The sequence below is a fragment of the Quercus lobata genome, chromosome 11 (genome assembly GCF_001633185.2).
Source record: "Quercus lobata isolate SW786 chromosome 11, ValleyOak3.0 Primary Assembly, whole genome shotgun sequence".
NCBI classification, from domain to species: domain Eukaryota; kingdom Viridiplantae; phylum Streptophyta; class Magnoliopsida; order Fagales; family Fagaceae; genus Quercus; species Quercus lobata.
Genome location: NC_044914.1, coordinates 3,376,186 through 3,483,866, shown reverse-complemented (window position 1 = coordinate 3,483,866; position 107,681 = coordinate 3,376,186). Strand labels below are relative to the sequence as shown.

At 34.1% G+C, this 107,681-nt stretch overlaps 6 protein-coding genes across 7 annotated transcripts; 3 read left to right on the top strand and 3 right to left on the bottom strand.

Annotated features, from left to right (window-relative positions):
• The first annotated feature begins 12,995 nt into the window (after positions 1-12,995).
• Positions 12,996-16,252, top strand: LOC115969038 (glucan endo-1,3-beta-glucosidase 6-like). Its single transcript, XM_031088598.1, has 2 exons — positions 12,996-13,354; positions 15,066-16,252. The coding sequence occupies exons 1-2, from the start codon at positions 13,014-13,016 to the stop codon at positions 16,195-16,197; spliced, it is 1,473 nt and encodes a 490-aa protein (XP_030944458.1). The 5' UTR covers positions 12,996-13,013; the 3' UTR covers positions 16,198-16,252.
• A 6,195-nt stretch (positions 16,253-22,447) lies between these two features.
• LOC115968516 lies at positions 22,448-22,858 on the bottom strand. The gene has a single exon (XM_031087924.1). The coding sequence runs from the start codon at positions 22,856-22,858 to the stop codon at positions 22,448-22,450; it is 411 nt and encodes a 136-aa protein (XP_030943784.1).
• Positions 22,859-33,844: 10,986 nt separating this feature from the next.
• LOC115968515 lies at positions 33,845-34,951 on the bottom strand. Its single transcript, XM_031087922.1, has one exon. It carries the CDS (start codon positions 34,949-34,951, stop codon positions 33,845-33,847), a length of 1,107 nt encoding a protein of 368 aa, XP_030943782.1.
• A 4,262-nt stretch (positions 34,952-39,213) lies between these two features.
• On the top strand, positions 39,214-42,763 carry LOC115968511. The gene is made up of 6 exons (XM_031087919.1): positions 39,214-39,679; positions 39,867-39,964; positions 40,819-40,843; positions 41,409-41,529; positions 41,622-41,756; positions 42,020-42,763. Exons 1-6 carry the CDS (start codon positions 39,214-39,216, stop codon positions 42,222-42,224), a joined length of 1,050 nt encoding a protein of 349 aa, XP_030943779.1. The 3' UTR covers positions 42,225-42,763.
• A 10,788-nt stretch (positions 42,764-53,551) lies between these two features.
• Positions 53,552-70,637, bottom strand: LOC115969174 (alpha-aminoadipic semialdehyde synthase). 2 transcript variants are annotated; one of them, XM_031088757.1, is made up of 24 exons: positions 70,067-70,637; positions 69,877-69,963; positions 69,293-69,422; positions 68,876-69,049; positions 68,465-68,547; positions 67,066-67,182; positions 64,598-64,673; positions 64,289-64,460; positions 62,898-62,994; positions 62,596-62,762; positions 60,946-61,003; positions 60,613-60,753; positions 59,133-59,474; positions 58,808-58,888; positions 58,478-58,543; positions 57,566-57,683; positions 57,160-57,289; positions 55,866-55,945; positions 55,373-55,531; positions 54,853-55,084; positions 54,635-54,743; positions 54,343-54,501; positions 54,191-54,260; positions 53,552-53,949 (listed from the first exon to the last, which is right to left on the bottom strand). In XM_031088757.1, exons 1-24 carry the CDS (start codon positions 70,322-70,324, stop codon positions 53,897-53,899), a joined length of 3,159 nt encoding a protein of 1,052 aa, XP_030944617.1. In that variant the 5' UTR covers positions 70,325-70,637; the 3' UTR covers positions 53,552-53,896. The 2 variants fall into 2 exon arrangements, with proteins under 2 accessions (XP_030944617.1, XP_030944618.1); XM_031088758.1 differs by lacking the exons at positions 64,598-64,673; positions 67,066-67,182; positions 68,465-68,547; ... (2 more) ...; positions 69,877-69,963; positions 70,067-70,637 and having other exon boundaries at positions 53,702-53,949; positions 62,596-62,701; positions 64,289-64,378.
• Positions 70,638-95,613: 24,976 nt separating this feature from the next.
• On the top strand, positions 95,614-99,196 carry LOC115969094 (pectinesterase/pectinesterase inhibitor PPE8B). Its single transcript, XM_031088658.1, has 3 exons — positions 95,614-96,216; positions 96,673-97,215; positions 98,388-99,196. Exons 1-3 carry the CDS (start codon positions 95,901-95,903, stop codon positions 99,083-99,085), a joined length of 1,557 nt encoding a protein of 518 aa, XP_030944518.1. The 5' UTR covers positions 95,614-95,900; the 3' UTR covers positions 99,086-99,196.
• Positions 99,197-107,681: the final 8,485 nt, after the last annotated feature.

The window sequence follows — 107,681 nt, the reverse complement described above, 5'->3', positions numbered from 1 at the left end:
ACCCAATTCATTGATATTATCCTTCAACAATTAGGAGAAGTAGGGAAATTTATATTTTGAATCTTATTGCTAGTCGGTTTATTATTACTATTCCGCATTCTATTTGGAAAAACACTAGAAAATTAAGACCCTATTATTCTTCTCTTTTTGAAATTTGAATGCTTTCTTTTTCAAATCATCATACGTACAGTGCCGGAATGCGATAATTTTAAGTAGAATTTATTTAATTAAAATTAATTTATTCCATAAAAAGTATTTATTCAACCTTATTTTATTTTGTAACTTGGAAAAGAAAATATTCTTCTTCTGTTTAAATGCAAACTCACTAATTAGAATTTTGTATTTAGGTTTTATTAAACATCTCTTTTACTATTAATAATAGATAATCCACTCAATGAGCTTTAACTTTTTTTATTGAACAATTTAACGATTTCAATTGGGTTGAATTTATATTAGTCTAATATTTTGGTGGTCCTTCTAGGGTGGGAGAGAGAAACTCACTTATATATTTTCATTTAAAAATTAATTATTATTACTTTCAAGACTTGTTATAAAATTTTGGTTTTTTTTTTTTTTTTTTCAATGGGAGACATTGGGACCCTTTTGAAAATGTTTGGGGGATAAAATAATTATATTACATTTTTTTATGCATTGTGTTGGTTTGCGACTGATGTCTATATATTACTAAAAGCTGTAACATAATATTTAATATTGCTATGCTCATGTTAAGCCACGTCAGCAACCATGTCATTATCACTCTTTTTTCCAATTTTTTATACAATTTTTAAACATTTAAAGTGAATTAGAAACTCTATTATATTACAATCAAAATATCATATTTAATTTATCTTATTATTAACTAGAGTTATTTATTATTAAAATTTCAATTCCATTTTAACTTTTCATATCCCCACTACCCTCTACCTTAACCTTCTTCAACCTTTCTCATTCCATTTTAACTTTTCATATCCCCACTATTCTAATTACTATTATTCTATCTTATCTTCCTTTATTTTAACTCTTCTTATTCTATCCTCATACTATAAAATTGTCATTCTCTCTTATTCAATGCATAATTTCTATTTTTCCCCACACAAAAGCCTCTCTCTCTCTCTTTCTCTCTCTCTCTCTCTCTCTCTCTCTCTCTCTCTCTCTCTCTATATATATATATATATATATTTTTTTTTTTTTCTTCAGTTTTTGGTATATATATATATTATTTTAGTGTAACAGGTTGAGCATCAAAACATACGAATGCAATATTGAAACCTCCACCAAATGCATCGCAGAAATCAGTCTTAGACTACTAGAAGTCAGTTAGTTTGCTAAAATTGGAATTGACTGGTAATCTAGCTTGATACGATTTAGTTTTGTGTTTTATGTTGTTATTATTTTTTTTAATTCTCATTGGTTTTTAAATGTTATATTATTACATTATAAAGATAGTATATAAAAATATAATATTATTTTATTACATAGCGTAACCAAAATAATATGGTGTTTATTGATATACATTTCATTTTTGCTATTTTTCTTCTCATCTTATTTTATTCAATATTTAACTTTAGCAACATCCTCTATATCATAATTATTTATATTCTGTCTCTTTTAAAAAAAAAAAATTAAACATATAATGTTTTTTTTAAATTCAATAAATAAAAATTGTTCTTATAAAGTCTTCCCATGAAATGTTACAATGCATCAATGGAAAAATGAAATACAAAACAAATATCAATTTAGAAACACTTAATTAAAAAAAAATAGAATAAAAAATTTTCTTATAAAGTAGTCCCATAAAATGTTACAATGCATCAATAGAAAAAGGGAAAATGTGAGCGTAGCAACATTAAATACTACGTTTCAGCTTAAATGTGAGCGTAACAACATTAAATGTTACGCTTTAGCTTTTAATAATATATAGATATAGATTAGAAAAAGGGAAAATGTAAAAATTTAACTATTGTAATATTGTTTGTGTCAATTGGCAAATATAAATTACTTTTCTAACTTATTAGCATAATTATTCTTTTCCTATTCTTGATTGCGAGTGAAATTGTTTTCGTTGGATTTTATTTAAATTTGTTTTATTATGATAGAATGGTCACATGGTATAACATTCATTTTAAAATGAGTAGTCTAAAATTACAAAATTATTCTATAATTTTTTTTGTCATAATTCTGATATAATTGATTGTGAGTGATTAACCATCATTTACATATGAACTCACTATTTTTTCTTCACCAATCACACTCTCTCCCACATTGCAGCTGTGAGAAGAAGTTGTGAAAATTTTTTGAGAGTCCTTGTAGGTCCAAAAGACCTCTCTTTTCTTTTGTTGTTTGGCTATTTGAACAACTAAGAGAGTTGTGTTCTTGATCTAGACCCTTTGTTTTACATCCCATGAAATAGCCAAGCATTATAAAAGAGCCATTCATGCCTAGTGCTCGATCAAATACTCATTGTATATATTAGCCCACTTATGTCAATCCCAGTTTGAATGTTTGTGAGATTGAAACCACATAGCCAAATCAAAGGAAATCACTATACAGCAAGATTACACATGTTCTAGGACTATTGAAGGCAAGTGGGTCATTTGTCGAGGTTGCATAGAGTCGGGATTATTATTTATTTAATTATTTTTAATTTAAGCGGGCCTAATAAACCCACCAAAAAAAATATAATAAAAAGAAAAATAGTTTCCACTGCCAGTGTGTTTTATTACCAGTTCTTTTAATTATGCAGATTATTATTTATTTAATTATTTTTAATTTAAGCGGGCCCAATAAACCCACTTAAAAAAAGAAAATAAAAATAAAAGTTAGCATTTTCATTGTGTTTTATAAGCAAGGTCTTTTATTTATGCAACAGATTTTTCTTTTTAATAAATTTTTTTTAAGTGGGCCACTAAAATTGGAATTTCTAAGCAGAGTGGGCCCATCTGATTATTTTTGTTTGACAATTTTTTGTTTTTTTCTAAATAAATAACATTACTTCTAATACAACTATTAAAAGTATTTTGTTCACCACAAAAGATTATAAACAAAAATTAGTAAAGTCTCATAGTTTAAGATCTAAACTGAGCACTATAAAAAATTATGCTCTGTATTAGAATAAATACCAAATTATCTAAATCATGATATATAATAAAATAATATTACATTTTTATATAATATATTTAATTTTTAACTATTGTAATATTGTTTGTTTATTAACAAATATAAATTACTTTTCTAACTTATTAGCATAATTATTCTTTTCATATTCTTGATTGCTTGTGAAATTGTTTTCGTTGGATTTTATTCAAATTTGTTTTATTCTCATAGAATGGTTACATGGTATAATATTTATTTTAAAATGAGTAGTTCTAGAATTACAAATTATTTCACAATTTTTTTGTCATAATTTTGATGTAGCAAATTGTAATTGGTTAATCATTATACATAAACTCACTATTTTTCTTCACCAATCGCACTTTCTCTTGTCACGATTGTGAAAAAAAAGTTGTGAATTTTTTTTTTCGTCCTAGACTTTTTCTGTAAAGAGCTCCACATTGAAGCAAGCTTGGCAATATGTATCTTGATGCTCTTAGCCGTTTCCATTGAACATACTTCCAGAACAAGTTTCTGCACAAGAGAGCACTTAGAGACCCACTAAAAAAAATTAATAATAAAAAGAAAAGAGTTTCCGCTGCCAGTGTGTTTTATTACCAGTTCTTTTAATTATGCAGATTATTATTTATTTAATTATTTTTCATCTAAGCGGGCTCAATAAACCCAATAAAAAAAGAAAATAAAAATAAAAATTAGCATTTTCGTTGTGTTTTATAAGCAAGGTCTTTTATTTATGCATCAGATTTTTCTTTTTAATAAAAATTTTTTAAGTGGGCTACTAAAATTGGAATCTAAGCAGAGCGGGCCCAATAGAAACAAAACAAACAACATTAAAAAAAAAAATCACTGAAAGTTAGAATTTTCGGTGTGTTTTATTACCAGTCCTTTTAATTATGAGGATTATTATTTATTTAATTATTTGCCCAATAAATCCACTAAAAAAATAAAAAAAATTTCCGCTGCCAGGATTTGAACCTGGATTCTTACTTATCAAGAATTGCCAATGTGCTACAGCGGATTTCTTGGCTTGTTTCCGTTTTCTATTTTATTTAATTCTCTTCAACAAGCTGAAAAGGACAATTGGAAAATTTTACCTTTAAACACTATTCTTTGAATGGATCACAAATAAAATCCTTTTATATATATAATTTTTTTTTTTTATAATAAGCATATATTTATAAAAAAATATAATCCAACATATGCATATTATATGAAAGTAGATGTACAACTTTTTTTTTTTATTTCCCAAAAATACAAAAAGTACAAAGCCATGGACAAGTAGGTCCAAACTCCAATATAATCGAAATGATTAGCACATTTATTTGTTTCTTGGTAAATGTGTTGAAAAATTGAAACCTGTTAGAGTTGGATATTCACTCACTCACACACACAAATATTTCAAGTAGTCTAGCAAATGTGTCTTTGTCTGCAAGATAAATTTTGATAACTTGGCATTTGACCCTTTTTTTTAAATTTTTTATTTTTTATTTAAAAAAAAAAAAAACTTGAGAGAAAAAGGGGATTGTAGGTGTGATCACTATCCTTGACCCTTTTATATACCTGGCTCAAGAATGACGTGAGACCAGTCATGCAATACTAGAGCTTGCTACTACTTGAATCCAAAATTCCTAGACTCGCAAGTGTGATAAGTCACAATAACTTCCTATTAATATGCCAACTTTGACTTGAAAATTGAAGTTTTAGAAATTTATTTTTATGCAATCATCTTATAAAATTATTCATGTGATTTAAGGAGATCATCTATGGCGATCACTATGTTCTTATGAAATTAAACTAAATATAATTAAAGATTCTTTAAAGTATATGATTGAATTTCATCACTATCTAATTATATATATTACATCACTATTAACCGCATAACTTGTGTTTTTGTACGAATATTAACCACATAACTTGTATATATAATATACATCGCTATTATCTGCATCACTATTAACCACATAACTGTTATCCACATAACTTGCATACCGTAGTTACATGATTGTATGTCTACTTCATCACAATGAATGGAATAACAACCTCTTGAAACTCTAGTTTCATCTCCTTTATTTAAGCATGACAATTTATGTTGATGTTTCAATTCTTGCTTGTTCAAAATCTCTTGTGACTCCATATTCTCATAACTACCTTTCTCAATCAACAAGTCACAAATTATTCCTTCAATGCAGAAATTAGTTGGAAAAATTTTACCTTTATGTTGTTTGTCTTCCTCCATTTCTTGCTTTGGAACTTGCGAGGCCTTTGTTCCTAATGATAAATCATTTTCTTCCTCAACAATAACATCTGCTTCTTTCATAGATTGATCATAAACAGGTTCAGTCACTTATTTCATGCTATCACTCATTTCTTTCCCTTCTTCACCAATCTGTTCTTCAATGTAATTATCAAAAATAGGCTAGCCCACGTCATGATCTTCTAAATCATGCATGTATTTGGATCGATTATGGATAGAAAGCCATAACTGCATCTCTTTCCAACTTCACTTGAACACTCAGAATTCCCACAGAATACAGTCCAGAAACCCTTTGCCATTCCAATTCTTTCAGAGCTGAAACTTCTAACAAGAAGCCTCATGATGTTGAGGGCAATCCAATTTACAGAGCCTAACAGGAAAGAACAATTAAACAAGTGAATAATTTAAACATGTTAACAACCATATCTTAATATATTACAAATAGGTTTTCATCATAAATTTCACTAACATTAATCCTACAAAACTATTTTTATTTCATGTGAAATAAAGCCTTTGTTTTTATCCCAATTTTTGGTCTAAAATTCCTAATTCCGTATTTTCTCTCCTGCGTCCTTTCTCTATAGCATTAGTAATGCTTCCTTCTGTTGGCAATTTCAGCTTTCTTTGGTACTGCTCACTTTAGATGTTCCCCTTCTAAAACATTATTTTTGGTTACCAAACCACATGATTCTATCCCTAGGAAGCCGATCTACATGACTATGTAAGAACCACCACTAGAATAGCCAACACATGCCCTCAAGTGCCATATCCCAAGACAATGTACAGCTATGGCTCCATATACATCCCATCAATATCAAAGCCAAAGCCTATTGTATCCTAGTCAAGACTCGGTACATTTTATTGTGTTATCCTAGTACTTCATGTTCATTTTACTAGCTAATCTAATCCTGCTTGTAGTGCAACTAGTATAAATCCTAATGGTCTGTTTGGTTGAGTGGAAAACTAAAATACTTTCTATCTTCCCATTTTTCTATATTCTCTATATTTTCTACCATCTCATTTTTCCATCCTCCCAACCAAACAAAGCCTAAGATTAGCCTACAAATAATCTACTATGTATGCTCTTCAATGGACTCATTGTTACACATAGAACCAAATGTAAAGATGTCGCCATTTGGGTTTTGACTTAAGTCTCTAAGGCCAAACACATAAATCTCCAACATTCTCTCACACACATATCCCCCTCTTTACCTTTTCTTAAGTCTATACTGCATTTCCCTCACTATTTGACTTGCAGTGTTTCATTTTTTGCAGTACAAAAATTACATTGCAGACACTAAAGAAGAAAAGGAGGGGGGGGGGGGGGGAGTAAATTTTCAGATAAAGACAAATTGAAACTTATTACCGATAAAGTATGTAATAAACAAATATACACCTAGAAACCAAAAGATGAAGCTAAATATATAACTAAAATAAGTTCGAATGTATAATTATGAACCACTCTATTCTAAATACATGTGCTTTTCATTACAATCCAAGCAGGACAAGAAAAAAGAAATTAAAAGACAAACAAATTGTAAAAATTATAGTATATTTGACTTGTGAGTACGGAACTCTTAAGAAGACAGTGATTAATACTTGTGTTACAAGAAAACCAGAAACTCACTTTACCTTTAGGCTTTAGCGAATCAAGGTTCTTGTCGTGCAAGAAACTTGAGTCCTGTTTTGCTCAAGCTGACACATATGGTTTGCAATGCACAAGTGTTATGGCTAGCTCCTGTCATCTTATATATAAATAAAAACCACTTTTAGTGATTAGAAAATGTAGCAGAGACGTGCTGAACCCAACAAAAATTTATACATTTATAGTGTGAAATTTTTTATGAACCACGAGGAAGACAATGAGCTTTTAGTGGCTGTTATATATTGTATCTTTAGTTAAGTATATAAAATGATCCTTATGGACCATATGGAGGGTCATGATCAGTGCCTGTTAGCTGTAAATCTGAAAACGTTGGTGAATGTGAATCCATGTGACTTCCATTCCGTGTTTTTCTTTTTCTTTTTTCTTAAGAACCTAAATCTACGAGATCAGCAATTTTTTTTTTTTGCCATGCTTTAGGAAAAATTAAAAATTATTAGACATGGTTGTATTGTGGCATTTTTTTTTTTTTTTGATCTAGTGGGATTCATTCCTCGGTGGAACTTTGAATTCCCAATAAATACTCAAGTCATTGGATTACACAAATCACAATTGTCTTTTCTAAAGCAAAAATTCTCAATTGTTTAGCAGTGTGGAAAACGAGGCAGAAAAGAAAAACAAGTGGATAACATTTTTCATGGTGACCATACAAAATTCAACTTCCCAAGATGAATGGAAAATTGAAGAAAAAATGAGGGCGGGTAAAGAATATATAGAAATAGAATAATTACAATTTTCTCCATTTATTGGGTCATCATAATGTCCCCGCAAAATTATAAAATCAACCATCATTCCCTTTATATTCCATACTGAATTGATTAAAAGAGAGATTTGCAAATGTCTCAATAATTAAGTGGGGAGTATAATTAATTTTTTTTTTTTTACTATTTATTTAATTATTTTTAATTTAAGCGGGCCCAATAAAATCACTAAAACCATTATTCCCTTTATATTCCATACTGAATTGATTAAAAAAGAGATTTGCAAATGACTCAATAATTAAGTGGTGAGTATAATTAATTTTTTTTTACTATTTATTTAATTATTTTTAATTTAAGCGGGCCCAATAAAATCACTAAAAAAAGAAAAAGAGTTTCAGCTGCCAGGATTGAACCTGGATTCTTAATCATCAAGAATTGCCAATGTGCTACAGGGGACTTCATGTCATATCCATCATCGTTTTTTGTTTTATCGAATGCTCTCCAACAAGCTGAAAGTATAATTGGAAAATTTTACCTTTAAACACTATGCTTTAAATGGATCACAAATAAAATCCTTTTATATACATATATATATATATATATATATATATATATATATATATAATATTTTAATAATAAGCATATATTATAAAATAATATAATCCAAAATATGCATATTATAAAAGTGTAGATGTACAACCATTTTTTGATTTCCCAAAAATACACAACGTATAAAAACCATGGACAAGTTAGTCCAAACTCCAATATAATTGAAATGATCCGCACATTTATTTGTTTCATGGTAAATGTGTTGAATAATTAAAACTTGTTAGAATTGGATATTCACTTACTCACATACACAAATATTTCTAGTAGTCTAGCAAATATGTCTTCGTTTGTGAGCTTAAATTTTGATAACTTGGCATTTGACCTTTTCTTTTTTAACTTAAGAGAAAAAGGGGCATGTAGGTGTGATCACTGCCCATGACCCTTTTATATACCCGATTCAAGAATGACGTGGGACCACTTGTGTAATACTAGAGCTTGCCACTACTTAAACCCAAAATTCCTAGACTCACAAGTGTGATGAGTCACAATAACTTCCTATTAATAAGCCAACTTTGACTTGAAAATCGAAGTTTTAGAAATTTATTTTTATGCAATCATCTTATCAAATTATTCATGTGATTTAAGGAGATCATCTATGACGATCACTATGTTCTTATAAAATTAAACTAAATATAATTAAAGATTGTTTAAAGCATGTGATTGAATTTCATCACTATCTAATTATATATATATATATATATATATATATTACATCACTATTATTCACATAACTTGTGTATTTTTATGAATATAACTTGTATATATATATATATATATAGATTACATTACTATTAACCTCTATAACTGTTAACCACATAACATGCATATTGTAGTTACATGATTGTATGTCTACTTCATCACAAAGAATGGATTAACAACCTCTTGAAATTCTAATTTCATCTCTTTTATTTAAGCAAGACAATTTATGTTGATGTTTCAATTCTTACTTGTTCAAAATCTCTTGTGACTCCATATTCTCATAACTACTTTTCTCAATCAACAAGTCACAAATTCTTCCTTTAATGTAGAAATTAATTGGACAAATTTTACCTTTATGTTTTTTATCTTCCTCCATTTCTTTCTTTGGAAAATGCAAGGCTTTTGTTCCTAATGATAAATCCTTTTCTTTCTCAACAATAACATCTACTTCTTCCATAGACTGATCATAAACAGGTTCAGCCACATTTTTCATGCTATCACTCATTTCTTTCCCTTCTTTACCAATTTGTTTTTCAATGTAATCATCAAAAATCAGTTTCCCCACATCATGATCTTCTAACTCTTCAACCAGCAAATCTTCTAACTCTTGAATTAGAAAGTCTTGATCTTATGTCTCTTTAAATCACCATGGTTTTTTTTTACCCTTTGACAAAATAGGATGGTTTTTGGCTGGTATCTTGGAAGCCTTACTTGATTCAGCAAAATTTGATCAATTTTCAACCTTCTTAGTGAAGTTGAATGTTGCACCACTTCGAGCATTGATTCTAAAAGTGAAAGGAGCTAATTGTGCCCCCTTGACTTTCTGATTCTCAATCGGCAATGCCCTACTGAAAGCTTCTAAAATAGTCTAGTCATTGTGGATGAAATGGACATCTTGGATTTGCACTTTGCTGTAAAGGGTGTGGCTGTAGTTGTAAGCCAAGAATTGCTCTCTAAGCTTCTGATTCATCTTCTCCCAAGTATGAATCTTGGTTTTTCGTTTCCTCAATCTTTCAATCTTCATCTTCTCCCACAAAGATCTTGCCTTACCTCTCAAATTGGCTGTTGCCAATTTAACTTTCTTGGATTCTTGAATATCATAACAAGCAAAGATCTCTTCAACTTCATTAAGCCAATCCACAAACTCCTCATGATCCAAGCTGCCATCAAATTCAGGGAATTCAATCTCAAACCTTGATTCCCAATTCTGGTTTAGCATCTTTGGTTGAACCATCACAAGATTGTGGTATGCCACTCCTAATTTTTCTTAGGAATATGAACAAAGAACTACTCATAATCCCCCCCCCCCCATTTGAAGTTTCACTTCCAACAACATAATGTTGATTGTGTTGTTATTTCTTATCTCTTCTCAATTGTTTAGTCAAGTCTTGTAATTGCCTCCTCAACAATGCTACCTTAGCTGCCAAATTAGGTTGACCCCCTTGATCCCCCATTTCGTTGGCTGCAACTTCTTCCCCATCTACTGCAGAAATAACAGGCTTCTTTCCCTTATCCTTTCTTTCCTTCTCACTCACTATGACTTATTGTTGTTACAAACTAATTGTTAATGCAACAAAAGGCCGTGGTTGACTAAAGGAAGTTGTTTAGGATCAGAATTAACAATCAAGGTTGAATCTTGCTGAGTTCTTGGAACTGGGATGAAGAAAAGAAAAGAAAAAAATGTAAAGGAACTTGAATCCTAAGGATCTCAAGCTCTAATACCAAACTGATGCAGGGAATATGATGGGTTGTTTGTGTATGATTTAGAAACAGTGAAAGGGGTGAGTTGCTTAGAACAAAATGATAGGTGGATAAGTACCTCTACAAGAACATACAGTCCCAAATAGCACACAAAGGCCAACAATTCATTCAATTCCCAAAATTGATTTACAAAGAGCTTACATTCTACTACTTATACTAGTTGTTTGGCATTGGTAGCCTCTAGATGGTTGGCAAGTGTCTAAATCCTATCAGCTAATGCTTAAGAAATCATCTAATTAACTAACTAATTAGTTATAAAAGGATTAGGATATAGTTACTTGAAATTGCCCTGCATCAACCCTTAAAAAAGATAAGGATGGGCCTAAGGCCCAATCAAAGAATAATGATAGGCCTAATTCCCCTAGACAAAAACAAAGATAGGCCTAAGGCCCTATGACAAAACAAGATGGACCTAACACCCTAAGACAAACAAGGATGGTGTAGACACCTGATTACAACTTACATTTAATCGATATTGAGGGCAAAATAGTAATTTTGCATCAAGTGCATAATCATAATTTCAACATTTAGATCTTCAATTTTGTTATACAAAACAAATCGTGACACTCTAACAATCACAACGGTATGTCATGGGCCTTAATCGGACCACTAGATCAAAAGTTATTTTATCTGTTCATTGATCATGGCACATCTATAGAATGGGCCCAGATCACGCTTGATTTTAAACACTTAATTTTGATTGGTTTCAACAAAAAATAATTTGAAATTAATTAAGTCTAAATTTTGATTGGGTTGCATTTTATTTTATTTTTACTTTCTAATAAAAAAAATTTCTTATGCATACATTATTCAATAGATAATAAATTTGAGATTTAAGTTAGATTGTGATAAATTCCTTTTTGACACCTTATTTGCTCTCTTGAAAAACAAGTTGGTATTATTTGTTAGTATAGTTTATATTATTTTAATGAGTTGTATGTAAAAATAGAAATCGGGATACTAGGTGAGTTGTAAAATAAGATGATAAAATAGATAAAGTAGGTTATTTTGAGGATGTATAATAGACACTTTTTTGTATCCCAGATGCTAATGCTCTAAGGTTTCTAGACAAAATAAATATAGGCTTAAGACCCAAACAAAGGACATGACGTAGTTAAACCTCAAGACAAACTAGGAAGGACCTAAGGCGCAAATGGAGAACAAGGTGGGCCTAAAGGCCCCTAGACAAACAAAGGCGAGCCTAAAGCAAAACAAGATGGGCCTAATCCCCTAAAAAAGACAAGAATGGGCCTAAGGCCCAATCTGAGAACAATAATAGGCCTAATTCCAATACCCTAGACAAAATCAAAGATAGGCTTAAGGCCCTATGACAAAACAAAATAGGTCTAACACCCCAAGACAAATAAGAATGAGCCTAAGGGCCAAACAAAGAACTAGATGAGCCTAAAACCCCCTAGATGAAGGAAAAAAAATAGACTTAATTCCCCTAGACAAGGTAAATATAGATTTAAGTCTCAAACAAAACTAAAAAAAATACAAGTTGGACACAAGCCCCTTGCCAAAACTAGAAATGAAAGACTTGAATCATCAGATAACTTGCTTTATAACTTTGACGACTTGCTGATTTTGTAGTTTATTGTATCATAATTTGTTTAATTGAAACTTAATTAATAAACTCATTGCATAAAAAATTTGGGGTCTAAATAAGATTTTTCAAATAAGGTTTTAGTGCGTCAAATTGGAAGTATAGCTAAGGATTTTGACGAATAAGTTTTGTGCTAGCTACGGCTTACTGGCAATATTCCTAAGCCATGATGAAGGATGAATCGGATTTGGAAAAGCTAAAATAAAGTAGGAGAAGAATAAGAAAGGGACTTTTCATGCAAAAACTAATTTATTTAGTTGAGAAAGATATCCAGATTGGGAAATGTGCATCCCTTGTCAATAGGTTTTCTGCTTTTGGGTCCAAAGAATACCAGCACATAACAAGTTAACTCAATTCCTAACTTTCTTGATAGATTTTCTCAAATAAGATGATTGGTCAGCCAAATGGGTTTTCCCTTGGAATCCAGTTCCTTATTGAATTTTTATGTAATTCCTTACCTTTCTTTTCATAAAAGGAAAAGAAGATTTCATAAAAGGAAAAGAAGATTCATGTATACCTTTGAACATTGGTTCAATTAAATATTACTTCATAAATACTTGTGTTGGAGCAAGAAACCTAAGAAAACAAAAAAGTTGGGAGAAAATCAACATGGGTTTCCGCTATTTCTTATGGTTCTTGTTGTTTTGCATGTTATTAGGAGGACAAATAAAGGGGGTCTTAGGCCTGGGTGTTAACTGGGGAACTCGTTTAACGCATCCAGTCCCACCAAAAATAGTAGTCAGGCTATTGAAAGACAATGGATTTAATAAAGTGAAGCTGTTTGAAGCAGATCCTGGGGCACTCCAAGCTCTTGGGAGATCTGGTATTGAGGTTATGCTTGGGATACCCAATGAGTTCTTAGCATCGCTTGCAAGCAGTGTCCGAGTTGCCGAGGACTGGGTAGCTAAAAATGTCTCCAACTACATATCCAAATATGGGACCAATATAAGGTAAACCCTTTATCTTGTTTTTTCTCAAGCCTGACGATTCCCAAAATTCAATATTTTCATTTCTAAGACAAGCATCTGCATGGCTAATGCATGAACTTATTCTGAATAGATGAACACTGATTACTAGTTTTCAAGAAGTCACCCTGTACGTTTTCGTTTGGGTAAAGGCACAGAGCTCTTCTTTGTTTCTTTCTTCTTCTTCTCTCTCTCTCTTTTTTTTTTTTTTTTTTTTGAAACAAACATATGGAGAAGGAAAGAGATTCTAATACAAAGGCACATCACAACTCTACTCAATAATTATGGTAACTTTTGTTTCCGTTTTTTGTTGCAAATAATTCAATTTTTAAGGTTTTTTTTTTTTTAAATTTGATTTTTTTAAAGAAATAAACTAGTTTTTAGTTATTTATTACATATTTAGAGTTTGTTTAGAAATAACTTATGACACTTTATAATAAATGTGTAATAGATTTATTATAAACTAGTTAATTATATATTTAGAGTCTGCTTGTGAATAACTTATTTATTATAAAGTGTCATTTATCCAAATATTTTAATTTTAAGCTGTAGTTGTTTTTTGTGTTTTTGTTTTAATTTATAATTTATTTTTATACTTTAAAATTAAATAACTTACAATTGATAATTTTTAGATTTTCAAAATATTAATAAATTTTTTTTTTTGAATGTGTCATCATGTATATTAGTACTTTTTATTTGGTCTAATTGCTATGCATGGCAATGCCTTGGGTTTAATATATTTTCCGACCCAATCCCGATGCTAATAGTATTGGCGTTGAAATTTTTAAATGGGTTTAGTGTGAGTTTGGATTTAAATTTTTAAGCGTGCTACGGTTTAAGTTTTGCACATTAGGTATTGAACCCATCCTGATTATGTATTTAAATAACTAAATTACCTGTATTATTATTTTTATTTACATAAACAATAAGGGTTTGTATATCAAAAGCAGTAAGTGTGTTTCCCTTTATTTTAAAAAATTACTTATTATTTAATTTAGCGTAAGAGTGCTTACTAATATGCTTAAATTTAAAAAAACAATATTATAGATATACAACTTTCGGTTAACTTGTCCTGATCTAACTTGTTTAACTCAACTTAATTAAATGAATGGGTGGTTTTGTATTTTTTAAATATAAAAAGAATGAATTTGTGATGGAATTTCTGAAATTAAATAGACTTTGATATGTGGAAATATTAAAAGAGTTTGGGTTTGAAAAGTACTGAACCATTACCCATTGTCATTCCTACATTTTATAGGCCTTTCTATATATGTCCTGTTGAAGAATTACAGGCCTTTCTATATATGTCCTGTTCATTTTCAATGTAAGGACTAGAAATTTGCTATACGTGTATTGTTGAATTTATTTCCTATCATGTTTAACATAAGATTGATGTGAAAATTGAGAAGCATGTTGAGAATATACACATGAAAATCATTGTTGAGAAATGTAATCCAACAATTGAGAATGACAACATATTGATCCAATACAATTTGAATTCAACTATATATACACACTTAGGTTCCTTATTACTTTCTCAAAAAAAAAAAGAAAAAAAGAAAAAAAAAAGGAGGGTTCCTTATTAATTACTTATTGGTCGTGTATTAATAAAAAAATTTTAGAAGGGAAATATTAATTGCAATTGATTGCATTAATTAAACTGTGTTTAACATATGTTATGCATGTATCCACACAGCTATGTAGCAGTGGGTAACGAACCTTTTCTTAAGACATACAAAGACAAATTTCTGCAAACCACATTTCCAGCTCTCAAAAATGTTCAAGCAGCCCTCATAAAAGCCGGCTTAGGCCGGCAAGTGAAGGTGACAGTCCCATTAAATGCAGATGTGTACCAGACCGACACTGATCTTCCTTCTGGAGGTGACTTCCGGTCGGATATTCGTACTCTCATGATTTCCATGGTCAAGTTCCTCAGTGACAGTGGTTCTGCCCTCGTCATCAACATCTACCCATTTCTCAGCCTCTACGCAGACCCCCATTTTCCAAAAGATTATGCCTTTTTCAATGGCAATTCTACCCCAATTGTTGATGGCTCTATCTCTTACACCAATGTGTTTGATGCGAACTATGACACCCTTATTTCAGCTCTTGAAAAGAATGGTTTTGCATCAATGCCTGTTATCATTGGTGAAGTTGGATGGCCAACCGATGGTGACATCAATGCTAACATAGAGTATGCAAAAAGATTCAATCAAGGCTTATTTGATCGAATAATTAAAGGTCAAGGCACACCCAAGAGGCGTACTCCACCAGATATCTATTTGTTTGGCCTTATTGATGAAGATGCTAAGAGCGTAGATCCAGGTAATTTTGAAAGGCATTGGGGTATATTCTATTATGATGGGACTGTTAAATATGCTTTGGATTTGGGCAATGGACGTGGTCTAGTTGCGGCTAAAGGAGTAAAGTATTTGGCTAGGGAATGGTGTGTAATGTCACCTCAGGCAAATCTTTTGGACCCCAATTTGACAAACAGTGTAAACTACGCATGCACTTATGCTGATTGCACCTCTCTTGGATATGGAACAAGTTGCGGTACATTGGATGCTAGAGGCAATGCTTCTTATGCTTTTAACATGTACTACCAGACCTTGGATCAGCGAAAAGATGCATGTAAATTTAATAATCTATCAACCATTACAAAATTGGATCCATCTAAGGGTACATGTCGATTTGAGATAATGATCGACCTTGGGACGCACCAGCTTCCGCCATCTCGTTCTTCTTCATTGGCTGTTGGAAGCAACCAAAACTCACTACTCTTGGCGCTTCTTATTGGGCTCATCACATTGATTACATATGTATAACTTGGATTGATTTTCACAACTGGATGAATTTTCATGCACATATCACATCCGATTTCTAAACTATATCAATTTATTCATTTTTATTTTTATTTTTTATCTTTGTCTTTTTTTAATTTTTACTCGAGAGGGTATTTGTATCTAGAAGAAATCGACTTAAATTCATTCCTTATTCACTATATGAATATTCTTTGTTCCTTGTCCAAATATTACAAGACAATTCCTAGAGTTACTTTCATCATGCATGTCTCAAAACTTGTAAAAATATTAATTAACTAATCTTAAAAATAGCTTAGCATGGACTTCATTTCACGTTGTGATTTGTGACGCCATTTCCTGCGTAAGTTGGAGCCGATTGTATTGTGCTCTCAACTCTCTCATGCACCACAAAAGTTACCAAGCTTTCTAATCATTATGTGGAAGTCGTAACTCATTACGTCTTGACAAACATATCAACCAAAGCTTTAGCCACAAAATTAATGCTGAGTAACAAACGTGATTTGAATATATCTAGTTTTAATTTCATTGTAACTATATAATTAGTTTTTTTTATTTTTTTTTTAACTTTATAATTCAATAATTACAAGGAGAAGTTTATCTATTTTACATTACCACTTTATCAATACACCCTACATCCAATACTTCTACTACCTTATCACTCTATTTATATATTATGGGAAATGCTGTAAACTTTTATTAAAATGAAGAAAAACAGTTTACATTTTGGATAAGAGCTCAGCTAAGGAAACAAGGACCCTCTTCTAACCAAACTGAAAAATCATCTATGCCTAGAGCATATTTTGCTAATAGGTGAGCTGGCTTGTTGCCTTGCCGCTGGAGATGGGAAAATTCAACCTGTCTAAACTCCTGTGAATCTGATAAAGAGCTATAAATGATGGCAGCCACATTATCTAATTAAATATTTTTATTCAATTTTACATTATCATTTTAATAATACATCCTACATCTTATACTCCTTTCTTTTTGAGAGATTAAAATAACTTGAATTGAATAAAATAATAATATTTAAGATATAAATGTTGCTACAATAACATCTAAAAATAAATATTGCTACAATAACATCTTAAAAAAAGATGTTACCATTAAAACAAGAAAACAATTTCAGCAATATTAGAGCTAGAGCATCAGATATCGTTTAAAAAAAAATTGCGTTATCATAAAATGAAAATTAGCTAAAAACAAGATTTAGAGTATTGGATGAGAATGCTCTAAAAGCTAAAGGTATAAAGTGAAATAAAAAGTAAGTTGAACAATTGAATAATTATAAACCACAATTTTCTTCAATAAAATCCTATTCATAATTTCTTAAGAAAGCAAATGAGCAAAATCCCAAATACCTAAAATTATCAAACTACCTCTAAGACCTCCAAAATAACTAAAATACCCAACAAAAAAATAAAATGAACAAAGTGCTTCTGAAACATAAAAAATAATCAAAATATCTCTTAAACCTCCAAAATGGCAAAAAACACCCTCGAAACCTCGAAATTGGTCAATATAGACTTCAAACAACCAAAATGACTAATAAGAGCCCCATAATGACAAAAGAACACTAAAACCTCTCCAAAATGACCAATATATCCCCTGAAAATTTATTCTTTTTCAAATAAATTATCATATTTTCATGAGTAGATCAAGAATATAATATTTCCACCATCTCATGAGGTAATCAAATTACAATAATATATGGTAATTTAAAACTCTTTGTAATCTTACATTCTTATAATATTGTGTACAAATAAACCACCCATAATCTCTCACATGTCCTGTATTTTTCATAACATTTGGTAAACTAAACTAATTATATAGTTACGTCAAAAGTTTTATAACTTAATGAGTTGGTACTCTTTAATGTTTTCAACAGAAATATCGATATTTCTAGTCCCTTGTAACGTTTTGGTTATGCAAAATCCCTTTTTTTAAAAAAATTTATTTTTAGTGTAATCTAGGGCACACGACGCAAGACCCACAAAGGGGCATATACCAAGAGATTCCAAATCCAGAATGGTGAGAGACCTACAAGTTGACTTTGGTTAGTTGACTTGTCATAATAATTATTAATTCTTTCTTTGGGTAAATAACACTAATTTCTCCTTTAGGCTTTAATTAGCCTCCAATTTTCATAATGAAGTTTCACCTCTTTGAGGTTTTGATTTAAGTAACAAATATCACCTATGATTATTTATGTGTTATTACAAATCTCAAAAGGTTTTGTCTATTTAAAAGAAATGTGCTTCATTATAGTGGGTAAAACCTATGATCATTTAGGTGTTATTACAAATCTCAAAGGCTTTCATCTATCTAAAAAGAAATGTTCTTTATTATGGTTGGTAAGATTTTTGAAGTAATACTTACTAGGTGGTTTTGTAGTCATTGGCTATAGCCAAATTTGTAGCCAAACTTAATCCATAAAATGAATGTATTTCATTATAGTTGGTAAAATGTTTGCAAATCTAAGTGTTTTATAATGCTCTTTAGTTTTATTTGGAGTGTTTTATATCTTTTATGGTAGGCCGTCTTATGAGCTTGCACTAAATGAAGAATAGAAACGTGATTAAGCTTCTCCATGATTGGGAGGAAGAGGTTAAACAAAATTAACTTGAATTAGGGATAGCTATTCGAAATCTTAGTGAAAGGTTAGATTGGTTATCTCATTTTTGCTTTTCATAAAAAAACAATAATTGAAATGGAGGGTTTCTTCAAACAACAAGTAACTAGGTCAACTATTCAAATTTTGATTGAAGAAATTGCCATTTAAATATCAATTTAATAATCTAAACATTAAAATTTTTTCATTGCCTTTGGGATTATATAGTTTCATGTGATACTTGAATATCTAATTTTTAAAGTCTATAAAATTTCCCATGTTTGTTAACTACATACTAATTTATAATTATACTTTATAAAAAACTAGTTTATAATTATAATTAATGACGAATGGGATATCTAGGATTCAATTCCCACCTACACAAAAAGCTAATTGGTGTTTTAGTTTGATGATAAAAAATGCAATTATCAAAAACAGACGTCATAAGTTGAAACTCTATATTAAAAAAAAAAAAAATTAATGATGAATCTTTCAAATGAGCCTAAGAGTGAAAGATTTTTTTTTTTTAAGACAAAAAAGTGAAAGACAAATATTTATAATGAAACTCAAAAGTTGAAACATTAATCGTAAGAAAAAAAAAATATATATATATATATATATTTCAAAATGACAAAGTTTAGTTATAAAATTAGTTGTAGCCTTAAAACTATAACCTTACTCAATATCTTTTTACTAAAGGTGAATTTTGACAAATCCACCATTAGAATACATCATCATCTTATATCCTTCATACTCGCAAAATTTATAGAAAATTAAAGATCAATAGTTATGTTATCAATAAATTTTTTAAATTGCAAGTTTTTGTAATTTAAAATTATGTATAAAATATAAACTCATAAATCATATGGTAAATAATATCCAATTGACATAAAATTTGCAAGTGGTTCGGCCTCGACCCATTTGGTGAAGTAATCGGTGCCGACGAGCATATATCTCTTGTTCCCTACCGCTTTTGGAAATGGTCTGACGAAATCCAAGCCCCACTGTGCGAACGGCCAAGGGTTGGATAGCGGATTGAGGGTCTCGCCTGGCTGATGTATATTTGGGGCGAACTTCTGGCATTGGTCGCGCTTCCTCACGTATTCATGCGCCTCTTTTTGCATGCTCGGCCACCAGTAACCTTGGGTTATGGCTCTATGGGATAAGGACCTGCCCCCTGTATGGCTCCCATAAATTCCTTCGTGCAACTCCTCTAGGATAAGCTCCGTGGCGTCAAGGTGTACGCATAACAAGTACGGTCCTGAAAATGAGCGCTTATACAATTTCGAGTCCTCAAACAATCAGAATCGAGAAGCCTTTCTTCTAATCTTGTCGGCGTTGCACTTTTCTTCGGGTAAGACATTCTCCTTCAAAAACAATATTGAAGGGTCCATCCAGCTAGGCCCCGCCCTGACGTTGTGGACATGCATCAACTCGATCTTCTCCACCAAGGGCTTGTGCAGGTCTTCCACCAGTATAACCCGAGGTAAACATTGAGTCGAGGAGGTGGCCAGCGTGGCAAGAGAATCGGCATGGGTGTTTCCACTTCTGGATACGTACAGTAGGCTAAAAGAGTTAAAACGTGACCGCGAGCGTTTAGCTTGGACCAAGTACTCTTGCATTCTTCCGTCCCTAGCCTCAAATTCGCCATTTACTTGACCCACAACAAGTCTGGAATCTGAGAACATGTTTATGGATTTTCCGCCCAACTTCTGGACCATGGACATTCCTTCCAACAGGGCTTTATATTCTACCTCATTATTCGTGGCCGAAAAGCCTAGCCTTAGCGATTTTTCAAAGTAATTCCCTCAGGAGAAATCAAGACGAGGCCCACCCCCGAGCCCCTTTGATTTGTTGCGCCGTCGACGTATGCCTTCCAACAGGTGGACCCCTGCGGAGAGACTGTGCCAACCAGTCTTTCATCCATGCTCGGCATTCCTCCCCTTTCTTCTGGTGAAGGTTCAGCAAACTTAGCCACCAGGTCCCCAAGGATTTGGCCCTTCACGGCATTGTGAGGCATGTACTTGATGTCAAAGGCACCAAGAATGGTACCCCAATTAGCAATTCTCCCTGTTTAATCGGCACTTCAGAGTATAGATCTAAGAGGGAGTTGGGTTAAGACTATGACGGTGTGTGCCTGAAAATAGTGGGGGAGTTTCCGCGTGGCCTGAACGATCACCAAGATGGCCTTTTCCAAGGGGAGGTAACAGATTTCAGCCTCGTGCAATGACTTACTCACATAATAGATAGGTCGTTGTATGCCGTTGTCCATTCAAATCAATACCAAACTCACTGCGTGGGGGGCCACAGTGATATAGGTGAATAAAACCTCGTCGGCTTCAAGACTAGACATGACTGGCGGCCGAGATAGATACTCTTTGAGCTGTTGGAAGGCCGAGGTGCATTCTTCAGTCCACTTGAACCCTTTCCACTTGTTTAACATGAGAAAGAAAGGCCTACACCTATTCGCCGAACGCGAGATAAAGTGGTTCAAAGCGGCGATCATGCCGGTGAGCTTTTGGACCTCCTTGGGGTTCCAAGGAGGCTGCATGCTGTGGATAGCTCTGGTTTGGTCGTGGTTGACTTTGATGCCCTTGTGGGTCACCATGTAGCCCAAGAACTTTCCTAATCCCACTCCGAATGAACACTTAGACGCATTCAGGCCAGCCTGTGTCTCTTTAGGACTTCAAAGATATCTCCGAGGTCCCTCACATGCTCGAACACCAATTTACTCTTTACTACCATGTCATCTATATAGACTTTGATGCTCTTGCCTATTTGCAGCTCAAACATCCTGATCATCATCATTTGATAGGTGGAGTCGGCATTCTTCAAACCGAAAGGCATCACTTTGTAGTGGTAGTTTCCGATGGGAATGACAAAAGCTGTCTTTTCTTGATCGTCTGTAGCCAGGGGTATTTGATGATATCCTTGAATGGCGTCTAAAAAGCTCATTCGAGGATGCCCCGTTGTTGAGTCCACCAATCGATCTATCCGAGGTATAGGGAAGGGGTTTTTCGGAAAGGCTTTATTCAAGTCTGTGAAGTCCACACAGACTCGCCATTTCCCACTCTTCTTCTTTACCACAACTATATTGGCCAGCCACTCAGGGTAGAAGACCTCTTTGATAGCCCCTGCCCTTTTAAGTTTCATCACCTCCTCCTTGACCGCATCAGTATGCTTTTTCGACGGGTGTCAAGAGGGTTGTTTCTTGGGCGTAAGAGCCGGGTTAACATTAAGATGATGACATATGAAGTTTGGATCGACCCCTGGGGCCTCGTAGGCGTCCCATGCAAACACATCCACATTTTCCCTAAGGAAACCAATTAGCTCTTCTTTCTCTTGTGGTGGTAACTCTGAATCGACCTGAAAGAATCTCTCTGGATCATTGCCCACAAGAACCTTTCCCAAGTCCTCGCAACTTGCCTCCTCGGCTGATCCCCCACCAATCGTGACCGGGGTAGTTAACTGCTATAAGGGATTCTCGGTAGGGGTTGGGTTCTCGACACTTGGCCTCCGTGAGATGGTAGATACCATGCATTGCCGAGCCATGGCTTGATCTCCTACTATTTCTTTGACTCGACCCTCCGATGGGTACTTCACCCTTTGGTGCAAGTTAGAGGAAACAGCCCCTAAGGCATGAAGTCAAGGTCTAGCTACGATGGCGGTGTAGGGCGAATATGCATCCACCACTATGAAGTCCACCTCCACTATGTCCAAGCCAGTTTGTATGGGCAGTCTAATCTGGCCTCTCGGAATAACGGTCTTCCCTTCGAAACTTACTAAAGAGGAGTCGTATGCTGTCAGGTCTTCGGGCCTCAGCTTCAGCCCCTTGTATAGGTCGGGGTACATCACCTCCATAACACTGCCTTGATCGACCAACACCCTCTTAACGTCATATCCCCCAATCCTGAGCGTGATGACTAGGGTATCGTCGTGGGGTTGGATAGTTCCAATCTTATCCTCATTCGAGAATCTTAGTATGAGTGAAGCCATCCCCTTGGTTCTCTTAGACTCACGACCGTCGTTCTCAGCGGGGAGTTGGGCCACCGACATTACCCTGGAAGGATTGGAGCTCGTTCTTCCTGGAGCAACGAGAATGACATTTATCGTGCCAACGGGCAGTCTCAAGGTCCCCTGCCGAGTCTCAACGTCCGTTCGCTCTTGTCGGCCATTTGAATGATGCAAGAGATGACTTAGCTTTCCCTCTCAAACTAGCTGGTCCAAGTGGTTATTCAGGTTCCTGCATTCGTCGGTGGCGTGCCCTGATTCTTGATGGTATTAACAGTATAGGTTCTGGTTGCATTTTATGGGGTCGCATGCCATCCTATTTGGCCATTTGAAGAACGGCTCGTTCTTGACTTTCTCCAAGATCTGATGTAATGGATCTCGGAACACAGCATGGACTGCCTGTGCCCCGGCGGATCCAGGCTGCTTCGTGTACTCTCTTCTCGGCCAGTTGTTGCTACCAAATCGATCTGACTTGAAATCCCTCCTCTCTAGAAGGACAATCTTCACTTTTCCCTTACCCATCTGCTGGCCTCTTCGACCCTCTTGTACTTATCAATTCGGTCCATGAGCTGGCGCATGCTAGTGGCAGGTTTCCTGGTCAGGGATTTCCTTAAACCGTGCTCTGTCGACAGACCTCTCTTGAAGGTGCTGATGGCAACATCATCATAATTGCCCTTTATCTCGTTATACATCTCCTAGTATCTATCCGAGTAGGCCTTCAGGGTCTCTCCTTCTCACATGGATAGGGACAGGAAGGAATCCAGAGGCCGAGGAACCCTACTACTCGTGATAAAGCGAGAGCCGAAAGCCTAGGTTAGCTGCTTAAAGGAATTTACAGAGTTTTGCTTGAGGCCATCAAACCACCTCATCTCCATGGGTCCCAAACTGGATGGAAATACTTTGCACATCAAGGCCTCGTCTTTGGAGTGGATGGCCATCCTCTTGTTGAACTGACTTACGTGCTCTACGGGGTCCGTCCGACCATTATATATGGTGAAAGTGGGTTGGTGGAACCGCCAAGGAAGTTCAGCCCCCTCTATCTTGCGTGTGAAGGGTGACTTGGAGATTCAGTCCAAGGCTTTGCTCATAGCGTCATTTGCTACGCCCTTGTAGGACGGACATTTGTGGCTGCGTATATGAGGTTGCTCTTCCTCATAGGAGAATGTTTCACCTGGTGGGGTTCTCAACCTTCATCTGTATTCGTTGTCGTCTTTGTCGCTGGTGTCCGGGCTAGGGGAAGGACGCCTTCGCTATGCTCGGCGCAACTTCCTCTTCAGGTTGTCGATTTCTTACTATAGAGCCCTATTATTGTCCCACATTTGGGATGCATGACCTTTCCCTTTCGAGCGATTTCTGCTCTTGTGGGAGGTATTTACGCTACCCTCTCGTCGCTTGTCTTGATCTCTTTCCCGTTCGAGGTTCAGAAAGTTGTCCTGCCGTTAGGAGTCTGCTGGTCCCGTTTGGCGCAGGCCTAATCCATCCATTTCTAATGATCGCGCTTGCTGAGGCACAAGTTCTCCCCACAGACGATGCCAATTGTACGGTCGCAATTTAGAGCCCAGGCCCAACAGGTATGGGGTTCTGGTCCAAGGAGCCCAGAAACAATGAATTTGTAGAGAATGGGCTATAGAACTAGGCCTTAACGAAGTGTACTCTAACTAAAGTTGGGCTATACAATAATTGAAACTAAGCAAATCCCCTTCACGTCTGTAGATTCTCAGTCCGAGGAGACGAGGGGAATGTATACGGGTCCCTGTTGGAAGACTATGGTTCTTGCACTGTTCTTCTGTTCTAACTCCCTTTTTTCTCCGTCCTCTTCTTCATGGGGACTCCATTTCTTATATAGTCTTCTTGAAGCCATCAGGGCTTTACACTTGTTGATTATCTAGACCCTCACTTGAGTGCTTGTCCCATCGAACATCCCCCCTATCTTTCTGTGAGTTGTGGTAGCCAAGGTAGTACTATTCATAGGTCCTCTCTACATTAATGCGACTAGAAAAGTAGCTGCAATGCATTTAATGTGGCAGCTACAGCCTTTCCTTGGACACCCTACGTTTCCTTCTTTCCTACGGGTCTGTGGGACTCATCCTTGTTACTAATGCTCATTGGGGTGGATCCTTCTAGTAGACAGAGTGCATGTTTGAGCCATATTTGTTACGTCCGAGGAGACATTTCTCTTCGGACCGCCCTCTAAACATCTTCAAGCCCACACGAACTGGGCCGGGAGCCCTTTTGGCACCCACGTCTTCTCCTCGGACGTGGTTGGTCTTCCTATACGGGGCCTAAGGCCCATTGTATGATTTTGGGCCTTTGCCCCTACACTAATAATTTAAAAATTAAAATAATTATTTAATAATTTATAATTATAAGTATAAGTATATCTATTTCCAAAAAAAACTTTAAATATTATAGCAATACTAGTATTATTATAATATTTCACACAACTTTTACTACAACTCGTTATATATTAAGTTGTGAGGAGTGAAAAAAATTGTGGATGTATATGAGTTTATATTTTTATCACTCACAACTTATGACAAAAATTGTTACAAATATTGTAATATTAGCATTATTCTAAATATAACTTTGTTGCAATACTGTAGTAATCTGGCAATACACATACATTATGTCACATCACGTTAGGCTCAAAGGCCAAAGCTAAAAGGAAGTAATGGAGAGCTTTCACGTGGAGAGCTCATCCTTTATTCAAAATTTAAAAGCTTTCATTATTTCCAATGCTAGGCAGCAAGTGTCTGTGTACTGTAGACACGTGGAGAGCTTAGGAAGCTTTCAATATTTCCAATATTAGGTAGCTTTCAAGTGTCCGTGTCAGTGTAGTCAAGTCATAACAAATACAAAGAAAGGGAAAGTGAGAAACAAACCACATACATAACAAAGTTCAACAAAAAAAAAAGAGAGAGGGAGACAAATAGAGAAGAAGAAGAAAAAAAAGAAAGAAGAAGCAGTTGCTTCATGGCGCCACCCCTGCTTCGTCGTCGTCTTCTTCCTTTTCTCCTTTTCTGTGTTTTTTTTTTTTTTTTAATATATTTTTTTATTTTAGGTTCAGATTCAATGGGTTGCTTCATGGCACCACCCTTTCTTCGTCATCGTCTTCTTCCTTTTCTGTGGTTTTTTTTTTTTTTTTAAAATTTTTTTTTTTAGTTCAGATTCAATGGGAAGTAAGGAATCGTGAAAAGCGGTCTGATCATGACTCTCGGAACTGTGAGGTCCGATCGCGGTTCACATGGGTCCCTGCTTTTTTCCCATAGAACGGTTCTTGAGGCTAAAAAAACTGTAAAAATGAACGATACGAGGTTTTTTCAGTCGGACCGTACGGTCCGGTCTAGGTTTCAAAACCTTCGCTAAAATGTTTGTAAATCTAAGTGTTTTATAATGCTCTTTAGTTTTATTTGGAGTGTTTTATATCTTTTATGGTAGGCCGTCTTATGAGCTTGCACTAAATGAAGAATAGAAATGTGATTAAGCTTCTCCATGATTGGGAGGAAGAGGTTAAACAAAATTAACTTGAATTATGGACAGCTATTCGAAATCTTAGTGAAAGATTAGATTGGCTATCTCATTTTTGCTTTTCATGAAAAAACACTAATTGAAGTGGAGGGTTTCTTCAAACAACAAGTAACTAGGTCAACTGTAGGGTCTCGATTCGTAACGACCCTAAGATAATATTGGGCTCGTACGTAAAGAGGGCCCAAATAATATCATTTGTAGAGCGTGGGTTTGAAAGGCTAGGTCTTGGTTACCGGACGGTAGTTCGGGTTGGCTTCGGTCAGTGAATCTCGTCTGAGGAGTCTGGGGAGCTCTATGCTCTTCTTATTCTCCTTGTTTCTAGGACACCATGGCTGGGAGGACGAGTTGTCCCCCCCCCCCTACTCACACTACCTCTCTTATCCTATTATACGGGCACTTATCCTCTTACCAGCGTCCACGTTTAAGCTCAATTTCCTAGGACTTAAGACTTGTCCTGTCAGCCTATACCTAGAGTGGTTGGGGGTGGTTGTAAAAGCTGAAGAGCATGGCTCTGTCAGGTGCTGAGTATTGAATGGCAGTAATGACAGTAATGGCAGCTTTCCTTTTGTCCTTGTCCGTTATACTATCCAGCGTCTCCTTCTCTATTGACATAGATATTTTAGATTTTTTCCCAAACTGTTCTTATACCGTTTTTGCCTTTTCTTCCAGGGGGACCTCGGATATGCCGAGGACAGAATCATCCTCGGCTATGTCTCAAGATTATTTGGACTTTTATTACACATCCTTGGCTATATCCTTCCTCGGCTCGGGCCTTGAGCCCCAATGTAAAAATGGGCCAGGGCCACAAATTATTGGGCCCCACAATAGCCCTCAAAATCCTGCTGTCTGACCTCTTGGTCGGAGATGAGGGTTTTGGTGATGCCAAGCCTTTATTACGGTTCGTTTAGCTCTGCCCTTTATTAATGTTGGTGTCTCTTCATCTGCTTAGGAAATGCGCCGGGTTACGAGACATTCTTCTAGATTTACACACGATGCGCTCCTATCGTTTCAGTGTACGAGGCACGTCTTTAATAAATTTCCTTTACGAGGTCAATCAAACCTGACAGTTACAGATGACATTGGGGAGTTGAATAGACGCTACCTTACTTGCAGATCTTCTTGGAGATATGTACGGATTAAATGCCACTGAATTCACCTTCCATATAAGAAGCCAAACGAGAAGGTATTCCCTTCGCGTAAAGACTCTTTAACCTTCCTAAAGCCTCAACCCTCAAGCTGTGCTCAAAGTCTTCCTTATCAGCATAGCTAAAGTTTATAGCGTGACACATTTGAAGTATAAGTGGGGATGAAAAGATTACATCCTTCTCAAAAGCGTTCTGTCCCTCCGAAGCTTAAGATGGCTTGGTCAGGGCAGGATGGCAAAGACTCAAGATACCTCTCATCCTCCCTTTAGCTAAAATTCGGAGTAGGGGCTCGTCGCGTCAAACTTTTGATGCGACTGAGCTGGGGTCACCCATTATCAGTACCAGCTGCTCTCTTATGAGCATAGCTAACATGGCACCAGCGTGTTAGGAGTCAAGACTGACGCAGGGACAAAGTATCCCCGCTTCTTCCTCTCTTCCTTTACTGGTGCCTCCTTTTGCCTCCCCTTCTTCTTCTTTCCCATCACCAGATCCATCCTGGTGCTTTTCCTTCTTCCTCTTCTTCTCCTCTTCCACCAAGGGATGTCCTCCTCTCAATATGGGTGCTACTGGGGCAGAATTTGGAAAGACTTTGGAGCAGAGCTTAAAAAGACTTCTGGCTGTTTGTTTGTTTTGTTGTTTTTTTTTTAATTGTTTTTGTAGTTTTTTTTTTAATTGTTTTTGTAATTCGTTTTCTATATAGGCTTGTTTAAGCCCTTCATTGTACGTTGTAATACCTCTTTATATTAATAAAAGTCAACATTGCTTTATCTTGTTTATTCTACCTCTTCTTTCTGAAATGGTTTTGCCGTGAATAGACGTATTACCATATGACCTCTTTTTTATTTTTATATTCTGAACGATGCTTAGGGTCGAAATCCTAGTTAATAAAAAGACCTTGCTTTGTGCTTATTGAAACTATTCGGCATAATAATGCCAATTTGAACAAATGATACTTAGGGCAGAAATCCTTACTAAGAAAAAAGAAAAAGATATTATGATGAGCTTATTAGAGTTGTCAGCATAATAACGCCGACCTGAGAAAACAATACTTAGGGCCGAAATCCCTTACCAAGAAAAAAGATGTTATTATGAACTTATTGGAGCTATCGTGTACAATAAGACCGACCTGAAAATGGGTTGTATACCCCAAACTTAAACAAGATGATGGCTGAATGCTCGGTGCCATGTAGGAAGTAATCATCCGAGGATATATAACCCAAAATGAACAGCCCCTGCCAGTCGCTGAGTAATAAGGCGTTTCGCCATCTTCCTAATGACCTTCACAGCCTTAGCCTTTTATGGTATTTGGTTCGAGGACTGAGCGACTTAGAATTCTCCTTAAGTAGCTGACTTTTCCATAGGTTTGAGTCCGAGGACCATGCAATACCTTGGTTCTGTCCAAAACTTGATTTTTAAGTAGTTGGTTTCCCCATAGGTTTGAGTCCGAGGACCATGCAATACCTTGGTTCTATCCAAAACTTGATTTTTTAAGTAGTTGGTTTCCCCATAGGTTTGAGTCCGAGGACCATGCAATACCTTGGTTCTGTCCAAAACTTGATTTTTGAGTAGTTGATTTCCCTATAGGTTTGAGTCCGAGGACCATGCAATACCTTGGTTTTGTCCAAAACTTGATTTTTGAGTAGTTGGGGGAGTTAACCCCTCGACTATGGCATGGGACTTTGGTTTAGGAGGATTAGCTCCTCGGCCAAGCCCCTAGAACCATCCGTGCTGCTGACACTACGAAGCGCAGCCCCTAGTGAAGAAACGTAGCCCTTAGTGGAACTTTACGCTAGAACACTACAACCGGCTATTAGAAATGACGGGGGAACTGTCTCAACCCACCGCCTGTGCCAACGCACTAGCCTTTCCCACAGACGGCGCCAATTGTAGGGTCTCGATTCGTAACGACCCCAAGATAATATTGGGCTGGTACGTAAAGAGGGCCCAAACAATATCATTTGTAGAGCGTGGATTTGAAAGGCTAGGTCTTGGTCACCGGACGGTAGTTCGGGTTGGCTCCGGTCAGTGAATCTCGTTCGAGGAGTCTGGGGAGCTCTATGCTCTTCTTATTCTCCTTGTTTCTAGGACACCATGGCTGGGAGAACGAGTTGTCCCCCCGCTTCTCACACTGCCTCTCTTATCCTTTTATACGGGCACTTATCCTCTTACCAGCGTCCACGTGTAAGCTCAATTTCCTAGGACTTAAGACTTGTTCTGTCAGCCTATACCTAGAGTAGTTGGGGGTGATTGTAAAAATTGAAGAGCATGGCTCTGTCAGGTGTTGAGTATTGAATGGCAGTAATGGCAGCTTTCCCTTTGTCTTTGGTCGTTATACTATCCAGCGTCTCCTTCTCTATTGACATAAATATTTTAGATTTTTTCCCAAACTGTTCCTATACCGTTTTTGCCCTTTCTTCCAGGGGGACCTCGGATATGCCGAGGACAGAATCATTCTCAGCTATGTCTCAAAACTATTTGGACTTTTATTACACATCCTTGGTTATATCCTTTCTGGGCTCGGGCCTTGGGGCCCAATGTAAAAATGGGCCAGGGCCACAAATTATTGGGCCCCACATCAACTATTCAAATTTTGATTGAAGAAATTTCCATTTAAATATCAATTTTATAATCTAAACATTAAAATTTTTTCATTGCCTTTGGGATTATATAGTTTCATGTGATACTTGAATATCTAATTTTTAAAGTTTATAAAATTTCCCGTGCTTGTTAACTACATACTAGTTTATAATTATACTTTATAAAAAAAACTAGTTTATAATTATAATTAATGACAAATGGAATATTTGGGATTCAATTCTCACTTATACAAAAAGCTAATTGGTGTTTTAGTTTGATGATAAAAAATGTAATTATCAAAAACAGACATCATAAATTGAAACTCTATAAAAAATTTAAAAAAAAAAATTAATGATGAGTCTTTCAAATGAGCCTAAAAGTGAAAGACTTTTTTTTTTTTTTTTTAAAAGACAAAAAGGTGAAAGACAAATATTTATAATGAACCTCAAAAGTTGAAACATTAATTGTAAGAAAAAAATATATATATATTTTTGAAAATGACAAAATTTAGTTACAAAATTAGTTGTAGTTTTAAAATATAACCTTACTCAATATCTTTTTATTAAAGGTGAATTTTGACAAATCCATCATTAAAATACATCATCATCTTATATCCTTCATACTAGCAAAATTTATAGAAAATTAAAGATCAATAGCTATGTCATCAATAAATTGTTTAATTTGCAAGTTTTTATAATTTAAAATTATGCATAAAATATAAACTCATAGATCATATAGTAAATAATATCCAATTAACACAAAATTTGACATGCATATTAAGAACGTAAAGAATATACAATTTAACTGTTAAATTTTCAAAATATGTAGTAATATTTATTTTACTGAGTAAGGTTGTAGCCTTAAGCTACAACCAATTTAGTAGTTGAATTTTGTCATTTGTAACTAAGAGCTCAGTGGTGAGTAGAGGCGCAGAGGGGATCGATACAGTAATAACTAAGGGGCTATTTGGATTAAGGGAGGAGGGAGTGGAAGTAGAGTAATGTAGAATTGGCACAAAATTAGCTTATTTTTAGTCAACTATATCCTACTCCTCTCCACTCCTCCTCTCTCAATCCAAACAAGCCCTAAGATTATTGTCTCTCTAGATTGAGAATAAAGGAATAGGCAAGCTTCCAAAATCGACAACAACTCAAAGCCCAATTGCATGCCCTATATTTCGTTTTTATTTATTTATTTTTGAAAAAACAATTCCATGCCTTATCACAGAATCTCCGTGTCCAAATCCCCAACAATCCCTAATATATTTATTTTGGGTAAGTGATTTTTTTTTTACAAGTGGCCATAAAAGGAAAAAAAAAATTAAAAAAAAGAGGCTACAATCATCAATAGAAATGACATGTCCTGTTAGGTGCAATGCATTCACGGTTCACATGATTAGTTAAATTGAAGAAACAAAAAACAAATCTCATCTTTTAATGGTAGTAGTCAATTCTGCCTAGACTTTTATCCATTCTCATTCGATCATGTGGAAGAGTTAGTCAAAATAAAAAAATTTGCATTGGATTTAGGGATAATCACGTTCAATCTATGACTTTCACCAAATAACACTCCAAATGTTGTCAGTAAAATAAATTAATAAAAGTTATTAAGAAAAATAAAAAAATTGTGGTCACCGAAAAGTGAGGGAAAAGATTTAGATGAAAGAGGGGGGTAAAATCGGAAATCAAGCCACGATATTCGCCTAAACCATTAAATAAATAAATATATAAATAAATTTTTTTTTTTGGTTAAAAGTGAAAGACAGTGACAAATTGATTAGTAAGAGATCTGGAGTGGAGGGTCCTTGCATTTCATGCTTTTTTTTTTTTCTTCATGTTTTTCTTTCCTATTTATTCGGAGAGTTTTAGGTTTTGGTGACGGTCGGGTTTGCACTGCATCTTTATAGTTTCCTCATCGATTCCAATGTCTCATATATAAACAAATTATTAAACACAAATCTTTGGGTATTTTTGGTTTCTAAATAATAATAATAGTAGCATTAGGAAGAGTAATTTTTTTTTTTTGAGGTGGGTTGTGTCCGGTATGTTAAGGTGGATCATAAAAGGGCAGAGGCAGAGGGAGACGCATTGGTTGTTGTTGTTTTTTGCTCAACAATCACACATGGCTACTTGCTCTAGTAGTAGTAGTAGTTGTAGTAATTATTCTAGTATATTTCGAAATGATCCCATGAATTTGTTCTTGTCTAAGAAGGGTTTGTCAGGTTGTTTCAATCTCAAACTCAGATGTTCTTTGAGGTTTGATGCTGACGATGATGATGATGATTTGGAGTGAACTCTGCAATGAAATCTGCTAGGGCTTGGGCCTTTATTGCATTTCTTGGTTGGTACCGAATGTCAAATTCACCAAGTTCCACCGCCCATTTAATCAGCCATCCTGTAGCTTCCAGCTTGTTCATTGTCTTCTTGAGCGGATGGTCCGTCACGACATTGATGACATGAACTTGGAAGTAATGTCTTAACTTTTTAGAAGCTGTTATTAGTGCAAAAGCCAACTTCTCTATCAGTGGGTACCTTCTTTCTGCTCCTCTGAGTGCTCGACAAGTGTAATACATGAGTTTTTACACTTTTCCTTCCTCCCTGATTAGAGCCGAACTTACGGCATGTGGAGACACTGCTAAGTACAAATACAGTTCCTCTCCTTGCACGGACGGACTTAATAATGGAGCTGTAGTGAGATAGTCCTTCAGATCTTGGAAGGCCTTTTGACATTCGTCCGTCCATTTGAATGCCTTCCTGAGGACTTTGAAGAAAGGTAAATATTTGTCTGTGGCTTTCGAAACAAACCTGTTCAAAGCAGCAACTCGCCCAGTGAGGGATTGGACTTCCTTGATATTCTTCGGTGGTTCCATGTCCAATATGGCTTGGATCTTATCTGGATTCGCTTCAATTCCTCTTTGCGAAACCATGAACCCCAGAAACTTTCCCGACGATACTCCGAATGCACACTTACTTGGGTTTAATTTCATCTTATATCACCTAAGTGTTTCAAAGGTTTTCTGTAGATCGTCCAAATGGCTTCCCTCGTTTATGCTCTTCACAAGCATGTCGTCGACATAGACCTCTACATTCCGCCCTATCTGTGGACGAAACATGTAATTAACCAACCTTTGATAAGTTGCCCCTGCGTTTTTTAGACCAAAGAGCATCACCTTATAGCAAAACAAACCTTGACTAGTAATGAAGGAGGTCTTTTCCTGATCAACTTCATCCATCTTTATCTAATTATATCCTGAGAAAGCGTCCATGAAGCTTAACAACTGATGGCCAGCTGTAGAGTTCACCAATTGATCAATGCGTGGCAAAGGATAACTATCCTTAGGGCAAGCCTTGTTCAAATCAGTGAAATCTACGCACATTCTCCACTTGCCATTTGCTTTCTTCACCATCACCACATTGGCTAACCAATCCGGGTAATAGACTTCCTTAATAAACTGTGTTGTGGTCAGTTTCTGAACCTCTTCCTTGATTGTCTTATCCCGTTCAGGAGTGAACACCCTCTTCTTCTGATGAACAGGCTTAGAAAAGGGGTACACATTCAATCGATGAGTGATTACACTTGGATCGATTCTCGGCATATCGTCATGACTCCATGCAAAAACATCGAAACTCTTTCTCAGGAACTGGATGAGGTCTTTTCTTGCCTTCTCCTTCATACCTGTTCCAATTCTGGTGAATTTCTTGGGATCGTCTTCTTGCAAAAGAATATTTTCCAGCACTTCCGTGGGCTCTGCAACAACCCTTCTTTCCTCAATACTCACTGTCTACACCTGCTCGTCCAAAGCCATCATGGCTAAATAACATTCTCTAGCTGCCAATTGATCTCCTTGTACTTGTCCTATCCCGTACTCCGTGGGGAATTTGACTGATAGATGGTAGGTAGATGTTATCGTCTTCCAACTGTTCAGAGTTGGTCTTCCAATAATGGCATTGTATGAGGATGAATAATCTATCACAAGGAAATTGACTTCCCTAGTTATCTGCTGCGGGTATGATCCCACCATTACAGGTAATGTAATGGTGCCTATGGGTTGCACCTTCATTCCTCCGAACCCTATCAATGGTGAGCACACTGGACGAAGTTGATCCCGCCCAAGCCTCATCTGTTGGAAGGCAGAGTACAATATATCTGCTGAGCTTCCATTGTCAAATAACACTTTCCTGGTTGTATAATCTGCAATAAGCAGAGTAATGACAATTGCATCGTCATGCGGGTGATGGATCCTTTCATCATCTTCGTCGGTAAATGAAATAGTCGGCTCGTCCATTGATCTCGTCCTTGGTGATTGTCCAGAGAGTTGGAAGTTTTGCACCACTTTGAGATACGTCTTCTTTGACTTGGAAGATTGCCCCGTCGAGGTTCCTCCTATGATAATCCTTATCTCTCTTAATAGGGGCCAGGACGATTCCTCCATTTTTCCCTTCAACTTCTCATCTTTATGATCCCTTCCAACGAAGTGCCTTAGCTTTTCTTGTCTAATAAGATTCTCAATTTGCTGCTTTAGGTCATCACATTCATCCGTGTCATGCCCATGGTCCCTATGGAAGCGAAAATATTTATTCTTATTGCGCTTATTAGGATCTCCTTTCATCTTCTCTGGCCATTGTAGAGAAGGGTCATCTTTGATTTGCATGAGCACCTGATCAAGTGGAGCGTTTAGAGGCGTGTAGTTCTGACTTCTTCCTAAGGGACCCGTCTTCCTATTATCTCGTTCCTTCTTATCTTCCATTTGTCCCTTCTTTGGACGAGGGCCTTGTTCTAAGTGGCGTGCTGGGTGTGCTTCCATCCTTTCAGCTTTCTTCCTTTTCTTGGCTATGATCTCATCTTCTGCATTTATAAAGTTCTGAGCCGAATAGACGAGCTCAGCCATGGATTAAGGCTCCTTCTCATATAGCTTGTAGATAAATAGATCAAAATTAATCCCATTATGGAAGGCCGCCAATAGAAGCTTGTCGTCTACCTCATCCATACTCAGGGCTTCTCTGTTGAAGCGAGTTATGAATAACCACAGGCTTTCATTCTCCCCTTGCTCTATGGTCAACAAGTTGGACGAGGAACGCTTGTGTCTCTTCCCCCGAATGAAATTGTTAACAAACAACTTGCTCAACTCTTCGAAAGAACTTACAAAATTTGGGGGTATTTTGTTGAACCAGACTCGTGCCGGACCTTTAAGGGTGGTAGGGAAGGCTCTACACATGATTTCATCAAGGGACCCCTTGAAGGTGCATCGTCGTCTTGAAAGTAGCAATGTGATCAAATGGGTCACGCATTCCGTCATAAGAATCCAAGGAAGACATCTTGAACTTTTATTGGTAGAAGGTGACCGTTGATGGAAGCCGTAAAGGGAGAATCAGTTCTATTGACCAAATCTTCTATAGGATTCATCTTCCTCATGTTCTCTTTCATTTCCTCCATGACTTTCTTCATTTGGTCCATCTCTTCTTTCAAGTGTGGTACCGTTCGTGAAGTGGTGCCTCTTAACTGACTTCCAATTTCAGTATTTTCTCTATCACCATGACCCTGTGTTTGTCCTCCTCCTTCACGTTCCTCACATGTCTGCCTTCTCTGATTAATCTTCATTCTTAACTCTTGGTTTTGGCGAGTCAACTCTGCCATTGCAGCCGCCATAGATTGCACATGTTGGACAGACGATGTCTGTATGACTGGTGCAGATTGGCGATCGCGTTGGGGATCGCTTGAAGCGCCTCTGCTTCCTTGATGGCCTGGGCTAGTAGCCCTCAATCTGGTCCTAACCATCCAACCTTTTGTCATAGAAAAGAAAACTGCAAAACAATCTCTTTCCCACAAACGGCGCCAACTGATATCACTTAAAATCAGTAGGTTGAACGCTCTGGCTTCGGTGGGCTACTAAACTGTGGAAGGCCTACAAAAGTAAACATGCTATCAAAAGGGAACTGGAGAAGACTGGCCAAACACCCTCCGATGGCAAAGTTAGTCTCTCATAGGAATGGAATTCCAACTTTTTGGGAGTCAAGTCTCAAAATGTTCTTACCTTCATTCGATTCAAACCGGTCCTTTATATAGAGACCCTGGGGATGGTTATTTGTCCAATAACTTCCCCAAGATTTGTGGAAGCTAACGAGTTCGGAGATAACTTCCTCAACGGCTACTAAAGTTGTAACCGCTAATGGAAGTTAACTCATTCGAGGAATTCATGGCAATAGCTATGGGTTTAGTAACCGTTCCAAAGAGTCGAAAGTTTCCTAAGTGTTGGGTGTTCGTCCGTCCATTGTATGACGATTTGGTCGTCCCCGGACATTTGATAATTGTCCATGGACGACCTTTATGGACGAGTTTATCGTCCATGGGAGACTTCATTGTTCAAGAGCGATGTTATCATCCATGAACATCTTTTCTTCTTCTTGAGTGATTCTTGACCTTGCTTGCTCTATTGGCTCTGGACGATCCTTATGGATGAATTGGAGTTGGACTAAGTTTTCACTATCCCATCAATTATGTCATCAATAAATTTTTTAAATTGCAAGTTTTTGAAATTTAAAATTATGCATAAAATATAAACTCACAGATCATATAGTAAATAATATTCAATTAACACAAAATTTGACATGTATATTAAGAACGTAAAGAACATATAATTTAACGGTTAGATTTTCAAAATATGTAGTAATATTTATTTTACTAAGTAAAGTTGTAGCCTTAGGCTACAACCAATTTAGTAGTTGAATTTTGTCATTTGTAACTAAGAGCTCAGTGGCGAGTAGAGGCGTAGAGGGGATCGATACAGTAATAACTAAGGGGTTATTTGGATTAAGGGAGGAGGGAGGGGAAGTAGAGTAGAGTAATGTAGAATTGGTACAAAATTAGCCTATTTTTAGTCAACTCTATTCTACTCCCCTCTACTCCTCCTCCTCCCTCAATCCTAGGAGTGGCAAAATAAGCCCAAACCCATTTGCCCGCCCAAACTTACCCACTCTAATTAAACCCAAACCCACCCAATTATTAGTTGGGCTAAATGGACATCAACCCAATTAGACCCAGTAAATATTGGGTTTTAACTAAGAACCCATTTAACCCAAAAACAATATATCCAAATTTAACCTAGTCTTACCAAAAAAAAAAAAAAAAAAAAAAAAAAGAAGAAAAACAAAAAAAGAAACTCAGCCCTCAGACGTTTAAGGCTTTCACGAGGGATTTCATTTTTCCCTCATTTTCTCAGAACTCGATGATGCTGATGTCGACAACGGCAACGACGACGGAGAACATATCGGTGACGTTGAGTCAAGGAGGGAAGTTTATTCAAGCTCATCTTCCTATGATCGATGGAAAAGATCCTCTCTGTCTCGTCTTCCTCGACCTCGTCCGACTTGTCTCGGATGATTTCGGGATCCACGGCGGCCTCGTCGTCGATGTCATCATCGTCTATGAAGTTCTCAGAAGTGCGAGGGATCTGATCGGTGTTGAATCCAGCGGAGGTCGGTGATTCCAGCGTTGAAATAGGCGCTGGATTCTCTCTGGAGTTCTCTCCGTCTTCTCCTCCGACCATTAACTATTTCTCTCTCTTTTAATTTTGCTTCGATTTAATGCTTAATTTGGTTTAGTGATTATTGATTACTTAGCTAAAACTGGAAAAAAAAAAAAAAAAAAAAACAGCTAATTAGGTATAATAGTGTGTTATGAAGTATATTTAATTAATGGTAATGGTGAATGAGAATTGACAAATCGTTTTGATTTATTGCTTAATTGGTTTATAATTAGTAATTATTTTGTTTTTAATAGAAATTTGATTGCTTTATGTCACTTAGCAAACGCTGGAAAAAAATAAATAAATAAACGGTGAATTGGGAATAATAGAGTGCTTTGGTCATTTTTACTTTAGTGGCATTTTGGTAATTTTGATAATTGGGTAATTGGGTGGGTTGAGGTTTACCCATAATAATTGGGTTGGGTTGGATTTGGGTTAGAAACAATTAGTTAAATAAGTTTTAATGGATAAATAGATTTTATAAGCCCAACCCAATTATACCCATCCCAAACCTATCCAAAACCACCCATTTGCTACCCCTTTCCTTTATTCTCAATCCAAAAAGACAATAATCTTGAGTCAATCCAAACAAGCCCCAAGATTATTGTCTTTTTGAATTGAGAATAAAGGAATAGGCAAGCTTCCAAAATCAACAACGACTCAAAGCCCAATTGCATGCCCTATATTTCTTATTTATTTATTTATTTTTGAAAAAACAATTCCATGCCTTATCACAGTATCTCCGTGTCCAAATCCCCAACAATCCCTAATATATTTATTTTGGGTAAGTGATTTTTTTTTTACAAGTGGCCATAAAAGGAAAAAAAAAAAAAAGAGAGGCTACAATCATCAATAGAAATGACATGTCCTATTAGGTGCAATGCATTAACAATTCACGTGATTAATTAAATTGAAGAAACAAAAAACAAATCTTATCTTTTAATGGTAATAGTCAATTCCGCTTAGACTTTTATCCATTCTTATTCGATCATGGTGGGAGAGTTAGTCAAAATAAAAAAATTTACATTGGATTTAGGGATAATCACGTTCAAACTATGACCTTCACCATATAACACTCCAAACGTTGTCGGTAAAATAAATAAATAAAAGATATTAAAAAATAAATAAAAATTTGTGCTCACCGAAAAGTGAGGGGGTAAAATCGCAAATCAAGCCAAAATATTCGCCTAAACCATTAAATAAATAATTATATAAATAAATTTTTTTTTTTTTGGGTTAAAAGTGAAAGACAGTGACAAATTGATTAGTAAGAGATTTGGAGTGGAGGGTCCTTGCATTTCATGCCTTTTTTTTTTTTTTTTTTTTTCTTCATGTTCTTCTTTCCTATTTATTCGGAGAGTTTTAGGTTTTGGTGACGGTTGGGTTTGCACTGCATCTTTAGTTTCCTCATCGATTCCAATCTCCCATATATATAAACAAATTATTAAACACAAATCTTTGGGTATTTTTGGTTTCTAAATAATCATAATAGTAGCATTAGGAAGAGTATTTTTTTTTTTTTTTTTTTTTTGGGGTGGGTTGTGTCCGGTATGTTAAGGTGGATCATAAAAGGGCAGAGGCAGAGGGAGACGCATTGGTTGTTGTTGTTTTTTGCTCAACAATCACACATGGCTACTTGCTCTACTAGTAGTAGTAGTTGTAGTAATTATTCTAGTATATTTCGAGATGATCCCATGAATTTGTTCTTGTCTAAGAAGGGTTTGTCAGGTAATCTCAAACTCAGATGTTCTTTAAGGTTTGATGCTGCTGACGATGATGATGATGATAACAACAACATTGATCACCCTTTTCACAAGGGTATAGGATTAGGAATCAGAAAAGGGAAAGGAAATCCAAAGGCAATAATTAGAAACCCAGCATTGGTGGCTCCTCTTCCTCTTCCAATTCCACCTCCTCCGCAGCCATTGCAGTTGCTTAGTGTCTTTGATTTGGACACTGCCACTGCCACTGCCCCTTTAAGCCAAACTCAAATTCAAACCCCACAAGAATCCTCGTCGCGCCGTGGATCCCCTCTTGGGTTCCCTGACCGTCCTCTGCCTGATAAGGTGGTTGTTGCTGTTGATGTTGATGAGGGTATGTTCTTTTTCTCTTTATTTTCTTTGTGTAAGTAATTTTTGCAACATGTTTATTAAATTTATAATGTATTGGTTGACCATTTATCTGGGTACTCTTAAGTTACCAACACAGAGCATATTTTTGTTCTCTCATTTTATGACTTGTGTATAATTATATGTTTGCTATTTGCTTTGTTGATAAGCAGTTTTGGGGAACTTTGTGTCGGCTCTGAACAGATTTATAGCGGATCGTTACTCTTCAAATCATTCTGTTTCCGAGTATCATGTCTATGAGTTCTTCAAGGTATTACTGTTTGATTGTCATCTTCATTCCAATTGCTATATTGATACAATAATATATGATATTTCCTGTTATGTCTTTGTCCTCTAAAGAATGCTCCATATTATATATGTATATCCCTCAACACATTGACCACTTCCTACACGTTAGCTGCATAATTTTTATTTGATATTTTATCATCAATAATATTAATGCCCTTGAGGCAAAGCTATAAACTATTATGTGGGCTTTACACATTAGTTGTTACTCGTTTGTTATAACTTGCTTCCTTTTGTGTCATGAATAGTTGAGTACCTCTGTGAGTTCCTGAAATTGTGAATTATTTTGCTTAGTTCAAGTAAAAATGCTTATAACCTTCTTGATTTGATTGTGTCATGCGTTACGACTACTTACATCATTGATGTAATATAACTGGACCTGTTTTGTGCTGGACTACTTGTGAGAGTTGAACTCCTCTGGCTCTGTGTGTGCTGGGATTAGATATGTATTATAAGTTATGCCCTTAAATTGTACAAGAGAGCTTGTCATGGATTTTGTGGTAATGTTGGCATTAAAAAATTTATTTTTTATTGTTAAGTTATCCATGTAATGTGGGTCTTGAACCCAAGACTTTACTCTTCAGCTCATTCTTAAGGGAGAAGGAAGGGTCTTGAGCCCATTGGCATTACAACTTATAAATGCTGAATACTTAAGTCTATGTGTTCCACAATTGTTACCAGCAATGTGACTTAAATATAATTTTATCATTAACCACCCCCCCCCCCCCTCTTTTCCTCCGCTTTCACCCAGTTCTATGGTTGGAAAAATGTGTGCATTTTTCTTTATGTATTCTGATGCATCCTTCATTTCTGTTACAGATATGGAATTGTTCGCGTGATGAAGGTGCTGCAAAATATGACCATTGGATTGACTGATTTGCATCATTTGACTATTTTTTAACTTTCATTTGCCTTTCTTAATTTTTAAAATATGCAACTTGAGTTTGAAGTTTTTCTAAACAATTTATGTGATGACATTATTTGGTTTTACTAGTCTTGCTCTTTTGACTCTTATCAAGTTCATTGAATGAAGTGTTTTGTGTGTTTTGGGTGATGTTTATCTTGGACGAAGGGTTCTCTTAAACTTTTTAATCAGTTTTAATAATGACCTTTTGAAACTGTTGGTTGATTCTTTATGGATTTCTATATGGACATACTGAGAAATATAAATGGGAATGCATGGACCTCTTAGATAAAATGAGAAGGGTTTTTTTTTAATTAAAATGGTTTGATGTCCATGGTGTGCTTTGCAGGGCACTTATTTGACTAATGTTTAAAAAATGGTTTGAGATGAATTGTCTAGCTTACTGACTTCATCTTGTTATAAGTATGAGATATTTCTGCATCAGAAATTCAGAATCGGTGCTATACTCATTGAAATTGTGCTAAAAATCTACTTATGGTGACAGCTGATATTCGTGTCCATGAGTTCTTCAAAACCTCATACTTCAAGATGGGGATCCAACCTCTTCCAGGTGCTCGGAGGGCACTTCATAAGTTATCAAGATTTTGCAACCTATCAGTTGTGACGTCTGTATTATTAGTCAAATTTCTTTCAGCATGCATGATTATTTAAACTGATGATTAACTAGAATTTTGGGCATGTACATATGCATTACCAGGTCTCGGCAGAATGCAATCAAGGACCACACAATTGATTGGATTGAGAAGCATTTTCCAGGACTGTTTCAGGAGATTCAATTTGGCAACCACTTTGCTTTGGATGGAGAGTCTAGGCCTAAGTCAGAAATATGCAGGTATGTCCACGAACTACTGTATTGTATCTCAATGCCTGTAATTTGTAATTTTCAACCATCTTATGTATTCTCAACTTTTTTTTAACTAGTTCTTTAAACCTTCAATTTCAATAGTCTGTTCAAGTACAGTGTAATGTCTTGTAATGATGCTATACTAGCATGTTGTTAGCTCCTTTGCGGACCATCACTTGTCGGTCTGTGTACACCTCTTGATTTTTAGAGACTTACTGCAGAAACATTTTGTCTTGACTTGTATTTGGCAGGTCCTTAGGAGCTAAGGTTCTGATTGATGATAATCCAAAATACGCTATTGAGTGTGCTGAAGCTGGAATCAAGGTTCTACTTTTTGATTATGAGAACTCATATCCTTGGTGCAAGATAGAGTCTGTCAATCAACATCCTCTGGTGACAAAGGTTTATAATTGGGAAGAAGTGGAGCAACAGCTAATCTCTTGGATTGTGTCCTAGTTTTATAATCCTATCACCGAAATTCACAAAACATCTTCCCCTCATAAAGATATGGTACTGATTGATGGATTCTAGAAAAATAAACTCAGAAACATTAGTCTTTGGTGGAGGAGCAGAAAGCAGATGAAACAAACGGTTGGGGGATCTTAGCTGTTAGAAAATTTGTAAAGATAAAGTGAACACAGTTCTATTTCCCCCCTTCTTGAGCCACATAGATAAAAATTGGATTTCATGTAAAATTTTGGGTTTCAGATTGTTAGATGTGATGGAGACATTAATGTCAGTGCAGTTAAAATCATTTGCAGGCTGTCTCCATCATTTTAGTGTCTGTTTTGGTCATGTAGCTCATGGTTATTGTTGGTTATTGGAGTTTAGGCACAAGGGTGCGATTGTTTAAGCTTATGAGCTGGTCTAATTTTTAAGCCAGTTTATGTATAGCTTACATAAAGCATCATTTTTTTTTTTTAATAGTAAGTTTGTACTTGTACCGGATTTATTTTTTGAACCAAATAAATCAATCTCAGCACTAAATTATGCAAGGTGTATCATTTCCTATTACATCATAAAAGTTCAAGCATGGTTATAGGGATCTTAAATGTTGCAAAGTAGTTCACTAGTAAAATCCCAAGAATTGGTCCAAAAAAAGAAGGGTTCACATGTTACAAGTTAGGTACAAATAAATATTCATTATTCACTAGAAGAAGTTTCATAACTGTGAAGGAGTAAAGCAACAGCTATTCTCTTCGATTGTTTCTTAGTTATATCACCAAAATTTACAGGACAGCATCACTTCAGTGAGATTTGATACTGAATATAATGGACGCTACTGATAGATGAGCCAAACAAGGGTTGTGGGTATGAACTGTAAGAAAATTTGTAAAGATGAAATGAACATTGCTCTGTTTTTCCCCTTCTCGAGCCACACAGAGAACTTGGCTTTCAAGTAATTGGGTTTCAGATTGTTTGATTTCATGAAGACATTCATGTATTTGTGCAGTTAAATGGATAGAATTTACTTTCAATCTGGTTTGAAAGAAAATTCCTCCAACTACTAGGTGGTGGTTAGAATGATAATCTATGTAACTTTTAAAAGTGAGCATTTATTTAAGCTTAAAAGTGGGGTTATTTTATTTTATTTTTTATTTAAAGCTAACTTATGTATAGTTATTTAAAGTCTGTTTTTTAGAGATAAAAACTATATGCTTACACTTCTACTCAATATAATTTTAATGAAAAAGTTAATGAATAATCTAAGGGTATTGGTTTAAGAAATTTTTTTAGAAATTTTTTATGAAAAAATTAAACAAAAAATGACAACTTTTAGCTACAAAATTGATTGTAGCCTTAGGATCTGTTTAGATATCACTTATTTTGCTGAAACTGAAAACTTATTGTTGAAAGTACTGTAGATGCAGGTAAAAGGTAACCGAAATAATATAGTGAGACCCATGAATAGTACCAAAAAGTACAATGAGGCCATAAATAGTAGCAAAAATAAGACTCATGAATATGATCAAAAAGTACAGTAAAACCTATAAATAATAGCAAAAATAAACTGAATAGTGAAATAATTTATAATTTTCATCTGTATCTAAATAGAGACTTAGCATGCCTTTTCATGCCTCATTCCTTAATTGGAAATGATCAGGAATGTGGAAGATGAGCGATGCATAGGCCAAGACAGATCAATCGAGGTCATCAAGAGTAAACATAAACCAACATCAGCATTAATTACCTTGCTGCCTTGGAGGCTACGCTTCGTTTCAACGTGAGTATGGATTTCAAGTGATTATCAACGTATATGCGTAATGTGTTCATCAATTGCGCGCAGACTTTGACATTTGGAACTCATGGAAATTAAAATACATGCACTTGTTATGACGTAAAGCCGCGTGGGAACCATGCATGAACAACAACACTTAGGTAGATTATCAAGATTCAAGAGCAGCTGCTTCATTCTTATCACAATTCACTGATTATTGGTTACTTTTCTATATCAATAATAGATGTTAGGTCACAGGTGATTGGTTTTTTTTTTTTTTTCAAATCAATAAGAGTTCTTCATTAATTGTTTACGTGAAGATTATTAGGTGGTTAGGTATCCAGAGTTATTATCTCATTTTATTGTTATTATTTTGAAGATGAGGGCAAGCAGAATTTGAAGTTTTTAGAATCCTATCTTTTTCTTTCATATTGAAGGTTAATTTTGACAAATTCACTATTAATTAAATCTTTTTCTTATATCCTTCACACGTGCAAAATTTTTAGAAAATTAAAGATTACTAGTTATGTCATCAATAAATCATTTAAATTGCAAATTTTTGTAGTGTAAAATTGTGCATAAAATATAAACTTATAAATCATATAGTAAATAATATTTGATTGATACAAAATTTAACATGTGTATTAAGAGTGTAAAAAATATACAATTCAACGGTTAGATTATCAAAATATGAAGTAAACATACACACCAACATCAGCATTACCTTGTTGCCTTCGAGGCAACGCTTCGTTTCAACGTTGGTATGGATTTCAAGTGATTATCAACGTATATGCATAATGTGTTAATCAATTGCGCGCAGACATTGACATTTGGAACTCATGGAAATTAAAATAAATGCACTTGTTATGACCCAAAGCTGCGTGGAAACCATGCATATGAACAACAACACTTGGGTAGATTATCAAGATTCAAGAGTAGCTGCTTCATTCTTATCACAATTCACTGATTATATATTGGTTACTTTTCTATATCAATAATTGATGTTAGGTCATAGGTGATTGGTGATTGGTTTTTTTTTTATCAATAAGAGTTCTTCATTAATTGTTTACGTGAAGATTATTAGGTGATTAGGTTTCCAGAGTTATTATTTTGAAGACGAGGGCAAGCAGAATTAGAAGTTTTTAGAATCGTATCTTTTTCTCTCATATTCTAAGAAGTTGGCCATCGACATTGTTAAGTTGCATGTATAACTCAGCCTGATAAGGTCGGGCCATATCAACATGGCAATATATATTACTTGGAAATTCTTCAATGGAAGTGGTGTTCATATGGGAACTGAATAAAAATATGATGAATGAGTAATTTTTTATATATTACTATATATGTATGTTCTTACTATGCATAATAATATAAAAAAATTTAATCAACTATTTAAAATTTTATTCTAAAATAATGTATAAAAAATAAGTTTATGAATCAAATAATAAATGACATCTGATTGACACAAAATTTGACATGCACGTTAAGAATATAAATAATATGCGATCCAATGGTTAGATTTCAAAATATGTAGTTATGTTATTTTTTTTAGTGAGAGTTGTAGTCATTGAGTACAATTGAATTGTAATCAAACTTGGTCCTAAAAGAATTGCACTTTATTATAGTTGGTACAATGTCTGCATATCGATCTAAGTGTTTTATAATGTTTTTCAGAAGCGTTTTATAATGCTCATTTAGAGATTTTTTATAAGGTCGGTCCATATCAATGTGAAAATATATATATAACATGCAAATTCTTCAATGGAAGTGGTGTTCATATGGGGGCTGAAAAAAAAATGATAAATGAGTAATTTTGTAGTAATATAAAAAAGCAAGATAAAAAAAAAAAAAAAAAGCAAGTATTTAAAATATAAATCAAGTATTTTATAACTCTAATATCATATGTGTACTACAAAAAAAATTTATTAAACTTGACAAATTGGCTAAATATTGATAATAATTTAAAAAAGAAAAAAGAAAAAAAGAATTGATATGGGCGACCAGGCCGTAGCAAGTCATAAAGGCTTCGATGACTCAAGTTAACTAATCTTTTTTCAGCAAAATCTAGACATTAGAGAAATACTAAAATATAAAATAATGCAATAGTTAAAGTATCTTATATTAGATTAAAGATCACAAAGCATAACAACTAAAACCCTTATTTGTTTACTATTTATTACTCGAGATAATTGTTAGGGTGTGTTTTCAACAATTAATATATACAACTCATATTGATAATGAGATTGTGACAGTATTTGAATAAAGATAAATAAGCTTAAATTACTATATATATATATATATATATATAAATATATATAATTGAGATTTGAGGTGTTATAATTAGGGATAACAAATTTTCTCCGCCCCATCGTGCTTTGCCGAGCATGAGTGTTCCTCGCTGGGGCAAGATTTTTTCCCCGCACCTCGAGGCAGGATGGGAATGGTTTTAAAAGTTTTTAGCCCTACCTTGTTCTACTCTATTAGTGTTAAAGACTTAGTTTATATTACTAAACATATAAATGCATGAATATTAAGACTTTTTGTTTTATTATGATATTGTTTTGTTGAATATTTTGGATAATATTAATCATTTGTTACTAAAATCAGTTTGATGTAATAAATTTAATTACAATTTCAAGTATATTTATATTAACAAAACAAGTTTTATTAAAAAATAAATAAATTGTCATAGGTGTGGGGAAAGATGTGACAGATTTACACGAATTAAAGTTTTGCAGGGTAGGGCATGAAGTCCCAAAGGGTGGGGATGGAGCAAGACAGTTTGCTTCGCATTGTGGAGCAGGGCAAAGATGGGAAAAGAAAAAAACATGTGGGACGAAGGTGGCCCTACCCGCCATCCCATTAACATCCCTATAATGTCTAGCTAATAGCTTAGGTCCCATTTCATATGTATAAGACCTTTTTTTGGGGGGGGGGGGGGGGGGTGGTGGAAGTATACCCGATAAGGACTTATTTTTTAAAAAGAATTATATTACTTAAGGTTTTTTTTTTTTTTTTAATTACAATTTTTTAAAAGTATAGTAAAGCTGTTTTAAAGATGAAGAAGATGAAGAAGGATGGCCCCCCATCTTGTCACTTAGGAAGAAGACTTGAAACTTTTTTTTTTTTTTTTTACCTCCAATAAAAAGAAACCACCTGTAACTCTAGTAGAAATATATGAAGATAAAAAATAATTGGTTAATCGTTAGAAAGTTAAGGAATTACTCCATTGCTTTGTGACAGTGGCATGTAATAAACAATGAAACTTCTTTTTAATGTTTTGAAACTTTTATTAATTGAATTCTAATATTTATTTTTCTGTAAAAAGAAATTAAAAAAAGAAGAAGAAGAAGAAGATAATACTATTGTTAAATAATATATGTATACGATCTCATTACTAAAAGGAAAAAAAATGAATAGTTATATATATATATATATATATATATACACACACAGTATGCCTGCAATATGATTTAACATATATTATTTTCTCATATATATATATATGTGTGTGTGTGTAGGGATGAAAGGCCCAGATAAGGATATTGGGCCGTGGGCCACACCCTAGGACGTCAAAGAGCTCGAGGACAGATAAGTTTTAGTAAAGGTAAGTAAGTTATTAGGCCGAGGGAGAGGTCCGGTCATAATAAATAGGTGACATTGTTCGAGGAGCCACCCTTCCTCGGCCAACAGAGTAGCAGCCCGAAATCTGACCACCCATTAAGTACTGAGCAATGGGTAACTGTGCTTGGGAGGATAAGCTTCAGAGAGAAGTGAATCAACAAAGAATTAAGAAATATCTAAGAAGAAAGCTGCTACCACCGCATTGAATGCTCTACACCTAACCAACTGGCCGCATTAATGTGAAGGTGATACTTGAACAATGACTTTTAGACTCACAGCTATCCACAAAGACTTCAGGAAGATGTTGATGGGACAAGTATCAAGGAGATTAGCAATCTGATCTATACATGGATGACTAAGATGAAAGAAGGAAAGGGGGTATAAAAGGAGGAGGATTCCATTATAGGGGGATCATCAGAAAACCAAAAAAGAAATTATTGTATAACCAAGAACTGGAATATTTGTATAAATCTGAGAGAAATATAGAAGAACATACTATCCGAACTTGACAAAGGAGTATTTTTTTTTTTTTTTTCAAACTGTTTGTCTTATTCATTCTTATACCAATTATCCTACTATGATCTATACTTTAACACATTGAACGTTCATTAACAAGCTCACTCTCTAACAAATTTATTGTTTTGGGCTTATTAGGCCACTGTCCAAATCTCTTGGGCTGTTGATCAAAACGTGTCCTTACAATATATATATATATATATATATATAACAAAATTATTTACACAAAATTAGTCATTACATAACTCAAAATATATTTGTTTGTTCATTTAGTTGCAAACTGTGAATTATCTTTTAAATCATGTTAATAATAAGTAATATTCTTCTAATCAAGATTTTTTTCTAAAATAATTTAAAATTTTCATAGTTAGAAACTTAAAGTATATTAATAATTAAAAAAAAAAAATTGAGTAGGTTGAAATTAACTTAACTGGTAAAGTCTTTTGTCATCAAATAAATAATTTGAGTTCAAATCTTGCCTACAACAAAAACTAATTGATATTTTGGCTAATGGTAAATAGAAATCATTATAGAACAAATGTCTTAGATTCAATTTTGTTGTATCAATAAAAAATTATTTTAAAAATTAGGAAACATATACAATATAATCAATGTTAAATAATAAATGTCTTTTTATATGCTTTAACATATAAGTACAAGTCAATATAAGAAATATATTAGAATAGAAAAACTATGAAATAATTAATAAATGACAAATGTAATAAGAATTTATAGCTCATAATCATGAAATCCATAATTGTCATTTCTTCTAAAAATCATATAAAATAAAATAAAATAAAATAAAACGTATTGTCCATGTAGGGATAAAGGCCCAGGATAATATGTTGGGCCTTGGGCTTTTGTCCGAGGACGCTGAATGGTCCAAGGAGGGGCAAATAGTCATTTAGGGTCTCAATTTAAAGTTTCATGAGTAAGGAACGAATGAAAGGTAGTCCAAGGAGGAGTTACTCCTCGGATGTGGTGTGTGCAGCTCAAATATGTATTCCAGCAAGTAGAATGACCCTCCAAGAAGCTGCAACGATAAGAACATGCTTCATGAACATACAAAAAGGAAGAAAGCCCAAAAATATCTAGGGGAAAGCTCCTGCCACCGCATTAAATGTATAGCAGCTACTTTTTTTGCCGCATTTATGCGGAGAAGACCTCTGAACAGTGTTACCTTGGCTACCACAACTCACAAAAAACTAAAGAAGGTTTCTGATGGAACAGGTACTCAAGTGGAGGCTCAGATGATCAACAAATGTAGAATCAAGATGTTCCAAAGGGAGCTATATAATGTGAGAGACCCTCCCTGAGAAAAGACGGGGGGAGAGAGAAATAAGACTGTAGCAATCTAAATCGTCTTTGTATTCAATTGTGATCAATATATACAAGTGTGACCTCCTCGAACTAAAAGTCTATAGATATCAGAATCTCTTATTTTTTGTTTGATTGCCCTTCAATTCAGTACTGGTCATTGTTCAACTCATTAGGGCCTAATTTTTTGACCCACTCTCTACAAATTTATTGTATTGGGCTCATTGAGCCAATATCCCATACATTTTGGGTTTGGACTGTAAATCGAGACCCTACAGTCCATATCTCTAATTTTTCAAATGCAAAATAACAAAGTAAAAGTTTTCTCTTTGGAAATAAAGAAATTAAGTTTCTATTAATGAGAATTACTAGCCTATTTCTAGTAACATACATCATGAATATGTTATATTTGGTTTTTAGTTCAATGAGCTACTTATGGTATAAGTGTAATAAGAGGGAAAATGATGCATTAGTTATTTATTTAAACTTACTTATTTTTAGGCAAACATACACTTTGATTTGATGAACTAGGCACGTTGTAAGAGTAATATGGGGGTTGTGGAAGGCTTGTGAAGATTCACTCTCATCAAGCTTCTAATAAAAGCTATTGCAGACCAGATTCCTGGTCCTACAGATATTATTCAAGTCTATAGAGATTGAAGAAACACATATAAAGATGATAAAACTAACGCAACTAGGATCAACAACTAAGAAATTGAAGAAACTTGCTGGCATTAATTGATGAACATGGTACAAGTGTTGAAGGCTAAATTAAACCACTCTACTTGCATTAAAGTATATGAATGATAAGAACTACACTACTCCTAGAATAAAAGAAGACATATTGCCGAAGTGTTGATGTTGAATCATTGTGTCCTTCATGAGTAACCCTCCTTTTATAGACAAAAGGGTAATTCTTTCCCACAAAGCACGGGCTAGAGGGCTCTGTCTTTTTAAAAGCTCTAGGAAGATTGGTTTGAAAGAGTAGAGAATGGGATCAAGGTGTGCCTGCATTAACATTGTATACATGAGAGTTTGATGTGGGTGCTTTTGTGATCAAAGACAAAAGGCAAATGGGGAAAGGACTACAAGTTGTTAGGAGGACAAAAGAAGGGTTGATTCCCTTGTTTTCTTGTTACTTTTGATCTATTGGTACCTTCGTAACACATATTCCCCCCTTTTATAATGGTCTAAGAATATGTTCTTTTTCAAGGAATTACTCTCCCAAAGTTGTTTGAGAATTTAAATTGTATATATGGGGCCATGAGTTTTTTTTTTTTTTTTTCCTTGGTTTTTACGATTTAAGCATTATTTATTGGGTTTGGTAATTAGAAAAATGAAAGTGGTTTTTTAGTGTTAGCACATATGTGAATAGTTTTGGATATGAGAGTAATCATGTACATAGGGGGAGAGTTAGTATAAGAGATTTTTGTTAGAGGGAGTGTCTTTTCTTTTTGAGGGATGTAGTGAGGTTATTTTTTTTTTTTTTTTTTTTTTTTTTTTTTTTTTTTTTTTTTTTTTACATTTACCTCATGTATACCAGTCTTGTGACCATTTGACATACATTGTACTTATCTTTGGATCTATACATGTTGATGTATGTTATTCACCTATCTTTACATGTGTTGTTTCTTTTCTCTCTTTATGCACATGATTCTTATTATTTGTATAAAATCTTTTATTTCTGTTTCATATTAAGATGCCTTGAAGAGTTTTGTTTAAAGTGTTTCAGAAATACAAGTTGTCAAAATCTTCTTACCATGAACTCTCTTCTTGCAAAGTTTTTCAAGAGTTTGTGTTAGGATAGATTTTATTGTATTCAACAAGTGAATATGAGTTGAGTGATTTATGACTTCTCTCATATGTTTATTTGTTTGTTGTGGTTTTGTCACGGATTGCCAAAGGGAGAGATTGTTAGGACTGAAAGCTCGAAAATGTGTTAAAAATACAAGAGCTGTTTAAATCCCAAATTAAAATATTACGGCTAGATTGCTTTTACTCTAGTTTATCTAAGTGCAGATACAAGAGTAAATGAAACGCAATCAACTGATACTACTCTAGTGCATAAACATGAATAACAAACAATAAAAGTAAAGCACAAGAGTAAGGGAAGAGAGATGCAAATACAAGATAAACACGACTATGTATTATCAAAGAGAAAATCGAAGAACTCGGTGAAAAACCTCTCCGCTGCCCTCCAAGCAGTAAATCGACCCATTATATAATAAGTTGGGATACACGAATAGAAAGAGACCCTCTAAACCTAATCTACCCAATGTACCTAAGCCCTCCAAGCTTCTACTCTAATAAGACTTCTTGAAACCGTGTCTCATCTAGCTTTCCGGATCCCGCAATATGCTCGATTGCATCCGCCAAGCCTCACTGGCTTCTTTCGGAAAATCCCCAAAACTTTCCAAAATACTCTCTACACTCTGAATAGGTGTGAGTTGTGTTTGTGTACAAATCTCCTCTCAAGGTATGACAATGGGAGAGGGAAGGAGAAGAGGTTAGAATGATTTCTCACTAAGGATGAGTAGCTCTCTCTCTAAAAGATGGGTGTGTGTGTTGTAGAAAATCCATCTAGGATTTTTCTCTCTGAATGGCCTCCTTTACATTTATGGGTAATGAGGGTACATATAGTATGGGTGAAGGGTACAAAAGTCACACTTAAAAATCCTCCAGGCAGAAAGTCTCGCGAGTATCTCGCAAGAAGGCCTTACCCACGAAATACTCGCGAAATTGACAGTTTGGCACGACTCTTCAGCTTCTAGTCATGTGCTTCTCACATGCCCTTTTCGCGGGAACCCTTCTTGCTAACTTCTCGAGAGCTAGTTGCAAAATGCACTAATTTTCAATTAAGCTTGAGTCTACACCAACTTAATACTAAACCTAATACAATAAAATCCCACAAAATACAAGGAATAAAATTAAAGCAATTACAACATTTTTTGTCATGAAATAAAACTAACATAAAATATAGTTGTAAATCACAACTTTACAAGGACATATATGAATCATGTTAAAGAACATATGTCAATATAGAATTGGCTAATCCTTTGACAAAACACACTTTATTTGTAATTTGGTAGATCTAAGATATGTTTAATACTTCAAGGAATAAGGTTTCAAATTCAAGTGTTAAAATCATGCAAGTCTATCCAAGAATCAAGTGAAGAAGAGCTAGATTTTAAAGTTCGACGGCTAACTTAACAGCTAGTATCTATTGATGTTTAAAAGACTGTTCAAGCCTGATGCTTGACAGCTGCTCAATAGATAGGTTATCTGTTGAGATTTAAGAAAATCAGTTTTTCAGATCTGATTTCATTCAATCCGTGTATAGATGTTTAAGCTTTCTTTTCTCACAACCTTAAACATATATAAGGATTGTCTTAATGGCCGTCACAGTTGATGCACCTCAATGCAAAAAATTTTTACAAGCATATTGTGAATCAGAGATATATGCCTTAGTTCATCATTTTATTCAAGAAGTTGCTGTGTTTGTACACTATAGAGTTTTGTAACTAAGAAGTTTCGTGATCTTCATGGTATTGATGAACTGAAAAACCTTGCAGCCAACATCTTTCTTAAGTTGGTGAGTAAGCCATGTACTAGGATCCGCACATCGATTGGTTAGTCATGTACTGGGAGCCATGCATTGAAATGAGAGATTGTCACTACAGAACAAGTCCAATTGGGTATTAGGATATGGGTTCAACTGTAGGTTGGTATAAAATACTGGGATTCCATTACTTGTAACCGTTTGTTGTGATAATAGTGAATTCTCAGGATTGGTGACCTTAAAATCACCTGGTAGGGTTTTTGTCATGCAAGTTTTCCCTATTCGTAAACAAATCATCGTGTCAATTTATTTTTCGCTACATTTTAACTTAGTTGGTGATTTGTTTGTGCTACCACTCTTATTTCTTACTAATTGAATTAATTAATTAACTTGACTAATTAATTGATTAATTCATCACAAGAGGTCAATACATTCTTAGCCTATCATTTAGTTTAAGCTACAAGGAGAAAGATTCCTTGGTTTTGTAGACTTAAACAGTGTCAAGAATGAATCAAGGGTTAAGTTGGCTTTCTTGGAAATAAGGAGGAATGTTGGGAGCAATTAAGGCTTGAGGGTGCCACCTTGCATTGGTGAGTTGAGGAGAAACAAAAGGGACAAGATATGCAGCCTAATGGCCTGCACAAACATGCGCAGTCAAAATCACCCTACCCATGAAAGTTTGTCGGTACCAGAATGGTATCATACAATCCTTTCTTGACATCTGCTATTTACAGAGGTTTTGTGATTTCAATAGCTTCACCTGAATTAGTTTTATTACAGTAAATTTGGCAGTTGCAATGACATTTAAACTATATCATTGTCTGGTTCTGGTTTTGAATTTACTAAGTGTTTGAAACCTGTATCAATATGGGACAATCAAGGTAATAATCTGTGTCACTGTATCTTCTCCATCAACTTGAACCCATAGGCCTCTAAGCAATCCAGTGCTGCAGTAAAGCAAAACATATATAGTCAGTTGTTCAAAATGCTCAATGTACCCTGGTGACATTTAGCCACCACATACAAAATGATAATTTTTTGATAAGTTTCACCTAGCCTCATAAGATGTCAGATTATACATGCACTAATTATCTCTGTAGTTAACCCAGGGGTAGCCAGGGAATTCAATTATCAGTCATTTTCATCTGTTGTACTAAAACCAGAACCAAACAAGTACATTGCAATTACCTGGCTCATATATTTCAGGTTCAATAGGCCTTAAGACACCTCTTGTCTTGATCTTGTTTTCTAGTAAGAGCTGCAAAAACACAGAGAACTCAAAATTTTGGTAAAGCACTAGCTCAAATATGGTGTGAAGGACAGAGATATATGACAAGTACCAGAGCTCCAATGCCTGCTGGAATACCCACAGTGAGAGCCATGGCAGTGGTCATTTTCCCATTCTTTGTCCTCCCAAATTCCAATAAAGTGGCACTATGATTCTCACTTAGGCCATCTGGGAAATCTACCTCCACTTCGTGATGCAAAAGCACCATATCCTAACCATTAATCACATAAGCCACGTTAATTTATTATTTGGGCATAAAAATTATAACAAATGTAGTCAAGTAACAACAAAAGTGCACTTTGAAGAAGGCTGCTGTGGGTTTAACTCAGAGATATGAAATGTACCTGTTCTGTGCTGGAGTAGGCTAAACGTTCTTCCATGCGGAGACAAGTAACATCAAATGCACTCTGGCAGGAAGCAGGAATTTCTCCATCCTCGTGAAATCCCAAAAATCTAATTAATACGAAAAAGAAATTGCAGCCACTTAGTTTACATTTTCTAGTAAACTTGAGCATAAAAAGAACTACAAAAATGAAAAAATAAAAATTTATTGAGGGCCTACATGATAGTTTTGGCTGCCTTTACTGCAGTTCCTTGCCCTTTGCAATGTCCAAGTGTGACAATCCTTTCAGTGATGTCCTTCTCCGCTATTAGAGGTCCATCCACATCTTCACTTTTGAGAAGTTCTAACAAAAATGTTCTGAATGTCGGTTTCATTCCATCCTTAAGAATTGGATGAGCTTCAGTATCAAAAAAACCAATTCTTGCAAGTGTTGCCATTATCTCACCAAATCCTGTGCAAAACAAAATGTCTTAGCTCCATAAACAAATCTATTGAAGTTTATATGACCCTTTATTGAGACTTTCCTACACTAAATATTTGTCTCCATTTTCAACTATGGGGAAAACAAATGACATTATACTAGTAGAATATTTGAGGATTACGATATTTAGATTAATCTTTATAAAATTTAAGTTTACAGAACTTAGATTATTCTCCTAATTAAACTAATTTTAGGCAATTAAGTTCTGATCATTGGCCTTAAGAATACTATAACCCAAAAGCCAAACAAATGTCATGCCTTCATAGCGAAGGGTTCCACGGAAGATGGTTGATGCTTCATGTCCGATTCCATACAATTCCCCATATACTAAGGAATTACGATTAGGAAGACACTCAAATGCAAAAGCTGGAAGATCAGGTATCCGAAATCTCACAACTGAATCGTAAAGACTGTCCCCTGCAAGTTTGTATCAAAAAATGCAACAGTGAATTCAGAGATAGAGAAAATGGTAATTTTTCACATTCATTACGACAGTTAATATACCCTACTAGCAGAAGAGCTAATCTATATCAGAATGCAGTTACACCAAATATAGAACTATTTAGTGAAGGTTGAAAGAATGTCTACATTTCAAGTACTAAAAAGATCAAGTCATACATCTAATAAAAAATAGACGAATGCATGTGAGACATGCATATAAAAAAGTACCAAAAGAAACAAAAAAGGACAGCAACATGATAACCCAGTGGTTAATCAGATTCACCACTTCTTTTTATCATTGACAGCTTACCATCAATATGCAAAGTTTCGCCATTAGATCTATAGGTGGCAGGATTTCGCCCAGATCGAATAGCTCCTGCAGGACTCCAACTGAAATAGTTGATAAGACAATTAGCAACTGCTGTGAGGCTGAAAGCTCAATGCAAACTTCAGATATAGATGCTTATGAGAGAACATAAAGAAATCTCTGCTGCTTAGGTGTCAGAAAATCCTATGACTTTCCGTTCATTTTTCAAGTAAAATTGAAAAAAAGATGAACGAAAAATGACGACCGAAAGAATGGTAGAACAAAGAGAGAAGGCAGGTAAAATTTACATGAAATGTCCTGCAAAGAGAAAGGAAGTGCCCTACGAAAAAATTGTCTGGTATAAATATATCTTTTGAGTTTTCTTGAAAACACTAGAGGATATAATCATAACATTGCATCACTCATGTGCATCATTTTACACCTCACTTATTATGTCACCTATTCAATTTTTGGACGATAACCCAAGTCCTTAATGGTCTTCATATAGAAGAATATTATGGATTTTCTTCTTATAAAATTACATTCTTTCATCATTGAATAACATATGCCAATGTGTCCACTATATGTCTTAAGAGTCTCAGAGAAGTGTCTAGGTAGTATGATAAAAAATAATAATAATAAATACAAAAAAAAAAAAAAAAAAAAAAAAAAAAAAGAAGAAGAAGAAAGAAAAGAAAAGGAAATCCAGAAATTTTTTACTGTGGAAAAGTGTAAGACATGCACCCAAGACTGTTGATGTCCAACATGGACTTATCTCCTCCATAGAAAAGTTCAATGCGATAGAACATTGGAGTCTACTATTACAGTAGGCATCTTCTTGAAAATTCTCCGTTTTTTGCTAAACCAATCTCAACAGTAAATTAAACACGGGGAATCATTTTTTGCAACATGATAAAAGTACAAGCACAGTTATTGAGATCCTAAATGTTGCATTGTAGTTCACGTGTAGAATTACCCAATATCAGTCCTAGTCCATGAAAAGGAATGGTAGTTCACTTGTAACTTGAGGTACAAATAAATATACATCATTCACAACGCATTTGTAAACTGATTTGTCTCTCTTATCTACACACAGTCAATAGCCTCAAAATATTATTTAACATATTTTTCCAGAATAATTTTCAGTTATTAACTTAACATTCTAATCAGATGTTCTGTTTCTACTCCCCCTCCCTTCCCCACCACCCCAAAAAAAAAAAAGAACTTTTATGTTTGGCAAGTTTCAGGAAAGTCTTAGAAGATGAATGTTTCAAATCCAGGTCATTCCAACAAGTACCTGAATTTATATGCTAATGGGTTGTTTGCAGCAGCCGGGGATGGGAGCCCCCCACAGTAAGAAGTGAAAGACCTTATTATCCCCTTTCGAACATGAGCTTCGTTAATGATCTTCATTGCCATCATATGATCTGGCATATCAACAACAAAAGTTATAGAAAAAGCAGGCCCAAGGACTCCATCTCCCAAAGCTGGAATCAATCATATTGTAAAATAAAAAAAATAAATAAATAAAAAGGCGCAAAAGAAAACTTCTACAAAACTAAAAGGTTGTGGTGAAGTATATTGTAAAATTATATTTCAAGTATTAGGCTTTCATGGATCTCAAAGTTAGTCATTTATGGATTCATGAACTATGCCAAGACAACTTTAAGTAACAAATCATTATGTATAAGGGTTTAATTTACCTATTCCAGGGTCCAGACCCATCTCACCCAGAATGGTAACACCAGCACTCTTTGCCTTTTCATTTAACATGGACATGGACTCATCGACGTAGCTAGCAGTAACAAGATGCTTTTTAAGCTGCATAAAGAGAGATTATCATCTCCTTAGCAAGAAAGAGAAAGTAATGGACGGCATTTAGTAAATGAGAAATCCAATTGTTATTTTCGACTCTGGTTGATCATAATATACCATAAAACAATCAACATATCTCTATTTGTCTCTTGTTTCAACCCGGATTTTTCAGTCTTTCTGGTTCTTAACCACGTTATTTCCTCTTGGAAGGAAAATCATCTCTTCAGCTAAAGTCTAAGATCAAATCTCAAAACCCCTTTCCCCAGATTTAGTTAGTCCTTAACTAATTGGTACAGTTCCTCAGGTGCCTTCTACATATTATCCATTGCACAGATTTTACAGTTAAAAAGCATATTTCACTTCCATAGATTAACTGGATTGTTAATTGTTGAGCTGATTCTGCATAAAAATAATTATTCGTATATTGTTTTTTCACAGGTGGTATAAACTTGTTACTGAAACACATATTGACTTGAGTTCAGAATTTATAAATCATAAATTCAGTTATTTGCTTGCTGAATTTTTACAAAGTTCACCATTATTGTGATCCTACACATACACTCTCTTTCTCTCTCTCTCTCTCTCTCTCTCTCTCTTTGTGCTTACAAGTGGGGAAGTGGGGATTTGAACTTTGGTTCTCCCCATGGGAAGAACTGGGCAATGCCATGAGCCACAAGGCTCCTGGTGTGATCCCTCACCTGTTGAGCTTGGGCTAGAAGCAGATTTAATATCAGGTCACAACCAGCTGTGTTAACTCTTAACAGTGATACAGGATATGAAATTGAGACAGTTCCATATACCTCGATGCATGCATTTGCCACAATAATGTGACAACTAGCAGGGAGTAAACTTATGACCACTTCAACCTGCAAGAAACAACAGACATTGACAACGTAAGCCCATGAAATGTGATAATTATTCAGGAAAACGGAAGTAACTTATTCTAGTGAGAAAACAGTAGATATCTAAGTAGTGAAATTAGAATGATTTATGTCAACAACTGTCGCCATGCATGCATGAGCCACCGCAGCTTCAATAATATCAAAGCCCTCATTTATCAAAGTTCATCCAGTAGTTGACTGATACATTGGCCAAATAACTATTTAAAATTACCATGGAAAAGAACCTACCTGTGAAACATATTTAAAAAGATTTTCATGATCCATCACATCAAGCTGAATGGCTGTTGCATTAGGAATTCCTTCAATGATCTGCATCCAATCCTTCACTATAAATATCAAATGGTTTATATGCAATGAAAATACACATAACTATGCATGTATATACACTCTATTGTATTAAGACAGTATTCATACATGTATGCCAGTATTGCATTCATGTATATCAAACTGGAAAACTTTTTCCACCTTAATCAATAGCTGAAAAATTCATACTCTACAGAATTTGATGAAGCTAATATTTGCACAAAGGTAAAAGCTTTTTGGTCAGTGATACCTCTTCCGCATCCTTTAGGTAGAGAGATCCAACAATAACTTGAACATCATTCTGCTCTTCAGAATCATCTTCCAGGCATGCTTTATACCCTTGGTGAGATGAAAACCTTCCAGATGATGCTAATAGCTCTGCAGCTGGTTGGCAGACACGCCCTGCCCCAAGAATAAGAACTGCAGTCTTCCTTTCTGTGTTATGTCCCTTCTTAATGTCACTCTCTTGGACTTTACCAACCTTCAGTGACATCTTATTTTTTTCTTGATTCCCAGATGTTTCATTTGGATTAGCTATAGAAGTTAAAGAGTCAATAATTTGATCCAGCACTACCCTATCATCAGCACCAACCTGTCCAATACAATAAACAATTCTATAAGAAGATATTTAATCTATGAATACTTTCTTGGATAGGAATCAAAAATAAAAAGGATTGATAAACTGAAGTAGGAAAGAGAAAGATACATCTTTGAGTATAGATACTTAAGCTAAGTTGATCTATATAGAGAAAATTTAGTGGGTTCCTTTGAAGCTTCCCTTTATATTCTTACATTCTGGAATAGAATAAGATTAAAAACCAGCCCACGAGGCTTTACTTCGCTCATTTTAACTATGTTTATATTGGTGCTTGAATGATTTAACATATACATTCGAAGTTTTGCAAATGTTCAATACTATTAGTAATTGATTTGTTTATTCTATCAAAGAAAAAGTAATTGATATAACTAGAAGTCCCAACGTAAAAGTGTGGTTAGTAAAAAAGTAGTAAAAGAAATCCATGGCACCAGTATTGCATAAAATCTGATGACCGGAAAGTAAACAATGTGGCCAATTTCCATTGTTTAGCCCTCTGATTTGGCTTTTTTCCATTTATGGAAAATTTTCCTCCTATTATAAATTTTGTTTTAAAAGAGTACTGTCAATTCTGGGATGTTTACCAGAAATATTAATTTCAGAGATTTTCTGAAATTTTCCTTTTTTGATTATTCTAGCCTAATTTTGTGTACAACACAAACCAGGGTTTGTTCAAGCTTTACTGTATAAATTTGCAACTGAAACAAAGTTTGGTATCAAGATGATTATTACAATAAAATTACATAAGGATTCAAGGTTTTCTCAAGCCAGTGGAGTTCTTGAAAATTCAAATAGATGTGTTCTATTTTCTGTGGCTATTATGCTGTTTCAGTTACAGTAGAAACTATGCTATAATTTTCTATGCATCAATAAGGTACCAAATCAAATGGCAGATATGAGCTATTGCTCAGCTTTAGCCTGGGATCTTTGAGTACAATGGTAAGAGGTATTCATTCGTAAATAGTTTAACCACATTTCACACATTTCATATGCAACAATGGAATGCAATTCAAAAACAACTCACACTTGATGATGTAAAACAAAGTGAGAAAGGAATTTGAAAACTTGCTACATTCCATTAACAAAGCAACAATTCAATCTTCCAAACTAAATGGGAATATAAAAATCTACTTACTTCAAGTTCTGAGTATGACTTGACATTAACACTCTGACCCACTTGACATTTAACTGAGTGGAAGGAGCCACCTGCAGCTTCAATAATATCTAAGGCCTCATTTATCAGAAATTGATCAAATAAGTGACCACTCAGAGATACCTGCCAGTTATGTTCAGAAATTTAGATGAGGAGATACTTTAACAACTGCAATTATTAGAATGATATAACCAATATCTAACCTAATTCACATGACTTTGCAACCCAACAGCATTTTGCATGAGCCAAGAACTAACATTTGGCATGAAAAATAGAATGAATAGCCAAAAACCTAAACTAAACTGAAGAACCTACCAATATGCTGTACTTCTTCTTGTAAGAGTGGCGATTTGCTGTATCTTCTGATATTTCCCTGAAAATCAAAAAAGAGAATTCATGAATATTTAGAAAAAGACAGAATCACAACTAAAATGGATGAGAAACATTTTACAGAACTTAGAACGTGCATATATATCTCTCCATGGATTATGATACAAATTATATGTCAAATCAATTGGTCTGGTCTGAATACGACTTGCACAAAAGACAAAAGCAAAATCGTCTGAACAGACACTGACTTCGCAGTAAGAAAAATCAGTTTCCGAAGGCAGTTTTGTTGGACACTCAAATGCATGGACTTAATTCACAAGTTAGGGCGGACAACTATTGCATTCTATTATATTCTTATTAGGATATATCTGAAAGTATTTTTTGCCCATTGAAGTGGAAGCACATAGAACTTTAGCTGTAGTTTAAAAGGGGAATTGCAATTAAAAGATTAAAAAAAAATGGTTTATTCTTCTCTGCTAAAAGTTATTCAAACTCAGTCTTAGAAAATTATTAGAATATACAAGTAACATTTGTTTACATTTTGAAATTCTTGAAATTCCAATTTCAAGACAATGGCATTAACGTAATTAAAACTGAAATGAGAATGTTAAGATAATCAAGTGGAAATACAAAGAAAAATATGATTCAAAATAAGGAAATTTGCTTAAAAATAGGAGTTATTGATGAAATAATGAGGGAGACTGGAAAGTTACTTGAGATGGTTTGGTTTGGTCATATTTAGCGGAGGGCGATTAATGCATCAAAGAGAAAGAGTGAGTTGATTCTAGTTGAGGGAAGGACAAATAGTGGAAGAAGACCAAATATAACATTAAAAAATTAGTAAACAAGGAATAGTCAATTGAAAAAGTAACAAATGGTACAACTTCAGATAGAATAAAATTGGATAAGAATACATGTAGCTGACCTTGACTAGCCTATTGAGGATCCATACTAACCCCAAAACTTTGGGATTAAGGCTTTTTTTTTTTTTTTTTTTTTGTATTTAATTTGTTTCTTGAAAGGATAAAATTATACACACACACACACACACCATGTCTATTCCAATGTTATTTAGGTGTATTAGGTCTAATACTAATAAGCTCAGTTTCCTACTCTCTCCATACATCCAAACCATACAGATCATGCTCAAAATTTATGCAAATGAAAGCCTCCTCTCAGATAGCCAATTGTTTTTGGCAAAAAATAGACAGCAAAGTTTCCCTAAGATTATTGAGATAGGGGAACCTTCAGAGCTGCAGTCAATATTCTAAGGTTATGTTTTTGCAAAAACAAGTAGATAGCTAAATAATTTTAAAATTAAGGCATACATTTGAGACCTATTGGTCTAGGATTTTTTTTTTAATATATAATAAATTATGACCTTAATATGAACTCAGTTCCCTACAAGTTTGACACTATTTTGTTTCTATTTAGCTTTAACTTTACACTTAGATCTTTTCAAGTTAACGGACTTGTATTTTTATTGAAAAGCAAGTATTTTCTGAGTACCCTTCTTAGTCAAGGCTCTTGAGCTCTATAATCAGAGATTAAATTCTACAGACCCCCCAATTATTTCCCATACGTAAACATAGTACCAATGAAAAGGCTACAAATTGTAGATGGAAAGAAGCTTACTCTGAATCAGAGTTTCGCATACGCGGAATATATTCATACAATGACGTAAGGGCTCCTCCATGAGCTATGCATGCTCTCCTTAAGTGTGCAGGTAAATTTGTAGTATCTGTTGCAGAAGCCAAACAGCGAACAAATTGGGATAGTATGTCTCCAAAATGTTGAGAAGCCTTTCCACAGTTAAGTGGCATGTTAATTGAGACCATAAAAATTTAAATGTTGACATCAAGATATTTCTGGAGATAATGCACAAAGGAAACATCTATATATAACAGAGAAGAAATGTTTGGATCAGAGTATTTCACCTCTTTTGCAAACTCTGTAGGAAGAATGTCGACAGCTGAACATATCACACCATTACCCTCCATGTCATGATGATATGAATCGTTTAAAGGATCGTATCTGAGACCATGAATGAACATATCCTCAACACAGATAATAATCTTTTAGAGTTGAATATTTGTAGTTAGAATTACAATTGAAGATGCCAAATTGATAGTCCAGCATGTGAAACAAAACTAAACATGAACAGGATGTCCAACATCAGTCAAAAACAGGATCTGGAGTAATCTTAACTGTTCATTACATATAACAAACTTCTAAAAAAAAAACTTGTGCACAATGCACGGCATCCCATACTCTCAAATTTCCTCACTTTTTAGGTGGGGAAGGTTTTCCTAATATTATACTAATCAGAAAATCATACTTGATTTTAAAAAGCTTTAGAAATTATGGGGGAAAAGGAATAAGTTTAATGAAAATTTTGTAAAAGTTCAATAATAACTATAGGCTAAAAGCAGCATTAGAAATCGTATGTAATAATTTCTTGCAAATGTCTTGATCTTCTACAGGATAAATGTATGGATAATAGGATAAGGGTGTTCTGGAGCAATCAACTCTTCTTAGTAAAATGATGATTTACTTCCAATCTCCAACCAACAACATTTCCTTGTCTGCTGCCTCCTTTTCCTCCTACCCTCAAAACATATTAAGATCACATCTACATATATTTACTTTATATCAGAGCCTGGAATTTGACATGCTTGGTAAATTGCAGCTAGGATACCAATGGACACTGTAACTGTGAGTTAACAACTATATTTTATAGTCTATAGATACTGCCCTGGTATTTTTTCCAGATAGATTTTGGTTACAAAACTGGCAGTGATCTTATTTATATAATTTATCTTTTTTGTTTTATGACCATTTAAGATTTTTTATTGATTTGGACACTTCAAGGAGAAACCCTCCCTTTTTGAAAAATCAAATTCTTGCTTTTATGCAATAAACTGATACAGCAGGAGTTATGTTGACTAGATGGTAGTCAACTATTTGTTAGTTTGTAGATCAGAACAAATCACGAAGGCTTACAAATGAATCATCATTCTTTGCCACTTGATAGCAACATTCTGCACTTGTTTCACCTATTTTCCAAACCGTTACCCTAGCAATAAGAGAAGGGAAGACAGCAAAAGGAGACACCAATTCTAGTTTCATTCTTCCGGGCGTCTAAGCTACCAAAGCCTATGAATTATGACCTTTTGGACTGTGTTCACTTTTTTTGCTTTACTTGTGTCTACATTGACTGTACCGCACAAATATTTACAAGTATATGGCATACAATGTCTAGAAAAAAAGAAAACACACATAAAAATGCATGAAAGAGGAAATTTACTATAAAAGAAAAAACAAATACCTGAAAAAGGGTGAGTCAATTGATGTTGTTTGGTTAACAAACTCAATGGAACCCCCAATATCACAAGTTATGTCAGAGACTCCAACAAGTGGACATCCTTTCCTCATGAGATCTTGAATTTGCTTAATACTCAACAACCGAGGAAATCTTTCCTCCCAATACATGCAGTTCACTATCAAAAGTATATTTGAAAGATAATTAACAACTTAATAGCAGCCAAAAATCCTGAATCAAGTTTTAACTAATAATAAGCAAAGGCAATAGCATATAATTTGCACCAATATATTTGTAGGAAAGGGGACTACACACCAATTACAGATGCATACGGAGCTACTTTTTCATGGAAAATAGGGTTGTAGTGTTCTGGATGTGCATAGTAGTCAGCCTGAAAAATAAGATCTTTTTTTTGTAAGTGTCTACCTCTAATAAGATAAAATGTTAGAGTGAGTAGCATATTATGTTTTAAGAGAGTCACAATCTCAATTATGTCAAGGACTGATAAGAAAAGTAGAATGACTATGGAAAATTCACCAACTATAATCCCCTCTTCTTTGTTTTGTTTTTCTATTTTCCCTTCATTTATTCACAAAGACATCTATTCACAAAGACATCAATGCTTTCACTTACAACCGAATATATATGACTTTCAAACCCTGAAGGAATCCAAAATGAAGACATTATAGCCATCAAACCTAAGTCAAATATATGATTAATACTTTTGGCCTTGGTATAGGCATCAAGAAGCCTGTTTTCAATGTCATTGGACCAAAGAGTAGTGGATAATAGAAAAGGTATCAAATTAGAGAAAATGAAATATGGGTTGCAAGACAAGATAATTTACCTTGGTGGAAACAGACTTCATGCTAGTGATAGTGGAATCTTTATTCTTTCATGTCAAGACATGAGTACAGGAGAACTGCTATTAATTGGTATTTCTTCATGAGGATTTATATATGATGCTTTTGTCATCTTACTGCATATCCTAATGGTATCTTACTTTTCAGAGATCCTTTTGATGAAAGGCTTAAGCAACCAAAACTAATCTTAGGAATAAGGATCTAAAAGACTAGGAAATTTTTAATTCTCACCAGGTAGATACATGGGACACAAAAAGTACGCAAAGCCTTAGGGTCCTCATTAGTCACATCTACTTAGCATTACAATATTCCCTTTAAGAGAAAACACAGCAGTCCCAATTTTACAGCCAAACCGAATTTGATGCATATAACACTAGTAGAGTCAAAAAGGAAATATTACTTAAGGAGCTGACATAGAGCTTTAGATAGGATAGAATGGCAGAGAAAAGCTAATACTGAAAAGTTTGATTGAAGTCTTTATTGATTCAGCCAACATTCAAGATGCAAATGCATAACATTCAATCAAGAGTAAATAGCAGGCATAGAAGCTTGCAGGAAGTTAAAGAAGGTAGGTCCTCTTAAAAATAGCCCAAAATTCAGGAAAGATATGTAATCCACAATGATAAGCTTTCGCTCCAAGATTAAGTACAGTGAGGTTAGATAGTTCTCTCTGCAACGTGTCCTAAAGAAATTAGTTGCATTTCTCAAGATAATCTACTTCAAAAAGAATGCTTCAAACATGAGGCCAAAGTCTTTGGTTGAAAAAAAGCTTGAGCTGTGACAGACATAGCTAGATTAATAGCCACTTCAGACAAAGAGGAACCATTCGAGAACAAGTAAAAAAATTTCACAAGAACCATGACAAAAAAATTTCACAAGAACCATGACAGCTTTATCTAGGGATAATTAAAGCAAAGTTTCTATATAATGAATAATATTATATTGAATAATGAAAAGTCATCTCCTTGAATCGCTAAATATCCCTTTCCATTATTTCCAACCAAATTCATTATAAAGATTGGGGGGGGGGGGGGTGTAAGAAAAAAGTAAGTGGACCTAACCTATTGATCATGACTATATCCACTATTCTGACATTAACATTTGATAATTCAAAAAACATGGAATGTAATAGTCAGTGGATCTTTATCTTCAATTTCTTTTTCTTTTTTTAATTTAATAGTTGGACAAGGGAGGATTTGAACCCTTGGTGTCTTGGAGACATCAAGAGGTGCCAACCAGTACACAACTCTTGCCTTTTTTTTTTTTTTTTTAATTTCAATTCATATATATATATATATATATATATATATTCTTTTGGCTCTGCAATTTGTTTATATTATTGATTAAATACTCTTATCATAGATGGGTTATAGGAATAAACTGATATTTCCTTCTTTTACAGAGAAAGGCTTATTCCAAGTCACAATGAGCCATTTTAAATTAAATCTATTTTTTAAAATCTAATAAAAATGATGCTACATTGCTATTCCAGACTAGCTTGCCTTTTTATTCTCTTCTTCTTTTCAAAATTATGATATGAAGTTACAGTAGGATAGAGAAAACTTTGTGGTGACTATTATTACTAAAATGTGTGACTATCATTATTTTCACCAGCACATTAAAAACTCTTCCATGTAAATCTTGTTGTGCTCTCATTGTGCAAAAAATAATTTACATTGGGTTTTAATTTGTTACTGCACTTGTTTTGGTATTATCTGATATGTGCAAAGATGAGGTAAGTGTAGTAGCTTCATATCACATGTACTTCATATCTATTTGTCATGCAATAATGTGATCATGTCATTGAAATTTCATACATGAGGTGGATAGATAAAAAGATTAGAATGATAAATAAGAAATCAGATTGAAGAAAGCCCTCCCCAGTGCCCCTGCCCCCCAAAAAAAAAGTCTGTAACTCACTTTGTCAAACACTTTTGTGGCATCTCTATCTTCAACCATGTCTTGACAAGTTACAACAGAACCATAAACTTGGAAAACTCTCTTTGACGCCCGTGCAGGTTGATTGAGATCCCTACCCTGATCAAAAAGAAAATTTTCAATATTTTTTATGCTTAAAAATAAATGTCAGAATGAATTGATCAAATTAAAAAGACAGCCAAGATTAAAATTCAGAATAAAAATGAATTTCAAATTAAAATTTGCACCAAGGTTAGTGTAGTGGGTGTTGGGGCCCAAGACTTTGTGCACCCCAATCAAAACAAACTAGTTAGAAATAAAGTCTTCTCTGTCTTCTTTTTCTTACTGGCTATTTTCTGGATTTCAGATAAGAATATTTATTGATATTTATAATTAATATCCAAATTATTACCCGTATTCTTCATACACTACTGAAGGTTTCATGAAACATGCACCTTTAATTACTCCTCTTCATTTGGACTGATTTCTTCAATTTCCAACAAAAACTAAAAACAATAATCAACTTGTGACAGTTGACCTTTGATGGTTACTGCAACTTCCAGAAAACAAATATGGTAACTGCTTGCTCGTATATTTAGGACATCATGCCAAAGCCCTCCCAAGCCTTGCAAAGTAGTTGACAAGATGAAGCAGAAATGTGAAGATACTTTTATTTGATGTTGAAAATTTTTATATAAACCATCCATGTCTGTCTTCTCTCCTTTTTATCATATGTTCTACTATCTATAAACATGGAAGTTTCTACTTTGTATATAGTTAGATTCAATGTAGTCTAAATCAATAATTAGACGAATAACGAATTCCAACATTTAAACATAATATCATGCTAGTTTGACTGATTACTTAGTATAACTTTCTGGACTCATTTTAATGACAATATATGTACAGGTAGACAATATGTTTGAAGTGCAGATGCCTTGTCTGCAGACCATAGGAATAGAGAAATCAAAGGAGAAGTTTGTCAACCAGAATCTGATAGATACTATTTCAGAAAGTTCATAAGAAAATGATACAGAGGATATTGTTTCCTTTACTGGTGATAGACTTGTAAACAATTCCCAAATTTAATCTCTCAAAAACCCCGCTTGACCTTCATTTTGGCCAGTGCTTGGACCACGCCTCGTTCTAGGGTCAGGGAAGAAAAAGAAACAGCTAAAGCTAAACATGGACTCCAGTCACCTCTCTGATCCTATACCTTGAGGAAACAAGGTTTGGATGCATTATTTACTTCAGTATAGGGTCAACATAAAGAGGTGAGTCAGAAGCAATAGGGATTCACATTGCAAAATTTCATGAAATGAACCGTGGGCTTATGCAACCCTGCCTATGCTGCACAATTAGATGAACATTTTTAACAACAAATATGATACTGGAAACTTACCACCCCAAAAAGCTCTGGAAGTTGGCTTGGTTCCACAAAAGTGTGAGGAAGAAGCTTAAATATCTCTTGTGCGCCAAGAGAAACTACAAAAGAAAATATGTAATAGATAATTAAAAGTGTGATGTAAAAATCAAATATAATAGAATTTTACAAATAAAATCACTTACAAGAGTTGGTAACATAAATAGGAATAAAAAGTATTTCAACATATCATATGAATACAAAAACCAAAATGTGTCGATATCTGTATTTAGAAGTTATAATCAATAGTACTTAGGAGAACTTTACATATCATCATGCAAACTAAGTGTATACGCCGCAATACATTTCAATGATAGAGAAATTTCTAATTTTCAATAGAAACAGTATGGGTGCACCAAAAAGGAGAGCCACTTGTAATGTTCATAGTACCATTTCCTGAGCCAGTGAATATAAAGACCAACGGACAGATTCCTGGCGGCAGTCCATGAGTTGCTATTTCTTCACCAATTGAAATTACAGCAGCCTTGGCAGCAGCCAAGGAAGGATACATGTAAGATGCACCTAGTGAGAGGAAAGGTGTTGAATATCCAAGGCTTAGATATCCTGTTGAAAGAAAGTATTGGTCAAAATTCAACATAAACTACATGAGATCATATAAATAAATTTAGAGCATGTGCTAGCTGTTTCTAAGGTCGGACATATATGACATGGGAAATTTCAAATTATAGCCCACAGCCTTCTTTCTTCAATTAAAACGGAGGATTTTAATGGCAATGGAGCAAGGCATTCTCAAAACAACAGAAAATTCCAACACTGCAACATTTGGAAAAGGTAATGAAAACATACTCTGTCCCAAACCGTGTAGGAAGTCAATTAATCCAGCTCTACCGGCATATTTTCCAAATGCAAGCAACCTTTTCCCATGATCCCCAACAATAAGCTCGTAATCATATAATGACACCCTTTCATTTAGTATCTACATAACATGTGAGTGTGTAAAAAGAGTCAGTATAAGCAATTGTCACCTTTCCTAGACAAGATGGTATATGGTGTATCAAGATTCAGGCATATGTAACCACCCTCTCACATCAATACGAACCATGTGAGAGGGTGATTATATATACCCAATACACATCAGATTTTCTCCACTGGATTTCGCAAAAGTGAGAGTTTTGTACAGCAGATTCCACCTTTGCAAATAGATATTCATAGGAGTATCTCCTCTAGATTCTGCAAAAGTGACAGTTTTGTAAAGTAGATTCTACCATTTACAGATAGAATTTCATAAGAGATTCTCCTCTAGCTTCCGCAAAGATGAGTTTTGTACAGTAGATTTCACCTTTTACAAATAGATATTCAAAGGAGACTCTCCTCTAGATTCCGCAAAAGTAGATTCTACTTTTAGAAATAGATATTCATAGGAGATATACCTTATCTAGTAAAGGCATGTTATCTTTCTGGGCCTTGTGTGTATGAGAGAAAAAGGCATAAGCTCTATCAGGAAGAATCATCTCCAACTACACCAAACAATAACCCAAACTTGCAAAATTTAGATAAAAACTGGCATAATTATACTTTAGCCAAATGGGTTCTTTTTTTTCTTCAGAAACAAACAGTTACCTGAGGTTGTTTAACACCCACGACAAGACCGCATTGTGACAAGTCATCTGAAATTTGACACCCAACATCCTCGTACTGGGAATCGTGATAGATGCGCTTTGTTGATGGCTGCACAATAATGCGAGCAACCCCAGCAGTTGCTGTATCTCCTCGTCCACTGTGTAAAAGTCGAGCACAGTGTGATGGGGTCAATGGTGTCCTTCTCTCCCATTTGTTGCAAGTCTCAGATAAAATCCCAATAACTCCATTCCCAAGCATGGTTGTTGCTTATGCTTTTGTCTCCTTTTTTTTTCTTTTTGTGTTGTGTGTTGTTGTTGTTTTGTGATCATAAGAATTGAATTTGAATTCAACCCAATTGAGAACAATGAAATCAAAGAAAGTGGAAAAAGTTTGCGTGAATTTTGAAGAAGTGCTTGGACTGAGGTGATGGAAAGAGAAGAGTGTGGTTGGACGCTCTTTTCGCTTCTGCAAATGGTAGTTTTAAAATGTTGGTTTGTTTTGTTCTGTTTTGTTTTTATGGCGTGTGCGTATGAGAGAAAAACAGAGGATGAAATGAACATATAGAAACAAACCAAGGTTTGGAGCAGCGTATATAGTTAAAACTGAAAAAAAAAAAATGCTGTGCAGAAAAATCAAGTAAAAGTTAGCTAAATAGAATAAAAACTACAGTAAAACTTATAAACAATGTCTTATAAATAGCATTAAAAAATATAATAAAACCTTTAAACAGTATTAAAAGAAACTAAAAATTAAATAAATCAAAGAAATAAGTTCATCCAAAGCTCATAGGATAAGAGGAGGTCCTATAACTTTATCAGGAGCATTTGGGTCACAATCATTAGCGTCAGCATTATCACTGAAACGTAAGACCATTAGGAAAAGAAGGAAAAGTTAAATAAATGATATCCTTTTTTTTTGAGAAAGTAAATAAATGATATCCTGATTGGGTAGTTTTGGTAGGTATACGTAGATGAGTTCTGTCAATGAGTGAGTCGTCTTGATTTAGACATAATAATCTTTCTCCAAAAAAAAAAAAAAAGAGTAAGACATAATAAATTTTTTTATTTTTGATGAAGACATAATAAATATTAGGCACTGTATATCCACATAAGTGATAATAACACTAAAATTGTACTCATAATTTCTTAAATTAAATTTTGAATATTAATGTTAGGGATAAGTTTTGCTACATAAATATCCAAGGGTCATGTGCAATGCACATAATCACTTGTATGTATTACACACTAGTGTGTAACAAGTTTTAGCCATAAATATATATAGAGAGAGAGTAAATCCTAGTGACTTTAGTTCAAAAAAAAATTTCACAAAAAAAATGCATCTAGTACACTGGATCGGTTAGATAGTGACACATGTTTAAAAGTAGACATATGTTATCATCTCAATAGATTCAGTACTACTAGACACTGAACCTAAGCGTGAACCTAAAATAAACATTGTCCATATTTATTTATAAGTTGTATAAGAATAGTCATATTATTCAACTCTTTCTGCCTATGAAGCATCCCCTAAACTCTGGGGACAAATATTATAATGGATTGAAAAATTTTGGTGCAAAAAATATGTGTTTACGATTGTATATAACAACCAATATAAAATAAACATTATTCATATTTATTTATAAGTGGTATATAAACAGTCAAATTATTCCCCACTCTTCTTATGAAACATCCTCTAAGTTTTGCAGACGAATATTATAAATGGATTGAAAAGACTTTTAAAGTTACTTTACATCCTTCAATTTATTGAAATCAAATGTCCAAAAGAAAAAAAAAAATGTTAATAATTCACTTAATTTGTACGAACAACTTTATTTGGATAGTGTTAAATCTTAAGTGTGGGTTTGGATCCACGTTTGAGTTTTGTGTTTGCGTTTTTCTCCTCTCTTCTCTTTTTTTTTTTTTTTTTTTTCCTTCTTCTGTTCTACTGCATGCGTTTAAGAAGGGACAAAATTCACTGTTCATGTACTATTTAACACTGTTCACGCATTATTTCAATATTGTTCATGAACCCATAGTCACTTTATTCAAACAAAATATTAAAAATAGGTCTCACGATACTATTCATACATTTAAAAATTATTTTGTTACAGTTTTTTAGTTTTCAGTTTTCAATTTTAACAAAAATAAGTTGTATCCAAATAGACTCTAAAACACTCTTAACAAATATCAAAAAGGCAAAAAGCTTAGTAGATAATGTTATCAATTTATTATATATTATTATAATGTAGAGAGTGCATCGTGAATCATAATTCATCATAAAGGTGGTCATTCATTTCACGTTTCGATAACAAGATCATATCATATCTTTTCTTTCATTCTTTTTTTTGGTTAACAAGATCATATCATATCATTATTATCATATGACGGCTTTCTCAAAAAAAAAAAAAAAAAGTATATATATATATATATATATATCATATGACGTAATTCACAAATCAATCCACATCCCTAAATAATTCATCCGTTTATTCCCGGACCTTGTGGATAAACGAAAATGAACAGTAAATAGTTTTAAGTTCATAAATTATTTTACATAAATTCTACAATAATTTTGACACAACAAACTATAAACGATTGTTTAAGATACTATCACTTATACAGAAACAGTAAATTTATAATATTCACACTCTACCACGTCACAATTATAACAATAAATTGCATGATACTAATTTGTACTCCAGCAGTAGATCTTTTCTTTCTTCACGGACAAAAAAACCTAATATGCTTTGCTGTCACCGTCCAAATGCATGGAACACACGTATATTCCTCATCAAATCCCAAACCAACCCCGTGTAGTTCCGTACTCAACCTCCCAAACTTTTTTTTTGGGGAAATTATACGTGTCAATATGTTATGTTAACACTCACACATTCCACTCACTCCAATCCGTTCTTTGTGCTATGTTGTTTGATTTATTCTTTTTTTTTTTTAGGAAAAAAATATGTTCCTTACCTTTTAAAAAATTGTTACCTCACAATATTTTTACAATATTTTCATAATAAATAATAAGTGATTAATTATTTTTTTAAAATAAAATTTTAATTTACGACGTTTGCTCTTGGATAAGGATTGAACTTCAGATCTCTTATTCAATCATCAAAAACTTTACTAGTTGAACTAACTGAAACCCACAATTATTGTTTTTAATTTAAATCTTATCATTAATTTTTTTTTTTTTTTTGCTCATTAATAACAACATGTAACAATTTATTACTTATAATTTGTTATAAAAATGTTATGGATATAACATTTTTCTACATTTTAAGATCCCTATCAAGTTGATATCTGTGAGTTTCAACTTACAGTCAATTTTTATTAATAAATTTACAATAGGGACCAAAATAGTGCAAGTTGAAAATAACATTGATATTCAAAGGAGACTCTCCTCTAAACTCTCCTCTAAATAACATCCTCGTACTGAGAATTGATGATAGATGCGCTTTGTTGATGGCTGCACAATAGTGCGAGCAACCTCAGTTGTTGTATCTTCTCGTCCACTATGTAAAAGTTGAGGGCAATGTTTTCCAACCTGGACCGTATATTGAATCGTAAAAGAGAGAGATTCAAGATTTTTGAAGTTGAATCGAGATCAAACCAATGTCGAACTGTGATGATGTCATAATTAATTTAATTATTTTTAAGGCAAAAATACAAAACTGACTCTCTAACTTTTAGTTTTTGTCATTTCAGTCCTCTAATTTTGAGTTTTGTCATTTCAGTCTTTTAAGTTTCAATTTTTGTCAATGTAGTATTCTGTTAGGTCTCAATTACTACTTCCGTTAAGTTTGGCCTTTTTTTTTTTTTAATAATTTTTGTAATTAAAAGAAAATAAAAAAGAAAGCTTGAAAAAAAAAAAAAAAAAAAAAAACCATGGAACTGGAAGGTCCCTTCAGTCTTCATCCTCAACCTCCCCGTTCTCTGCTCTCTCTCTCTCTGTAGCACACCAAAAATACTAATTAAACCCACAGCAAAGAAATATCTTCACTCCTCAGCGAAAAAGCCCCAAACAGATTCCGAAGCCAGTAAGCCACTTGTCCATCGAGTCGACAACCGCCATGGATAGTGAGGAGGGAACTCAGAAACCGCACCTCGTGCTCGCTCACAAGCTCTTCCTCCTGAGGCACCCGAATGTCCAGGACATCGAGAAGCTCCGCCTCAAAGATGAGGTCTTCGACGCCGTCAAATCCGATGGTAACTCACCGCCGATTCCTCAACGATTCTCTCCGAGTCATTCCTCCAATCCCACCTCACATTACTTTTTTTTGGTTTTTGTTTTTGTTTCTGTGTAGATATGGCTCCGTTGTACGAAACCCTAGTGGCCGATTCGGTGTTGGAAAGTGATCAGGGGCTTCTTCACAAGCTAAAGAAGGTGGGTAACTCAAATGGAGCTGTATTAGGTTACCTTCTGCGAGCATGGGTCGATGGGCTTGGTGGTGCTGTGCTAGATCGCGACCATTGATGGGATTGCGGCTCTCTTTGGTGTGGTGTTTGCTTTGGGGTTTGTTTGTGCGTTGTGGGTTGGTTTGTTGAAATATTGAGGTTTGGTGGTTGTCTGCTTTAAAACATAATGCATACATGATGGTGGATTTGAGAGAGAGAGAGAGACCGATCTTGAGAGAGAGAGCAGAGAACGGGGAGGCTGAGGATGAAGACTGAAGGGGACCTTCCAGTTCCATGTTTTTTTTTTTTTTTTTCAAGCTTTTTTTTTATTTTCTTTTAATTACAAAAATTATTTTCAAAAAAAAAAAAAGGGCCAAACTTAACGAAAGTAGTAACTGAGACCTAACAGAATACTACATTGACAAAAATTGAAACTTAAAAGACTGAAATGACAAAACTCAACGTTAGAGGACTGAAATGACAAAAGCTAAAAGTTAGAGGGTCAGTTTTGCATTTTTGCTTTATTTTAAATATATATAAAAACATTAAATTAATAAAAATATAGAAAAATTAACTAAAATATTCTAATTCATTTAGAGAATTAACATTACTTCAAATATTAATCTAATACAAGAATTTATTGTATAAATATTATAAAAATATTAAGTAAAAATATCATTACATTAATTTCTAATCTAGAATATCTACATCCATAATATTTTTACAACAAATTATAGGTTGGTTCAAATTTGAACGTATCATTGAGATTACTTTTTTGTTCCAACAATGACAACCAGTAACAACCCACCACTTAAAATTTATTGTAAAAATATCATAGGCATAATCTTTCTCTTCAACCATGGTGATAAGGTGTTGTGAGCTTCTAATTTTTAAAATTTTTTTTTTTAAAAAGCGTTGATCTGAACCATGAGAACCGTTCACGGTTCTTAAATCCGGGTGGTTCAACCGCAGCTCGAACTGTTTTGTGCTTTTTGTGCATAGAACAGTTCTGGTGGTTAAAAGAACCGTGTTAGTGAGAGGTTCTTGGTTATCCAGGTCGAACCGTACGGTCCAGTCTGGGTCTGAAAACCTTGATGATGGGTCAATGGTGTCCTTCTCTCCCATTTGTTGCAAGTCTTAGATAAAATCCCAGTAACTCCATTCCCAAGCATGGTTGTTGCTTATGCTTTTGTCTCCTTTTTTTTTTCCTTTTTGTGTTGTGTGTTGTTGTTTTGTGATCATAAGAATTGAATTTGAATTCAACCCAATTGAGAACAATGAAATCAAAGAAAGTGAAAAAAGTTTGCGTGAATTTTGAAGAAGTGCTTGGACTGAGGTGATGGAAAAAGAAGAGTGTGGTTGGACGCTCTTTTCACTTCTGGAAATGGCAGTTTTAAAATGTTGGCTTGTTTTGTTCTATTTTGTTTGTTTTTATGGTGTGTGTACGAGTGAGAAAAACAGAGGATGAAACGAATTGATATTAATATATATAGAAACAGAAAAAAAGAGTCCAACGTCTTTTGAAATTTAAAAAAACATAATTCTAGAAAAAATAATTAAAAGTTAGTTAAATAGTATAATATGATATAAAAATAGCATAAAAAAGTATAATAAAATCTGTAAATAATATTAAAAAAAACTAAAAAATTAAATAAATTAAAGGAAATAAGCTTAGTGTCCTATGCTCCTATTGCTATAAGCAAGCTTATAACTTTATAACAACAAGACTTGGGTCACAATCATTAGCGTCAGCATCATCACTGAAATGTAAGACCATTCGTAAAGAAGGAAAAGCTAAATAAATGATATACTGATTGGGAATGCAGGTGGGTTGGTTAAGTGGTTGGTTACTGGGTTTCAAAGTATTTATTTCAAGTTTTGGATGTGTTTTCTAATTCGAGTCCAGGTACTTGCACTTTAAAAAAACTCTCTGGACTAATGATTTACTCCTCTAAGGCTCACTTGTTGAGAACAATAATTAGTCTTTAGTTAAAAATTTTGAAAATACACAATAAAAAAAAAAAAAAAAAAAAGATAATGATTGGGTACTTTTGGACCTTTGGTAGGTACATCATTTATACGTAGATAAGGGTCTTGTTAGTGTGTGAGTTGTCTAGATTAAGATATAATAAATATTAGGCAGAGTATATCCACATAAGTGTATATTTAATTAAAATGAATGAGTTTTTAAATTAATAATTTTACTTATTTAATTCTACTATTATTTAAGTTTTACAAAATGGTAAATTTGAAGATATTTTAGGTATTAAAATTGAAAATTCCAAGTAAGAAAAACTATTTAAATAGTAATATAGATAACAGTAAAATTGTACTCATGATTTCCTGAATTAAATTCTAGATTATAGTGTTGGGGAAAGGTTCTACACTTCTACTGCACACTTGCACATAATTACTTGTATGTATTAAACACTAGTGTGTAATAAGTTTTACCAATAAATATTTAGAGTAAATCCTAGTAACTTTAGTTCAAAAAAAAAAATATTGCACAAAAAAATTGTGTTTACAATTATATACAACAACCAATATAAAATAAACATTGTCCATATTTATTTAAAAGTTGTATAAGAATAGTCATATTATTCCACTCTTTCTGCCTATGAAGCATCCCCTAAATTTTGGGGACAAATATTATAATGAATTAAAAATTTTTAATGCAAAAAATGTGTGTTTATGATTGTATACAACAAACCGGTATGAAATAAAAATTATCCATATTTATTAATTCCTCTCTTTTCTTATGAAACATCCACTAAGTTTTGCGGACAAATATTATAAATGGATTGAAAGGACTTTTAAAGTTACTTTTTTTTTTTTTGAGGGGATATTGAACTTAAACTCAAATGTCCAAAAAAAAAAAAAAAAACTCAAATGTCCAAAAAGAAAAAAAAAAATGTTAATAATTCATTAAATTTGTACGAACAACTTTATTTGGATAGTGTGTAATTTTAAAACACCCTTCACAAAGATCAAAAAGGCGCTGATTAAATAATGTAATTATATATTATTATCAGTATAATGTAGAGAGTGCATTGTGAATCATAAGTCATCATAAAAGTAGTCATTCATATCACGAATCTAAAAAGGTCTTATCATATCATATGACGTAATCCACGAAATCAATCCACATCCCCAAATAATTTTTTTTTTTTTTTTTTTTGACTATCATCCCCAAATAATTCATCCGTGTCTTCCTCGTCCTTCTGGACAAGAAATACCTTGTATAGCGTATATGCTTTCCCTTTTTCGTAATTGATGGATCTACCAATTATAAGCGAGAAGAAACGTATACTCAGGATAGGGTATTTTTTTTGTCCTTATAAATAAGAGAATTGAACGCCAATTATGAGTGACAAATTATAAATGCCAATTGATAGGGATTTTTTTTTTTATAATTGATGGGTCTACCAATTATGAGTGAGAAGAAACATATACTTACTATAGGGTATATTTTTTCATCCTTACAAATAAACGCCAATTAATAGGGACTTTTCATAATTTATGGGTCTACCAATTATGAGCAAGAAGAAACATATACTCATGATATATTTTTTTGTCCTTACAAATAAACGCCAATTAATAGGGAGTGGTTTTAAGTTCACAAATTATTTCATAAAGTTTTATTATAATTTGGATGTGACAAATTATAAATAGTTATTTATCATACTATCATTTACAAATAAAAGATGAGCTTACTGTTTTTTCTTTAACACTCAAGTTTTACCGCATCACAGTTGTGACAAAAAAAATCGCGTAATACTAATTTGTAGTATATTTTTTCTTTCTTCACGGAGAGAAACTAATTTACTTTGCTGTTAGCTTGTCACCGCCCAAATGTATGGAACCCACGTATGCAACACACATCAAATCCCAAACCAACCCCAAGTAGTTTCATACCCAACCTCCCAAACTTCTTAGTTTTGGGAAATTATACATATCAATATGTCATGTTAACACTCTCACACATTCCATTCATTTAGATCCGTTTTTTATGCTATGTTGCTTGATTTATTCTTTTTCCTTACAATTTTTTTTAAGTATAACATCCACAATATTTTTACAACAAATTAAAAGTGGTTAATTGTTTTAGAAAGTTTTAAACTATAATTTTTGCTCTTGACAATAACTCTCTTTTTCGTCAGACTAAGACACCAATTGATTTTTGGTGTAAGCGGAGATTAAAGGGCTGTTTGGGTGAAAAAAAAATGCTCTCTTATCACTCATTAGTCAAATATTATCACTCATCACTCTATAACTTATCACTTATCACTGAAAATAATCCAACGTCCTAAGGTGACATGTTTGACACTTGTTTCCAACTTCTAATAACTCAAAAAATTTTACTTTTTGTGGGACTCCTAGATTGACTTGGTGCAGCTTTTACTGATCGGCTACCTTCGTGAACAAACTCACTGAACCCAATATTACTTCTTCTTCTTTTTTTCTTTTTCTTTTTTCCTTCAACCCCCAATACCCAAACTCACCGAACCCAAATTGCTCTCAAGCACTGTTCATCACCTCCCTCTTCATCCATTCACCGAACCCAGATTGCTTTCATCACCTCCTTCCTCCTTAGTCTTCGGGACTATGCTTCTTGATCAGATTGGTGGACACTAGGCATCCACTTCTCGGCCCGGGTGGTGGCAGCTAGGCATAGCATAGGATAGCATATTAGCCTTGCTTGGTTTACTTGGGTCAAATCGACCTCTAAATCCATCAAGCTCAAATCTTTCTCTCTTGGTCTTCATTTTCTCCCAGTTTTCCCATCTGGGTGTCTCTTGGTTTTGAGATCTGGTGGAGATTTTGGCTGTCTGGGGCAAGGAATTTAATTGGGTTATCATTGAAAATTCAGTCTGATCGATTTGGTTTGAGGTAAGTTTAGTGTTTTGTTGTTGAGAAAATTGAGATTTGGCAATTGGGTTTGTTCTAACAATTACATTTGAATTAAGATTTTGTGTGTTTTTGACTACTTGACTGTGTAGTTAGTTGATTTTACTGATAGACACTCTGTTTGGTTGCCGAGAAAACCGAGGAAAAGAGTGAATTGTACTAGGTTGGTTGAGTAAAAACACTTTGTTTCCTTAGGTCACAGTCTTGTGAAGGCTCAGAGATTGTAAATTTTTTTCCCACATTTTTCTTAGCAACCAAACTGAGAATAAAGATTTGGAATTTTTTGTAATTACATAAGCAATTGATGACTGTAGAGAATGCTAGTTGAATAGGGTAATCTGATTCACAATTATGCAGATTTGGGCTTTGATTTGAGAAAGAGATGTTTTTTTTGAAGCATTGAACTCTGAGGTATGCATTAGATCTTGTTGAGACTAAGGTATGTTCAGATGGGGAATAGGGATGGCAATTTAAATCCGACCCGTAAATACCCGGCCCGGCCCAACCCTAATGGGCCGGATTTTACCCAACCCAATAAAGAATAGGGTCGGGTCTAGGTTTTTTTTTTAAAAAAAAAAAAAAAAAAACTCAAAGCGGGTTAGGGTTGGGTTCGGGTTTTATTAAAAAAAAAAAACCCGAAACCCAACCAGGATATGACTCGGTTTCCTTGAAATTACAAAAAACCCCCTTATATATATATATATATATATATATATAGTTGTAAACCCTAAGTCCTTAACCCATCTGCCTCTCATAATTTGATCTCATTTCAGTTCACGCCTCAGCCTCACGCCTTCAGCCCCTTACCTTAACCCTCTCTTTGTCACTCATGCAGCCACACACTCAACCACGCACAAGAGCACGTTTGGGTAAGGATCAATGGGTTTCATCTCTCACCGTTTGGGTCATTGGATTAGTTTCTCACCGTTTGAGGCATGTTATTTTCTTCTTTGGCTGTTTTTCACTCATCTGCTTCCTATCTAGGTCCCAAGAATGGGTTATGTCTTTCCTTGTTTTTATTTCATTGTTTGGTATGATGAGTTCATTCAGTCAAGTGGATTGGTTTCTCAGTTTGCATCCGCTCACTTCAAACTTCATAAGAACAATCAAGTTGAAATCTCTAGATATAAATATACACACATTGCAGTATAAGAACTAAATGAAATAGATTTAGCTTACAATCATCCACTGATCCATATTGGGCTTTATGTACTTCAAATTTATTTGGAGGAATTCATAGGGTATCAGTTTGAATTCCCTAATGGTATTATCATAATGTGGTATTTTTGTGCCTTGGAAAGAAATCCATCATTGCTAATTTTATGAGCTGATTGTATCTAAACCGATCCACTTGAAGTTGAGACATGTATTTTTAGTTTATGTTGAGACATGTGTGTGCTTAGATCCTTATTATTGCTGCATTGATTTAGCTAGGATATTTCGTATCTTCATTAAATTGAAAAACTAAAAATTCAACCATTTTGTGCTAATGGAAGAAATTGTTTATTGTTTTTTATGTTTGTTGGGAATGCAGAGCCTAAAATGGAGATGGAAGACATAAACAAATCTGGTTCTTCCTTGCCAAGCGGCTCTCCCTTGAGAACCAAACATTGTTCCTTGCCAACTATGCGGTTTCCTTTGCCATTTTCACGATCACCCTCACCATTGTCGCCTAGCAGCTCAACCTTAGGATCACCATCACCTTTATGCCCATTAAATAACGAGTAAGTGTTTGATTTGTAGTTAATCATTTTAGGATGGTGGAAAAGTAATGGTCTCAAGTATCCTACTTTACAAAGGATTGCAAGAGATATTTTAGTTATTCCTGTCACAACTGTTGCTTAAGAATTTGCCTTTAGCACTAGTAGGAGACTTTTAAGTGCACACCGTAGTAGGCTACATCCCAAGACTATAGAGGCAATGATGTGTGCTTAGAATTGGTTATGGAGTGAAATCAACGGTTAGCAATTGTCTAATTTCTGTTTATAAAATCAAAATTGTGCTAGTTACAATTTGATGAAGTTTATTCCATTTTTTAATTCATTGTTGTTGTAGGTTCTTCAACTATGTCTGGAGATTGTACACTTCAATCAATTCTTGATGATGGAGAGCCTAATGAAGAGGATGGGAGTTGTGTCACAATTGTGAAGGATTAGACATTTTGTATTAATTTAGTAGCCTTTTTAATTTCTTAGACTTGTTGGATTAATTTGTTGCTTTGTAATTATTCTAAGCTTTTTCAGCCTTTTGTAATTTCTTAGCCTTTTTAATTTGTTGGTTTGCGGAGGATAAGACATTTTGTAATTTCTTAGCCTTTTTAATTTCTTAGACTTGTGGGATTTATTTTGTAGCTTTTTAATTTCTTGAATTTGTTGGACTTGTGATACTTATTTCTTGGACTTGTTGGATTTATTTATTTTTAGCTGGTGATTTTAGCTATGATTTTGTTGATTAATGATTAAATGGTTATCTTAGTTAGGTGATTTATTTATTTATGATTAACCTATGATTTGGATTGATTTGGTTGCCATATAACGTGGCCGAAATGCCAAATTTTGGCATTTGGGCCATGTTATATGGCTTGAATGGGCTTGAATCTAGGCAAAAAATCATAATGGGCTTCAAAAAATTTTTTTGGTTGGGCCAGATTTGGGCCCAAGCGGTTAAATAGGGCCTAGCAGGGCGGGTCTGGGCTTCGGGAAAAAAAAAAAAAAAACCCGATTAATAATCGGGTTGTGTCCGGGTCGTAAGTCCTAGCCCGCGGGTTGGGTTTAGGTATGCAAAAACGCAGCCCATTGCTATTCCTAATGGGGAACGTGAAAACATCATGCATCTCGGTCAATTGGAGTGGCAAATCAGAATGGGAGAAGGTAGATCGGTAGGTATGGTATGGGAGAGAGATTGGAATGCTTGGGAGCTGAAGAAAAAGAAAGTAAAGGAAAAGGGTTTGGTCTGAGAAGAGGTAACATAGAGCCGTTGGTTTGATTAGTAAAGGCTTTAGTGTGAAGTGACAAGACTTTGATCGTGGGGCCCATTGTTTGAGTAAATTTACGAGATTGTCATCATAACTCTGTTTCTATAACTCAAAAACACTCAAAAGTTGTTTTCAGTTTTGCTAAATCATTACTCAAATATCAGGGAATTGAGTGATGGAAACAAAACTTGAAAACAAATCCAAACAGACCTTCTCTCCGTGGGTCCCACCATTTTTGAGTGATGAGTGATGGAAACACCAAAATCCAAACAACCACTAAGCCTCAATCTTTTATTCAACCATCAAAGACTTTACCAGTTAAGTTAACTGGAACCCATAATTATTGGTTTTAATTTAAATCTATCATTGAGTTTTTTTTTTTTTTGGCCCATTAATAACAACATGTTACAACTTGACACTTATAATTTGTTATGAAAATGTTGTTGATGAATTCTGTGATATCAGTGGGCTGAAAGTCTCAGGCGTTGATGAGTTTGTGACTAAATCCTGAGAAAACAAACAAAAAATCAGAGGAGACCGGTGGAAGTCAGCTAAGAACCCTCCGATGGTAAAGTTAGCCTTTTTTGTGATTCCCAGTAAATTGGAAGTCTCAGAATCAGAAATTCCTTACTCTTTTGTTGGCGAGCATTTATATAGCATGCGGGGAGAGGTTACTTATTTGGTAACCATTCCTATTGTTGAGAAGTCCAAACGGCTCGGAGGTAACTTCCATAACTGCTGGGGAAGTTAGATTATTCAAGTCTGCATTTCACAACGGTTGGACTTGACTAGCAACAGTTCGTTTTCTCTCACACCTGGTGGAGACATGTTCGTGGCGTAGTAATCTTGTCCGTCCTAGGTTGAACTTAGATGAGGATCTCCCTTCTCCGTCTTTTCACAGGACGACGCCTATGGACGAGAGAAGACTTCGAATGGATTTTCATTGCACATCAATTGTAAACATAACATTTCTCTACATTTTAGGATCGCTATCAATCTAATATTTGTTAATTTCAACTTGCAGTCAATGTCTATTAGTGAATTCACAATAGAGACCAAATTAGTGCAAGTTGAAAATAACATTGATCAAAATGATTGCTATAAAAATGTAGGAATCGAATCGACAATGACTCAAAAATGTAGAAACCAAAATTGTATTTTTTGCATTTTTTTAAAAAAATAGGTAAAAATAAGAAGAGGACGAGGAGAATGTGGGATAAAATCAAAGCAATATCTTATACATCTACTATATACAACGTTGCTTTCGCATTGCGTAAATGCACACAATGTGATATGTTACATGCAATCACATTTTGTGGATTTACGTAATGCAAGAGAAATGATGCATGTAATATATACATAAAAAAAATACTTTTTTTGTACGAATTACAAATATAAAATACCCTTAAAAAATGTCATTATTATTAGGCGTACAGTGATATTGAAATTACACTTTTTTCCATTTAGATTTTATACCAAATTTTGAATATAAGATATAATATATTAAAAAGTTCGTGAATAAAATTTCTAATGTTCTAAAAAAAATTATACGATAAAATAGTAATTTAAAAAGTTATTTATTTATCCAATTAATCACACGCCTAATAGGTTTTTTTATTTTTTATTTTTATTTATTAAAATATAGAGTAACTTAAGCATTTTCCAAACTATTTTTTTCCTAACTTTCCAACAGTGAGCGTTTAAATGATGTATAACTATTAAACATTTGAAATGACATTAACTTTCCTTGAATTTGATAATCCTTGTATAACTATTATCCAACTCACTGAATTCAATACAACTTTCCAAACTATCTTATGAAATGATATCAAAATAAAATAACTATGATGTTAAATTGGATTATGGTAAAAGAAATAATTTAACATTAATAGTTATTCCTTTTATAATTTGATAGTTACAAGTTATATAACAATGGAGTAAGACGGATTTGAACCATGTATATCTAAGGTTAAAAATACTAAAAAGTGTCAATTGATTTATAAGAGTTTTAGTTTTAAATTATTTTCACAAATTCATAGAATATACCCATTTGGTTTTTTTTTTTTTTTTTTTTTTTTTTTTTTTTTTTTTTTTTTTTTTGTAAGCGCCAATTTTGTATGTAAGTTACTTTATTTGTTCCCCACTTTTTAAAGGGAAGTCAACAAGGTGCTGGTGACTTAGAGCATTAGCATTGGAAAATTCCAATGCTATTCTATTTTACCATTCTAAAATACCACTTTATCAATATACCATACTATTTTACAATACCTTCACATCCCAAAACTCTATTTTTATTAAAATATTATTTTTTAACCTTTCTTTATTATTTCTTTCCAACCATTTTCCTGGGCTTTCCAACAGCCGTTTTTATTCCTCTCTATCTCAACCTCTAGCACTGGTTCAACACACAACACACACACACACACACACACCCATAATACATCGATCAACCTATCCAAACCCATCACCACACCCACACACACAAACACAAACATCAAACCAGCAACAAAGCCACGCACACAAACACAAACCAGCAACAAAGCCACACACACAAACACAAACCATCAACAGAGCCACACACACAAACCATCAAACCAGTCCACCGATCAGCAAACCCAAGCCATCGATTTGAAACCCACGCCGCCGATTTGAAACCCAGGCCACCGATCAAAAAAATCATCACTGAAGCAAGCCCATTCAAACCCATTCAAAAAAAAATCATCACCGGAGCAAACCCATTAAAAAAAAATCATCACCGGAGCCATCGGAGCAAACTCATTCAAAAAAAATCATCACCGGAGCAAACCCATTCAAAAAACATCATCACCGGAGCTACCGGAGCAAACCTAGTAAAAAAAAATCATCACCGGAGCAAACCCATTCAAACCCATTAAAAAAAAATCATTACCGGAGCAAACCCATTCAAAAAACATCATCACCGGAGCCACTGGAGCAAACTCATTCAAAAAAAATCATCACCGGAGCCACCGAAGCAAACCCATTCAAAAAAATGAGAGAGATGAGAGAGTAGATGGAGAGCAGAGACGAGAGAGCAGATGGAGAAGAAGAGACGGAAGAGAGAGAAGAGAACAGAAAAAATAGAGAGATGAGAGACAGAGGAGAGAGAGTATAGATAAAATATTAATTTTTTTTTTTTTACAATACTACTACAGTACAATTTTATCTTTAGAATTGCACTGTAGCAAGTATTGCAAAAAATTTACAATACTTGCCTTTACAATTTTCTGATGTAGATGATTTTAAGGCTGCAAATGCCAAATTTTCCTTAGATATGGCATTAACATTCTCCAATGCTAATGCTCTTAAGAGCAACAAAACTAGAAGCCCATGTACTTCGTTTGTGAGGGATCTAAATGTTGTGCAAATGTTTTGGTCGGTCCTAAATAGTCTTGGTTTTAGCCTATCACAAAATGAAGTCATCAGTCCAATCAGAGAAGGCCTAGTCCAAAGGCAGTCAACTAAAAAGCCAGTTAGGCCTTGTTCTGGCTTCAGTTCTGGCCTCTCCTTATCAGTTATCAGTGCCTATAAATATCGAAATTATCAATCATATTTGGAAATTGAGGCCTTGTTTGGATTTTTTTTTTTATCACTCATCACTCAATTTTCATAACTCATCACTTAAAATACCCCAATTCCCTATACCTACCGTTTGGCACACTTCACTCAGTTTTTCATCATTCAATTTTTCTACTTTTTTTTGTGGGACCCATACCTGAGCACAATGTTAGGCCACGATTAGCCTACCCGCGTAGCATATATTCATTTCAGCCGTTCAGCCCATATATTTTTCCCCTTTAGCCCACATATTCTCCCAAAACTCTCAACAAACCCAATGAAGCTGCCGGCACAATCATCACCGTCTAGCTCAGCTGCTGCTTCTTTATGCTGAGCCTTGTGATGCGGGCTTCTTTTTGTTGCATCGAGAGGGTGCGATGTTGAAGTGTGTGTGTATTGGATTGGGGCGCAAAGGAGAAAAAATTCCTCTGTGAACAGTCACTCATTCCAAATGTTGCGGGGTGGAAGGCATCGATCTTGTTGGCTTATTAGAGTTGCTTCTTCTTTATCTTCATCTTCTACGGCTTCTTCTTCTTCAGCTTGGTCTCCATTTGCTCCGATGGTGAGCTCAAAGCCGCTAGCATGGTGGGGAAAAGACGAGATCTGTGGGTTTTTGGGTTCTTCTATGGCTTCTTCTACAGTTTTTTTTTTTTTTTTTTTTTTTTTTTTTTTTTTTTTTTTTTTCCAGATCTCTATTCCTAAACCTAGTAAAAATCATGTTTTTATATTGATTACGGATTTTGCTGTTAAATTTTGAGTTGATCTTGAACTTCATATGTTTAGATTTCTAAGTTTAATTTTAGTGGGTTTTGTATGTTTCTATTTGGTGCTAAATTTGGGTTTTCTGGGACTTGAAAGATTATAAAAAAAAATCTGGGTTTTCTGGATATCACGTTCGTCGGTTTGAGCTCGGGTTGGCGTGGGTTAGCTAAGGTGGGGTTGGGTTGAGGGTGTGCGTGAGAGGAGCTTTGAGGTTGGATGTGGGACATTTTTGTGTGGGTTGATTTTTGGTGTGAAGACTGAGAAGGAGCGGTTGGTGGGTTTGTCAAAATTAGCGCCTGGTGTGACTTTGTTTTGACCGTGGGACCCAGGTTGTGGGTTTAATTACAAAATTGCCATTGAAAACAGAGTTATGGAAACGGAAAAAAGCTGAAATGTGTTTTCAGTTTCCATAACTCATCACTCAAAGATCAGAGAATTGAGTGATAGAAACAAAAATTGGAAACAATTGAAAACAAAATCCAAACAAGCTTCATAACTTGTTTCCATCATGGGTCCCACTATTTTTGAGTTATGAGTTATGAAAACAGAGTTATGAGTTATGGAAATCAGAAAACCAAACAGCCCATAAGGTTCCTTGATTTGAGCTTTCTCTTCCCCTTTTTCCTAATTGCTCTATTTTTATTTTATTTCTCTTAATTTTGTCATTTATTATTTTCTTCATTATGACAAACTTGATTGTCTTTTTAATTCCTAGCATTAATCACCATTTTCTCAATAACACCATTGGATTCTCCAACTCACAATTTCTTCTTAAATTAAAGCTCAATTTTCAACATTTTCATTACTCCCCCTCCTCCCCCTCCCCCCCCCCCCCAAAAAAAAAGAAAGTTTTCTAACAATTTATCTAGAGATTAAATTCTATAAGGATGTAGTGTAAAACCCAAGTTTACTCCTCCAATTCTAACATGCCACATCATCATATTACATAATATAGAAAAAGTACAACCACACTCAATCAATTTTAATACCCATTACTTTCTCAAAAAAAAAAAAAAAAAAAAAAATTCTAATACCCATTTGAAAATCCAACTTAATTGTGAGTTTATTGAGATGTTATTATATGTGGTAAGATGTATTGAATTTTCAGTAAAAAACTGATGTGGCAATCTCTTATTGGATGTTGTAAAATATGAATTTCAAACCTCATCCTTACCAAATTTAGACTCATTTATCTATGCTCTCATGAGATTAAATTCTATAAGTATGTGGTGTGAAATTCAAGTTTTATCCTTCCAATCCCAATATGCCACATCATCATATTACATATTAAAGAATAAACATAACCACACTCAATTAATTTTAATACCTATTTGAAAATCTAACTTAACTGGGTTTATTGAGATGTTATTATGTGTGGTAAGATATATTGAGTTTTAAGTAAAAAATTGATGTGATAATCTCTTATTGGATGGTGTAAAACATGAGTTTTATACCTCATCTTTACCAAATTTGGACTCCTTATATAACCATCAAAATTATTATTTTTTAATTTAGCTTTTATTGTTTATATTATATTTTTGTATTTTTATTTAGGGAAATGCTAACGAATGTCCTTAGGTTATTGGTTAATAATCAATTTAAAGAAAGTTTTTATGGGAAAAGAAAAAAATTAATGTTTTGACAATTTTTTCCATTTCCCATAAAAAGTGATGTCAAAACTTTTTTAAAATGGATTGTTAACCAATGTCCTAAGGGCACTCGTTAGCATAACCTCTTTATAATTTTTTTTTTTCATGTGATGTATATTTAATAATTATATATGTATTCGTATGTATTAGATTTTTATAAAATGTAAACCATTTAAGATTATAGTAATATGAGAAAATTATCAATTTTGTTTATTATTTTTCTTGAAAACATAGACATTAGTGCCTTCAATTATTTGGTTTGGTTTTTTTTTTTTTTTTTTTTTTTTTTTACATTATAATATCTTATGAAATGATATCAAAATAAAATAACTATGATGTTAAATTGGATAATAGTAAAAGAAATAATTTAACATTAATAGTTATTCCTTATAATTTGATAGTTACAAGTTATATAATAATGGAATAAGACAGATTTGAACCGTGTACAACTAAAGTTAAAAATACTAAAAGTTTCAATTGAGTTATAAGAGTTTTAATTTTAAATTATTTTCAAAAATTTATAGTATATACCCATTTGGCTTTTTTTTGTAAGCGCCAATTTTGTATGTAAGTTTCTTTTTTTGTTCCCAACTTTTTTAAAGGAAGTCAACAAGGTGTTGGTGAGTAAAGAGCAACAAAACCGGAAGCTCATGTACTTCTTTTGTGAGGGATCTAAATGTTGTGCAAATGTTTTGGTCGGTCCTAAAAAGCCTTGGTTTTAGCCTATCATAAAATTAAGTCATCAGTCCAATCAGAGAAGGCCCAGTCCAAAGGCTGGCAGCTAAAAAGCCAGTAAGGCCTTGTTCTGGCTTCAGTTCTGGCCTCTCCTTATTCGTGCACACCGTGGGTAGAATGAAACCTCATAATTGAACTAAAAAAGTTTGATTATAAACTTGACAGTAGGCATGTAGATTAAGGTTTCAACTTACAACTTTTACCGAAAATATTAGCATAATTATATATTTTTAAAATTTAATTATTGGACTCAATATTCTTTATGTTCTTATGTATTTGTCAAAAAGATTTTAGGAGCAAAACAATGGTCACCTCTAAATTATAACTTCAATGCATCTAAAATACCATTTGTCAAAGTTTAAAATTGGTTTTTTTGTTTTTTGTTTTTTGTTTTCTACTGGATGAATAAGAGACAAATTGTAAAAGAGCACAAAAACAAATAAATGTGGAAAGCCCCAAGAAATGGAGGAAAAACCATGGTGGAGTAAGGATAAAACGTCCTTACTTTGAGGAAGATTGTATTTCTGAATGCTTAAGAACAATATAATATGGAGCTTTTTGTTGCTCTGCACAGTGTTATGTTTTCTATTCATTCTTCTCTACCTAGTATGACTAGTGTCCTTTTATTTTATAGTAAAAGAAGGGTATTTGGTGTACATATACAGGTGCAAGCATCGTAGTAGTATTTCAAATATGCCAAAAAGACCGCTTGCATTCATACACTTCTTGCTGCCAAGAGAAGAGAGAGAAACAAAGGAAGGATTGGGAGGGGAGGACAGTGTCGAGCATGATCACGAAGGGAACATGATTGTAGGCTATCCTTACCCTAAGCCAATGAGAGCATTCCACGCATGTACTACCCTTGTCCCTGAAGGCAACCGACCAATGAGTGTGTTAAGGTTAATTTGATATATTAAATATATAATTTGATGAATAATACTAGTTAAACTAACGTTAATTTCATATAGAGAATTGAATATCATAGTTGAACTATAAAAAAAAAATATATATATATATATATTACGATTAAGAAAATACAATTTTTTTTTTTTTGATATACATCAATACATAATCAAGTAAAGTTAAAATATAATTTTTAATTTTATATCTTGTTTTTAAGAAAGGGAGATAGATATTAATTGGTGTGTGGTTTTCTAGGATATCAGTTTACGAAAATTAAAGCCACAAACTATTAGAGAAGATTAATCTATAATTGATGATTTAATACATTTGTAACATTTTTTTTGAAACATTTTAGAGTTTCAATTGGGTTAGAGTTCTATTGGTCTCGTACGTTGAGAGTCTTAATGGAAATGAAAAGGAAAAATGCCCTTAAAGCACTATAAAATGTTCACAATACAATGTGACATTAAATCTTATTAAAAAATATATATAATTTTATAAAAATTTGGACTTTTAACTATTGGAATTGGGGTCTTTTTTTCTAAGGGTAATTTTTTTTTTTTTTTTGGGTGGGGCCTTTGGCCGGCCCTGATCTATGTAGCCTCTAACGTTTAGCAGTTTTGTTCCTCTGACATCATGCTTACACTCTTCTGGAGTATTTGAGAAATTTTTATCAACATTTCAATAGCAACCACAAGTTATAATATGGATGAATCTTTTTTTTAGTATTGTGCTTTTTATTGTCATTATATTGTATAATAGACTGCGTCACACTCAAACTGCCGACAAAATTTTCTATGATGTATTTCCAGATATCTGTTCCACACTTCTTGATGCAATCATATGTGGGTTTCGTGGGAAAGAAGCTCAATTTAAAGGCAAAATTTAGTGGACTTCTTGTTTGCTGATCCATATATGACTCTACCCGAAGTCATAGGTTTGTCTAGTGCTTTATTACTAGTGTAAATAGAATTTTTTCTTAACTTAATCATAAATTGATAAGCTATCTTCTATTGTTATTGTTATCAATTATAGTTATGTCATGTCGTTTATTTCTATTAGTAGTCTAACTATCGAGTGCGAAATAATTAAGTGGTATGTATTAAGCCACGCCACTTATATAATGTCAAATATCATTATTTACTAATAAAAATAGACGGTAGAGTCAATATAAAAAATAAAATCAAACATAAAAGAGTTAAAATAAAAATTGCCAAAACAAAAACAATCTCAAAGTTTAAGAAGAAAAGACAAACTTAAAACTTAAAACAATCAATCTCATAGTCTGGCTAGATATGCTATTAACATTTTTCTAGTATTTTTAATGTAGATGAAGAATGTTCCACCACAATTTCATTATGTAGTTTGAGTTGATTCAGACGGCTAACATTAATAAAAGTTTCAGTTTTTTCTTCTCAAAAAAAAAAAAAAAAAAGTTTCCACCGAAAAGACTGCAGGCAAGTCGCATAATAATTAATAAAGCAAATGCTAATTCAATTTGGTAACGCAAAGTAGATGAAATACTCAAATAAGTCGATTTCAAGTAGGTCCCCACCATAAGGGTCTCTCGTTTTCATAGCTAAGAAAAATAGCAATAAAGAAGAGGGTTATGCTTATGCAGACGAGAAGTTTTATGTGTAGGTAATATCATTAATGTGGTAACATTAATTATACCTGGACATTGAGGTCCCCGAGCCAGCATTTTTCTTTGTACTTAGTCATAGTGACATGATTAAAAAAGACAACTAATCAATAGATGGTACTTGCAATGTGATTATGGTCGCCAATAGACCGATATAATGTATATTTGGCCGGCCTAAAAAGTTGGGGGATCCACAAATAGACTTATCAAACTCAGTTACCCGTTACACTTGTCTAGTATGGCTAGTTTTTAATTTGGTACTTATAACTTAGATATTTTTTATTTCATACTTTAAATTCCATTTTGTGTTTAATTAATGTGTTTCTTTGTCATTTTCAACAAGAGAGCTGATTCGTATATAATATTTTTTTAACAAATTCTAAGTGATAAGTTGTTATTGATTCTAATTTAAATTCAATATTGATTTTTTTTTCTCACTAACAACATAAAAGAGCTTGAGAAATTAATTAGTATAATAATTGGGCTCAAATTCATAGATTTAAGGTTTTGAATTAAGTAACATTTTAAAACTTCAATGTTTATGTAAGAAAGGTGTTAAGACAATCCGAATAATGAACAACAATTATCGTGTCCCCTTTCTTCATAGTCCCAACCAAGCCACCACTGTCGTAAGCTTTAACTTTGCGAAGAGCGACCCAATACTAAAATTCACCCAAATTATCAAAATCAAAGCTCCAAAACACCAACCATGCACGGTGAGTGGCTGCCTCCCAAGCATCAAGTGAGTGATAGAGAGTGAGGGGTAAAATAGGAAATTAATAACATCAAAACTCGGTCCATTTTAGAACTTAAAAGTAACTCATTTGGCAGAAAGTGAACAAGTAAACCATAATGAACAAGTTGAAGGGACCAAATTTAAAATAATAGTAATAATAATAATAATTGTAAGGACTTGAATCATGACTTGTCCACTTAGAATAGTGTGAGCAAGCCCACTAAGCCCAAAACAATAAATTTGTTAGAAAGTGGATTTTACAAGTAAACTACAAGGCCATGTAAGTTCAGGCTCAAGTAGGGGTGTCCAACCAGACCCGGTACCTAACCAACCCGCCCAACCCAGCCGACCTGGCTCGAAAATCAGCCAACCTGACGCTGGTGACGGTTGGCAACGGGTCTCCATCCCCAAAACCCGATATCGGTGGGTCGGACGATGGGTGTGTTTCGCCGGTGTTTTGGTCCGATTATTCGAGATCTGGGCTTATCTCTTCGAGATCCGACGAGATCTCGGAAAATTCAGCCCAATCTCGACCAAAATCCGGCATAGTTTCAAAAATTTGGCATAGTTTCGAGAGTTTCAACTCCGACTGAGAACCAACCGATATCTGACGAGTTCCGACCACCCGAATCGACTCCCTTCATCGGTTGGCAGCGGGTCCAGAAATGAGAGACCTGAATTGATAGGGTCGGTTCTGGGTTGGGCACAAACTCGACCTGGACCGACCCGTGGACAGGCCTAGGCTCAAGAACGACTAAGCTTAGGTTAAAAGGGTAAGAGACATAAATTCAATATAAACTCCCTCCTGGGGCAAGTCCAAGGACATATTGTTTATATATTGATCAAGTATAATCTTTTTACAATGAGTTTTTGTATTTTCTTTTCTCTCTCCTCCTTTTAGTATTGCATGCCCATTTTTATGGGGGTCATTTCCTTATATAGTTTCCTCTAATACATCCCACTCCTCCATTTGTTCAATTCTTAGGGAACTCTTTGCATGCTTGTCCTATCAATACCCTTCTATAGGTGGTAAGAGGGGCTGTGAGCTATGAAGACACTGTTCATGTGTCATTTTCTCATAATTGCAGTCAGTTCAGCTGATACAGTGCATTAAATGTGAGGGTGGCAGTCACCTTTCAGATATTTCTTTTTTCCGTTACTTATACGGCTCTGTTTTCTTTCTTGGAGTTCCTCTTTCCAGTATGGTTGACTACCTAAAGTATTCCCGAGATGCCTCTGCTCCTTGGGATACTTGGTTCATGCATCGGTTTTCCTTTTCTCCTTGGTCTTCTTGTATATGTGCACATGGATTTTTAATCATTCTCGAGTCTTTAATCATTCTCAGACAGGGCCCATAGCCCAAAAATGTGCTCGATTCACACGTATGGTTGACTACCTAAAGTATTCCCGATATGCCTTTGCTCCTCGAGATCCTCGGTTCATGTGTCGGTTTCCCTTTTCTCCTTGGTTTTCTTGTTTATGTGCATATGGATCTTTAATAATTCTCAGTTCTTTAATCATCCTCAAATGGGACTCATAGTCCAAAAATGTGCTCGGGTCACCCTTTCCCACAATAATAATACTTCATGAACAAAGTTAAAAAAAGAAAAAGAAAAAAGATTTAGAGTGTAATATTTTAATTGAGGAAAAGAATAAAAAAAAAGATACCGCGTTATTTGTTTTCTTTCTGACTTTCTTTTTCATAATAAAAGCAGGGCTATTGGGTATTTGCAAAGCTGTACAACGCGTTTTCGCGTTTTGCAGAACCTTTCGCCTTTATTGCTTTGAGAAAAGTATCATCCCCCATTTGGATCTTTCTGTGTGTAGTGTATACTATCTTCTTCTAAATATTCTCTTTGTGTGAGGAGTTAGAACCCCTAGAATTCAACCAAGCCTAGCTACACGCTAATCTGTGACAAGAAAAGTCAAATAACATTTCTTCTTATGAGATAATCGACAATAAATAATTACGTGGCACATGGCGGAAAGTTCTTTCTTTTTGAAAAGAACCAGTATGTATGTATATATGTATGCAATGCATACAATCTTATAATTTTGCTTTTCTTTTTCTTCTTTGTGGTTTTATTTGATGTTTAATAAGGGGTTAAGGAGGTGAAACCTCGATCGATTATCAAAAAGAAAAGGGATTTCAATAAAGAAAAATGGTGAAATGTCATTTTCCACAAACTAGCAACAGGTAAATTTTGAAGGTTTTATTAGCACTACTAGAACTCAGTACGAAGATATCATTATAAAGTACTGAACGTGAATTAAAAACAAATGCCTACTATCAAAAGAGAGAAACGACAAATGTCACTATTACCATGACAATGATATTTTTTTATGGCTTTGGAAAAAGGGCAAGGGAATTGAAGTAGGCAGCTGGGAGACATATGCCTGGCCCTTCCCATGCTCTTCTGTCTAAGTACATGTAACATGGGGCAGTGACTGTTACACAGTGTGTACATATATAAACACTGTGCAAACAACTAATATTATGATTTTAAGTTATGTTTTTAAGTTTAAAATTTTGATTTCAAGTCATTATTTGAAGTTTAAAATCAATTTTAGTTATTACATATAGTGTGTGTACTGTGTACAATATGAATTATCTTAACATATCATTAGGAATGGTTGGTCACTCACGGGCTCACTTCTAAGGGTTTGGGAGGTGGAGGTTTCAACAGGTTCGAATCCCGCAATGAGAAGCGCTTGGAAAATAAATGCTCTTAGCTTATGCTCATTAGCGTCCTCAATGGGACTGGGTGCATAGCTATAGCTCATTCGGATTCCTTGCTCCTGCAGGGCTGAACCCAACGAGTAGAGTGTCATTATAGTCACGCCTAAGTGGAAGACACTAACTCAAGTCACCTCTCTCTCTCTCTCTCTCTCTACACATTTTTCATTCATTAAAAAAAAAAAAAATTTATCTTAACATGATGACATGCATAGCATGGAATCCCCATATTGTAACAATTAAACAACTGGTGCACTTACAAGAAACATTTCATAAATTGGGGTAATCAGTGAAAGAGGTTTAAAAAAGATGCTTTGATTCATTTGGGAAAAAAGTAGCACTGGTGAGTGTTGATCACAACTCACCTAATTATGGTCCCATTCCCATAGACTGGAAAACCAAGATACCAAGATCAAATGCCACGCATTTGCATGTGGAATTAATTTGGGTCAAAATCATATCAGAATTCTTTTTGTGTAAGCGCCGACACATGGATTATAGTAATAGACTATGCATTCTCTTCCTTTATGACACATTTGACACAATAACTCTCACGTTGCAGCATTTAGCATTACTATTTAGCATTTACAGCCCCTCTTAAATTCCTCACCTAATAACCAGCTGAACCATCCCATTCCATGCTCACTCACCTCAGCCTTAAAAAATATATAAAACCCTTCTTGGTTCTTAACTTGCTATATGCACACAAACATAAAAACTCAAGCACTAGCTCTTAGTACCATAGTTGTAGCTAGTTAGTGTAAGTCGTTGTTTCTGTATAGACAACAATTAAGATCTTCATATTCTCTCAAATGGCTTCTTCATTTACCACTACGATGTTAATGATTATGATCATGTGGATGTGTTTGTGCACTACCCCATTTGGTGATGCTAGCTCTGGCAAAGATTTCTCACGGTCAGAGTGCTTAAAAGTGCCCACATCTGAGTTCCTCAGCTCTGTGAAGACCACCATCGACGCTGTACAGAGCGTGGTTTCCATTATCTCTCCCTTTGCTAAGCTTTTTGGCGATTTACGCGTTTCTAATGCCATTTCCGACTGCCTTGATTTGCTTGACTTCTCGGCTGATGAGTTAGCATGGTCTCTCTCAGCAACACAAAATCCCAAAGGTACATAAGTAATTTCGTACGTATTTAAAGCTATGACAGAAATTCATTTTGTTTTTATTTTTATTTGTTTGTTTATAGTGAATTTGTGCTATTATAGAAAGAAGTATGGTATGCATGCGTAGTTAAAAAAACCAAAAACAAAAATAGATAGAAATAAAAGAACGAAAGAAAGAAATTTGGTATGGTGGTGATGACAAACACAAATTGGGGAATATGAATACTCTGTCCAAAGGGGAACATTTTGTACTGGAATTGCAAAAGCTAGCTCACCTCACTGTGTGATAGCTAGCTAGCACTATCGTGAACCTAACTTTCATGATTCCATCAATTGAGTAAATATCCATTGCATGCCAAAACACATTGTATTATCTTGTGTTGAAGTCATGATTACCTTTGTCTAATTTATTTTTTGTTTCCTAATAAGCTATCTATAATTTATATATTATTAATTTACAGGTAATCAAAATGGCACTGGAGATGTAAGTTCTGATTTAAGGACATGGTTAAGTGCTGCACTTGTTAATCAAGACACATGTATTGAGGGATTTGAAGGTACCAATAGCATTGTGGCAGGATTGATAGACGGTGGCCTTAACCAAGTGACATCTTTGGTCCAACAACTTTTAGACATGGTGCACCCGGTTTTGAATAACCCCCGTGGGCGTAGGCTGTCAGGCAATGCTAACGAGCAATTTCCGTCATGGGTGAAATCTGAGGACAGAAAATTGCTACAAGCAAATGGGATTACTGTTGATGTTATTGTAGCTGCAGATGGGAGTGGGAATTACACAAAAGTGATGGATGCAATCAAAGACGCTCCTGATTATAGCATGCGCCGTTATGTTATATACATCAAGAAGGGTGTCTATAATGAGACAGTGGAGATCAAGAAGAAGAAATGGAATCTTATGATGATCGGAGATGGTATGGATGCTACTATTATAACCGGCAATCATAATTATGTTGATGGTTGGACCACATTTCACTCAGCAACCTTTGGTAAGTATCTTCGTATTTTGCTTTTCCCCATTTTATTATTGAGAAAAAAAAAAAAAGTAAAAAAGATTGACTGTTCATTTTGATTTGTAAATAGTTTTAATCTAACACCCTAATAAATTTGTGATAAATTTAAAATATCCACACTGTCATCCAAATTAATGTTGAAATTGATAGATAAGTGGCTGGTCAATTGGGATGAAAGTTACAAATTGTCAAATTCATGGAAATTAGTATGTCTATGTTAACGTATTACAGCCCAAACGAAAGAGTACACTAATTTGTTAATCTTGACATTGATTGTAGATGATGGGTTGAAAATTGCAAATCAATCTCCAATCAACATGGACAATTCAACTAAAAATAAGAATGATACAGTTATATTGTATTAAAAGACTCGTTAGTTTTAGATGATGGGATGAATATTACAAATCAATCTCCAATCAACATGGACAATTCAACTGAAGGAGCTAGAATGATACAATTAATTTGTATTAAAAGACTCATTAGCTAATGATGTTAACTGTTAAGTGAAAAAAAAAGAGACATTGATGCATGCTAATGTGGGCCGGTGAAATTAAAGTAATACATATATATGATCCGCTTTTGTCCCATCGCGTTAAAGTTGGGGTTGTGCATGTATCCCTTCTACTGAGTTTATGGCTACACATGTATAAAATTTATAAATCAATGATACCCTATTCATGTGTTGTCTTTATGGTGAAACAACAGCAAGAATATATGCTAGAGTAAGAGTAAGGACCAAGAATACCATTCAAACGTGGTTAATGTTTCGAATAACTGAGAGGCTCTTGTGTGAATCTAGCTAGATTTGATTGATCTTTTTTTTTTTTTTTCCTGGATCTAGATTTGGTTGTTCTTTTTCTGTTTGTCAATGGGGTCGACCATAAAGTAAGATACGCCATGTTACTTGTTTGTTGTTTGTTGGGTTGCAACTAATAGATATTGCTTTTTCTCTCAATATCATTGGTCTAAGAGTAAGAAGAAAGCAAGGCCCCACTGTATATGAACTATGAAGCAACTGTATATGAACTATGAAGCAAGAGGCCAATAATCTAAAATTTGATTAGAAAGTATTGATTGAACTACAGGAGTCTTGACATGAAAAATACATGCATACAATTTTTAATGCCATATACCTATATTGTTTGCAGCTGTGAGTGGGAAAGGGTTCATAGCGCGAGACATGACATTTGAGAACACTGCAGGGCCAGAAAAACACCAAGCAGTAGCACTAAGATCCGACTCTGACTTATCGGTCTTCTTCCGATGTGGGATAAGGGGATACCAAGACACATTATATACACACACCATGCGCCAATTTTACAGAGAATGTCGTATAAGTGGCACCATTGATTTCATATTTGGTGATGGTTCTGTGGTGTTCCAAAACTGTGACATTCTAGTCAGGAAAGGCCTACCCAACCAAAAGAACACCATAACTGCTCAAGGTCGTAAGGACCCAAGTGAATCAACTGGCTTCTCCATCCAATTTTGTAACATCTCAGCAGATTCAGATTTGGCACCCTCAGTTAATTCCACATACACATACCTTGGTAGACCATGGAAAGCATATTCAAGAACCATTATAATGCAATCATACATTAGCAATGCCACAAGGCCCGAAGGGTGGCTTGAGTGGAATGGTACTTTGCATTTGGATACATTGTACTATGGTGAGTACATGAATAATGGGCCAGGGGCAGGCCTAAGTAACCGAGTTAAGTGGCCCGGCTATCATGCACTCAACCAATCGAGTCAAGTTAACAACTTTACCGTGGCCCAATTCATTGAAGGGAACTTGTGGTTACCATCTACGGGTGTCAAATACACAGCAGGGTTGGGAGTTTAATTCATGGATTTTAACTAGTTGACCTAATTTGTTCTTGTACCTATCTATATTCTTGTACCTATTTATATTCTATCTTTTATAATATACAAATATATTAAACTTTTTTTTTTCCTTCTTAAATTGTTTGAAGCAGTAAGATTAATGATGTATTTATGTTGTGGGTTCGTTAGCTCAATTGATAAAATCTCTAATGGTTGAATAAGAGATTTGACGTTTAATCCCCGCCTATACAAAAAACCGAGCTATAATCAGGAGCGGACGCCATAGGTTGAATTTTTTTTTTTTTTAAAATTGACAGATTTATGTTATTATTATTATTATTATTATTTTTTTGTGTGGATAAAGTTCAATTGATTCTTTCCTTGCTGGGCTGAATTGATACTGTAGATACCTAGTAAACATGGGCCATTTGACGGTGGGCTAGATTCTCTTCTCATATGCAGTTAATCAAGATCGGACTTCAATTATAAAGTGGGCCCATAGAGGCTGCACTGCACTCAGGCATAATAATTTGTAACAGTACGAACTATATATTATAGTTTCTGTACGAGCCCAAAATGATCAAATTAAAGCTCAATTGATTCTTCCCTTGCTGGGCTATATTGATTCGTCCTCCTTTCAATGATAAAGTGAGCCCGTAGAGGCCGCACTGCACTCAGTCCATAACAAAGCCTCTCCAGGAAGAACTAAATACTTTTTGTTTTTCTTTTAGAAAAAAATGGTAAATTTTAAATTACACTCCTAAAGTTTAGAGGTGTTTAGATGTTACACTTTGAAATTTCATAATTTAGATTTTATCTCTTATAATTTGAGAGTGTTTGGATTTTACATCTTGAAGACTAAAATTCACAATTTTGGGGTGTTAAATCCAAACACCCCTAAAATTTAGGGGATAAATTCCAAATTCTAAAATGTCATGATGTAAAATTCAAACATTTTCAAATTTCAAGGGAAAAAATCCAAATTTCGAAATTTCAGGATGTAAAATCTAAACACTCCCAAACTTAAGAGGTGTAATTTACAATTTACCAAAAAAAAAAAAAAAAAAAAAGAACCAAACCATTTGTTTTGTTTTATTTTTGGAAGAGGCGTCAAAACTTTGTTTATGCCAAAATAGCGACGTTTGAAAATATTAGGAGAAGCATTGAAACTGACATTTCCAAATATTAATTTCAATGTTAATTTGCATAGTTACAAAATGAACTCATCTAAAATTTTCTTTTGTTTATCATTTTTTAAGTTTATTAGTGAAAGCATCTTTCTGAAAGACGATTTAGTGTTAAGACCATAATTAATCATCTTTCAGGCATATACTATTATGAGACGATTTTGCATGTTATAAAAAGGCAACACCTGCGTGTTAAAAACATCATACATACAAAATACAGGTAATAAAATAAGACATGGCATCATTTTTCCTCATGCCAAATGCAAAACGAATTGAGGCACAAGATATCCTCACTCATTTGAGTTTTCAAATTAAATTATAGAGGTATTACAACCTAATATATAGTACAAGTCAAAGGAAATCACCTTACAATACCCCAAATCCAAAAGCAATATTTTAATCGTAGAATACGCAATGATGACCAATGCTCCATCAAGGCCGAAACAAACAAATCTGATTATTTTTTTTAAAGAAATTTTTAAAAATGGGTCGGATCACAAGTCAACCTAATTTTTATGTTGGGCAAAAATTTCAGATCCTGGTGGGGTATTTTATCCTTTGGGTTGGGTCCAATTTTGCCAGTTTTTTTTTTTTAATTTTTTAATTTTTAAGTCGTGTTGAACACATTCTTACTACCTCCTCAAATCACACTGCACTTTTAATTATTCCTGATTCTGGCCTTGAGGCAGTGTATCAACGGGTTCAAAAAATTTACAAGTAATAATAACTCAATCCTGTGATCGTAAGATTAGGATTCAAGCTAATTCATCAAGGATAGAGGAGTCGCTAGACAAAGAAGAAACAATGTGGAGATATAGGGATCCTGATTCTTGAGCCATTATATTACTCTTTGAATTTTCAAGGCATTAATTTAGATTGAATGATGTTGAGAGGTCGTTATCAAATACACATTTGTTACACCAACAAGCTCAATACGATCCATAATTCCATATAAACCAAAAAGTAGTTGAAAACATCATTGTCTAAGATTACATACCGTGAAGATTTTAGAGGTAGTCCTCCCAATTTTGAAAAATCAGTCTTTAATAAGGGCCAAAATGGGGTTTACTCATTTCTCACAAATTTTTCAGTAAAATGCCCCCTACCTGAAATTATTTAGAGATATACCCCTGTTTTGAGACTCGATTTTTAGAAAATTGAGTTTCAAATGTAAAACTCAATTTTTGGAAAATCGAGTTATAGTGAAATTGTACTTAGAAAAAAAAAAAAAATTCTAGAACTCGAGTTCCACTTGAATATTTTCAAGGAACTCGAGTTCCAGAAATTTTATTTTATTATTATTATTATTTTTAATTTTCAGTTTGCTATAACTTGATTGTCCAAAAATTGAGTTTTAAATTGTAACTCAATTTTTAGAAAATTGAGTTTTAAGACAGGGACATTTCCCTAAATAGTTTCAAACATGGGGCATTTTACTGGAAAGTTTTTGTGAAAGGGGCAAATGCCTATTTTGGTCCTTTAATAAGTTTAGAACAAACCCAAAAAAGAAAAAAGAAAAAAGAAGTGATAATGAAATCACTTCTCTGCTAATCGGTAAACAAAATTTCCGCCTATATGTAGTCCTATTTGACCTTTGCTTTCAAAGCTTCATGCTGTGTATATCAAACCCGAAAGTCCCAAGAAAAAAAAAATGAAGGGTATCTAGCACCACAGACCCCATTTTTGTACTCGGATGAATCTACTCTAGAGATACTTTTTATTTTGTTAGCTTGTTGTTGAGTATTTATCTTGTAGCAGTGGTGGATGGGCTCTCACTATGAGGCCTACTTTGCGATTTGGGAGTAGCTAAAGTGATGATACGAGTGATTTGAGATTTTAGAATTTGACAGAAACAATGCAGTTTAGGATTGAAGTTTTGTATTTTAGCTTGGGAAAAACTGTACCGTTTGGATGGTGCTAGGTAAGCTTTTATTTTTCACTGAAACATTGTAGTTTTGGGGCTGATTTGGCAAAAATAAAACACGTCAGCATGCATATGTATCACTTAACAGTAGAAACTAATCGGGGGGAATGAATTGCTAACGGAACCAAACTTTAGGGTTTAAAGTCAAAGTTTTGAAACTTTGGGTTGTAAAATCCAAGCTCCCTTAAACTTTAGGAGTGTAATTTGCAATTTACATTTTTTTTAGAGAATTTCAACCTATGGTGTTTACTACTGATGATAGCTCTTTATAATTAGACCAAGACACCAATCGGTTTTTAGTGTAAGCTGAGATTAAACTCCAGACTCTTATTCAACTATCAAAAACTTTATCGGTTGAGTTAACTAGAACCTACATATCCCTAATATTATTCTTGACAAGTAATTTTTTTCTCATTTATTCAAGAAAAAGAAAATGTTATCATTAATTGCTGATGTTCATAAGTCAGTTGGGTCACATAAAGAAGACAGGTCTTCTCGTAAAGAAGGCTACAATATAATTGTCATAAAAGAATCTCAACATGTGAGATTTTGGCACATGCTGGGACATAAACTTGAAATCAAATTAGACTTTTCTTCAAAAAAAAAAAAAGAAATCAATTTGACTTATCACCGTTTCTCTCCAGAAAAGGTCAAATTGTGGATAGGAAAAAGGAGAAATGAGGCCAGAGTGGGAGGTGGTCTGTAGAAAAGGTCATATTGTGTATACCAAAAAGGAAAAATCCTACTCTCATAAAGAGGTAATGTGAAGGGAAAAGCTATGGGATGAGGGAAAAGACATGCGAAGATACCCTTTACTTTAAATTCTTAATTTCTGTTTTAAAATTTTTTGTGCAAAAATATAAGACCCGTGTCATTTAAAATATCTAAACCATTTAAATTATACAAAATCAAATAAATACTAAATAATGAATTCTAGTGAGCTCAATTAGTAAAATTTTATTTTATTTTATTTTGAAATTCCATTGTTCTTTAAAAAAAAAAAAAAAAACAACATATCTTATATTTGTTTAAATTTTGGAAATGGATCTTATTTCATATAATATTCCGAATCCCTTTGATAGTGTGGGAAATCTTCTCTTGTAAATTGTATGGAATGATAAAATAATGATTGAAGACTGCCTAATTTGAAATTATTATTAGAGGTAGAGTTTTAGTTAAAGAATTTTAATTAAATTTTTTTTATAGCATTTTAAGTGTTTGATAAATTGTAATGATAAAATGTTTTCAAGTTGTTACACCCATCTTCTTCTAAAAAAAACGGTTATTACACCCATTTTTTATTGAAATAAAATTTATTTATACATGTTTGGTAATCAAATTGATATTAAAAATGAAAAAAAAAAATGACATAATGAAGTTATTTATATTTTCCCCCGCTTAACTATTGGGCCATTCACAATGTCTCTCTCAAACTATTAGAAATAAGCAAATAGCTCCTTGTTGTCTGCCTGCTCACTCCCAAGTGTAGGAGATTGTAGTAATATGATTCTCGAAGTATCGAGCTCGAATCACAAATAGTAGGGTAAATTCAAAGAAGATGTAATTAAACAACAATTTTTATGAAGAAGGAAAATAATGACTAGTTTAAATCAATAATGTAAACACCAAGGCATCAAGGTGTTTTCCTATATCAAAATGAAATATTTATGATCTAAAAAGAAATATTTTTCATAGTTGGTTGTTCTTAGACAATGAAAAGTATATGATTCGGTTTAATTGAGACAAACCAAGAATGCATGGCAACCTAGATTAAATATTCAATTAGAATAGTTTTTAGAAAAACTCATTCACTTAAAAACTTGATTTATAATTGAAACCATGAGAAATTCATCTAAACAATAAGAAAGATGTGATTGAACTTATTGAAAGAATGGAAGAACTCATATATAAAAAGAAATCTCATTGAATAATCAAATATATTGTCTCAAAATTAACTTAGGAATAATCACAATAAATTATCATTCTAAATAGAAGAAACATAACCCCTAGTCCTAGTTGAGGGCTTAAGCTACCATAAGAGAATAAGAAAATAAAAGTTTTTTGTCTTCAAAATTCATTCCACATCACCCACGTTCAAAACCTAACTTCAAAGAAAACAAAGAAAATAAAACTCTTGACTTTGATTTTCACCCATGCTATCAGTAGCCACTTGAAGTCTATAAATTTCGGTATCTATAGCATGGTATAATCTAGACTATTTAAGGGAGTTTTGTTATTGAAGTAACATCATGGCATAATCTAGATTATTCTCTATAAAATAAAATTCAAATTAAAAAAGAAGAAGAAGAAGATAAAACTCAAATTTTAAGTAAATTTGATTGTTACCGTTTTTCTAGTGAAATGAAAAAGATTCTAAGTTTGAAATAAAATGGTACGTGTCTGAGTGAAATGGAGAGAATACTACTATTCTAGAACAAGAGAAATGCCAGTACCACAATATTTTACATAAATTTTGTTACAACTACCTGTCACAATTTAATTAGGTTTTCTTTTCTTTCGTTCATTTTTGTTTCTTTAAAAAAAAAAAAAAACTAGGTTTTCTTTTTCTTTTCTTGGTGTTTTAATCCCAATAAATTTAAAAGGGTTTTGATTGTCTACGCATCATGGAAAATCATGTGTTAATTGTATACATTCTTAAAAAGGAAAAGAAAAAGGTGAACTTTATATAACATAGTGTACATTACATTATAGAGTGTGAATGGTCAGTTAACATATAAGCACAAAGAGTCCCACTTGCATAATTGCATTTGTCTCGATAAGAACTTATTAAAAGACTTGACTGCCCCAAAAGGCACGTACTAAAAAACGCAATTTCTTCCACCCATCACTCCTTAATCCTGGTCAAATAAACCTTGGAATGGGGAAAAATAGACATAAATTCATAAATAATAAATAAATAAAATAAGTTAATGAAATAACATTATTATTATTATTTTTTGACAAATGAGGGTATCCAAACTTTTTCGAGTATGTATGTAGTCTCCCTATTTTGTACGCACCAAATTATTACAAGGAGGAACCCATGATAGTGTGGCCCCAAGATATTGACAAGAGGTTTCGAACCTAGGGTCTCATGTATATCATGATATTTTAGTTAGGAACCACTTAGTCAACCCCTTGGAGTTACTAAAATAACATTATTAAAATGGCATTGTTTGTTGTATACACTAGTGCAAGCACACACACTAACCATTAGAGCATTAGTATTGATGGTGGTATAATAGCTAAATTATTATACCACCCAAAACACTAAAAGGTAGGCCACAATGATGGTGGTATAGTTAAAAAAATTTTGCCAATTTTTTATTCCATTGATGTTGGTAAAAATAATAAAGAGAGAGAGAGAGAGAGAGAGAGAGAGAGAGAAAATTCAAATGAAGTGGTAAAAAAAATAGAACTATTGATGTTGGGTGAATTGTAAAATGAGTTATTAATATATACAAAGTAGTTTTTTGAGTTGTTAAAAGTAAAAAATTTTAGCTTCACCAATGTTGATGATCTTAGGTCATTATAACGCCGGAAAAAAAGTGACTTTAAAAGACACGTTTACAAGTTGAAATAATGGCTTAAAGTTATATTTTTAATTATAACAAGTAGTGTGTGTGCAATAAGTATTAAGTCTTGTAAAATACAATTTTGTGCATCGATCATGCCCTGCGTGGTAGCCCTCTCCATTATCCAAAGAATTTAACATTGACATCTTTGATCTCTCCACATGTTTCCTGTCAAGAAAGAAAGAACAAGAAAAAAAAAATGCAACTTAACATTGACGTTCCTAATGGCATTATTTAACTAATAAAGTTTAGTTTCAACATGTTCGGAGCCATATTATCCAAGGAAGTCAATACCGTACTGGAGGCTGTACCGGTTTGGCCAGCGGTACGATATATTTCGAGTATCGGTCAATACCGGTGTACCGTTTCGGGATTATCGCTAATATATATATATATATATATGTATATAAAATTTTAAAGTGACAAATTCTATATAAATTAATATATTTATTTACATTTCAATTTTTTACTTCTTTTGTTCAAATTATTTTAAGCTAATGCCTAGCCCATTTCACTACTCAATAATAATAAAAAAATAAAATAAAAAAATAAAAACCATAATAAGACTTCTGTGTGGTCAAAAAGAAAAGAAGAGTAAACTATAAACGTGGGGTAGATAAACCACGTTGGTTTGTCCGCCCCTTAATAACTTTTGTTAAATAATAATTTAAAAAAAAAAAAAACCTTTTAGTAAGAAGTAGAAAGTGGTTAGGTGTAAAAAAAGTGGAAGTCATCTTGAACTCTATCCTCTTGGTTTCTCTACTAACATTTTGTTTAGAAACCCAGACCAGAAATGCCAAAAGAAAGAGAGTGACAACGAGGAAGAGAAGAAAACTCAAGAAGCTACTATGCGATGGTAGCGAGCTCAAGCCTCAAGATCTAACAATATTTCATTGGTGGATGAAGGTTCAACAATGGTGAAGAGGCGCTGTAAGTAGCAATTTTTTTTATGAAAACCCATTTCAGTTTGTACCGGTCCAGAATGAAGATACTGCTCGAAAAGCACCGAAATCCGCCTAAATGGCTGAAACAAGCCGAAACACACCGGTATTTAAGACGGTACGAATCAACCCAGTTTCTATACCGGTCCAGGTATCGGCACGAAAAATTCCAGCTGTACCGGTCGGTACGGTATGGAATTAGCTTCCTTGATATTATCTAACTTATTACGTGATTATTTATAGGTGTGTACAAATAATGTATTATCTGAATAAGTCACATGACTTATTAACAAAGTTGTGTGACTAAAATTACTTATATATAATCTCTTTAATTATCACATTAAGCTGAAATAAGATAGCTCCAAATATGTGGGTTTCAGTTAGCTCAATTGGTAAAGTCTCTGATGCTTGAATAAGAGATTTAGAGTTAAATCTCCGCCTACACCAAAAAATGATTGGTGTCTTGGTCTGATGATAAAGAAAAGATAGCTCCAAATATGTTTAAAATCAAACCATTTCCTTTTTTAACTTAAGCGAGTCAACAATGGGAAAATATTTTTACAGGCTTGTTATTGTATACTATGTATACACGGGACATAATATTACATGTTACACGTTGCTTAGTTAGGCCTTTTTAATCTATACTAATTAAGATACAATTTTTATTTGAAGAAGTATAAAATTATATACATAAAAATGTATGTCATACAAAGTTAATCTCATTCGTATAAGAATTTTGATCACACACAAAGTTAAGGTAACTATTTAACATATAAATATCTATTTTACTATAATAGTTTCTTAGTACTTATTTACTAAAGGTAATATCCACTCACTAAAAATTTCTAAGAATGATAACGAAAATCATCATCTTTCAACAATAAGCAACTGAATTTTGCAAAGACATTGTCACAGTATTTAAATTTTCATAATGAATGATGTCATATGCTACAATTGAAACTTTTCCTCAAATACCTTCAATCATACA

Bases quoted from the DNA above. Each gene is read 5' to 3' on its own strand.
- LOC115969094 (XM_031088658.1), top strand. From the start codon at position 95,901: ATGGCTTCTTCATTTACCACTACGATGTTAATGATTATGATCATGTGG. The intron at 96,217-96,672 runs GTACATAAGTAA...ATTAATTTACAG, and splicing joins AGCAACACAAAATCCCAAAG to GTAATCAAAATGGCACTGGA. The intron at 97,216-98,387 runs GTAAGTATCTTC...TATTGTTTGCAG, and splicing joins ATTTCACTCAGCAACCTTTG to CTGTGAGTGGGAAAGGGTTC.
- LOC115968516 (XM_031087924.1), bottom strand. From the start codon at position 22,858: ATGTCGGTGGCCCAACTCCCCGCTGAGAACGACGGTCGTGAGTCTAAG.
- LOC115968515 (XM_031087922.1), bottom strand. From the start codon at position 34,951: ATGGCTGAGCTCGTCTATTCGGCTCAGAACTTTATAAATGCAGAAGAT.
- LOC115969038 (XM_031088598.1), top strand. From the start codon at position 13,014: ATGGGTTTCCGCTATTTCTTATGGTTCTTGTTGTTTTGCATGTTATTA. The intron at 13,355-15,065 runs GTAAACCCTTTA...GTATCCACACAG, and splicing joins AAATATGGGACCAATATAAG to CTATGTAGCAGTGGGTAACG.
- LOC115968511 (XM_031087919.1), top strand. From the start codon at position 39,214: ATGGCTACTTGCTCTACTAGTAGTAGTAGTTGTAGTAATTATTCTAGT. The intron at 39,680-39,866 runs GTATGTTCTTTT...GTTGATAAGCAG, and splicing joins TGCTGTTGATGTTGATGAGG to TTTTGGGGAACTTTGTGTCG. The intron at 40,844-41,408 runs GTGCTGCAAAAT...TTATGGTGACAG, and splicing joins GAATTGTTCGCGTGATGAAG to CTGATATTCGTGTCCATGAG.
- LOC115969174 (XM_031088757.1), bottom strand. From the start codon at position 70,324: ATGCTTGGGAATGGAGTTATTGGGATTTTATCTGAGACTTGCAACAAA. The intron at 62,763-62,897 runs GTGAAATACTCT...AACTGTGGAAAG, and splicing joins CTACAGAGTTTGCAAAAGAG to GCTTCTCAACATTTTGGAGA. The intron at 58,544-58,807 runs GTAGGTTCTTTT...TGTTTCTTGCAG, and splicing joins TTTTTAAATATGTTTCACAG to GTTGAAGTGGTCATAAGTTT.